Source organism: Dendrobates tinctorius, unplaced genomic scaffold (assembly GCF_039654945.1).
Source record: "Dendrobates tinctorius isolate UK_male_01 unplaced genomic scaffold, ASM3965494v1 ptg000021l, whole genome shotgun sequence".
NCBI classification, from domain to species: Eukaryota; Metazoa; Chordata; class Amphibia; order Anura; family Dendrobatidae; genus Dendrobates; species Dendrobates tinctorius.
This window is the reverse complement of record NW_027361689.1, coordinates 20,966,948-21,111,126: the sequence shown is the minus strand read 5'-3', so window position 1 is coordinate 21,111,126 and position 144,179 is coordinate 20,966,948.

Here is a 144,179-nt window from a genome sequence, read left to right as displayed (position 1 = left end):
ATGCTGCTACCAGGGGTCTGTGCTGCTGCCAGGGGGGCTCATGCTGCTACCAGGGGTCTGTGCTACTGCCCGGGGCTCTGCCGACATTTACCGGGTGTAGGCCGCAGGGGTCTCCGGGTGTCCGTCGGCGCTGTCGGTGTCTCTGGGTGCCCAGCCGCGTCTCCGGGTGCCCAGCGGTATCTCCAGTTCCAATCCCGGGGCTCTGCCAACATTTTGCGACAGGCCAGAGCCCCGGGGCTCTCTCGGTTCCCTCTGTATTGGCTGGCTCCGGCAATATGGCGGCCGCCGCCGGGGACGGCGCATGCGCTGATGGTGATCTCGGTACTGAGATCTCGAGGGATGAACTCGTAATGAGTACAGCGAGCCGAATACTACAGTACTCACTCATCCCTACTCGGAACTCCTTCAAGACTGTTGGAAGACCATTTCCGGGGGCTACCTCTTGAAGCTCATCAAGAGAATGCCAACAGTGTGCAAAGCTGTAATCAAAGCAAAAGGTGGCTACTTTGAAGAACTTAGAATATGACATATTTTCAGTTGTTTTACACTTTTTTGTTAATTATATAATTCCACATGTGTTAATTCATAGTTTTGATGCCTTCAGAGTGAATCTACAATTTTCATAGTCATGAAATAAAGAAAACTCTTTGAATGAGAAGGTGTGTCCAAACTTTTGGTCTGTGCTGTGTGTGTGTATATATATATATATATATATATATATATATATATATATATATATATATATATATACTGCTCTGGAAAAAAATTAAGTGACCACTGCAAAATGCTCACTTTGTCTGATTTTTCTCTCTATAGGTATATTTTTGAGTAAAATGTAAATTGCTCTTTTATTCTATAAACTTCTGACAACATGTCTCCGAATTTCCAAGCAATAAATTTTGAATTTATTTTCAGAAAATGAGAAATAGTCAAAATAACAAAAAAAAATGCAGTGCTTGCAGACCTCAAATAATGCTAAGAAAACAAGTTCATAATCATCTAGAAACAACAATACTAATGTTTTATCTCAGGAAGAGTAATATCAAGAGAATGATGTGCACTCTGTCTATGAGGAAGGATGGTGCTGGCTGAACACAAAGTCCAATATACAAAATAGAATCAGCCGCACTCAAATTGTGGATGATTGTGCAAAAATAAGCATTTTTTTATTATTACAAATATTAGCACAAGCATCACCAGGTGTATGAGATAAGTGACATAAAGAGCTTGCGGACAAACAGGTAATGTTTCGACAAGGATTGGTCTTTTTCAAAACCTCACTGAAACAATAAATACATAGTATGAGTGTGCTTATACATACAATTGTGAACAAATAGACAGTGGTATCTAGGACTGAAAACAGAAAATCCCTGCGCATATATACATATATACAGTATATACAGTATGCTGGCTTGATCAATGTACCTGGTGATATATGGACATGTAATTCCTCATGCTTTTTGCACTTTATATGCGAGTCTCTGGAATTTTTCCTGCTTCTCCTATTACCAAGGACCCTGTGATTGTAATTTGTATATTATCTTTTTAATATGTTAGTTTAGATATGTGATCAATTCATTATTAACTGATCTCCCCCACATTCAGTACAACATTTACTCTCCCCTACCACCAACCCATTACTTCATCATTTGTTGTCCCTCACCCTCAATTCATAATTTACTGCCCTCAATCCACCAGTATCAATACATCATTTATTACCCCCCACCTTCAAAATTCATCATTATTTGCTCTCCCCCCACCTTCAGTAACTTGTTTTGAGGGTTAGATACCACCAAAATCTTCCCAAGAATATGTAATGCTCTATGAAGAGCAATATAATACAGATACATTTTGAACAATTTTTTGGAGGGTTATATACCTCCGAAATCTATCAAAGAACATGTAATACCCTATGGATGAGCAATATAATGCCAAAACATTTTTGATCAATCTTTTTAAGTCTACATACCAAAGAAATGTACCCCAGAACATGTTATAATCTATGGATGAGAGTGAATCGAAATATATTTTTTTTACATTTTTTGGAGGGTTATATATCACAGAAGTTTACCCCAGACTACTATATTATAATAATATATGGCTGAGAAATTTAACCCAGCAACATTTTTAAAGCTTTTTTGTAGTGTTGTATCACAGAAATGTACCCAAGACCATGGAATACTGCATGGGTGAGAAATTTAAACCAGAAGAATGTTCTAACTCTCTTTTTTTTAGATTTACATACCACCATAATGTACTAATTGAATCCAGAAATAAAGTTGGAATGCAGATATTTTGAAAGTGTGGTTTATGTAGGTCTCCACTCATAAAGGCTTTGCAGAAAGTGCAAAGCCAGGAACAAATTTTAAGTAGGGTCATCCATAGACCCCTGAAAGGCAACAACTGGCGGGCCTCATTCAAATATTTTTAAAATGTTGCTGCTGTACTCCAACACTCATAAGGGCTTTGCACAAAGTGCTAAGCCAGTAAAAAATCATAAGGTGGGTAATCCTCTTCAGGTGTCTGCTTCATCTATTCCTTCCTTGAGAGACAGGGGGGAATGCCTGCACTTCCTTCCTGGAGTCCAATTCTCAGGTGCCTGGACTGTAAGTGATTCGGCTTTCAGTAGTGCCATAGCCCTCAACATATAAAAATGGGCAACAACCCCCTGTGTCACTTGCATCATTAGCTGCTCCCACATAGGAGATGGGGACCCCAAGGACAGTACGCTCTCAGGGGTGGTAGTAGTCCCTTCTCGAGGCACCTCAAGGAGTTTCTCCCAGGTCTGTTCACCTTGACGAGGTGAAGCAGCTTGGTATACATTTTTTTGCAAAAAAGTATAAAATAAATACCCTGTATTTGTTGTCATCTTTTTATCAGCACTTGCTGACTACTGTCATATTTCTTACTGCAAGGTATTTCTGCACATTTGTCATTCTGTGCCTTCTGTTTGTGGTTCAGCTAGTGGGTGGTGTGAACAGTGTCCAACCGACTTGTTCACATTTGTGCATGTCACGTGTTTTTAATCCAGTTTTTTTTTCATGCTTATGCATGATTTGAGAGACCCTACCCCTCTTTTGTGTGACATGCACATAAAGATCTGTCTTACACCACGTGTCCATACTAGAAAGCGCCTGTCTTAGTCCTGTTCATTTAGACACTGTTCATATGTTCAGGTTTTAAATACATTAGATAGGGACTGCTTCAATAAGGGTTACCTTGACGAGGTGGTGCAGCTTGGTATACATTTTTTGCAAAGAAAGTACCGACTAAATACCCTGTATTGTCATCTTTTTATCAGCACTTGCTGACTACTGTCATATTTCTTACTGTAAGGTATTTCTGCACATTTGTCATTCTGTGCCTTCTGTTTGTGTTTCAGCTAGTGGGTGGTGTGAACAGTGTCCGACCGACTTGGTCACATTTGTGCATGTCACATGTGTTTTTAATCCTGTTCATTCATCAAGAAGGGTTCATTCTGCTCCTTTTCTTCTGGGATCACACTCACTGCACACCCGCAATGTTGCCCCTCCATTTTGACCATGGTTCCAGCCATCAGCTCTTGCAGCCTTCAAGACCAGTATTCTATCTTTATTTTCTGATGGTTTAGCCAGATATGATGATGGGTCCCAAACTCTTCCATGAACCCCCTTCTCACTTCACGGTTGTAAGTAATGATCACCCCCACGGGATGCTAACTGTCGGTACCTTGCGGCCAGCAGGCCCAATAACATTTCTCCAGACTTGGCCCTGGCTCTCCTTGTCTCTTCCAACCAGCCTATGTCCCTCAGTCCACTCACTAGTTTGTGGATCTTGGCTCTCCCATCTGCAGTCAGCAAGATTTCCAGCAAAGGATGCGGCCTGGGTTCGGGACCTGGTGATTCTGGGAAATCGTCTGAATTCGGACCACAGGCATCTCTGCTGTTGTGCCAGCTTCTTCTGATTCCAATATTCCTCCTGTCACTGCCTTGGGAGTGTTGCGTGCTTCTGCCATTTTTGTCACTTACTAAGCTCGTTACACTGACTAATTGACTACAGCAAAAAAAGTAACACTTTTTTGGGGTGTTATATACTAGAGAAATGTACCCCAGACCACGGATTAGTGCATGGGTGAGAATTTTAATCCAGCAAAAAGTTTTTAACACTTATTTGGAGTGATAGATATCATAGTAATGTACCCCAGACCACGGAATACTGTATGGATGAAAAATATAACCCAGCAAAACATTTTTACACTTTTGGATAGATTTCATAGTAATATACCCCAGACCATGGAATACTGTTCTGTATGGGTGAGTAATTTAACCCAGAAAAATTTTGAAATGCATTTTGGGAGTGATAGATGTCACAGAAAAGTACCTCTCTCCCTGTCGAAGATCTGTGCAATGGCGTCAATGTGCCAAGCTGGGCGGTGCCTGTTCTTTTATAACCCCTGATGTCACACGGCCAGCCAATCTTAGTAATGCCACTACCAAGGTGGCTACGGAATAATAGTGATTCACAGTCAATCCCCGTATAGTTATTGGATGTGTAACAGGCTGCAAACATGCGGGGCTGGGATTCAAGTTTGAAATCGAGCACCGCCCATTGCTTGCTGAGTAACGAGCACATCCGAGCACCCAGACACTCAAGTGATATTCGAGTATCACCAAGCTTGTTCTCTCATCCCTAATCATTAGCTATTTTTAGAAGCCATCTTTTAAACTACAGCTCTTACAGATGGTGTTATGTTTACATCAAGAATAAGTTGAAATTTAATTGTATCCCTTCTTCCCTATACTTGTGAAATTTTCCCGTGCCATTGGCTACAACACCTCCCCAAAGTATGAGTGATCCACCCCCATGCTTAACGGTTGGCAAGATGTTATTTTCTTGAAATTCTGTGCCTTTTTTCTCCACACATACCTTTGAACATTGTGGCCAAAGAGTTCTATTTTAACCTCATCGGTCCACAGAACTTGTTTCAAATGTGCATCAGGCTTATTTAGATGTTCTTTTGCATACCTCTTGCCCTGAATTTTATGGTGAGGATGCAGGAGAGGTTTTCTTTTGATGACTCTTCCAGGAAGGCCATATTTGCGTAGGTGTCTCTGAACAGTAGAACAATGTACCACAACTCCACAGTCTGCTAAATCTTTTTGAAGGTCTTTTGCAGTTAAAGGGGCTTTCTGTTTTGCCTATCTAGCAATCCTACAAGCAGCTCTCACTGAAATTTTCCTTGGTCTTCCAGACCTTAACTTGACCTCCACTGTTCCTGTTAACTGTCACTACTTAACTACATTTTGAATTGAAGAAAGGTCAACTTGAAAACACTTTGCTATTTTTGTTGGCTTCCACCCTTTTTTATTTTCAGAGTGCTAGTCAGCTGCTTAGCAGAACTTGTGGTTGCTGTTTTTTGGCAAAAGGTTAAAGGAGGCTTGTTTTTTTTTAAAGCTGGGAAATTTGCATCACCTGGCTTTTCCCAACGATGATAGTGAACAAGCCATAACCCAAACAGGCTAATTGTGGTCTGAAACCTTGATCAAAGTTATCTGAGCACACAAAACTCCTAGGGTGCCTAAACTTTTCCTTTTTGTAATTTTTACCTGTAAAAAATGAAAATATATATATCTGTATATTTTGACCTAAGATGATCTTTTAGAGATCATTTCATCTTCAACTTGCTTAACTGTTCACAATAACAATTACTTTCATATTACATTTACCTCTGCTTCTATGTAAAACCAATATTTGTAGTTTTTTAGTTGAATGATGAGATGCTGCCTCTGTCTGTACATAGTAATTCAAACTAATTGTGCCAACTACTGCTCATATAGGTGGAGTGGGTGGCATACAGGGGGACTCACCTGTTCCCCTGTGTGTATCAGGGCCCGTCATACCTTAATTGCTACCTGTGCATAAATATACACAGCAATGTGCAGATGTTTACGCAGTTGTGGAAAAATGCTGCAAAGAATTGCTAGATGGGTTAACCCCTTAGTGACAGAGCCAATTTGGTACTTAATGACCAGGCCAATTTTTACAATTCTGACCACTCTCACTTTACGTGGTTATAACTCTGGAACGCTTTAACGGATCCCGCTGATTCTGAGATTGTTTTTCATGACATATTGTACTTCATGTTAGTGGTAAAATTTCTTCGATATGACTTGCGTTTATTCATGAAAAAATGGAAATATGACAAAAAAATTTAAAATTTAGCAATTTTCAAATTTTGAATTTTTATGCCCTTAACTCAGAGAGATATGTCACACAAAATACTTAATAAATAACATTTACCACATGTTTACTTTACATCATCACAAGTTTGGAAACAATTTTTTTTTGTTAGGAAGTTATAAGGGTTAAAAGTTGACCAGCGATTTCTCATTTTTACAACAAAATTTACATAACCATTTTTTTAGGGACCACATCACATTTGAAGTCACTTTGAGGGGTCTACATGACAGAAAATACCAAAAAATGACACCATTCTAAAAACTGAACTCCTCAAGGTGTTTACAACAACATTCAGGAAGTTTATTAACCCTTTACGTGCTTAACAGGAACTGATGCAACGTTGAAGGAAAAAATGAACATTTAACTTTTTTCACAAACATTTTACTTCAGAATCAATTTTTTATATTTTCACAAGTGTAAAAAGAGAAAATGAACCACAACATTTGTTGTACTATGTCTCCTGAATACACCAATACCCCATATATGGGGAAAAACACTGTTTAGGCGCACAGCAGAGCTTGGAAGGGAAGCAGCGCCCTTTCACTTTTTCAACGCAGAATTGGCTGAAATTGTGATTGAACGCCATGTCGCGTTTGGAGAGCCCCTGATGTGCCTAAACGGTGGAAACCCCCCATAAGTGACCACATTTTGGAAACTATACCCCCCAAGGAACTTATCTAGATGTGCGGTGAGCACATTGAACCCACAGGTGCTTCACAGAAGTTTATAACGTAGAACTGTGAAAATAAAAAAATCATACTTTTTCCACAAAAATGACCTTTTAGCCACCAATTTTTTATTTTCCCAAGGGTAACAGGAGAAATTAAACCCGAAAAGTTGTGCAATTTGTCCTGAGTACGCTGTTACCCCATATGTAGGGGAACGCCACTGTTTGGGTGCTTGGCAGGGCACAGAAGGCACCTTTTGACTTTTTGAACACAAAATTGGCTGGAATCAATGGTGGCACCATGTCGCGTTTGGAGACCCCCTGATGTACCTAAGCAATGGAACCCCCCAATTCTAACTCCAACCCTATCCCCAACACACCCCTAACCATAATCCCAACCCTAACCATAACCCTAACAACAATCCTATCCCCCACATACCCCTAACCCTAATAGCAACCCTAACCACAATCCCAACCATAACCACCACCCTAAACCTAGGTCAACCCTAACTTTATCCTAACCCTAGCCCAACCTTAACCCTAGCCCAACCCTAACCTTAGCCCAACTCTAACCCTAACTTTAGCCCGACCCTAACCCTAACTTTATCTCAACCCTAAGCCTAACTTTAACCCAACCCTAACTTTAGCTCAACTCTAACTTCTTCCCCAAAGAAGATGATGGCGGCGTGGGGGATTTCACGGAGAGTTGCAAGGACTCCGGATGTACCGTAGAGAGGAGAGAGAAATTAAATGGGAAATCGGACTTTTTTTTTTTTGCGGTCGCCTTTATTCCATTAATAACGGCGACCGCAACACTGGGGTTGGTAAAAACCGACCCGAATCATGTTCTCTGGGGTCTCAGCTACCCCCTGTAGGTGAGAATCTAGAGAAATTCTGACCAGGGGGGCACTATACACATTTCTCAGCACAGTTAAAAAGCGGTGCTGAGGCATACGTACCCTTTACTGCCATTAAAAGGCGTATCGGCTGTCGTTAAGGGGTTAATAGTTTATTTTTTATCAATTATCAAAATGCTAAGTGAATGAAACTAAGAGTTATCTAAACCAATATTTGATGTGACCGCACTTTGCCTTCAAAACATCACAAATTCGTCTAGGTACACTTGTCACTTTCACAATGCTTTTAAAGGCACTATGCAAAGAGGTTGTTCTAAACGTGTTGGAGAACTAACCATAGAGCTTCTGTGGATGTGGCTTGTACAAATCCTTCTGTCCCTTTATGTAATCCCAGACAAACTCAGTGATGATCATATGCCTCCATGATAGCAATGCATGATGGATAAGTATCTGCTTTCGCATTGTTTCTCTTTCCTTTTCTTATTTTCTATCTACAGTATATATTTATACATCTATCTTTTAGAGTGACTCACCTACCTATCTTATTTCTTGCCTTCCTATCCTTCCTTCCTTTCTTCCGTCCAAACCTTCTGTCCCTCCATTGTCCTTGACCTGTGTATGTCTGGCCCATTTAAACACTGAGGAGAGCATCTATGGTAATCTTATGTGATTGAAAGGAGACAGTATGGAAGCCCTGAGTGATACAGCAGAAGAGGCAGACCTTTCCTGATTCTCCTGGTGTTATATGGCAAACCTCCATACCTTTGCTCAGAGCTATTCTCATTCATTTTCAGACTAATGTGTTAGGAGTAATTAAGTAGGAGGATCCAGTCTACCTTGTCCAAGAAACTCACATCATGAAAACTCCCTGGGAAGATGGTGTAATGTGCGCTGTAATACTGTTTTATTACTAATAATTGTACACTGCCCTAATGTGCAAACAATGCATTGTAAGCTAATAAATGGCTCCTGAGTAATTTGTTATATGGGCAACCAGCTGTAAAGAGTGTGATTTAAATTGTTTTTTTTAATATTTCTCTTATTATTCTCTGTATAATCCTTTTGCATATTTTCTTATTGTTAATTGTATTTTTACATTTATTTTGCTTAGTTCTATAATATTACTATTATTATGTTATTACATATTACATTGTTATAAATTGGTGTATTATTTTATTTGTATGATGTAAATGTTTTATATTATGTATATAACAAATATATTTTATATTATGTGCATTACAGATATATAAAAACATATACAGTTATGTGAAAAAGTGTTTGCCCTCTTCCTGAATTCCTATTCTTCTGCATGTTTGTCACTATTTTCATCATCAGACACTGCTTCCTCACTCATATTGTCACAATGCCCTTCTTGACATGGTCCGCATACCCGTGAACAGGTAAGTCCGTGTCTTTTGCAAGTGCACCGAAGTGTACTACAACCACGAGAACAATTTCAGTGAATTATTTTCAGAAGTGTTTCTGGCGTGGGTGAAGTATCCATCATCACTGGAACTAGACTGTTGTTCTGCAATTCCCATCCCCATTCAGTAGTGTCCATGGCCTCACCATTGTCCATCCAAATCATCACTTGGAGGTAACTCCGAAGGGCATGATACTTCGTTGCAGAGGAGGTCGGTGGCACAGTCCACAAGGCCCTCTGATGTTCGGACATTCCACTTCCTCTGGTGAGTCCTCCTGCAGTTTTTAGGGAGCGCATCAGAGCTTGCTCGATGACCTGGTCACAACCCAGGCCTGCCCAGTACTGATCAGTCCGCCTTACAACATGCAAGCCATGCCTAAATCTATGGAAGACTGATGGCATATCATCTTCCAGAGTGGTCATAGACTGGAGGTAAAGGTAGTCGGCCTTCACATAGTTCCCATGCCCAGCAGCTGCAAGAATGGGCAAACATTCGGCTACAGCATGAAGGTGCATCAGCCAGGATCCTGTACGATCGGCCTCGATAAGCTCCCTTGCAATTCCAACCATCTATTGGTAATTCAGCCATAGTTTACTGGTGCGAGAGTGAGCGGATAATCCGTTTCTTTTGGTGGACAAGAGGTGGACAATTTCACTAAGGCAGGTAGAAGTGATGACCGAATTCAAGTCACTCTCCCCTGTCAGTGTCCGAGCATACAACTGCTCAAGTTCTTGCAACAGGTCTGCAAAACCAGGATGGTCGCAAAGTACTTTGTCTGCAACTTGCCGAGTAAGACAGTGATCAAGGAGGAGATGGCCACGAACTGCACGCTTAACTGCCTTTCCGGTCATGATCTGTTGCACAGCATTGTCACCGTAAATTATTCCCAAGATCTCTTTGATTCCACTGCCATCCATCAACGTTCCTATGGCACCCATAAGATTCATCAATGTGTGGAAGCTCCCGAGCATCAGGACAACATCTCGAACTGGGCTGTCTTCATGCACCTCGTGTTTTATTTCTGACGCTTTCCAGTAGAGTGGCTGATCAAATGTAACAACTGCAGCTGGCCGGTGTTTATCAGCAAGGTTGCACAGATACTCAAGAGTAGAGAAGATGCATGACTTGTCTCCGGAAAATACATGTCAATGATGGGCAGGAAGATTACTGAAGACGACCCTGGATGATCACAGTCTTTATGTAGCATGTGCAGCATTCCATTCCAGCTCGGTGCAGGCTGTTTGAAGCGTAAAGACATCTCCCACAATACATCAAAACGATGGTCAATGGCGTCAAGAAATGGCAAGGGCTTGAATTTTATGTTTCGGCGAGTGTGTTTTGCGAAACAGTATTCCCTTACATCAACTCTGCTTTGTTCAACTATCTCCAAGTCCGCAATCTTCCATCTGAGAACAGTGCGACTGACCTTCCTTCCTGGAGTCACAGTAGCTAACATCCCCATGCCGTGGAAAGTCTCCTTCCCATCTAACGTGATGATATTATGATCGACGTTGTCCGCAGTGAACAGCAGAGCCGTATCCAGTCTGTCTATGGTACCACTGAGTACATCCTGGCCAACAGAAGCGGCAGCGTTTTCCTCTAATCGCTGCACTTCCGAATATGATGAACAATATCCCATGGCTGAGAGACTGTTTACAAGAAATCGAGACCTGAAATGATAGAGCTGGACTGCTAACCCAAGCTGCAGTGGAGATACTACAGCCCTGGGACGTACAGCCTGAACAACTGATTGTCCAATGCTTGCGACCTTCCTGTGAATTTCCTTTCCAACGAAGAGGGTTTCAAGCAAGCAAAGCAAACTCAGGGGGAGATAATCTAAGGCAGACTGACATTCAAGCAAAGAAGTCTTCGGATATTCATTGGTTGAAGATGGGATCTTAGACTTGATATCGCTCTTGATTTGTTTGGCCGCAGTCTCTATGATGGATCTCTTCTGGGCTTCTTCATCCGTTTCCTGACTACGAAAATAGTCCCTCAGGATTATTCTGGTCTTTTCACGGAACGTTACAATGTTAGGCAACCCTTCACACTCTGCTATGGATAGCGAATCGCCATACCTCTCCTCCAGCCTATACCTCAGCCATTTATTACTATAGGCAGCACTGTCTCCTTCTACAAGATGCTCCGTCATTTTCTTTGCAAGATCTGTGACAGTCAGTTGCTCTTCATCGTTGTCCTCGAGAAATGCACACATTCTCAAGAACGCTTGCTCTTGGTCCATGTTCATCGACCTCCCTACCTTCCGCGGTTTCTTTGTAGTAGATCCACCACCATGACGCATAGTAATTCCGTAATTTGTCCGAAAGTTAATGTCACACGAATGATGATACAGACAGTCTGCAGCATGTAAGTCCTTCCCAAAGTACGTGATTCTCCCTTGAATGGTGATTGCCCAGTCATCATTATGCTGTTTGCAATGTGACAAGATGGACCTTACAAATCCATCCGTTTTAACAAAGCTATAGTCATCGAAATCACTACTAGATCTTGTCTTCACCACTTCATGTCCACAGAATAAATATTGCATCATGCTATCAGAGGATCCAGTAGACACCCGTGTACCTCTCTTGGCAGGTGAACGATGAATGGAAGTAGCTTTCTTATGCAAGTCTATTTGCTTCTTGTTTATGTAGTTCATACGACATCTCTTGTGCACCACTGCTCCAGCAGCTACCACAGTGCTAACGCCCCTCTCAATACTGGCTTTATTGATCCCTTCAGCTCCTTTCGCACCAATCACCACTCTTTCTCCGTCATCTTCTACTTCATGGCTGCATAAGGGGCAAGTTTCTTGAGTTTCCATCATTCTCAACTCTGTAAAAGAAGATAAATAAATCGTTAAATAATAAATATAATAATAGTAGTATTTGTAAAAGAAATATGATAGACACTGAAAGGCGAGTCGCATTTAACATTTTACAGCTTTGGCGGCCATAATCTTTGACGTCACATTTGGACCCTTTGTGGTAACCCTATCTTGGTAAACTTTTAGTATGTTTACCATGTAATACTACCAAAAAAAAAACAATAAAACGCTTTCTTGGAATTTGTTCAGGGTAAAGGATTTTTTTTTCGTATTTTGACTGGACTATTGCTCTCACCCCTAGAGGTACTGTACAGTAGCATGAGGCGGTGTCTACAATATATAGAAGTTTCTCAGGTAGTGCAGCTCATCCAGGATGGCACATCAATGCGAGCTGTGGCAAGAATGGTCACCGTGTCGGTCAACACAGTGTCCAGAACATTGAGCATATACCAGGAGACAGGCCAATATACCCAGATATGTGGAGGGGGCCGTATGAGGGCAACAACCCAGCAGCAGGACCACTACCTCCTCCTTTGTGCAAGGAGGAACAGGAGGAGCAGTGCCAGAGCCCTGCAAAATGACCTCCAGCAGGTCACTAACATACATGTGTCTCCTCATTCTGTCAGATACAGACTCCATGAGGGTGGTATGAGGGCCCAATGTCCACAAGTGCATGTTATACTTACAGCCCCTCACCGTGCACAGCAAATAGTCTTTGCCAGAGAATGCCAAGATTGGCAGATTTAAAATTAGTGCCCTGTGCGCTTCACAGAAGAGAGCAGGTTCACACATGTGACAGATGTGACAGAGTCTGGAGATGCCGTGGAGAATTCTGCTGCCTGCAACATCCTCCAGCTTGACCGGTTTAGCAGTGGGTCAGTAATGGTGTGGAAAGGCATTTCTTTGGAGGGCCGCACAGCCCTCCATGTGCTAACCAGAGGTACCCTGCCTGTCATTAGGTACTGGGATGAGATCCTTAGACCTATTGTGAGACCATATACAGGTGCAGTGAGCTCTGAGTTCCTTCTGATTATTATTATTATACATTTTTTATAGCACCATTTATTCCATGGCGCTTTACATGTGAAAGGGGCAAATATAGACAAGTACAATAAGCATGAGCAAAACAAGGCACACACAAGCACTGAAGGAGAGAGGACCCTGCCTGTGAGGGCTCACAGTCTACAGGGCATGGGTGAGGAATGAGGATACACTAGGAGAGGGTAGAATTGGTCATCCAGCGGTTCAGCAGACTGAGTATCACTGCAGCTTGTCGGAAGAGGAGGGTCTTCAGGTTCCTTTTGTAGGTTTCTGTGGTAGGCAAAAGCCTCATGTGTTGGGGTAGAGAGTACCAGAGTATAGGAGAGCACGAGAGAAGTCTTATGTGCGGTTGTGGGAAGAAGAGATAAGAGGGGAATAGAGAAGGAGATCTTGAGAGTATCTAAGGTTGCTTGCAGGTAAGTACCGGGAGACCATATCACAGATTTATGGAGGAGACAGGTTGTGGATGGCTTTGTATGTCATAATTAGGGTTTTGAACTGGAGCCTCTGGACAAAAGGAAGCCAGTGAAGGGCTTGGCATAGAGGAGAGGCTGGGGAATAACGGGGAGACAGGTGGATTAGTCAGGCAGCAGAGTGCAGGATGGATTGGAGTGGTGCAAGAGTGTTTGAGGGGAGGCCAGAGAGTAGGAGGTTGCGGTAGTCGAGGCAGGAGATGAGGGCATGCACTAGTGTTTTTATGGTTTCTAAGTCAAGAAATGCACGGATCCTGGAAATATTTTTGAGTTTGAGTCGACAGGAGGAGGCAAGGGCTTGGATATGTGGCTTGAAAGAGAGGGCAGAGTTGAGGATCACCCTGAGGCACCGAGCATGCGGGACTGGGGAAAGAGAGCAGCCATTGACATTGATGGATAGGTCTGGTAGCGCAGTAGAGTGAGATGAGGGAGAGATGATGAACTCTGTTTTGTCCATGTTCAGTTTTAGAAAGTGAGCAGAAAAGAAAGCTGAAATAGCAGACATTGTGGGATTTTGGTCAGTAAGGAGGTGATGTCAGGTCCAGATAGGTAGATCTGCGTGTCATCGGCGTAAAGATGATACTGCAAATCATGGGATTCTATAAGCTGTTCCAGGCCGAGGGTGTAGATGAAAAAGAGGGGTCCTAGAACTGAGCCTTGGGGAACACCGACGGACAGGGGGCGAGGTGAGGAGGTGGTGTGGGAGAGGGAGACACTGAATGTTCGGTCTATTAGATATGACGAGATCCAAGATAGGGCCAAGTCTGTGATGCCAAGAGATGAGAAAATCTGTAACAGGAGGGAATGGACCACAGTGTCAAGACAGGTCAAGGAGAAGGAGGACAGAGCAGTGTTGCTTGCTCTTGGTGGTTAGTAGGTCGTTGGTGACTTTAGTTAGGGCAGGTTCAGTTGAGTGATGCGGTCAGAAGCCAGATTATAACCAGTCAAAGAGGGAGTAGGAGGAGAGGTGGGAGGACAGTTCAACATGGACGTGCTGTTCCAGTAGTTTTGATGCATAAGGGAGAAGAGATATCGGGAGATAGCTAGACACAGGATGGGTCGAGGGAGGGTTTTTTGAGGATGGGTGTGATTGAGGCTTGTTTGGAGGATGAGGAAGACACCATTTGTAAGTGAGAGGTAGAAGCGGTGTGTTAGGGTTGGGATGAAGACTGGCGAGGTTGGGCATGAGGTGGGACGGGTGCGGGTCCAGTGTGCAAGTGGGGAGATGTGATCTTCGCAGAAGGGTGGAGAGCTGATCTTCTTTCTTGGTGGAGAAGCTGGTTTTGAAAGAACAGGGCTGAGCTGCTAAGACGGGCATTGAGGGCTGTGGGACAAAGCTTACTCTAATCAAATTGATTTTCTGCTTAAAGAGGCAAAGTCTTGCGAAATGAGAGGAGAGAGAGGAGGTGCTGGGGGACAGAGTAGAGAATTGAAAGTTTTGAAAAGCTGTTTAGGGTTGTGAGACAGGAAGGATATGAGAGATGAGAAGTAAGTTTGTTTTGCAGCAGTGAGCATGGACTTGAAGCTAGCGAGGGACTGATGCATGTTAATGCTAGGCCTCATGTGTCTGAACTGTGTCAGCAGTTCCTGCATGATGAAAACATTGATATGGACTGGCTTGCCCATTCCCCAGACCTGAATTAAATTGATCACATTTGGGACATCACGTCTCGTTCTATCCACCAACGCCATGTTGCACCACAGACTGTCCAGCAGTTGACTGACAATTTAATCCAGGTCTGGGAGGAGATTCCTCAGAAAAACATCCGCTGCCTCATCAGGATCATACTCAAACCTTGCAAGAAGGTCATACAGGCACATGGATGTCACACATACTACTAAGCATCATTTCCTTGTTTTGAGCTATTTCCACTGAAGTTGTATCAGCCTGTAATTCAATTTTCCACTTTAATTCTGATGTTTATTCCAAATCCAGACATCGATGGGACATTAATTTTCATTTACACTGATAATTATTATGTTTTACTGTTCTCAACGTATTCCACTATGTAATGGATAAAGATTTGCAACCGGAATGTTTCATTCAGTGATATCTAGGATGTGGTATTTTAGTGTTCCCTTTATATTTTATGAGCAATGTATTGTGAGAATCATGTGGGAATAGTGGATGAGGGCAGGTATATCTCGCCCAGATTCCTTTCCTATGTGGCCTAGTCTGGTCAGTATCGCACCTGCTTGCTAATGAATAACGGGAGGTGGACATAAAAGGATGCAAGGTGGTTGTGTGAGGGTCTCAGCCTGGGAACACAGAGAGCCTGTCTGTGTGAGAGACACACGTGAGTGGAAGCAGTGCCCACTGCAACTGTGGTTTGGCTGGACGGGAGAAGCCCGCCAGTTGGTAGTTAGGTTGTCCATTGTTTAGTTAGTGCCAGACAGGCAAGGATTTGTTTTATGTTTTATTTCCTTTTGCATTGCTTTCACCGTTAATAAACCTGACCCAGGGTCAGTTACACCCAAATCCCAGCTCTGCGCCTGAGTTTCATGCTGAATGCACGTGACCTTTGACCCCAGCAAAGGCGATCCCGGAGTGTTTTATCACATTGTGGTGGAGAACGCGGGCATCACGTTGCAAGCATGAGCATGGAGGACGTGGTGAAAGCGCTGGTACAGTCCACCGCCGTTCAGCAAGAAGCTAATCGGGTGATGATGGCCCAGCTGAAGGAGTTGGTGGACATGACAGCTACCGATCGTTCGCTTCTCCAGCAGGTGTCGCAGCGCCTGGCAAGCCTACATGAGGTTAACCTGGAAGCCGAGTTGAGAGTGATTCACGTGAGTCGGTACTGGAAGAAGATGACGACCGAAGATGACGTCGAGGCATACCTGACCACGTTTGAACAGACGGCGGTGCGAGAAAAATGGCCGAAGGCACGATGGGCCGGCCTGATTGCCCCGTTTCTTTCCGGTGAGGCCCAAAAGGCTTATTATGACTTAGAGCCTGAAGCTGCGCAGGACTTTGACAAACTGAAAGCTGAGATCTTGGCCCGGCTGGGAGTGACGACCGCTGTCCGTGCACAGAGAGTGCATCAATGGACTTATCAGCCGGATAAACCACCGCGGTCACAGATGTTCGACCTGATCCACGTGACGAAGAAGTGGCTACAACCCGAGGTGCTGACAGCGCCAGAGATAATCCAGAGAGTCGTCATGGACAAGTACCTGAGAGCTCTACCGCCAGCCCTGAGGAAGTGGGTAAGCCATGGAAATCCTACGACGGCAGATCAACTGGTGGTGGATCTGGTTGAACATTACTCCGTGGCGGAAGGACTCCGAGACGACACTACCCCACCTCGTTCTTCATCATCTCCACGTGGAACCGGTAAGACTGTTCCAGGGAGTAGGGGAGATGGAAAAATCCCTAAGACAGTGGGGGACGAAAACGGGACTGCCCGCACTGCGAGGCCGAGAGTAACAAACTATGGTCTAAGCAAGGGCCCGTTAGGTGTTTCCGCTGCCAAGAGATGAGACATATTGCTGTGAACTGTCCGGTCACTACTGAACCCATGCAGTGCGACGTCACAGACTCTAAAAACCGCATGTCTATGGTTGCACGGGTAGTGAGTGTGAATGCCGGTCAAAAGGATGTGGAAAAACACTTGTGTGATTTAACTGTTGATGGCAAAAATGTGGTGGCATTGTTAGACTCGGGAAGTGTGGTGACTCTGGTGAAGGCCTGTCTGGTGTCAGCCCCGACTGGACCATCAGACAAATTTTCTGTAACGTGTGTGCATGGAGACACCTGTTCGTACCTCACCACGGTCATATGCATTACTACTTCCTATGGGTCTGTGCAACATAAAGTGGGACTCGTCCCAGCATTATTGCACGATGTTATCCTGGGCCGGGATTTTCCCCACTTCTGGCAATTGTGGGAGAATCAGTTGATACCCCAGGATAATAGTGTACATGATTCTTCTCCCAGGGCACGTGTGGGTTCCGAACCCCTGGAAGAGGTCTCCCCGGAAGACTCTGGGGAAGAGTCTGCGGGAAATGACCTGCAGTTCCCATTTTCAGTCATGGCGGATGATACGGAGGAGACCGGGGAAGAGGAGGAGGCCGACAGCCGTCCACCTCCCCGTTTGCCGGATTTAGAAGTTCAGAAAGATGACTTCCAAAGCGAGCAAATAAAGGATCCTACCCTTTCTCAGGCTAGGACAAATGTAAAAGTGAAATGGGGTACCCGTAGAACCTGGCTCTAGGCTGGCATATCCTTACATGGTTCTGGAGAATGATTTACTCTATCAGATAGAGAAAAAGGGGGAAGATACGGTGCAACTATTAGTCGTGCCAAAACCCTACCGGCGGCAGGTGTTGGACCTGGCCCATGGACATGTGATGGGAGGTCACCTGGGAGTCCAGAAAACCACCGAAAGGATATTACACTGTTTTGTTTGGCCAGGCATGCATCACGATATTCGTGTATATTGTGAGTCTTGTCCTGACTGCCAAGCCTCTGCACCTAAGCCCCGGTTCTGTAGCCCTTTGGTACCCCTACCTATTATTGAAGTTCCGTTTGAGAGGATTGGGATGGATTTAGTTGGGCCCCTTCCACGGTCTGCACGTGGACACCAACATATCCTGGTCATCTTGGATTATGCCACCCGTTACCCGGAGGCCATCCCTTTGCGTAACACGGCCACCAAGACGATTGCCAAGGAACTGGTGCATGTGTTTAGTCGGGTCGGTATACCAAAACAGATACTCACCGACCAGGGGACCCCCTTTATGTCCAGGATAATGAAGGAGCTCTGCCGATTGTTACAAATCGAACCGTTACGCACATCCGTGTATCACCCTCAAACAGACGGGTTGGTTGAACGGTTCAATAAAACTGAAGCAGATGCTGAGAAAGGTGATAGACAAGGATGGGAAGAACTGGGACTATTTACTTCCGTATTTGCTTTTTTCCATCAGGGAAGTACCCCAGTCTTCCACGGGATTCTCGCCTTTCGAGTTATTGTGCGCCCGACGTCCTCGCGGACTGTTAGACGTTGCAAAAGAAACCTGGGAGGGTCAGGTCACTCCGTTTAAAACAGTGATAGATCACGTCACACAAATGCAGGACCGTATTGCTGCTGTTATGCCTATCGTCAAAGAACACATGGTACAGGCTCAAGGAGCCCAAAAAAAATCTATGATAGGGGCGCCAAGATCCGTACGTTTGCACCCGGAGATAGGGTGTTGATCCTGGTCCCCACGGTGGACAGTAAGTTCCTGGCAAAGTGGCAGGGCCCCTTTGAGATCAAGGAAAGAGTTGTATCAGCGGAGCTGGTTCGTCCTGTCTGCCCGCATACCGTGCCGGAGGTACGGGTTGCAGAGACTCTCTCGGAGCGGCAAAAGAATGAGGTCAGGCAGTTTCTACTTCACAACCAAAAGTTTTTCTCTGAAAAACCCGGGCAGACTATGCTAATGAAACATGACATCGTAACGGAACCTGGTGTCACAGTTCACGTAAAGCCCTACCGAATCCCGGAAGCGCGCCGTGAAGCCGTTTCCCGAGAAGTGAAGGCAATGTTAGAGTTAGGAGTCATTGAGGAATCGCACAGTGCGTGGTCCAGCCCGATTGTGCTTATTCTTAAACTGGACGGCACCATCCGGTTCTGCAATGACTTCAGGAAACTGAATGCGGTCTCAAAATTTGATGCCTATCCTATGCCCCGGGTCGACGAGTTAATAGATCGGTTAGGAAAAGCCCGGTATATTACGACCCTAGATCTAACAAAGGGGTATTGGCAGATCCCTCTGGCTGAGGCTGCCAGAGAAAAGACGGCATTTGCTACGCCGGAAGGTTTATTTCAGTATGTGTATATGCCGTTTGGACTGCACGGGGCACCGGTGACCTTCCAGAGACTGATGGATCGAGTCTTGAGGCCACATAGGCGGTACGCTTCGGCCTATTTGGATGACATTGTCATTTACAGCTTGGACTGGGAGACTCATCTCCAGAAAGTACAAGCTGTGATTGACGACCTGTGGGAGGCAGGTCTAACCGCGAACCCCAAGAAATGTCACATCGGGCTAGAAGAAGCCCGGTATTTGGGGTATGTAATTGGGAGGGGTGTTGTTAAACCCCAGGTTGATAAGATTCAGGTGGTTCAGGACTGGCCACAACCTGTCAACAAGAAGCAGGTGCAAGCCTTCCTGGGGATCGCCGGCTATTATCGCCGGTTCATACCCAATTTTGCAGCCATCGCTACCCCCCTGACGGATCTTACAAAAGGGAAAGACTCCGTCATGATTAAATGGAGTTTAGCGGCTGAAGAAGCCTTCCATAGCCTAAAACGGGCACTTTGCTCTCAGCCCGTACTGGTGACTCCGGACTTCCGCAGCGAGTTTGTGGTACAAACTGATGCCTCTGATACCGGTATCGGGGCCGTACTCTCACAAGTGAGGGACGGAGTGGAACACCCAGTCCTCTATCTCAGCAGGAAGCTGAATAAACACGAGCAAAGGTATGCAGTCGTAGAAAAAGAGTGCCTCGCCATTAAGTGGGCTCTAGAGGCCCTCAAATATTACCTGGTGGGCCGAAAGTTCAGGCTGATCACGGACCATGCCCCTCTCAAGTGGATGCACTTGAACAAGGAACGGAATAGCCGGGTGACCCGGTGGTTCCTTGCCCTGCAGGCCTACACTTTTACGGTGGAGCACCGCCCAGGGGTACAGATGGGGAATGCAGATGCCCTGTCCCGAGTGCACTGTTTGGCGGGTGTCATTGCTCGACCGGAGAGGTCTGAGCAGAGGGGGGGATATGTGAGAATCATGTGGGAATAGTGGATGAGGGCAGGTATATCTCGCCCAGATTCCTTTCCTATGTGGCCTAGTCTGGTCAGTATCGCACCTGCTTGCTAATGAATAATGGGAGGTGGATATAAAAGGATGCAAGGTGGTTGTGTGAGGGTCTCAGCCTGGGAACACAGAGAGCCTGTCTGTGTGAGAGACACACGTGAGTGGAAGCAGTGCTCACTGCAACTGTGGTTTGGCTGGATGGGAGAAGCCCGCCAGTTGGTAGTTAGGTTGTCCATTGTCTAGTTAGTGCCGGACAGGCAAGGATTTGTTTTATGTTTTATTTCCTTTTGCATTGCTTTCACCGTTAATAAACCTGACCCAGGGTCAGTTACACCCAAATCCCAGCTCTGCGCCTGAGTTTCATGCTGAATGCACGTGACCTTTGACCCCAGCAAAGGCGATCCCGGAGTGTTTTATCACAGTATATATACATATATATGTTTCAAGATGCACACTAAGGAGGCACTTGAAGAAAAATGGGCTGCATGGACGAGTCACCAGAAGAAAGCCATTACTGCGCAAATGCCACAAAGTATCTCGCCTACAATACACAAAACAGCACACAGACAAGCCTCAAAATTCTGGAACAAGGTAATTTGAAGTGATGAGACCAAAATTGAACATTTTGGCTACAACCATAAATGTTACATTTGAAAAGAGGTCAACAAGGCTTATGATAAAAGGAACACCATCCCTACTGTAAAGCACGGAGATGGATTGCTGATGTTTTGGGTAAGTGTGAGCTACAAAGGCAGAGGAAATTTAGGCAGAGTTGAAGGAAAGAGGAATGCAGTATGGTTTCAGCAAATACTTGAGGCAAATTTGCAATCATCAACCTGGAATTTACACATGGGACGTGCTTGGAATTTCCAGCATGACAACGATCCAAAACACAAGGCCAAGTCGACCTGTCATTTGCTACAGCAGAACAAATTGAAGGTTATGGAGTGGCTATCCGAGTCTCCTGACCTTAATATCATTGTGAAATTCTGGGGAGATCTAAAGCGCAGTTCATGCTAGACAGCCCAGGAATTTACAGGAACTGGAAGCTTTTTTCCAAGAAGAGTGGGCAGCTTTACCATCTGAGAAAATAAAGAACCTCATCCACAACTACCACAAAAGACTTCAAGCTGTCATTGATGTTAGAGGGGGCAATACACAGTATTAAGAAATGGAGTATGTGAACTTTTGATCAGGATCATTTGGATATTTTGGGTTGTCATTATGATTTACAAAGAAAACACAGTAGTTTGACAATAAATGTCTTCACCCAACCACTAACCATGAGTGGAGAAAATGTTTTGGTATCATTCATATTCTCTAAAAAAAAAAAGGGCAAGAAAGCAAAAATTCTGCAAGGGTATGTAAACTTTTGAGCACAACTGTATGTATGTATAGATAGATAGATAAATAGATATATGTATTCAATATGTATACAGTGTATATATATATATATTTTTTTTTTTTTTCAATAAAAGGTAACCTATCATATCAGATAACAATATTACCCTGCAGATATTGGGGTAATCTGCAGGGTTAATAACATTACAATGCTATCCAACCATATTATACTTCATTCAAACATCTGATATTCTTCTATGAGTGCTACCCTTAGTTTTCATGGATAGGACTCATATCTCTGATAGTCTATAGCAGGGTTCCCCAACTCCAGTCCTCAAGGCCCACCAACAGATCATGTTTTCAGGATTTCCTTTGTTTTGCACAAGTGATGCAATTATCACCTGAGCAATACTAAGGAAATCCTGAAAACATGATCTGTTGGTGGGCCTTGAGGACTGGAGTTGGGAAACCCTGGTCTATAGGGCCATTTACACATCAGTGATGAGATCAAAGTCAGCAATCTAAGTCTATGTGTCCATGAAAACATCAGACAGGACTTGGGTGACATCCAAGTGCAGTCTGATTTTCACAGACTGTAAGAAAGAAGGTGGAGAAACTTTTTTTTCTCAACTTAAAAGTTGAGTTGATGAGTTTTCCAGTTAAGAAATTAAGAAAAAATGACTCTCAGACTAAACTTTGATCAAAGTCTTAGACTGTGTCTGAGTGACCACCACTGGTAGGTGTACAGATCCGAAAATGAGGAACTTCAGAGCACACATTGACTCAGTTGGCATCATTTTGTGGGGGTTCAGACACAAGCCTTGACGGGACCACTGAACGTGGGCAAGAATGCAATGTTAAAGCACTCTCACAGTTCACACACCACCTCTTGCTTGTTTAACAGCCTTTTCCACTGCTACTGCACCATATAATGCAGTGCATCTGTTTTACCGGTTGACAAGATACAATGCACAGATGAGCACAAGGCGGGAGCAGACAACAAAACTATTGCTTCTGGTGTGGCGGGAAAGTGTGGAACTGGGGAAGCAGTTTAACAAAAGAAAATAGCACAAACATAAGTGGGTTATACAATTCAGAACATACAATGTCTTATAGTTCAATCAGAATAATCAGAGAAGACTCTTAAAGGGTTATACTAGTCTCTGTTCTACAGGGGTGGTGCAGCGTTGCTGCTGCGGACACCGGTAAGTGCTGCTACATGCAGCGTGGCGGCAGACACAGCCGCTAAGTGATGGTGCCTTGAGAGACGTGACACCACCGGACGCTAGCGTAGAGGTGCGGCGTGCACAGTGGCCTAAGGCTTGCCACTGACTGGCGCTGTGTTGTGAGTTCATTTTCCCCTTCACCATTGAGGTCTGATGAACTCCCTCTTCTGGTGAAGGAAGGTAGTGAGGCTGATTACCAAGCACCTGAGCAGGATGATGATGACTGGGTGACTGGAATTGCTGACTGGATATAAGGCAGCCGACGCCCTTCTGCCTTGCTGGTGATTTCCCTGAGGGATTCTAGGAGACCAGTCTGATTCCTGCTCCTCAAAAGTTAAGTTTTCTGCTCTGCTTTTTGCATTTGTGTTTTGGTTTTGATTTGCCTTGTTTTTCTGGATTTCTGCCATTCCCTGCTGGGGTGAGCTGAATTCCTTTTTGCTCTGTCTTCAGAAAATACCTGAGAACTGATATAGTCTTTTTGAAGCCTAGCGTCTTCAGGGCTTTTTTCCCTATCAGTCTGTTGGCTCTTGTTTTGATAGGGTTTTGGCGGATTGCAGACAGCAGCTTTTCTGTCCTGTCCTATTTAGTTAGCTTTGGCCCCATCATTTGCTCAGCCTATCTTTCTATCTGTGTGAGTGTTTTTTCATCTTGCTTCACCGTCATTATATGTTGGGGGCTGCCTATTGCTTTGGGGTCTGCTCTGGGGCAGTTTAGATTTCCCTTTCTGTCTTTAGGCTATGTAGTTCTCCGGCTGTGATCGAGGGGTCTAGGACACCGTAAGAACCCCCCACGGCTACTGCTAGTTGTTGTTAGGTTCAGGGGTCTGCAATCCGATAGCTGCCAACTTCTCTGGTTTTCTGGACTTAGCTAGTATTTCTGTTTTTGCCTCCTACGGTGACTCATTCATAACAGAATCACCCGCCCTACCGCAGATCCTAGGGTACTCAATAGCAGGAAAGAATTGTAAAAAAAAAAAAAAAAATGTATTTTTTTTCCTCTATATCTCTGAGGCCGTAGGGGGAATTTTTTTTTCCCTCAATGGAGATAAAGCAATTGTCTGATCGTGTGGAGCAGCTCGCTGCGGAAGTGCGGGAAATTTCCGCCTACCTTGCTCATTCACATGCTGCTGAACCAAAGATGTGTTTTTTGGGGATCGGTCTAGATTTTTGAATTTCAAAAATAATTGTAAATTATTTTTTGCCTTGAAGCCTAACTCGACAGGGAGCTCCGCGCAGCAGGTTAAAATTGTCATCTCTTTGCTGCGTGGCGATCCCCAGGATTGGGCATTTTCTTTGAAACCAGATGATCCTATTCTGAATAATGTGAACGCATTTTTTCAAGCCTTGGGGTTGTTGTATGAGGAACCTAATGCTATTGATCAGGCTGAAAAGACCCTGTTGGCATTGAGCCAGGGTCGAGATTCTGCAGAATTGTACTATCAAAAATTCCGAAAGTGGGCGATCCTTACTACCTGAAATGATAATGCCTTGGCAGCTCTCTTTCGGAAGGGTTTGTCAGAAGCCGTAAAAGATACTATGGTGGGATTTCCTGTTCCCTCTGGTCTTGACGATTCTATGTCATTAGCCATTCAGGTTGATCGGCGTTTACGTAAACGCAGGACTGCACGAGAGGTGTTGCCACCTGTTGAACAAGTGTCTGAACCTATGCAGTGATAGAATTTTGTCCAGGGAGCAACGTCAGGAGTTCAGAAGGCATAATAAGCTGTGTTTTTTTTGTGGAGATGCCTCGCATATTACTTCTGTCTGTCCTAAACGAGAGAAACGTTTTGCACACACGTTTTCTGTGGGTGGAGTTCAACCTAAGTTTCTTCTGGCAATTACTCTGATCTGCTCCCTGTCCACATTTTCCGCCAAGGCTTTTGTGGATTCGGGAGCAGCCCTGAACCTGATGAACTTGGATTTTGCTAAATGTTGTGGATTTCCGATGACACCTCTGCGGACGCCTATCCCTTTGAGGGGGATTGATGCTACTCCTTTGGCGAAAAATAAACCTCAGTTTTGGACCCAGGTGGTAATGCGGGTCGCCCCAGACCATCAAGAAAATTGCAGATTTTTGGTGTTGCATAATTTGCATGATACCATTGTTCTGGGGTTTCCCTGGTTGCAAATTCATAATCCAGTTTTGGATTGGAAATCTGTGTCTGTGGTGAGTTGGGGTTGTCGGTGTGTCCTTAGTGAGGCTCCGGTTTTTTCCACCTCTCCTCAGTCGCATGATGTTCCTGACTATTTGGCGGACTTTTATGATGTATTTAGTGAGAATGAGTCTGCATCTTTGCCTCCTCATAGGAGTTATGACTGTGCAATTGAACTGAGCCCGGGGTGTAAATTTCCCAAGGTTTTTACTGGATCCGGCTGAATTCCTCCGTCCGGCGGCCAGACAGGACGGGTGCTGCAGCATTTTTTTTTTCCGGCAAAAAAAGCTGGACATGGACGTATGCGGCCCTTCCGGCTCTGCAGGACAATGTTTCTCAATGGCACATTCCGGCCGCCGGATCAGGCTTCTACCTGATCCGGCCACTGCATGCACGGTTTTACCCTGTGTGCATGCCCGGATATCTATCTCTCTTTCATACCCCGTTCTCTCTCTTTCATGCCCCGGTCTCTCTCTCTTTCATACCCCGGTCTCTCTCTCTCTCTTTTTCATACCCCGTTCACCGGCTCGTGGATCCTTTTCTTCCCCGGCGACTCCTTTGCAACATAGCTGTGTCAGGAGCCGTAAGATGCGCCGCATATACTTCCGGTCCCTCCGTTCACGGCTGGATCCAGCACTCCATCTTTTTGCCGCACGGCGCCGGAATGCCACCGACGGACATGTGAAAGTAGCCTTACAGTTACAGTATTTGCGTTGTTAACAATGGCACTTTCCTTTCCAAATTCAAGTGGCAAAAGTGATGTTAATAGTTAGTTCACCAAAAGTTGAAATGTGGCTCAACCACCCTGATAAATTCTTCCCTTAAACACCTTTTTTTATTTTTAGATTATGCATTTCTTTTGCATAGTAAAAAGTGATGCAAATGATAAGACACGTCACCGGAAGAGCAAAACCAGGGTTACTGCAGTTTCTGATGTAACACTGTGTAATGTGAAAGCTCACATCTTAAGAGTTTCTGAGTTAATATTGACTTTAGTATTATTTTTTTTCCTAAGTGTCATGTGCTCTGTTGTGATAGGGTTTCCTACATAAGGAAAAACAGCGAGCTGATTATATTGTACAGCTTTTATATATGTGTGCGCTGGCTGGCTGCTGTTTGGCCTGGATTCACGTGCTTTTGTCTCTGTAATCAAGTTACACTTCCCAGACTTTCCAAATGTCACATTCATCTGCTACTGGCATTCAGCAAGGCAGTGTTTTCTGTTCAGCTCACAAAATGTACATTCCTTTAAAGAACATTTCCTCGAAACGTGGACCTGCCAAATGTTTTTTTTATCATGTAAGAAAAAAAAATCTTACATTTTTCTATTGAACATTTTTTTTTATTTTTTTGTTAATAACAAATTGAAGGGGAAAATCATTGACGAAGTTAAAGCATGCCTGACCTTTCATACAAAACCTGTAAAAAAGCATGTTTGTTCTTGCTTCATCCTCACAAGATGGTGTACATACCAATCTAATTTGTCCAGGAAATTTCCTAATTCCTATGCTCTATAATTTGCCATCAACCTCTTTTCAGTGAGCTATTCCTTTTAGTCAGCATTCTACCAGCACTGTAGGTGCTGGAACTTAATTTGCCTCATTTCCCAGCAAGCATTGCACCTGTGTTTGTTAATTGGCCCTCCTGCCCAGAGCTCGCCTCTCTATTGTGCCTCTATGCAGTGTGATAGATAAAAAATCAGGATCAGAGAGACATATACCCTCCTCCACTTCCTGTTATTCATTTTTCTGTGACTCTGTAACTAGACCTCACAACAGGCGGAAGACAGCAAGGTAGACCAGTGGCCTGATTTTCAATGGTTAGACAATGCAATTTTTAAATAAATTGATTTGGAGATTTGTAAAATGAGATCAAGCTGTCTGAAAGTAAAGCGAAACCATTTATTATACTGGTATACTAGTAATCTAGAAAGGGATGACATATATGACACTGCTCAGATGAGGGCTGTCAGGAGTTAGTTCCATAATAAGGCTGCTTTCACATTTACGTCTTTTTGCGCAGCGTTTCATCCACAGCAATCCGTATGTGTCATATTTCCCTATTTTTTAACATGGTGTACACAGGGGCATGCGTTTGCATCAGTTTCCATGCTTCAGCGTACACATGCGTTGTCTTTCGGTGTGCGGCGGGGTCCGGCGAACGCAACATGTTGAATTTTTGGAAGCGGCAAAAATCCGTCAAATATGCACATTCATGCGCATGCGGATGAGTGCATCAAATAACGCATTTCTGTCTATGGGAACGCATGCTCCTGCTTGGCTCCTGGTGCAGTGGTTTTCTCCATTTCATCTCCTTGGGCTGCTTCTTGTCATGGTGAGGACAAGAGTTGTCTATGTAAGTATAGAAGCTTTGGAAATGTCTGTCTCTGAATGCTTTTTTTGTTCCTTGTAGACTGGCCGATTTTCTCTGGCGCAGTGGGTGTCTCCTGGTGCAGCGTTTTTTTTGTGGTCGTCTCCTGGTGCTGTGGTTGGCTCCTGTTGCCGACGTCTGTGCCTGGCCTGTGCTGACTTCTGTGGTGATGGACTACTGCCTGTAATGTAAGTATTGTCATCTGAGAAAATCGGATCACACTATACTGACACTCGGATCCAAGTCTGATCAGAGTGTAATTAGCATAATAGGCCTGATTCTCAAAGACTGTCTGACCATAGTCTTACTGATGAAATCCTACAGAGTAAAAAACACATACAGTGGAGGAAGAAAGTATTTAGTCATCCACCAATTGTGCAAGTTCTCCCACTTAAAAAGATGAGAGCGGCCTGTAATTGACATCATAGGTAGACCACAACTATGAGAGTCAAAATGAGAAAACAAATCCAGAAAATCAGCTGATTTGGCAAGATTTGTTTTTCAAATTATGGTAGAAAATAAGTATTTGGTCATTAACAAAAGTTCATCTCAATATTTTATATATCCTTTGTTGGCAATGGCGGAGATCAAACGTTTTCTGTAAGTCTTCACTGTCATGGTCCAGTCCGGAGTTTATTTTCTGCTGTCTTCACTCCGGACTGGTCATGCGGGAGTAAATCTCCTCAGCCTCGTTCTGGAGCTAGCTGGGCTATTTCAGTCTCTCACAGCCTGCTGACCAGTGTTAGTGATCCTCCTGCCTTTGACTGATATTCACGTGTATGACCCGGACTGATTTCTGACCCCGTCTCTTGGTATTAGTCTCTGCTGTTACGTTCCCTCTCTGGCATCTGATTCCCCGGCTTGTACCCCGACCATGTATTTCGTCTCACGTTTTGGACCCCGTGCTCATGTTATGGCTTTCTGACTCTCGGCTTGGTATTTTGACTACGTGTATTGCTGCTCCTTCTGGTACGTCTGCTCCTGCTAGTTTCTGACTCGGTTTGTCTGACTATTCTCTCATTACCTATGGCACCTGTGCTGTTGCTCAGGGTTGCTGCTCTTAGTGTGTAACCTCTCTTCCCTCACCAGCTCCCCCTGGTGGAGGTTTCACTACATTCACAAGGTTGGCACACACTGTTGGTGGTATGTTGGCCCATTCCTCCATGCAGATCTCCTCTAGAGCAGTGACGTTTTGGGCCTCTTGCTGGGCAACACGGACTTTTAAATCTCTCCAAAGGTTTTTATGGGGTTGAGATTTGAAGACTGGCTAGGCCACTCCAGGAATTTCATATGCTTCTTATGAAGCCACTCCTTCATTGCCCTGGTGGTGTGCTTGGGATCATTATCATGCTGAAAGACCTATCCACGTTTCATCTTCAGTGCCCATGCTAATGGAAGGAGGTTTGCACTCAAAATCTTACATGGCCCCATTCATTCATTTCATGGCATGGATACATGCCCTCATTTATTCTTTAATGTACATGGATCAGTCATCCTGGTCCCTTTGCAGATAAACAGCCCCAAAGCATGATGTTGTCACCCACATGCTTCATAGTAGGTATGGTGTTCTTTGGATGGAACTCAGCATTCTGTCTCCTCTGAACAGTTTTGTTTCTACCAAACAGTTCTACTTTGGATTCATGAGACCATTTGACATTCTCCCAATACTCTTCTGGATAATCCAAATGCTCTCTAGCAAACTTCAGAGGAGCTCGAACATGTACTGGCTTAAGCAGGGGGACATATCTGGCACTGCAGAATCTGAGTCACTGGAGGCTTTGTGTGTTACTGATGGTAGCCTTTGTTACGGTGGTCCCAGCTCTATGCAGGTCATTCACTAGGTCCCCCTGTGTGGTTCTGGGATTTTTGCTCACCGTTCTTGTGATCATTTTGACCCCACATGGTGAGATCTTGCGTGGAGCCTCAGATCGACGGAGATTATCAGTGGTCTTGTATGTCTTTCATTTTCTTATTATTTCTCCCACAGTTGATTTACTCACACCAAGCTGCTTTCCTATTGCAGATTCAGTCTTCCCAGCCTGGTGCGCGGCTACAATTTTGTTTCTGGTGTCCTTCGACAGCTCTTTGGTCTTCACCATAGTGGAGTTTGCAGTGTGACTGTTTGAGGTTGTGGACAAGTGTCTTTTACACTGATAACAATTTCAAACAGGTGCCATTACTACAGGTAATGAGTGGAGGACAGAGGAGCCTCTTAAAGAGGAAGTTACAGGTCTGTGAGAGCCAGAAATGTTGCATGTTTTTAGGTCACTAAATACTTATTTTCCACCATAATTTGAAATATAAATCTTGCCAAATCAGATAAGGTGATTTTCTGGATTTGTTTTCTCATTTTGACTCGCATAGTTGTGGTCTACCTATGATGTCAATTACAGGCCTCTCTCTTCTTTTTAAGTGGGAGAACTTACACAATTGGTGGCTGACTAAATACTTTTTTCCACACTGTAAGTGAGAATAGCTTTTTCAGCTTGTAGAAAGATTTTTTTAGATACCTAGAGCTAATAATTATCAGCCAAGCTTCACAATGCATGGCCACCTCTAGTCTACATGTAAAGTTGTAAGAAGATGAGCCAGGACAGAGTCAGTGGTTCCCGGTACACTTTCAGGCCGGAACTATCGGGACTGTCACCACTGTTTCCGGGGGACGATTCTCCTAGGAGGGGGGGATCTTTGCACTGGACAGCAGGGGGCGTGGGGGAGATAAAAGGAACTGAGCGCGGGAATGGGAGAGATTTGGCAGGAAGGTGACAGGAGTACAAGGAGAAGGTTGACTCCCTCCCCACCGCTCCGACTGCTTACTCCTCTCCTTCTATCCCCCAGTGCTTTGACTTGCCTGCTGACTGGTGCCTCACTGAGCTGTCCCCAGACCTTTCTTTACTGGATGACTCAGTCCCGCTCCAGTGAGAAATAATCTGACTCTTGGTGTACCGAGCGATTACTTCAGAGGCCCGCATGCTGCCGCGGCCCGCGAGCGTGCATGTTTTTAGTGTGCTGCATCATTCTAGAGGAATCAACAAAAGAGACTGTTGCTACATTTCAATGCACTCAAGTCAAGTGAGCCCGGATACATCGGCATGGTTGGGAGACAGTGCCTTGTGTTCCTCCGTAACAGAGCCAGAGACATTGTTCACGACCTACGACACCTGTGGAAGATATTCCAGCCTCCCTCCAATAAGAACTGCAAGCGATAAGTTACCTCTTTTGAGCACCTTTTTTTCCACCTTATTGTTTGTTGTTCCAAAACTCATGTTATTCCACTATTTGAGTTCTTCTCCCTGTGCAGAGTATCCCTTGTACCACACTGCATCCAACTTACCTCACTTGCAGCCGGCTTACATTTGACATAGTTAGCAGGATGCATTCTAATAGCACGGAGGCAGTAGAACAGGCAGCTGGGCCCAAAACCAGTATCTCACTGGGGGCCACGTTGAGTAACTTGCCTAAATTTATGGGATCCAATACTATGTTGTGAAGTTGGACAGAGCACATGCAGGGCATGATGAGAATGCACCCTATGACCCCTGCGCTCGAGGCCGAGGTGGCTATTATGGCTTTGGATGGAGAGGGTAGAGACTCAGTGATGTTGCGTACCCTCCAAGACCGTGATGCGTTCACCAAAGTACTCCAAATCTTAGAGGTGACCCATGGGGACCTCATTGACGTAGGAGAACTTAGGTCTCGCCTGTTTAGCCATATGCAAAGAGAGGGGGAGACGGTTACGCAGTATATGAATGCGCTGCAAGAGTTACACACCGCCATTGCTAGAAAGGACTGAGTGGGGATGGGGCTGAAAGACGTCATGTTGCGTGACATGTTGGTGACTGGCCTGCGGGATGCCCTGACCAAGCAGACCCTGAGAGAGCGGGTGTGGGCGGACCCTCGTATCACTCTTGCCGACATAGGAAAGGAGGCCTGCTTACGTGAACAGGAGCAGAGGGTGACGGTCCCAGTACGGAGAGTCCAGAGTGGTGAAGCAGCAGTGAACCCCAATAGGTAGAAGAGATGAAAAAGGAATTGTTGAATATTCAAGAGGAATTGTCTCAGGTGAAGGAGAAAGATAATGCTGGTCAGTGCACAGCCGGGTGCCAAGATGAAGCAGATGCCTGAAACGATGCCAGAAGGTTCCACCGACAGAGGCCTTTTGCTTCCTATAATTGTGGAGAAGTAACAATAATAATAATAAATTTTATTTCTATAGCGCCGACATATTCCGCAGCACTTTACATTTCAGAGGGGACTTGTGCAGACAATAGACATTACAGCATAACAATAATCACATAGATTATAACAAATAACAAGAGGAATGAGAGCCCTGCTCGCAAGCTTACAATCTATGAGGAAAAAAGGGGAGACACGAAAGATGGGTGGTAACAGTTGCCCTGATTGTATGGACCAGCCATAATGTTAAGTGTGTAACAGTACAGACACAGAGGGCTAATGGATGCATAAAGCATGTGGGAACCTGATGCGGGGAACCTAGTTATGGTAAAACTTTTGGCTGTGCCACACAGGGATAGATTAGGTTAATGTGTTGAGGTGATAGGCCAGTCTGAATAAGTGCATTTTCAGGGCACGCTTAAAATTGTGGGGATTGGGGACTACTCGTATTGACCTGGGAAGTGCATTCCGAAGAATTGGCGCAGCATGTGTATAGTCTTGGAGACGGGGGTGAGAGGTTCTGATTATTGAGGATGCTAACCTCAGGTCATCAGCAGAACGGAGAGCGTGGGTAGGATGGTATACTGAAACAAGGGAGGAGATGTAGGGTGGTGCTGAGCTATGAAGAGCTTTATTGGTGAGGGTAATAAGTTTGTACTGGATTCTGGAGTGGATGGGTAGCCAGTAGGGCATATGGCTAGAGAATGTCCATGGCGGAGTGGACCCCGACCGCGGTGTCCATTAAATTAGAGGACTCCGAGCCTGGGGGATGTCGCCCGGAGCCAGAATGGAAAGGAAGGAGTAGTGAAAGTCCCACAAATCTAGTGTCTATGTGCTGAGTTCGCTGGTCGGGCCATGCGTTGCCTGGTGGATATTGGGTTTCAAATGACTACGATGCCCGAAGATTATTTTCGTTGGTACTTTCCAGAGACTCTCCGGTAGTGAAACTGACAGCGGCAAATCACTTGTCCATCCAGGTCGCAGGGATGGTGTGGATGCAGATCTCCTTGTGCGAGAAAGATCTTGGACGGAAGGGTATAGCGCTGACCCTGGGGGAAGCCAGCCACAGTCATACCATCACCCTGAGGATGAATATCCTGAAAGAGTTCAGAAAACTGCTCATCGATGAACCTTCTCATTGGTCCCTGAAACAGTGGAGTCCGCATACCCTCCAGCGACAAGTGTTTCAACAGCTAATTTGCACAGCTTGAGTCCAGGAGGCCTCTAGTCAGAGAGAAACGTTAAGAATAGTGGTTGTGCCGGCCTCTACTAAACTCACCCTACCGCCAGGACTGACTGTACTGACCCTGCCCGTCCGATCACATGCCCCGTTGGAGGGAGTAGAAGTACAGTTGGAACCCCCATAAGTGAACAATTGCCTGCACTCTTAGTGGCCCGAACACTGGTCGTGGTACGTGAGGGGACGGTGCTCGTGCGCTGCGTAAATTTGACAGATCAGGAAATTGTCATTCCACACAGGGGTGAAGTAATTCGGATAGTGGGCATGTCTGGAGAAATCATACCGCCCCAAACCATACAGTTGCCAGTGAATCCAGAAGACCCGTGGTCAGTAAAAGTCACCACTTTGCCGACAGCCGAACCTCAATACATCCAGGAGGGTCGGCGTATACTGGAACAGATGCGCGCTGAACTGTCTGAACTCATGCCCCCCCCAGGTACAAGTGGAAGTGTAACTGGGGCAATACCAATCTGTGTTTGCGAGTCATGAGGATGAATTAGGCTGCACTACAGTGATTACCCACGAGATACCAAAGCGGGATGCAGCACCCATTCAAGAACTTTATCTGCAAATTCCCCCTCAGTTATACCAGCAAGTAAGAGAAATGCTCGGACAGATGCTACAGGCGGGCGTCATCAGGGAGAGCCAAAGTCCATGGGCAGCCCCCATTGTGCTGGTGTGAAGGAAGAATGGGACACTGAAGTTCTGCGTGGATTACTGTAAACTCAACGCCTGCACTGTGAGGGATTCATACCCCCTGCCCCGGATTGAGGAATCTCTGTCTGCATTGGGGAAGGCTAAATTCTTCTCGATGCTGGATCTCACCAGTGGCTACTGGCAAGTGCCCATGTCGGAGAAGGACCGGGCGAAGATGGCCTTTATATTACCTATGGGCCTCTTAGAATTCAACAGGATGCCATTTGACCTGGCCAATGCCCCCAGTACGTTCCAGCGATTGATGGAAAGGTGCCTAGATGATTTGAACTTTGAAGCCACACTCATTTACCTGGATGACATCATAGTCTATGCTGCCTCATTTGAAGATCACCTGCGGAGATTAGAGCAAGTGCTGAGCCGTCTGCAGAAAGATGGACTGAAGGTGAAACCCGAGAAGTGCCACTTGTTCTGGACCCAGATCGAATACCTAGGTCATGTCATTTCAGCAGAAGGAGTGAAGCCATCACGAGAGAAAGTCACAGTGATTCAGGATTGGCCGACTCCTGAGTCCTTAAAAGATGTCCGAGCATTCTTGGGACTGACGGGGTACTATAGACACTTCGTGAAGAACTTTGCCTGTGTGGTGCAACCTCTGCTCGAGCTGTTGAATGGGGAGGAAAGGCAGGAGAAGGCTTTTCGTGATTTTGTGACTTGAAGAAGGCGCTGACCGAGGCTCCGGTACTGGCCTATGTAGATTTCTCTATACCATTCATTCTCCACACTGAGAGAAGCTTGCATGGACTTGGGGCTGTGTTGTCACAGGTGCAGGACAGGAAAGAGAGGGTGATTGCCTATGCTAGTCAGTCCCTTCTGAGCGCAACCTGGACAACTACAGTTCCTTCAAGCTGGAGTTGCTGGCGTTGGTGTGGGCTATGATGGAGAGGTTCGCAGAATACTTGTCTGGCCCGGAGGTGTTGGTGTGCACCGATAATAATCCGCTAGCACATCTAGAGAATGACAAGTTAGGGGCCCTGGAACAGAGCTGGGTGGCGCAGGTGGCGAAGTTTTGACATAGAATCGCTTACAAGAGGAGGGCAGAGAATACCCATGTCGATGCCCTATCCAGAGCAAGGCATGCGACACCTAGAAAGAGTCAAGATGTGATGCTGGAGGAGGTTTCCCAGTTCCATAAAACCACTGGGACAGTGGCGGCCACGCTGGACCAGATACGGACACCCCCCACAATGAAGGAGTGTTGGGAAGATCTCGAGATGAGTGGGTCCGGTTGCAGCAGGAAGACCATGAACTTGCTCTGCTTAGACAATGGGTGACACTGAAGAAGTTGCCCAGTTAATAGCAGAGTACTCTGACTCCAGAAGCACTGAATATACTCTGGCAGTGGGAGCGTCTCCAGATGATAAATGGACTGTTATACCGGATGGTTCAACTACAAGAAGAGTTGGGAGTCTCCTGGCAGGTGGTGATTCTGGAGACAGTGCTGTCTACAGTGGCCCCTGAGGCTCACGAAAAGGCTGGAGAACTTTTCTGCTACAGAGGTTTGTCTTCCACCCTCGGTTAAGAGCATAGGTTGAAGAGGATAGTAGACGGTGTTGGGCATGTGAGTTGGCCAAGTCCCCAGATCAAAGAGCTCAAACTATAGTGACCATCGACTACTTGACCATAAGGTCAGTGTACCAAGGATACGAACACTGCCTAGTGATGGTAGATCACTTCACGAAGTTTGCAGTGGTAACGCCCACCCAGGATCAAACTGCCGATGCCCGCAGCGGATCCATTGTGATCAATGAGACAGTTTTTTGGGAAGAGTAATGTATGAGCTGCAACGGATCTACCAATTTGACAGATCTCATACCACACCATATCACCTCCAGGGAAACGGGGCCTGTATGCAGTTTAACCGCACTCTAATCCAGATGCTAAGGACCCTGGAAGATGATAGGAAAGCTAGGTGGCCCGAGTACCTGTCTGTGCTTGTGTAGATCTACAATAATCGAATCTACCACACCGCCAGTTACATGCCCTACTCCTTGTTCAGCCGAACAGGGAAAGAACTCATGGAGTTGGAGTTGGACCTGGGGGGAGGACTACCCACGGACAGGGGGTGTCTACCTGAGTCCGAGAACATCGTCACCATTTGCAAACCTTACATCGTCTAGTTTAGACTCGGCTCCGGGAGGTGGAACACCCTGAGAAGCTCCCTCTTTGGGGGACAGATCTTCAGGTTGGTGATCGAGTGTTGGTGCAGGAGAAATGTCCACGGGACAGGCTGGAGAATCGGTGGGAGAATAGGCCCTACAGAGTGAAGCGTCGGGTCGGCACAGAGGGACCCGTCTATGAGATTTATCCAGAAGGAGAAGAGAATGCTCCCACTAGAGTAGTTCACAGGAGTATGCTCCGGCCATGCCTCTCAGAGGACCCCATACAAGAGGAAGAAACATCTGAGATTCCAGAGGTTGTACCTCCCGTGACAGAGGAAGATGAAGAGTAGTAGAGTCCTGAGCAATAATTTGAAAATACACCTGTTAGGCTACTTTCACTCTTGTGATTTGTTTGCGCTGCGCACCGTGCGCAGTGCAAACGCACATAAACGCATCATGCGTTTGTGTGTTTTTTTTGCGGGTTTAGGTGCGTTTTTATTTTTTAAAAGCATGCGTTTTTTTGCGCTGACGTGCGCATTACCATGCTCATGTTAGCGCACCCATAGACTATAATGGGTGTTTGGGTGAAAAAAAAAACGCATTGCGTGCGCATACGTTTTTTTGGGACAGGTCGGACGCACAAAAAATGCAACAAGATGCATTTTGTGCGCCCGAGCGCACACTACAAAAAAACGCATGCGCATACAAACGTGTACAAACGCATGTGTATGCGCACCCATGTAAAAGATAGGAAAAAAAACGCATGCTTTTTTTGCGTGAAAATACAGCGCAAAAAACACAAGTGTGAAACCAGCCTTAGTCAGGGCCCTGAGACCCCGGAAGACAACGTTATGGGGGAAGACCCCGGAAGAGAACTTTGCCTTCGCTAGGAGACTCCACTATTCCATCCAATCTACGTCGCTCTGATTGCGCAACAGCTGGACAACCCTCAAATCGTTACAACCAGGATCAGTTCATTTGGCAACAAGCCGCTAAGACAGACAAGCAGCGATCTAATGTTTCTCAAGATGCCTCACCCGTGGAATGGCAAGTGAAAAGAGAGGAGGGGTTTAAGAAGATGAGTCATGACAGAGTCAGCGGTTCCCGATACACTTTGGAGTGGGAACTGCAAACAAAGGACTAACTGTGGGAGGAACATCACAACAGCAAAACTGCAGTTCAAACCTTACACGAATAGGGAAGGGAATAGGGGCAAACAGTCACAACATAGTCTTGTCATGCCGTTTTTTTTAAATTACATATTTAAATAATTAAAAAAAAACCCAGCATGGGGACCCCTCTATTCTTGATAACCAGCCTTGCTGAAGCTGACAGTGAGGGTTGCAGCCCCCAGCTGTGAGTTTTGCCTGGCTGGTCATCAAAAATACAGGGGAAAACACAACTTTTTTTTAAAATTATTTCTTTACAGCGCAGGAGCCGTCTAATGAATACCACCCATCAGCCGCTCCTGCGCTCGCTGTTATTAGCGTCAGCAGGAGTTGGATAACAGGAGTAGTGATGAGCGAATTTGTTAGTAAAATGATTGCCAAACTTACATTCGGCACGAATATGGCACATTCGTATCCTAATCGGAATCACGAGCAAAATTTTACAAAATCGGTAAAAATTGGTGACAATCGGTAAAAGTGCATGAAAATATTTGCGTTGCCACAAAAGTATTTTCAGCACTCTAGCAACGATAATGGTGGTGTATCATGAGTGTCTGCCATGTGTTTGATGAGGGGAGGGGGTTTGCAGAGCTCAGAGGAGTGATGTTCTTGTAAACACAGCACAGCAGTCATTTTTTTTTTCTAACTTTGTGTGCTAGCCAATCAGGGCGCAGGAAACACCCACAATGTCCTGACACCACAACTTGTGTCATTGGCTGCAGAAATCACATGTCCGTCTCCATATAAATAGGGGACATCTTGATTTGGTGCCATTTTGACACTGTAACTGCAGAGAGGCTGCTCCTGAAGCTGACGCTGTTATCAGCAAGATTTTAGCTAGTTAGGCAGGTGTATATCAATCAGATATTGTCCAGTGTGGCTGTAAAATTTAACTTCAGGATTTTTTTTTCTTTTGGGGGGGGGCCACAGACAAAGCCAGCAGGGCACATGTCCTACAAGTGTGTTGTGCTCTACTTCTGTTGTACGCCATGCACAAGTATTAGCATTCTAAATAACATTTTTTCAAAATGTGAAAAAGCCTGCTCTATCCCATCTTGTCATTTATTGCTGTGGTGAAATGAAACTGTCTGCAGACCTAACGCGCATTAAAAAAAATTAGAATATTTTCTTTTGCTGAATGAGATGCAGCCTGCTGCATCCCACATTGTCATGTTGTGGAGGTGATATGAACCTGTCTGCAGACCTAACGTCCATTGAAAAAAAAAATTCTATTTTTTTTCTGCTGATAAACGTGACACAGCCCACTATATCCAACTTTTTCATTTAGTGGCGTTGAAATTGTTCTGTGTGCAGAGCTGCTGCACATTAAAATTAATGTTATTTTTTTTACAAACGTGATACAGCAGCCGATCTGAGTTTGAAATTGTTTTGAGCCAATCTTCTAGATTATGTGCTTCTTTGGCATCCAATTTCTCAAGGGCATCTTTTATGCTTGAGACGCGCATCTGTTACACCTATCTTCTGACTAGCATCAAATGCTCTCTGGTAATTTGTTGTTGGGTAGAAGAGTAATAGTTGTATGCTGGATCCTGGATCTTGTGCTTCCCATAGCCGCCCTGTTATTGAATCTGTTCTACGTTCCCATTCCTGCCCCCCAAAATTCTTCTGTTACTAACATCATACTGTAGGGGACATGTGACTTTGAAATCGTTTTGAGCATCCGCTCAATCTTATACAGGTCTTATCGTCAGACCTCAAAAAATTCTTCTGTTACTGACGTCATACAGAAGGGGACATGTGACTCTGAAATTATTCGGAGCATCCCCTCAATCTTATACAGGCCTTATCGACAGGCCTCAAAAAATTCTTTTGTTACTAACGTCATACAGAAGGGGACATGTGACTCTGAAATTGTTCGAAGCATCCACTCAATCTTATACAGGCCTTATTGTCAGGCCCCAAAAAATTATTTTGTTGCTATAGTCATACAGTAGAGTAGATCTCAGTTTTAAGCTGTTTGGAACATATCTTCTTTGTCATTCAGGCATCCTCCACACAGAATTTTTTTTGTCTGTGACTAACTCGGTTCAGCATGCCATATTTCACCTCATTTAGTGCCACTGAAATTCAGCTGTGCACAGGTTGTGCAGAGTAAAAAAATCTAATTTTTAGTTGCTAATATTATGCTTATAGCACTCTGTGAGCAACACGACTGGAAAAAAGCGAAGTCGTGGTGGAAGGGGGATTAGGCTTGGTGTTCGAGGTCTAAATGGGGTAGGTCGTGAAATTGATGCCACTTTATTGGTGTCTGCCACTAATTTTTGGAAATGTTTACATTCTTGGGTGGGTGTACATCTGCTGAGTTGGGTGCAGTGGAAGACCTGTCGGTCCCTATTTTACTATTTCTACTTTGGTGAAATTGATGTCACTTTGTTGGTGTCTGCCAATACATTTTTGGAAATGTGTAGACTCCTGGTTGAGTCTCCTTCATGTGTTTTGCCTGTAGCAGTATGCCTCCAAGACCGGCAGTCCTCCACTTTCATTGAGTCAACTACCCGTGTTACTATTCTTACATTTTTCTGACAATAGTAATCAACGAAACTGATATTTGCGTCATCTGAGCGTAGCTGAGCATCAATTTCAAATTTTTTTTTATCACTTATATAGCGCCAATAATTCAACATTTGCTTTACAGACATTAACAGACATTACTGCCACTGTCGCCATTGGAACACACAATCAAAATTTAATATTTGTGTGTCTTTGGATTGTGGGTAGAAAAATAAGTACTGGGAGGAAATCCTTGCATACACGGTTAAAACATATAAACTCTTTGCAGATGCTGTCCTTGATGGGGCTGGAACACAGGACTCCAGCGCTGTAAGGCTGCTAATGTTTTTGCGTTGACGACTCAACATTGCTGTGGTTGGAAGCCTATCACTGTGATGCAAACTGTGTGCATCACTGCTGTCTTGGGGAAAACCACTGTCAAGATGGTCTTCAAGCATATTTTGATACTGCAGAATGGGCGCGTCCCTTTTTCAGGAGGGGAGGCAACTGGCAAAGTGTACTTTTGGATCATGGATAGAACACACTGGCACTCAGAAGTCAGCACTATTTCGAATCATAACTATACGGGTAACAATCATGTTGCAGATAGTCCTGCAAGAAGGCACAGATGGGTCGGTCACTTTCATGAGGTCCAACTCCACAGTGTATTGGTGGCGGGATAACACTCAAGCTTTCTTCCTCCATCTCCTTGTCGCAACCATGGACAACAGAGAGGGAATCATTATCCTCTTCATCTCCTAACTGGTGCGCGTCTATCACTTCTAACTTCTCATCCTTTTCATGGTTCTTCTCCATTTGTTCCTCCTTCCTTTGTTCCTCCCATGGCAACCGCCTGTGAGATGACAGACCTGAACTTAGAGATCTTGTTAACCCTAAAGGCATCCTCTGCTTCCTCGTCTTCTCCTGGGACCTCTGCCACCTCCTCACCCAGACTATTTAAAGTGTGGTCCAGCATTTAGATGACAGTAATAGTGATGCTGATGATGTCATTGTCACCGCTAACCATCTTAGCAGTCATTTCGAAAACATGCAGAAGGATGCAGAGGTCCTTTATCTGTGTCCACTATGCAAGTGTGAATTGCACCACGTCTGTACTGCGATCTGCCAGGCTATGCAAAATGTCATACTGCACCAGGTCTTGGCGCTACTTCCACAGTCGCTGCAACATGTGCAGAGCTGAATTCCATGGTGTGGTCACTTCACATATCAAACGGTTAAGTTTAGTTCTCCAACTTTCACACATCAGTTTTTTAGAATCAGTGACAATCCGTCAAAGTGTGCAGAAAATGGTTCCTGCGCAGATTGTAAAAAACTGATGCATCGGATCCTTTTTTTCAACGCAGCAGCCACCATAGTAATTTTAAAGGAACAGAATTCTGGAGAGAGAGAGAGAGATTTTTTGTACAGAAAAGCTTTCGAGGTTAAATGAAAGGAACAGAAATTATTCCGGGCATGCTCAGTTTTAAAAAACGGAATCTGGCAACGGATCCGTCTTTTGATGGACAGCGACGGATCCTGCGCCCATAGGCTTCCATTATAGCCAACAACAGATGGCACTGGGTCCATCACTGCCCGACTTTTTGACGTAGACAAAAAACATTCCTATGTCTGTTGTATCCAGCCGACGAACACAGAATTTCCGACGTATGAAACGTGCAGCCATCTGTCGCAATCCATCGCTAATACAAGTCTATGAGAAAAAAGCGGATCCAGCAGCATTAGTTGCTGTATCCGTTTTTTTCACAAAATGACGGATTGTGACTGATGGCAAAAAACTGATGTGTGAAAGAGGCCGTAGTCTGAAAGATCTCTATACCAACTTAAGTGGAATAGTGAAAGTGAACACACAACAGTGTTTTCTACAGCAGCACATCCATGCTGGGACAGTGGTGTAGGAATTGCTGTACCATCAGGTTGAGGATGCGAGCCATGCAAGGCACGTGTGTAAGATTTGCCCACCGTAGGGCCGCACCCAGGTTTGCACCGTTATAGCACACGACCTTCCCTTGCTTCAGGTTGACTGTAGGCAGCCATTGCTCAACTTCGACATGGATAAGCTGTCCATATCTGTTAATCTGTATGACTACAATCTCCAAGGGATATTAATTTAAACACTTCCTGATTGCGGTGAGCAGTGGCTGCACAGTACAGAGGAAGGGGGATTCCCTTTGCAGTGTTGTAACGTCTGTTTCATTAATGCAGAGGTTGAGGACACAGGTGGAGGCCCTAAAGGAGATGAAGGAGGCAGAAGCACTGGAGGAAGTATTAGATACAAAGGTTTGTTCCGCAAGCCCTGGGGATTCCAAAACTTGGTGTCTAGTGACACCTTGCTGTCTAGTGCTTTAAGTCTCCATTCCCTGGTGGGTATTAGTTTAGTTCTCCAACTCAAGCTATTTAGTAGTATAGTTCTCCAACCCCTGTTGTCTAGTAGTTTAGTTCTCCATATTCTGGTGTGTATTTGATTAGTTCTGCAATCATAGCTGTTTAGTAGTTTAGTTCTCCAATCCCTGTTGTCTATTAGATAAGATATCCATCGTATGGTGTGTAGTGGTTTAGTTCTACAACCCTAGCTATTTAGTGGTTTAGATCTCCAACCTCTGTTGTCTAGTAGTTTAGTTATCCACCTTATGGTGTATAGCGGTTTATTTTTCCTTCCCCAAGGAGCCCTGCAAGCCTTCGAGATTGCAAAAGTAGTGGAGCAGCCCCTTCCCTGACTGCTCCTACAGCCACCAGAGTCACCCAGTGCCCAGTCATCTAGCTGTAATTCCCCTGTCCATGCTTTCTCATCCTGTTGTCATTGTTGAAATGCACCCTGGCAGACATAGAATTTTTCAGGGAATGGGTGATTTTGTCTGCGACTTGTTGCTGTAGCGCTGGCACATCTTTCTTAGAAAAGTGGCCATCAGCTTTCAGAAACCATCTGTATTCATAAGGTGTAAAGGCTGCATTTCTGTGACCAACAGATTGGAGTGGCCTTGCAATAATCACAGAGATCACAGGCCATGAGTCATACAGAAACTAGCGCTGCGATCTTAGTAGCGAATAGCTCTCATCTGGCCCCTATTGTCCAGACAATGACACGATTGGGCCACAACTCATCCGAGAAGGCCGCAGGCTGTTCACAATAATTAGTTGTCAGAAAAGTAATAGTGAGCATACAGCTTATCCACGTGCAGATTACAAGACATGGAATATGCATATATCCTGCTGTACGATCCCTTTTAACTCCACGATAACCCTACACTCATCGCTGCCAACAACAATCCTGTTTTTAAACCAATAATTAAATGCAGGCTGATTGGAAGCCATTCTTCTTTTGAGGTTCACACCATCAGGGTGTTACATCCCCTCTCCCTCAGAGTAGCAGTCATATACCGGACCCCAGGCTCACCCACCCACTCCCTTGACCACTTTTATGTGTTGCGTCCACCCTTATCCTGTGAGACTTCAACAGCTTCTCCTCCCCAACTGCATCCCAGCTTCTATCTCTAGCCAATTCTTATGGCCTCTTACAACTTTTAAACTCTGAGACCCACAAAGACAATAACACACCTTATCTGGTCTTTGTTCGGTTCAGTTCAATCTCCTGCCTAGATTACTCACCTCTTACCCTTTGTCCCCCATGAAACTAGAGGCCCTTTTACATTTAGCGATGCACCAGCGATCCGACCGGCGATCCGACCCGGTCAGGGTCGCTGGTGCATCGCTAAATGATCGCTAGTGAGCTTTCACACAGAAAGATCTCACAGCGATGCAGCAGTGACGCAGCGCACGATACCTTTCACACACAGCGATCCTGACGTCCTCCCGCCCGCGTCCAGCGTCGCTCGTCGGCGCCAGCAGGAAGCCCAGCAGGAAGCAGACGACGAGAAATGGAGCCGACCAATCTCGCGCGATCAGTGACGGACAGCGGGGGAGCTTGTCGGAGGTAAGTATCACACATAGCGATATTGCTAGCAATATCGCTATAACGTCACAAAATCAGTGACGTTTTAGCGATATTGCTAGCGATATCGCTATGTGTAAAACCCCCTTTAGAGTATAACTACAAATTAGACAATTTTAGGTGCTCCCTAAAACACGTGTTTAGCGTAGCCTATCATGTTCCCTAATCAAAGTCCTTTTTATATATATAGCTTATTCTCTACTTCTCTGAACATAATTCACCATCAAACTCAACCGTAACCAAAAGGCTCATGCAGCCTTTATCTACCCCCCATTTCCTCAAGATGGTTGTGCCATCATTGTTAATAAGCATCTGTAATTGGTGTCACCCCCGCCTCATTGTAGATTGTAATCTCTGAAGAGCAGGGTCACCATTATTTTTTTCTTTATTTGTTTGATTATCTTAAACTTGGTAACTTTTGACTGTTTTATATGAACTGCTGACTCGCAAAACTATGTGTAATGTGTTTGTGATATATAAATAAAGTTTATTATTATTAGTAGGTTCAAGATGGTGAAATTCAAACTGTTAACTGTGTCATGTGTAGGAGTGAAGAATCTTTTATGTGAGCACAACTGCACAAACGAGGGTTTGCTGCTGTGCCGACACAGGGTGGAGTAGGGTGAACACGACAAGCTTCTGGACTGTGAGAGAGATGCAAGCGGGGATGTTATGGTGGATTGAGAAAGATGGGGTGTGTTTGGTATGTAAGATCAGTCAAAAACAGCAGGCATGTCCAATTCCGTATCAGCTGACAGGCTATCAATCACCCCAACAGTAGGGGGTAAACAAGTGGAGGTTCTTCAGCCGGAGACCTGTGTGACACTTGCCATAGTGAGGGAGGAAGAAGAATCAGAAGATGCGGTTGATGGGGTGGGCGGTGGTTGAAGAGACCCACTAATCTGCATTTTAGCACAATGACATTCCCAGATTAATGCATGTTGATCACGCATGTGGCAGGTCATGCATGTAGTACTGAAATGATTTCATTTTTTTACTCTACTAGGTTGTTTTTAAAAAAGTTGACAGAAAACATGATTTTTTAGATTTTTGCCAATCTGAAAAACATACCCAAGCTAGACAACTTCAGAACCGCAAACACTGCTGTCCACTGCCAGAGTTGGGCCTCAGGATGCATCGGTTGTCTTGGTTGCATAACTCTGTGTCTACATTACCTCATCTTCCTCCTCCTTCTCTGCTGAGCTACTCAGCTGCATGCCTCTGGGCTTACACCAAGTGTGATCACCTTATCATCATCCTCTCTGTTCTCCCACTCCTCACCCTGAGAGTCACCCTCCTCCTCTTCCTGCCTTGACAGCAGAGTACAGTTCATGAGCGCCTCAAATATCTGAGTCTTGTCACAAATATACCACCTTCACCTAATGGGGTTAAGGCCTGTTGAAGAGGGTTTGGTTTATGCTCGGACAAAATTTTGTCAGGCCACAAATCAAAGTCAGAAAAAATTTGGCCATCTGCGCATATGACTTCATCCTCTTGACTCTGTGAATCTTTAGAGCAGACCTCTGATACCCTTGGAATAGAATGTGTGAACAGTTCTTCAGAATGATCCATCTGTGGTTCCTCACAGTCAGTTGGGTGCTTGGAGAGTCATGATGTGGGGGGGTAATTGGGGTGCCACCACTGAGAACTGTACTGTGTGTGATGTTAAGGTGGTGGAAGATGAGAAGAGGTCACTTGATGCAGCACTTGCTATTTACTGGAGCACATGTTCTTTCTGGCCTTCATCTACAAAGCATACAGTTGTACGGCTGCCAAAGAAAGGGAGCGGAATTGCCCGTCCAGTAGCAGAAGTTGTAAAAATGCTGCGCAAATTCTGACGGCAGCAAAACAAACCGACTTCTCATCCCTCATATCATACCTGTCTCACAACCCTAAACAGCTATTCAGTACTTTCAATTCTTTCCTGCATCCACCAGTTCCCCCTCCCTCTCCTCTCATCTCTGCTGAATACTTTGCCTCACCACCTGTGAACTTGACACAATAACATTCCACCTCATTCCAAACTTTACCACAGTCTTCATCACAAGCGTAACCCACCTTTTCAACCTGTCACTAACAACTGGTGTCTTCCATCCTGATTGAATAATACCTCGATCACACCAATCTTCAAAAAGCCCACCCTTGACCAATCCTGTGTGTCTACGTATCGCCCTATATAATTTCTCCCCTATGCCACCAAACTACTGGAGCAACATGTCCATTTTGAACTGTCCTCCCACCTCCCCTCTTGCTTCCTCTTTGACCACGTACAATCTGACTTCAGACCGCACCATTCCACTGAAACAGCCCTGACTAAATTCACCAATGACCTACTAACCACCAACTGAAAGCGACACGAGTTTGTCCTCCTCCTTCTCCTGGACCTGGCATCTGTATTTGACACAGTGGACCATTCCCTCTTACTACAAACTTTCTGATCTGTTGACATTACAGACTTGGCCCTTTGTTGGATCTCCTCGTACATAACAGACAGGACATTCAGTGTCTCCCACTCACATTCCACCTCCTCTTCTCGCCCCCTATGTGTCGGTGTCCACCAAGGTTCAGTTGTAGGACCTGGAACTATGCTTAGATGGTGCACTCATATGCTCCCTCCCTCTTTAAAGGACTGCCCGCATCAACCTAAGGTGTTCCCAACCTATAGCTGGGCGACACCTTCTATTTAAGGCTTCTCCTCCAATATGGAGGTGACTGAGTTCCGTTGTTAGTTTGCCTTACATGCTTGCTAGTTGTCAGGTTCCCCAGGTCCGTCTGTCTGCTTGTCTACCCTGTACACGTCTGCTCTTACCTGTATGTGCCCGTCTGGTCATACCTGTCTGTGCTCTTCTGTCCATCAGCCGGTCCAAATCGCACCTGTCAGGTCCATTTGTCTATACCCGGTCCAACACGCACCTGCCAGTGCTTTTCTGTTCCTCAGTTGGTCCCATCTGCACCTGTGGTTCCAGAGTCCCTACAGTGCCTACCTGCATTTTTCATCCCTCTTTGGGACCTTAGCAGCTTACCCACTGTAGGGGTTCAGCTGCCACATTTTGTAGGTCAGCCATGGAGTAGCACCTGGTGCCACTGCTTTGTACCTCCTTGGGTTGCAGTTTTCATCTGCTGCCACTTGTCCGAGTAGGGATTTGGTAGGCCATCTAGTTACACCCCTTCCTGGCTTTCAGGGGGTTACAGAACAGTGATTCCACCACATTGCCTGTTACAGTCTCCATCTGCTCGGTTGGCTGTAGTGGAAGAGGTGTTGGTCCCCGCTATACTAATTCTACTTTTTTGCAATTAATGACACTTTGTTGGTGTCTGCCAATAACTTTTGGAAATGTGAACACTCCTGGTTGGGTCACCTACATGCATGTTGCCTGTAACAGTATGCCTCCGAGACCAACAGGCCTCCCCTTCCTTGAACTCAACTACCCGTGTTACTCTCCTTAAATTTTTCTGACAATGGTAGTCTAGAAAACTGATACTTGAGCCATCTGAGTGTGGCTCAGCATGAAAGCAGCTAAAGATGTTGCATTTAGTGTCAGGGCTCCCAGCAAAGGTGCCCTACACCGATCCCTCACCCACCTCGTCTTACTGTGACGTTCAATTGAAAGCTGTAAATCCTGTCCCAGACCCTGATACCTCATGCCTGACTGATTGCTGCAGTGCCATGCTAAAATCTGTACTGTGGGTGATTTGAGGCCACTTTCCTGGTGTCTGTCCCTCATTTGATGTGTTTTGGCAGCATTTGGGGCAGTTTTAAGGTGTGCATGCGTTTGTTTTTGCCTCCCATTGAGGTGAATGGTGTTCGGTTATGTTTGGTGAATATTCAACGAATTAATCAGCAAATATTGCAAATTCGGTGAATGTAATCCGAACCAAACAATGAAATATTCGCTCATCCCAAGATGGGAGCTGTAGTCCCATCAGCTGCCACCTGTGACCAGAGATAAACTTTATACCTATGATCACAGCTGAGTGCTCATACTGTCTTTTGACAGCATGGGAACCGCGGTTCCCTGACTGGCGGGGATAATTTCACAGCCAATCAGAAGCAGTGTTTGCCATGCTGCCATGTACATGACCGTATGGCAAACACTGGATGTTCGGGCTCCCCATTCAAGTGAATGGGGTCCAGGTTCGGGTTCGGATCCAGGTACTGTTCTGGTACCCAAACTCAAACTTTTTGTAACTGTTCAGCCATACCTGTTGGAACCGAACATCCAGGTGTCTGCCCATCTCGAATTACAAATTCTATTCCATCATTTGTTTAGTTCAATTGCTTGTTTTCTTATCTGATTTTGAAGATGGAAATGGCTCCCATAGGGAATTATTATTCTTATTCCCAGCCTACAGAATGCTAGACAGTTACCTTAATAAACTGATACCTATATGTGCCCCTGCTGTTATCACAAGCAATCTCTGTAATCTGTGTGGAAACATTGTAGTAATTGTCCAATTTCCTTGCAGCGCCACCATAGGAGAAACCAAGCATTACACAGTGTCCAATTAAGATTAATAGTTTGACAGTGCAATGGAAGAAAGAACCAGTCATTCATGGTGGAAGACGTTCATTGCAGCATATCTTGATACTTGCCAAGAGGTGAGGGTCCTGTAAAATGACTCCCCAATATTAAGCTAAAATGTCCTAGCAGGGTAGAATATACTAAGTTGTGTTTTCTAATATGAATAACCCCTTTAAAAATGTCAGACATTAATGGGTCTGTTTGCGTTCAATTCCCTAATTTAGTGTTATAGCAACCCTAATATACAATGAGATGGTTATTTTGTGCTCAGCTAAAGGGTTTACAAATCTTTGCACGTGACACAAGAATGAGGGTGGCTAAGATCCTCTGGGTATTTCTTTCTGCAAACCTCCAGTCCTGTCAATGCGCTGTGCAGAGAACGGTAAATTGGGCTGAGCTGAAATACATAGCAGTCTACAAGGAAACTGGAGACTTGGATGCCATCAGGTAGGAGGTGACCCACAGAGTTCCCGTTCAGATGCCACTGAATACTAACTTGTTTGCTAGACTGTGAATTGATTCACTTTTCTCTAGAGATGGGCAAACCCGAACTTTTCAAGTTCGGCGTTCATACTGGACAGTTACTGTCCTGTGTTAAACACCAAACACGGACTTTACTCAAAAGTTTGTAGCAATGTTTGAAGTTATGGGAGAAATACACTGAAGGTGATGAGAGAGAGAGAAAATTAGGCTAAAATTGGCTAAAAAGTTTGGGTTCTGGTTCAAGCTCAGGTGCAGTTCTGGTACTAAAAATGAACTTTGGAATAAAGATCTGGGTGGGTACCAGAACCTGAACTTCCATGGGTCCACTCATCCCTACTTATCTCTATTATTATGCTCACATTATATAGTGCCATTAATTCCACAGCGCATTACAGGCGTCATCAATGATCAATGAGTGGAACAGGCTACCACAAGAGGTGGTGAGTTCTTTATCAATTGAAGTTTTCAAACAGAGGCTGGACAGACATCTGTCTGAGATGGTTTATTGAATCCTGCATTGCACAGATTTCATTTTAGAAACCGTGCAGCAAAGGTTGGATGTGTCAGTCTTAGTTTGCAAACTACAGAGCTGGTGGCTCTGCAAAGTTCAACCTGTATGAAGTAACACGGAGCCAAAGGCCTGGTAACCCTCAGTGTGCAGTCGTCCACGACAACCGGTCTCGGATATGGACTGTCTTGATTCCCGGCCGTGATCTGGAGGATACCGTGTGCTATTTATTTTATGAGGTTTGGACATTAAATACGTTTGTTTTTTTGAACTTTCCTGGGTCACTATATCCCTACTCTGGAACTCTCCACCACAACATATCAAACTCTCGCCTACCATCGAAACCTTCAAAAAGAACCTGAAGACCTACCTCTTCCGACAAGCCTACAACCTGCAGTAACCACGGATCGACCAAACCACTGCGCGACCAGCTCTACCTTCACCTACTGTATCCTCACCCATTCCTTGTAGATTTCACATGTAAAGCACCATGGAATAAATGGTGCTATAATAATAAATAATAATAAATAATAATTACTGCACGGTGTGAACACCGCTGCACTATAGAGGATTGTTCAAAATGCTCATTTCACACTTATCTTTGCCATGTAGACAGACTGCCGATCACCTGATAAAATAGCAAAACGCTTGTTCATCTAGTGAAATGATCTTTTATGCAGCATAGAAGATCATCATTCTTAGCAGTGCACTGTCTGGTGTAAATAGGACTCCCATTTCCGAGAATTATGGCAGCCTATGCACACTGATCTAGTTTAGATCACTCGGCATGCATCGTTTGTTGTGGTCTGCCTATGGGAACAGTTATTCAAACGACCGCTAATTGGTAAAAATTTACCAATTAGCCACCAGTTGGTCCATCTCAACGGATCCTCCTTAGTCTTTTTCTAATAGAGCAGATCTAATGATCTACTGATCACCTTAGGTCTAACTTCCCCAGCTCACTTAGCATCTGAAATTGCCAGAAAGGGGGGAAAGTTGTAGCTAGTGATATATTTCCACTACATCGACAACTACCAGGGAAGTATAGTTTTAAATGCCACCTGTTCATATAATGGCCGACCATGTAGTAACGCTTTGTCCGAGAAGGCAAGAGCTGCTCTTTGTTAGTAGCTCTCAGCACTGACTGAGAAGCAATGAAGTTGGCCGTCCTCATGAGATCGCTTTCGGTCAATTGCTCTCTGTCTATCTATCCCAGTTCCGTCATAGGTAAGCGCTCGGTTTGGCTGAGACTTCATGTGTTCTTAGCGGGGGCTAAATAGAAAGCCGCTGTCTGCTTATCTTCCCTAAAAACAAAGCGACCATGCACTGAGATTCCAAGATACCGATACTTCTCTCAACTAACAGCCTCCATTTTTTGAGAGAATCGGCAGGAGCTCATACATACACATTACGCTACGTCGCTGTGAGATCTGCCTGGCAGCTCACTAGCGACCATTTAGCGATGCACCAGCGATCCAGACCGGGTCGTATCATGGTCGGGATCGCTGGTGCATCGCTAAATGTAAAGGGGCCTTTGACCTCTTTTTTCTTATATGTGTATTTCTATGGTACGCTCCTTTGTTACATTATGCCTTTCTATACTTAGGAGTCTTGATTCATGAGTTTAGTTAAATGATGAGCATCTTATAAGTCCTGCTCCAATTTTTCTAATTTGGCTTTGAACATACCCCAATGTTATAGGCTGTCATGATTGTTCTTATCTTTGGTCTTTCACTGTGAAAAGTCTTTACTACCTATTGTCTTCCTAGAAGTGGGGGAGGGAGGGTTAAGCCGAGCCATAGATTCTTCACATGGAACATAATGTGTTTTTTCCCCTTGTTAAGACAAAGTTGTTAATAGACTTAGAAAATGCACGTGTCACATTGTGACCAGGATATATGGAAGTCGCTGACACATGCCGCACAATGTCTCACAATTAAATTATGTTGCTTGTTTTGACTCCTGCTATGGGGCCTGAATGTTGCAAAGGAAATAAGGTGGTGGGGCAGCTGGAAGTGATAATTGAGTTTTCAATTAGAAATGGAAGTCCTCACCAGCTGTAATATCCTTTATCGAGTCCAGGTATAGTCTCTGCTAGTGTACATCAAAAGTCGATTTTGAACTTGCGAGGTCTGCAAAAAAAGTTCAAGGTATTTAAATGTAATAGTTTGTACGGTGGATCATAAGAAATATAAAGGTGCTGCCTGTGTGGACATACTTATGATGGGTTCTCAGAAGAGAAGCAGGTGATTGCTTTCTTCAAAAAAACTTCTATCAATTAGCTAAGGGCAGTCAGAAAAACCCAATAATTCAACATTAATAGGAATACCATATACTAAATTCATGGAGATAAGGCGCTGATTCCGAGATTTATTATGATTGCTATCTTTATAGTTGGGGAGAGTTGTTTGTGGAATAATATGGCAACTGCAGCTTTGTATTTTTTGCCTTTTTATAGATCAACTGTCTGGAATCATAAGTTAATCTTGATGAGCTGAAATGGCTTGTCCAGGCTTGGGGCTCACGTCTGCAGTCACTCTATTTGACTGCAGACTTGTGAACTCTCACGGCGCACAGTGTGCACTGTCAGGATTTGTCAGTGCCGATGCCGGGAGCAGGTTGTAAGGTACTCCTGGGGTGGACCCACTAGACCGTGGCAACGAACCTCCCGAGGGCGAGCTGACCAGGTGGACCACCCCTATACAGGGAGTGTATGGGGCAAGCCCACGGGTAACTATCACCACGGTAGCCGGTACCCGGGAGAGTATAAGCGGACAGACGGGTAGATCCAAATAGCAGGCACTGGACAGACGACACGGCTCGGAGACACAGGAGAGACGGCACGTCTTGGCGGGACAGGAGGGATGGCTCGGCTAGAAGACACAGGAGGAACGGCACAGCTTGGCGAGACAGGAGGGATGGCACGGCTTGAAGACACAGGAGGGAAACGGACGGGGACTGAAGCCACAGAACCTAGGAGAGAGAGCACAAGAGGAACTGGGTAAATGCACGGGAGAAAGCTAGGGAGCACTAGGAGGGCGGCCAGAGTCACTAGCAAGTTCTAGTGATAGTCAGGCATCGCCTCCAGAAGGAGGCGGCCTGATATAGGGAGAGAGAAGGCCTTCCCGGTCATGACCTCCAGCTGGAGGAGGAGACGCGCATCCTCAGGTGGGGGAGGGCGCGCGCCCGGCCATAGCGAGGAAACGCTCCCGCCAAGGAGGAGGAGCGGGAGCGCGCACCAGGGGGCTGGACCGAGGCGGCCGTGGGCCGTGGACGGGAGACCGGGAGAGACCGCGCCGAGGCCTGCAGCGGCCGGCGCGGCAGCGAGGAGAACCCCGGAGAGCGGGTGAGCCGGGGCTGGAGGGAGGTAAGAGGAGAAGTCCGCGGCAGCCGCCGCGTGACACAGGTGGTCATATGACTGCATGTATGGGATTTGTATACTTCTGGCCACATTCAGCTTACTTGTACTGAGTGAGGTCGACTGGACCAGTTGGCATGTGACCGTATGTAGTGCATGCTAATTGAATACTTACAGGCCACTCACTTGATCTTACCAGCTTAAAAGCGACACTTGCAGGCTCTAAATCAGGGGTGGGAAACCTCTTTTCTGCCAAGGGCCGTTTAAATATCTATACAAACCTTCGGGGCCCTAAAAATTATCAACTTGAAAATTACCCTGCTCTATTTGATCAAATACAGTGGGGAAAAAAAGTATTTAGTCAGTCAGCAATAGTGCAAGTTCCACCACTTAAAAAGATGAGAGGCGTCTGTAATTTACATCATAGGTAGACCTCAACTATGGGAGACAAACTGAGAAAAAAAAATCCAGAAAATCACATTGTCTGTTTTTTTTTCATTTTATTTGCATATTATGGTGGAAAATAAGTATTTGGTCAGAAACAAAATTTCATCTCAATACTTTGTGATATATCCTTTGTTGGCAATGACAGAGGTCAAACGTTTTCTGTAAGTCTTCACAAGGTTGCCACACACTGTTGTTGGTATGTTGGCCCATTCCTCCATGCAGATCTCCTCTAGAGCAGTGATGTTTTTGGCTTTTCGCTTGGCAACACGGACTTTCAACTCCCTCCAAAGGTTTTCTATAGGGTTGAGATCTGGAGACTGGCTAGGCCACTCCAGGACCTTGAAATGCTTCTTACGAAGCCACTCCTTCGTTGCCCTGGCGGTGTGCTTTGGATCATTGTCATGTTGAAAGACCCAGCCACTTTTCATCTAAAATGCCCTTGCTGATGGAAGGAGGTTTGCACTCAAAATCTCACGATACATGGCCCCATTCATTCTTTCATGTACCCGGATCAGTCGTCCTGGCCCCTTTGCAGAGAAACAGCCCCAAAGCATGATGTTTCCACCACCATGCTTTACAGTAGGTATGGTGTTTGATGGATGCAACTCAGTATTCTTTTTCCTCCAAACACGACAAGTTGTGTTTCTACCAAACAGTTCCAGTTTGGTTTCATCAGACCATAGGACATTCTCCCAAAACTCCTCTGGATCATCCAAATGCTCTCTAGCAAACTTCAGACGGGCCCGGACATGTACAGGCTTAAGCAGTGGGACACGTCTGGCACTGCAGGATCTGAGTCCATGGTGGCGTAGTGTGTTACTTATGGTAGGCCTTGTTACATTGGTCCCAGCTCTCTGCAGTTCATTCACTAGATCCCCCCCCGCGTGGTTCTGGGATTTTTGCTCACCGTTCTTGTGATCATTCTGACCCCACGGGGTGGGATTTTGCGTAGAGCACCAGATCGAGGGAGATTATCAGTGGTCTTGTATGTCTTCCATTTTCTAATTATTGCTCCCACAGTTGATTTCTTCACTCCAAGCTGGTTGGCTATTGCAGATTCAGTCTTCCCAGCCTGGTGCAGGGCTACAATTTTGTTTCTGGTGTCCTTTGACAGCTCTTTGGTCTTCACCATAGTGGAGTTTGGAGTCAGACTGTTTGAGGGTGTGCACAGGTGTCTTTTTATACTGATAACAAGTTTAAACAGGTGCCATTACTACAGGTAATGAGTGGAGGAAAGAGGAGACTCTTAAAGAAGAAGTTACAGGTCTGTGAGAGCCAGAAATCTTGATTGCTTGTTTCTGACCAAATACTTATTTTCCACCATAATATGCAAATAAAATGAAAAAAAAACAGACAATGTGATTTTCTGGATTTTTTTTTCTCAGTTTGTCTCCCATAGTTGAGGTCTACCTATGATGTAAATTACAGACGCCTCTCATCTTTTTAAGTGGTGGAACTTGCACTATTGCTGACTGACTAAATACTTTTTTTCCCCACTGTATTTAATTAACTCACCCCTTATGTGACGACTGAAACTGCTTCTCTTTGGTGCTGCTTTGATGTTAGGAGTTATAGCTAATAAATAATTAAAATTTGCGCTTAATAATGAACCCTTTTAGCTTGTAGTGACCTAAAAAATACACACAAATGAATTGGATTGCTCCAAGTTAGGTAGTTATTACCTTAAGGTGTAATCTGAGCGAATGTCTGGACTCCAGAGGACCAGTAAAGAGCGCTGTGTGTCTTGATGTGAAGTCAGATCGAATGATGTTTGCCAGATAAACGTGGGTTAATACCACGGCTCTTCAGGAGTGCTGTCCTGGCTGGTAACAGACACTCCACGCTCCCCTCTTCCAGCGGCGCGCCAGCGTGCAGTGTGCACGATGTGAAGCTGTGGCGTGAGATGAGCCAACAAGACCTTCGTGATGTCAACGGTCACGTGATAGATTACAGGGAGCACAGTGGACCAATTCCTCTCCGACTAATTTCAGAAAAAACACGGTTTCCTGATGAAGGAAACCGTGTTTTTTCCTAAACTAGTCGGAGAGGAATTGGTCCACTGTGCTCCCTGTAATCTATCACGTGACCGTTGACATCACGAAGGTCTTGTTGGCTCATCTCACGCCACAGCTTCACATTGTGCACACTGCACGCCGGCACGTCGCTGGAAGAGGGGAGCGTGGTGTGTCTGTCACCAGCCAGGACAGCACTCCTGAAGAGCTGTGGTAATAACCCACGTTTATCTGGCAAACATCATTCAATCTGACTTCACATCAAGACACACAGCGCTCTTTACTGGTCCTCTTGAGTCCAGACATTCGCTCAGATTACACCTTAAGGTAATAACTACCTAACTTGGAGCAATCCAATTCATTTGTGTGTATTTTTTAGATCACTACAAGCTAAAGGGGTTCATTATTAAGCGCAAATTTTAATTATTTATTTATATTTTATTGATCACATTGGTGGTGTGTGTTCCTAATTTGCAGCAAGTGTTCCTCTCTCTTTTCTACAGTTACTAGCGCCACCTACAGTCTATACTAGTTATAAATAATGTCGAGACTCGTTACTGCTTTTCCAGGTTTGCGTTAGTCTGGAGCACAAGTGACTCTTTTCAATGATGTCTTGTAAAGAACTCACAGCAGTAAATCGTACCGAGCACATATGTTTATTACACTGATGGTCTCCTCACATTGGGAAATTCATCACTGCTCACATTACATTTATAGAACTCAAGCAGTGGGAGATCTGCAGTATACACATCACATAGGAGACATTGAGACTGCTTTATGTACATCACCTAAGAGACACCAAGACTGCTGTATACACTTCCCATAGGAGACACCGAGACTGCCATATACAAGCCACATAGGAGACACAAAGAGAGTTGTATACATGGCAGGATTCCTGTTGTCCTTCTACAGTGTGACCACTAGTGACTGCTATTGTTCACTTTAAAGGGAATCTGTCACCCCATTTTTCACCTATCAGCTGCCGTCACCGCCATCAGGGGCTTATCTACAGCATTCTGTAATGCTGTAGCTAAGCCCCCGATGTAACCTGAAAGATAAGAAAAATGAGTTATATTGTACTCACCCGGGGCGGTCCGGGTCCGGTTTTGGTCTGATGGGTGTCGCGGTCCCGTCCGGTGCCTTCCATCTTCTAACAGTGACGTCTTCTTTGCTGCCTGTTGTGGCTCCTGCGCATTGAAGCCGCAAGGGAGGAAAATTGGAGATGCGTGTAACGAAGATGAACTGTTTGCTTACCATCATCTATGTAGACATGTAGACATAAACACTAAAAACAAAATAGACGCTTTTGAAAGTCAGACATGCCATAATGTGCAAATTTTTGGACAAGCCACAGAGGATGTGCAGAATATTGTACAAGATCTAAGCGATAAGATTACACAGTAGTCTGAGCAGATCCTTCAAATACAAAATCAATCTACTATATAATTGCCTAATTCTGTCTGTAACCGAAATCCCGCGTCGCTGATTGGTCACGGCCGGCCAGGCGTGACCAATCAGCGACAGGCGCAGTCCGGACGCGTATTGGCGCGGAATTCAAACGACACACGCCACCGCTACGCGCTAGCCGCTGATCTCCCGACGGTTACCGCGGGTCATCTCCTGCCACACGGAGGTCGGCGGCGACGCAGCCGGGAGATGACCGGCGCTAGCGGAAGTATCCTGACTGGCGCTAGTGATCTTGATCAGTGTGACATACAGCAAGCGACCAGGCCCCCGCTGTGAGATCGCCAATCGTGGTGGATCGTCCTGGACCATCTTTTGAACGTCGGTCTCCCGCTGGCCAGCATGCATCGGTGTGTTTGACAGGGACAACGACGAACGACCTCAATACTAATATCACCAGCGATCACGTAGCGACGCACCAGCGATCCCTACTAGGTCGTATCGTTGTCGGGATCGCTGGAGCATCGCCAAGTGTGACGGTACCCTGACATGTGCAGATATATTGAACGAAGCCGCATCGCCAATCAGCGACGCGGCTTCGTTCAATATATCTGCACATGTGAGGGTACCGTCACACTTGGCAAATAAACTACATACATATTCTAGAATACCCGATGCTTTAGAATCGGGCCACCATCTAGCATATAATATCAGCCACTCCACTACCACTTTTCAGGCTTGGTGGAGACTGTGACCAATTACGTGGATTCATAAACCATTGCAAATTGTACTTTGGTAATCACCCTACACACATCCATACTGACAGATCAAAAGTATCTTGCATCATTATGCTACTGACACATAAAGCTTTAGCCTCTCCTAGCCCCCTTATTGAAACTCACAATAATCGACTTAATGATCTGGAGGCCTTCCTAGCAGCCATGAGTCAGATGTTTGATTTCTGTTGTCCTTCTATAGTTTGACAACTAGTGGTTGCTATTGTTCATCATAATAACTGTCCTGCAATTCCACTTCTTCTCACTGTTGTGTTCTGCAATTGCCCTTTACTAAGATGGCAGATTCTGGACCCGAATCCTGACATTACCCCCCCATTTCAACAGCGCCCTTAGGATGATGCTTGACTTGGTTTACGTGGGTATTTTGGGTGAAACTCTTTAAGCAGTTTAAAGTGGCAGGTTATTTGGGTATGGTTGTAAGCTGTGTTAGACTGAAAAAGACTGGGCCCACCAGAAGATTTGATTTCGATCACCCACCTTCCTCCCCCACTAAAGAGCCCCATAGCAGCTGCAAGGTTTGCATTATGAACACTCCTGAAGGAGAAGCCAGGGCCCACCGGAGGATTCTCCAGTTCTCTGGTGGGCCAGTCCAACCCTTGTTGTAAGTCACTAGTGGATCTTAAGACATCTGTGGTTATGGTAGACCATAGCTTGTGGCATTAATTGTGTGGCACGTTGATGCTTTCTCAGTGTAGACAGACTAGTTGTATCAGAGCCTTGTTTTCATAAGGGGGTAAGTTGTATTGCTAATTGTTGTGGGACTCTACAGGCCTTTTGTGCGAACATCTATGGCAAATGGTACTCAGTCTAAAGACAAATGGGGCCTGGGATTCAAGCTGGGTTTTTCGTTATTATTGTCTTATTTCTTAAAAAGTTAATAATCAAAAGACCTTTTTGTTAACGCGTGCTGGAATTGACATAATCCATAAATACAAATCAGAAGGGTATAGAAAAGATAGCTTTTATGCTTCTCTTTTTCCATTAGTTTAAAAACTAATGATTGCGTAGGATTTTTTTTACATTACTCTGCGCAGAAATTAATAAAAGCAATAAAAGTCGGGACTTTGATGTAATGTCTTTATTCTTTCCCAATCTCCATTTCCAGTAGCTCACAGAAAATACTTTTCTAGAGGTAATTACAAAAAGTAGGACGACGCGCACGCATGGAAGATAAAGAGGCTAAAGAACGAAAGATTTCCAAAGAACTAAATCTATTATCCGTCAGTGCTTTATTTCAATATCAGGAAGAAGTTCCCTTTGATCTAATTATTGATTCATTTTTTTCTACATTTTCAAACATACAAAAGTAAAAAAAAAATTACAAAATCCTATTTATTATCTCTCCTAAAGTGCCAATTATGCTGGGGCAGTGTGTGTGTGTGTGTGTGTGTATATATATATATATATATATATATATATATATATTAGTGAGAATCATGTGGGAATAGTGGATGAGGGCAGGTATATCTCGCCCAGATTCCTTTCCTATGTGGCCTAGTCTGGTCAGTATCTCACCTGGTTACTAATGAATAATGGGAGGGAACATATAAAAGGATACCGGGTGGTTGTGTGAGTGTCTCAGCCTGGGAACACAGAGAGCCTGTCTGTGTGAGAGACATACGTGAGTGAAAGCAGTGCCCACTGCAACTGTGGTTTGGCTGGACGGGAGAAGCCCGCCAGTTGGTAGTTAGGTTGTACCTTGTTTAGTTAGGGCCGGACAGGCAAGGATTTGTTTTATGTTTTTTTTCTTTATGCATTGCTTTCACCTTTAATAAACCTGACCCAGTGTCAGTTATACCCAGACCCCGGCTGTGCGCCTGAGTTTCATGCAAAACGCACGTGACCTTTGACCCAGCAAAGGCGATCCCAGAGTGGTTTATCACATTGTGGTGGAGAACGCGGGCATCACGTGGGAAGCATGAGCATGGAGGACGTGGTGAAAGCGCTGGTACAGTCCACCGCTGTCCAGCAAGAAGCTAATCGGGTGATAATGGCCCAGCTGAAGGAGTTGGTGGACATGACAGCTACCGATCGTTCGCTTCTCCAGCAGGTGGCGCAGCGCCTGGCATGCTTACCTGAGGTTAACCTGGAAGCCGAGTCGAGAGTGATTCATGTGAGTCGGTACTGGCAGAAGATGACGACTGAAGATGACGTCGAGGCATACCTGACCACATTTGAACGGACGGCGGTGCGAGAAAAATGGCCGAAGGCACGATGGGCCGGCCTGATTGCCCCGTTTCTTTCTGGTGAAGCCCAAAAGGCTTATTATGACTTAGAACCTGAAGCCGCGCAGGACTTTGACAAACTGAAAGCCGAGATCTTGGCCCGGCTGGGAGTGACGACCGCTGTCCGTGCACAGAGAGTGCATCAATGGACTTATCAGCCGGATAAACCACCGCGGTCACAGATGTTCGACCTGATCCATGTGACGAAGAAGTGGCTACAACCCGAGGTGTTGACAGCGCCAGAGATAATCCAGAGAGAGGTCATGGACAAGTACCTGAGAGCTCTACCGCCAGCCCTGAGGAAGTGGGTAAGCCATGGAAATCCTACAACGGCAGATCAACTGGTGGATCTGGTTGAACGTTACTCCATGGCGGAATGACTCCGAGACGATGCTACCCCACCTCATTCTTCATCATCTCCACGTGGAACCAGTAAGACTGTTCCAGGGAGTAGGGGAGAAGGAAAATCCCTAAGACAGTGGGGGAGGAAAACGGGACTGCTCGCACTGCGAGGCCGAGAGTAACGAACTATTGTCTAAGCAAGGGGCCCGTTAGGTGTTTCCGCTGCCAAGAGATGGGACACATTGCTGCGAACTGTCCTGTCACTACTGAACCCATGCAGTGCGACGTCACAGACTCTAAAAACCGCATGTCCATGGTTGCACGGGTAGTGAGTGTGAATGCCGGTCAAAAGGATGTGGAAAAACACTTGTGTGATTTAACTGTTGATGGGAAAAATGTGGTGGCATTGTTAGACTCGGGAAGTGTGGTGACTCTGGTGAAGGCCAGTCTGGTGTCAGCCCCGACTGGACCATCAGACAAATTTTCTGTAACGTGTGTGCATGGAGACACCTGTTCCTACCTCACCACGGTCATATGCATTACTACTTCCTATGGGTCTGTGCAACATAAAGTGGGACTCGTCCCTGCGTTATTGCATGATGTTATCTTGGGCCGGGATTTTCCCCACTTCTGGCAATTGTGGGAGAATCAATTGATACCCCAGGGTAATAGTGTACATGCTTCTTCTCCCAGGGCGCGTGTGGGTCCCGAACCCCTGGAAGAGGTCTCCCCGGAAGACTCGGGGGAAGAGTCTGCTGGAAATGACCTGCAGTTCCCGTTGTCAGTCATGGCGGGTGATACGGAGGAGACCGTGGAATAGGAGGAGGCCGACAGCCGTCCACCTCCCCGTTTGCCGGATTTAGAAGTTCAGAAAGATGACTTCCAAAGTGAGCAAATAAAGGATCCTACCCTTTCTCATGCTAGGACAAATGTAAAAGTGATAAATGGGGTACCCGTAGAACCTGGCTTTAGGCTGGCATATCCTTACATGGTCCTGGAGAATGATTTACTCTATCAGATAGAGAAAAAGGGGGAAGACACGGTGCAACTATTAGTCGTGCCAAAGCCCTACCGGCGGCAGGTGCTGGACCTGGCCCACGGACATGTGATGGGAGGTCACCTGGGAGTTCAGAAAACCACCAAAAGGATATTACACTTTTTCGTTTGGCCAGGCATGCATCACGATATTCGTGTATATTGTGAGTCTTGTCCTGACTGCCAAGCCTCTGCGCCTAAGCCCCAGTTCTGTAGCCCTTTGGTACCCCTACCTATTATTGATGTCCCGTTTGAAAGGATTGGGATGGATTTAGTTGGGCCCCTTCCACGGTCTGCGGACACCAACATAGCCTGGTCCTCTTGGATTATGCCACTCGTTACCCAGAGGCCATCCCTTTGCGTAACACGGCCACCAAGACGATTGCCAAGGAACTGGTGCATGTGTTTAGTCGGGTCGGTATACCAAAACAGATACTCACCGACCAGGGGACTCCCTTTATGTCCAGGGTAATGAAGGAGCTCTGCCGGTTGTTACAAATCGAACCGTTACGCACATCCGTGTATCACCCTCAAACAGACGGGTTCGTCGAACAGTTCAATAAAACTCTGAAGCAGATGCTGAGAAAGGCGATAGACAAGGATGGGAAGAACTGGGACTATTTACTTCCGTATTTGCTTTTTGCCATCAGGGAAGTGCCCCAGTCTTCCATGGGATTCTCGCCTTTCGAGTTATTGTATGCCCGATGTCCTCGCGGGACTGTTAGACGTCACCAAAGAAACCTGGGGGGGTCAGGTCACTCCGTTTAAAACGGTGATTGATCACGTATCCCAAATGCTGGACCGTATTGCGGCTGTTATGCCTATCGTCAAAGAAAACATGATGCAGGCTCAAGGAGCCCAAAAAAGAATCTATGATAGGGGCGCCAAGATCCGTATGTTCACACCCGGAGATAGGGTGTTGATCCTGGTTCCCACGGTGGACAGTAAGTTCCTAGCAAAGTGGCAGGGCCCCTTTGAGGTTAAGGAAAGTATTGGTGAAGTAAACTACAAAGTATACCAGGCAGGTAAACGGAAACCTGAATAGGTTTATCATGTAAATCTGATAAAACCCTGGAAAGGTCGGTCTGCCTTGTCAGCAGACCTGGCCCATCCCATCTGCTTGCATACCATACTGGAGGTACGGGTTGCAGAGGCTCTCTTGGAGCGGCAAAAGACTGAGGTCAGGCAGTTTCTACTTCACAACCAATAGTTTTTCTCAGAAAAACCCGGGCAGACTACGCTAATGAAACATGACATCGTAGCGGAACCTGGTGTCACAGTTCACGTGAAACCCTACAGAATTCCGGAAGCGCGCAGTGAAGCCGTTTCCCAAGAAGTGAAGGCAATGTTAGAGTTACAGTCATGGCCAAAAGTATTGACACCCCTGCAATTCTGTCAGATAATACTCAGTTTCTTCCTGAAAATGATTGCAAACACAAATTCTTTGGTATTATTATCTTCATTTAATTTTTCTTAAATGAAAAAACACAAAAAGAATTGTCCTAAAGCCAAATTGGATATAATTCCACACCAAACATAACAAAGAGGGTGGACAAAAGTATTGGCACTGTTCGAAAAATCATGTGATGCTTCTCTAATTTGTGTAATTAACAGCACCTATAACTTACCTGTGGCACCTAACAGGTGTTGGCAATAACTAAATCACACTTGCAGCCAGTTGACATGGATTAAAGTTGACTCAACCTCTGTCCTGTGTCCTTGTGTGTACCACATTGAGCATGGAGAAAAGAATGAAGACCAAAGAACTGTCTGAGGACTTGAGAAACCAAATTGTGAGGAAGCATGAGCAATCTCAAGGCTACAAGTCCATCTCCAAAGACCTGAGTGTTCCTGTGTCTACCGTGCGCAGTGTCATCAAGAAGTTTAAAGCCCATGGCACTATGGCTAACCTCCCTAGATGTGGCCGGAAAAGAAAAATTGACAAGAGATTTCAACGCAAGATTGTGCGGATGTTGGATAAAGAACCTCCACTAACATCCAAACAAGTTCAAGCTGCCCTGCAGTCCGAGGGTACAACGGTGTCAACCCGTACTATCCGTCGGCATCTGAATGAAAAGGGACTGTATGGTAGGAGACCCAGGAAGACTCCACTTCTTACCCCGAGACATAAAAAAGCCAGGCTGGAGTTTGCCAAAACTTACCTGAAAAAGCCTAAAACATTTTGGAAGAATGTTCTTTGGTCAGAAGAAACAAAAGTAGAGCTTTTAGGGCAAAAGCATCAACATAGAGTTTACAGGAGAAAAAAGAGGCATTCAAAGAAAAGTACATGGTCCCTACAGTCAAACATGGCGGAGATTCCCTGATGTTTTGGGGTTGCTTTGCTGCCTCTGGCACTGGACTGCTTGACCGTGTGCATGGCATTATGAAGTCAGAAGACTACCAACAAATTTTGCAGCATAATTTAGGACCCAGTGTGAGAAAGCTGGGTCTACCTCAGAGGTCATGGGCCTTCCAGCAGGACAATAACCCAAAACACACTTCAAAAAGCACTAGAAAATGGTTTGAGAGAAAGCACTGGAGACTTCTAAGGTGGCCAGCAATGAGTCCAGACCTGAATCCCATAGAACACCTGTGGAGAGATCTAAAAATGGCAGTTTGGAGAAGGCACCCTTCAAATATCAGGGACCTGGAGTAGTTTGCCAAAGAAGAATGGTCTAAAATTCCAGCAGAGCATTGTAAGAAACTCATTGATGGTTACCGGAAGCGGTCGGTCGCAGTTATTTTGGCTAAAGGTTGTGCAACCAAGTATTAGGCTGAGGGTGCCAATACTTTTGTCCGGCCCATTTTTGGAGTTTTGTGTGAAATGATCAATGTTTTGCTTTTTGCTTCATTCTCTTTTGCGTTTTTTCATTTAAGACAAATTAAATGAAGATAATAATACCAAAGAATTTGTGTTTGCAATCATTTTCAGGAAGAAACTGAATATTATCTGACAGAATTGCAGGGGTGTCAATACTTTTGGCCATGACTGTAGGTGTCATTGAGGAATCGCACAGTGCTTGGTCCAGCCCAATTGTGTTGATTCCTAAACCGGACGGCACCATCCGGTTCTGCAATGACTTCAGGAAACTGAATGCGGTCTCAAAATTTGATGCCTACCCTATGCCCCGGGTCGACGAGTTAATAGATCAGTTAGGAAAAGCCCGGTATATTACGACCCTAGATCTAACAAAGGGGTATTGGCAGATCCCTCTGGCAGAGGCTGCCAGAGAAAAGACGGCATTTGCTACGCCGGAAGGTTTATTTCAGTATGTGTATTTGCCGTTTGGACTGCATGGGGCACCGGCGACCTTCCAGAGACTGATGGATCGAGTCCTGAGGCCACATAGGCAGTACGCTTGGGCCTATTTGGGTGACATTGTCATTTACAGCTTGGACTGGGAGACTCATCTCCAGAAAGTACAAACTGTGATTGACGACCTGTGGGAGGCAGGTCTAACCGCGAACCCAAGAAATGTCATATCGGGCTAGAAGAAGCCCGGTATTTGGGGTATGTAATTGGGAGAGGTATTGTTAAACCCCAGCTCGATAAGATTCAGGCGGTTCAGGACTGGCCGCAACCTGTCAACAAAAAGCAGGTTCAAGCCTTCCTGGGGATCGCCGGCTATTATCGCCGGTTCATACCCAATTTTGCAGCCATCGCTACCCCCCCTGATGGATCTTACAAAAGCGAAAGACTCCGTCATGATTAAATGGAGTATAATGGCTGAAGAAGCCTTCCATAGCCTAAAACAGGCACTTTGCTCTCAACCCGTACTGGTGACTCCGGACTTCTGCAGCGAGTTTGTGTTACAAACGGATGCCTCTGATACCGGTATCGGGGCCGTACTGTCACAAGTGAGGGACGGAGTGGAATACCCAGTTCTCTATCTCAGCAGGAAGCTGAATAAAAATGAGCAAAAGTATGCAGTCATAGAAAAAGAGTGCCTAGCCATTAAGTGGGCTCTAGAGACCCTCAAATATTACCTGGTTGGCCGAACGTTCAGGCTGATCGCTGACCATGCCCCTCTCAAGTGGATGCACTTGCACAAGGAACGGAATAGCCGGGTGACCCGGTGGTTCCTTGCCCTGCAGGCCTACACTTTTACGGTGGAGCACCGCCCAGGGGTACAGATGGGGAATGCAGATGCCCTGTCCGAGTGCACTGTGGCAGGTGTCATTGCTCGACCGGAGTGGTCTGAGCAGAGGGGCGGGATATGTGAGAACCATGTGGGAATAGTGGATGAGGGCAGGTATATCTCGCCCAGATACCTTTCCTATGTGGCCTAGTCTGGTCAGTATCTCACCTGGTTACTAATGAATAATGGGAGGGCGGATATAAAATGATGCCAGGTGGTTGTGTGAGTGTCTCAGCCTGGGAACACAGAGAGCCTGTCTGTGTGAGAGACACACGTGAGTGAAAGCAGTGCCCACTGCAACTGTGGTTTGGCTGGACGGGAGAAGCCCGCCAGTTGGTAGTTAGGTTGTACTTTGTTTAGTTAGGGCCAGACAGGCAAGGATTTGTTTTATGTTTTTTTTTTTTTTTTATGCATTGCTTTCACCTTTAATAAACCTGACCCAGTGTCAGCTATACCCAGACCCCGGCTGTGCCACTGAGTTTCATGCAAAACGCACGTGACCTTTGACCCAGCAAAGGCGATCCCGGAGTGTTTTATCACAATATATATATATATATATATATATATATATATATATATGAAAAATGGTTCAAGTACATGACAATGTATGATGCAGAATAATAAATGAATGAATAAACAAATGAAAGTGTTTGTTTAGAATTCTTTACTAAAGGGGCCTTTACACATAGCGATATCGCTAAAGCATCACTGATTTTGTGACGCAGCAGCGATATCGCTATGTGTGATACTTACCGCCGACCGGCTCCCCCGCTGTCTGTCGCTGATCGTGCGAGATCGGACGGCTCCATTTCTGGTCAGGCGCTTCCTGCTGGGCTTCCTGCTGGCGCCGACGAGCGATGCGTGGACGTGGGCGGGAGGACGTCTTCATCGCCGCGTCTGAAAGGTAAGTAACGACCGCTGCTGCGTTGCTACATCGCTGTGAGATCTGCCTGTTTGGCAGCTCACTAGCGACCACTTAGCGATGCACCAGCGATCCTGGTCGTATCGTCGGGATCGCTGGTGCATCGCTAAATGTAAAGGGGCCTTAATAGGAATCTGTCAGCAGGTTTTTTTTGCAATGTTATCTAAGGGCAGCATGAGGTAGAGGCTGAGACACTGATTTCAGGGATGTGTAACTTATTAGGCTGTTGCTGTTATATCAACACAAGTATTTTATCAGCAGTAGACGACGTTATTTGTTTTTCTCACTGCCGGACTAACTGCCACGTGCCTCCTGGTCCAAGCAAGCACCCAGCACTGATTAGCAGCTTACTGCACATAGAGAGCTGTGGTGTGTCATCTGGGTTAGCTTTGTGGACACTGCTACATCTACAGCATAAAAAACTTAGATTATGTCACAACTGCTTCACCCAGTAATCCAAGTGTTACATCGCTGGAATCAGGGTCTCTTTTCCTACATTATGCTGCTGACTGATGAGCAAAAACATGCTGACAGATTCCCTTTCATCATTGATTTATCTTCGGCCCCTCAAGAAAAAAAAACCTGTAAGCTAAGAAACCATGAACATTCAAGCAAGAGTAGAAATGATGCTATTTAGGTGTAGTACCGCCAGAAATATTGGGCCTCATTTTCCAAAATCAAAAACAAACTTTTATTCCCTTATCAGCCAATTACAGCACAGCTTTTATTTTTATCGATGAAAGATGGACTCTGATTAGTTGCTACAGGCAATAAGTATGTTAGCCAGTTTTGATAAATAAAGAACCATTGGGGCAGATTAAAAAGCTGTGATCTTGGCTTGAAACAAAAGTCTGCAATTATCCAATGTGACTGTAGGGAAGGTGACCTGACGGACAGACAGACGTGGCAGAATAGAGAAAGGAAGGTTTGCACAGTTTAGACAGGTGTCAGTTACTACAGTGGGGAAACAGCTGAGAAAGTGTAGTGGACGTGCAGTACCTTGGGTTGACCAGTAGAGGGCAGGGAGGAGTATGAGCAAAGGACTTGACATCAGCTTAGGGCTTAGGAAACCGTTGGTCATGGGGGGCAGAGTTACAGGGAACTGGGAATGATATAAATTTGACAGGAGGGTTCCAGAAAGTTCCAGTCCCCAGGGGGAGCTCCAGTAACAGGAGGACTACGACAGTTTGTGCACTGTGAGGAAAACCAAACCAGGGGGACTGAGAAGAGAGAAAGTCAGGGGGGTGGTCCTGACACCAGAGCACCGCAGTATAGACGAGGCACTGAGGTAAAGCATACCGTATTGAGAGAGAGACGACTGATCAGTAAAAGTGCTGTTGGTTTACGGGCCTAAGGCGGCCACAGTGACGGATCTGACCGGAGCGTCGAAGAGTGAAGAGGGGACGGTGCGTAAATGTACGTCCCTGGTGTAAAATACGGTGTGCGGGAAGCAGCCCTGGAAACGGAGGGCCGACAAGTGAAGTAAAGTGAATTGAAGTGCGGTGTACTTCGGAGGCCGTCAGGCGGACGGCAAGAGAATAAACTTGGACCTGTTGTACCGGAAACTTGCCTCATCTTGTGTCTGTACGTCACTGCGTGGTAAATCGAGGGACCACCCCCTCAGTCCGGCCCACCGACCCTACACTTGGCGTAGTCGGCAGGATCGCCGCCGCTAATACGTCATCTTCTGCGGCAGGCCTGCCCTAAAGAATGGAGAAAGACTTGGACTACACTGCTTGGATTATAAACACCTGTGGATTACAAATTACTCACCTGTGGAGTACAAATTGGGAATGCTGTGGCGGATCTGCGTTGCCAGCAGAGGATCCGGGGCAGTACCAGGTGCTGTGCAGTATGGCCGTGTTGCTTCAGCGCAGAGGAGAGGTCCAGGTGTTTGCAGTTCTGAATGGACTGAGACCCCCTCCAACATACCCCAGGGGGAAGCAGTATGTACCCGGAGGCCGACGCTCCCATATACTGGACCCTGGCAGATGGGTGGAGAGGCCTGCCATCGCCCCACCCAGCAGAGGGAGTGGCACAGAGGAAAAGCTTGGCTGCAGCTGCTTGGCGCCATTCGACTGCTGCCCAATGGACGGTATGAGACGCTGCGGGTGTCGAGGCATCGGGCGCCTGGAGTGGCGATGGCGGCAGGAGGTCGAGTTTCACCAGAAAGCGTCCCCCTCAGAGCCACGGGCAGGCAGCTGGTTGTTGATTGGAGAAGTGGAGTCTGTGCGGAACCAGTGGGAACGGCCACCAATGGTACCAGCGGAGAGCCTCCCTGTGGCGCCCCTGAGCCTGGAGGCTAGCCCCGCCGGATGAGCGGAGACTCTAAGCCACTCCACCACGTCACGGTATACCCTTCTCGGAAGAGGTCCTATCTAATATATTTAAAACCTGAACATGTGAACAATACCTTCATGAGCAGGTTTCAGAAAGGTGCTGCCCGGTATGGGCTCGCTGGGCAAAATGGCTTTTTATGTGCATGTCCCAAAAGAGAGAGGCAGGGATCTCCCAAAGCTTGCATAAGCAAGAAATCATACCGGGCAGCACCTTTCTGAACCCTGCTCATGAAGGTATTGTTCACATGTTCAGGTTTTAAATATATTAGATAGGACTGCTCCGAGAAGGGTATACCGTGACGTGGTGGAGTGGCTTAGCGTACATTTTTTTGCAAAAAAAGTATCAACAGAATACCCTGGTTTTGTTAACATCTTTTACTAGCACTTGCTGCTTACTGTTACATATATTTTACAACAGAGTATTTATGCACGTTTGTCATACTGTGTGTTCTTTCTGTGTCTTAGTTCTTGGGTGATGTGAACAGGGTCTTACTGACCTGTTCATTTTCTGTGCATGTGTCATGTGTTCTGAAGGTGTCAGTTACTACAGTGGGGAAACAGCTGAGAAAGTGTAATGGACATGCAGTACCTTGGGTTGACCATTAGAGGGCAGCGAGGAATGTGAGCAAAGGACTTGACATCAGCTTAGGGCTTAGGAAACTGTTGGTCATGGGGGCGGAGTTACAGGTAACCGGGAATGATATAAATTTGACAGGAGGGTTCCAGAAAGTTCCAGTCCCCAGGGGGCGCTCCAGTGACAGGAGGACTACGACAGTTTGTGCACTCTGAGGAAAACCAAACCAGGGGGACTGAGGAGAGAGAAAGTCAGGGGGGTGGTCCTGACACCAGAGTACCGCAGTATAGACGAGGCACTGAGGTAAAGCATACCGTATTGAGAGAGAGATGACTGATCAGTAAAAGTGCTGTTGGTTTACGGGCCTAAGGCGGCCACAGTGATGGATCTGACCGGAGCGTCGAAGAGTGAAGAGGGGACAGTGCGTAAATGTTCGTCCCCGGTGTAAAATACGGTGTGCGGGAAGCAGCCCTGGAAACGGAGGGCCGACAAGTGAAGTAAAGTGAATTGAAGTGCGGTGTTCTTCGGAGGCCGTCAGGTGGACAGCAAGAGAATAAACTTGGACCTGTTGTACCCGAAACTTGCCTCATCTTGTGTCTGTACGTCACTGCGCGGCAAATCGAGGGACCACCCCCCCAGTCCGGCCCACCGACCATACATGACAACCAGCGTGTGTCACAAGAGGATGGTGACGTGGCCACATGTTTGAAATTTGCGGTCAAATCCCAACTAGACTTATCCAGCTTCTTTCAATTTACTTCTATTGAGAGAAGCCAAACAAGTCTAGTTGGCATGTGACTGGCAGTATGCAAACCGCTTTGGGAATATCGGGGAATCATGACAGCTGGCACTCCCACCAATCACCTTTGGAAGTGACTGAAGGAAAATAGTGTAGTGAGCAGATCATCCCACACTGCTTATTGGGCTCTGCAGGGTAATGCAGATCATTACTCTTTATTTGAATAGGACTAGTGTAAAACCCTAAAAGGCGAAATATAGCTTTCTGAAAGTTGTTGACCATTCCCTCTCATGATACACTATGCCTCCTTTTATAACTGTTGACTAATTTGCAGCTTTCCACATGTTTTTGCCCAAATTGTGAAGTTTTGCTTCTCAGTTTGCACCAAGAGCTATGGTAAACACCCCCTCAACCTTGTCTTTATTGAGAAATCGCCCACCACAAGATTTTATTTTTCCTTATTTTCTGCTTTGCAAGCTTCATGTTTTAGTGATCATTGGAAAAATTGGTTAAATTCTGCGCTGTTGGTCCAGAGAATTACAGAGATATGAAGCCAAGGATCCAGGAAAATAAAGAAGCGGTTTATTTGTATAGACGTTTCGAAGTAGCAACACTTGTTCTTCGGGACAAACCAAACCAAAATTATTTTATGGTTTGTCCTGACTAAGAAGTGTTGCTACTTCGAATCATGTAGACAAATAAACTGCCTCTTAATTTTCCTGGATCCTTGACTTCACTTATCTACAGTTCTTCAGTCTGGCAGCACAAAATTTAACCCATTTTTCCAACTCTCACTGTCCTTCTATACTAAAAAGGAGGTGGTTGGAGCTTACCACGCTTGTAAGATTAAAGTCCATGGGAGGCCAAACCGGTGGGTGCCATGTCTCCAGCTAATGCAGTACAGCAACGATAGTAGGAAAAAAGAAGGGAGAGTGGCACTTCCAGCGGCTCAATAAAACAAGGATCTTATTTAGCAAGCCATAAAAAAGACAAACAGGGTTAAAAAACAGATGCATTTCTGGTGACCATCCTGGAAGCCAGAAATATGTCAGTTTTTTTACCCTGTTTGTCTTTTTTATGGCTTGCTAAATAAGATCCTTGCTTTACTGAGCCTCTTAAAGTGCCGCCCTTCCTCTTTTTTTCTTTCTATTGTCCTTCAATATTGCTGGTCTGCAGCATCCAAGTCCAAGTGCTACCTATGATTGTGCCTGCACAACCTGGAAAGGCGAGCAGTTTTTTTGATTCCTATCCAAAATTTTAATCGGATAAGACCCTAATTGTGCCAATGTTTTTCCAGCCTATTCACATTATAAGCCGTCCTGGGTGCATTGAGCAATCAGTCACCTCATAAAAGCTCTCTCTCCCCTCTCATAGCACAACTCTCACAGGGAAAAATGTCAAAACAGCTTTCTTGATCCAAGGTCAAGTATTTATTTATCTGTTCTCTCTTTGTTGTTTTTCTATGGTTTTATTAATGGAGAGCATGTCAGCAGTAAAAAGGAAAGAATGCTGGATGACATAGAAGTTACCAAATGTTAAAGGGGTTCTCCCATCATTATAAGTGGGTAAAATTGCAAAGTACCTCTAAAGACAATCAACATTGCAATTTACTTGGTATTGAAAATCTTCTTTGTTCTCCAGAACTGAGGGATTTTTAACTTACTGTTTACTGCTCCTTGCCTAACTTAAAGGCTACTTCTGCGGTCTATCAGTGGTGGCTGGTCTTCTGGCAAGGAGCGCAATGCATCCAACTTTTCAGTGATCCAGCCAACTTTAATGTCACTGTGCTCCTCCAATGCTGCCGATGTAAGGCTGCCCTCTTTTTGCAGGATAAGAGAGCGCACCGTTCAGGTCAATGGAATGATGATGCTAACAATCAATCAGGAGTAAAAAATGGTCATGTGTTAATATGCACTTACATTGTGCATACACATTAACTTACTTTTCTCAGTTCAGATTTGTTTTTTATTCATTTCATTGTGCATTCAGTGCATATAGGGGTGTGACCGCCCTCTTTCTGAGCTGGGAAAGCCATCCAGTCTGGCCTAAGCTGTTACTAGTGGTTCAGCCGCTCGACCCTTATTCACATTCACGCCACTTGGCAAGTGAAAAGGTTTTAAATACTAGAGTAGGGACTGTCCCACAAGGGTTGCCGTGACGTGGCGGGATGGCTTGTACATTATTTTGATCAAAATTATGTTTACTAAATACCCTTATTATTATTATTACTTTTATGCATTATTTGCAGTATATTTTTTACTCTTTAGTTCAGGATATTTGTGTTTTTTGTTTTTTGTTTAATCAATCAGGAGTGCACCGTACCCCAGCAAGCACAAAGCCACTGAAGACAAAATGGGACAACATCTTTAAGGTAGACATACATTAGACTTATCCATGGCTACCAATTTGGATGGTGCTTTCTTACAAAATCTAATGTGTATTAGATGTTCAACCAACAATGCCCCATCATTTATTCTCAATGAAGAGCTGTCAGACAGCAGCTTATTCCCATCTCCTCTCCAAGAATACATGCACACTCATTCGAGCATGCATGTGAATTGGAGGGGTTGCGGGTCAGGATGAAGAGATGTCTGCTAAACGAACATTATTGAAGTTTTAGGGCCACTTTTATTCCATTGATTTATGTAAAAAAAAGGTTTTTTTTGTTTTAATTGTAATTTTTTTATTGAATTTTTTTCAGATTTTACAGGAAAAGAAAAAATAATTAGGCATTTTAGATTTTTCACTATTATCGATAGGTTAACAGCCAATCTTATACTACAGTAATAGTTAAACATTTTCAAGCATATAAAGAGTAAACTCTTACGAACAGACAAGCACACAGACTCAGACAAAAGGAAAGAGGGGGAAATTATGTGGGATGTTATGACCTAGTTATAGCCATCTCATAGAGGTGAGTCATTTAACATGGCCAAAAAGGAATCCATGGAGACCAAACAAGGTTAAATCTCTCTACAGTATTGTCATTAAGGGCTGCCTGGTACTCAATGTTCCTGGTATCCTTGATGCAAGAATATAGATCTAGTTGGGACGATGGAGAGGTTTTCTTCCAATGGAAGGCAATCAAACAACGTGCTCCGTTAACATATTTAAAAGCAATCTAATGTATCTTTTGGATATGGATTGAGAGAAAATATTTAATAGAAAAAACTGTGGACTCAATAGGAGATCCACTGCAAAAACTTGCTTAGTGAGGAGTTGGACTATCAGAAAAGTTTTAAATAGATATTCGTTTAACCGCTTACTGCCATTGAACGCAATAGTAGGTCAATTGGCAGTACCCCCACTTTGATGAGGGATCCGGCGGTGAGCCCGCATCAAAGCTGGACATGTCAGCTTTTTTCAACAGCTGACATGTGCCCGCAATAGGCACAGGTGGAATCCCGATCCACCCGCGCCTATTAACTAGTTAAATCCCGCTGTCAAACACTGACAACGGGATTTAACCAGTGCTTCCGGCCACTGGGCCGGAAATACGCCCATCGCCAATCCTCGTCACGTGATCGGAGGTCAGCGATGCGTTGCCATAACAACCTGAGGTCTCATAGAGACCTCTATGGTTGTTGATGAGGCATTGCTATGAGCGCCGATGACAGGGTAATTCTGCTACATATAGGCGATCTGCTCATCACCTACAGTATATGTAACAGAGCCAATCTAGTAGTGGATGCTTCTAGTCTTCCATGGAGGCTATTGAAGCATGCCAAAATTAAAAAAAATGTTTTAAATATGAAAAAAATATATAAAAGTTTAAATCACCCCCCTTTCACCCCATTCAAAATAAAACATAAAAAAAAAAATCACACATACACATATTAGGTATCGCTGCGTTCAGAATCTCCCGATCCATCAATAAAAAAAAGTATTTACCTGATTGTTAAACGGCGTAGTGGTAAAAAAATCGAAACACCATAATTACGTTTTTTTGGTCGCTGTGACTTTGCATTAAAATGCAATAATGGGCGGTCAAAAGATCGTGTCTGCACATAAATGGTATCCTTAAAAACGTCAGCTCAGCACACACAAAATAATATGCCCTCACCCAACCCCAGATCACGAAAAATGGAGACGCTACGGGTATCGGAAAATGGCGCAAATTTTAATTTTTTTTAGCAAACTTTGAATTTTTTTTTCACCACTTACATAAAAAAGAACCTAGACATGTTTGGTGTCTATGAACCCTTAATGACCTGGAGAATCATAATGCAGGTCAGTTTTAGCCTTTAGTGAACCTGGCAAAAAAAGCCAAACAAAAAACAAGTGTGGGATTGCATTTTTTTTGCAATTTCACCGCACTTGGAATTTTTTTCCCGTTTTCGAGTACACCAGGGTTACCAAACTCCAGTCCTCAAGGCCCACCAACAGATCATGTTTTCAGGATTTCCTTTGTATTGCACAAGTGAAGCAATAACTACCTGAGCAATACTAAGGAAATCCTGAAAACATGATCTGTTGGTGGGCCTTGAGGACTGGAGTTGGGGAACCCTGGAGTACACGACATGCTAAAACCAATGGTGTCTTTCAAAAGTACAACTAGTCCCGCAAAAAAAATAAGCCCTCACATGACCATATTGATGGAAAAATAAAAAAGTTATGGCTCTGGGAAGAAGGGGAGTGAAAAATGAAAACGCAAAACCGAAAAAAGCTCTGGTGATTAAGAGGTTAACTAATGTCTGTTAGTTCCATATGGAAGTCAAAATATAGAAGAAACAATATTATATTAAAAAAATAATTAAAGTAGGAAAAACAAATTGTACCAGCGCTGCCACTAAATCACTGATGAATAAAGCTGCACTCATAGATTGTAAGCTTGCGAGCAGGGCCCTCATTCCTCTTGGTATCTGTTATGATCTATGTGATTATTGTTATGCTGTAATGTCTATTGTCTGTACAAATCCCCTCGGAAATGTAAAGTGCTGCGGAATACATTATGTCGGCGCTATAGAAATAATATTATTATTACTATTATTACTGTCTGCCCTCATCCATACAATCAAAGGACTTACAAAAGGGAAAGTTACATGCACTAATACACCCAGAAACTCTATAAGGTAATGTATTAAAATGATATTATAAATGCCCAAATAAGGACAAAGGACACTGTCTGAAACACGCGTTGGGGTGCGTGCCGCGCATACACAGCCAGTCAGCCAGGTAATACCTCCTTATTCTAATATATGGACTCATCAGTGATACTGTCTATTCAAGGCTAATACCGTGGATACCATGTTACTTCTCCATTTATACAAACAATTAATTTACTTGTGTATTCATGTATCCCCTAACTTCCTTCACTTATTTATTCCTGTGCTATAATTACCCCACTTAGACTTTAAGCACTCAAGCACTTTAGCATGTGTTTTCCAGATACTTTGATTTGTGCCCTATAATTGTCCTTTTATTGATGTTGCCATAATATACTATTTGTATATATCTCTTACCTGGCTCTCACCCGTTTATTCATTTTTTTTTTACTTACTTTATTGTTTTAATAAATTTAATGAACGAAATGAAATAAGTTGTTTTATTTGCAACTTTTCATTGATTGCTCATTTGCCTGTACTGTAAAATTTCTTGTTTTAAAATACAAGTAAGAACAAATAAAAAAAAATAATTTAAAAAAACTAATGGACCGAAGTGAGGGTTTCCCCTTCGCTAATGTTTGAGTAGAATTTCATCGTACATACTGCGAACTCAAGTTTTACTCATAGGAGTAATCAACATACTTTCCCTAAACAGCTAAGACTTAGGATGTATGCAGTAAATCATGGGGAAGGTCCTGGGATAGATCAGATGATTTCAAGCACTGTGGCATCTTCTTACATCACTTCATTCACTATTTATGGTGTTCCACCACTTGCTCCCCCCCCCCCGATGAATCATCCCGCTTTGATAATTGTACTCGACATTATTGTGTATCCATTTATTTACAGTGGTAATAAAAGAGGCAGCTCTCTGGCGTCAATCCAGATCAAATTAAAGGGATTACAGGATACTTGAAAGAAGAAGAAAGAAAAGAAAAGACATGGGGAGTCCAATGGGAACGATTTACTAGACACTGAGCCATGATCTAATGCAATCATTTGGGTGATCTTCACTTTCATAGCAGGCAGCCTTGTCATTACTTAAAAAGGAGGGCATAGCTATATATTAGTACTTGTCAGAGTAATTATTCTTTGTGATGGAATGGAAATTATACATTGGTTTTCCCAGCAAGTGTTCATGTCATTTAATTTCTCCCAAACATTCCTACATTGTATGTGTGGCGCCCCTGAGGATTCAGTTGCCACAGAGGTACTGCACCTCCTCCTGAGGTGTGGTATTCCACCATCCAGGTGAGTTGGAGGCTCCTAACCACACTCCAACACTCGCATCCCACACAACATGGTAGTTCAGCAAAGCCACATTGTGGCTCCCTGCTTGGAGTGTAGCAGAGCACCTTTGGTGGCTCCCTGCTTGGAACACGAAACGTGCTGGGAGGCGGGTGGAGTTTAGAATACATAAAGAGCGGGAAGGTTTAGGTATTTAGTCAGTCAGTGAGAGAGAGTCACTCAGAGAGGCGTGATGATCCCTGGAAGAGGGATGGAGGAAGGAGTGCTGCAGCTGCCTCAGTGATCTGAGCCAGCTGGCACAGGAAAGGAAAGAAGGAGAAAGACATTGGACTGAAACCTGACCTTCTATGAGAGAGAGGGATTAGTATGGAACAGAGGAGTAAAAGGGAACAGAGAGAACGTGGGTTAGAGGAGAACCCTGCCTAGAAGTTCTAAGCGCAAGGCCGTGGCCCGGTCCCCGAGGTTGTATGGATACTAAAGGTCCTGCAGCAGACACCGGTGGAGTAGTGGGCTGTAAATGCACTACTCCCATCTAAGACTTGGGGGCACAACAGCAACGTGAATAGTGAGCCAAGACTAAGGAGAGAGGAGTCCCCGAAGCAGGCTACAGCTGTCTGCTGTACAAGTAGAGTTCTTGGGAACATCAGTCAGGAGGCACTCCAGTGTAACTCAGTACTAGGAGTACATCACACTTAAAGGCGCTATAAGAGGAGACGTTCAGAAAGGCAGATGTTGGCGGAGTGTTGGAAGGGAGCATTCCATCTTGCCTGGAGGTTGACTGAGTCCTTGACCCGGAGGACACAGCACAGAGGCAGGCATCTGTGTGTGCTACAGACTGTGAGTAAAGCTTTGGAACTGCACGCCCTGGTGTCCTCCAATGATTCCTGCGCCAACACACCCTGTACCACTACATCTGGGTATCAACTTCTACACCGCCTGCACCTCTCCTCTGCCCCTACATCTACACAGCCCTGGGGCTACAGCTCCACCTGTGGGGAGCTTCACCATCTTGGCTGCAACACACCACCGGCCCCAGAGGATCTGCATGCAGCGTCGGCCCAACATCCCACTTGCCGAAAACCACAGGTGGTGTCACGAACTATTCCATTAACTACAAACCACCTTTCAACACCCCTGATTACTTGGGCACCCAGGGCCATGGACCGGGTCACCGCTGCTGTGACATATCCCCCTGACAACGGCACGGTACCGAGTACCCCACGGCCCTTGGAGGGCGACCCATATGTAAAATGAAACCCTAGAGCTTGAGTTACCTAAGATCCATGCAGTGGGAACTTCGGCATCGGGTCACTGTCTACAACAAAGTCTGCACACACTGCTTCTGCTGCTGTTTAGAATTATCTGATTTTCTGCAGTGTGTTCCAGATCTACCTATTGTTATCACTCTGTGACATGCAGTGGAGTACACAGACAGAAAAGGGGCACTGTGCAAACCCTCTTTGGGTTTGTGACAAAAGCTGCTTCCTAGGGACAAAGGACACAGTTCAAAACTCGAATCGGGGTGTGCGCCGCACCAACCTATTTGTGTCTCTCTATTGTGCCTGCGCACCCTCGGCTTCATTGCAGCCACAGCTCCACGGGAAGTGTGCAGACTCCTTACCCCTTCATGGTTCCATTTTCATTTTATCTATTAACTCCTTTAGTCCCACATTAAAGATGTTGCATTGTCATCCACCTCAATCTTGGTACTATTAAGTATTAGCTAGCATTATCAAGTTAATATTTTCATATTGAGCTGACATCTCTCATGCGAAACATCCACTTGTTGCACTTTAGTAGTAATTTTACTCTCTCCTCTTTTCATAAACATTCGTTTTTTCCTCTTCTCCAGAGCTTCCAGAATGTACTATGGGACACGGCACATATTGCTGCACATATCTAAATACATAGTGATATACACTCTTTGTATACACTGTAGCACATAGTACTGTATATATACAGTACTAGATTATGGCCCGATGCTATCACATCGGGAGGATGCGATAGCATCACACCTCTTGCCATGTTAACCCTCAACACACTCCTCAACACACACTCCTCTCACCTTTCACCATCTCCACTCACGTCCACTCACTCCTTCACTCCACATACGACCCCTTCTCTCACTCCGTCTCTAATACTCACGCCGTCATCGCCGCTGCTCCACGATCCCCGACATCTTCTTTCGTCGGCGCCATCCTGGATCCAGACGTCCTTCCACGCCGGCGACATGTTCTTGCGGTGACGCCATCTTGAGTATCGTGAAATCCCGCGATACTCAAGATGGCGTTGCCGGAAGAACATGTCGCCGGCGTGGACGACATCGGGATCCAAAATGGCGTCGGCGAAATCTCGCGAGTTTTCGCCGACGCCATTTTGGATCCCGACATCATCCACGCCGGCGACATGTTCTTGCGGCGACGCCATCTTTAGTATCGCGGCATTTCGCCAATCCAAAATGGCGTCGCCGCAAGAACATGTCACCGGCATGGATGCCGTCGGGATCCAAAATGGCGTCGGCGGAAGATGATGTCGGGGATCGTACATCAGCGGCGATGACGGAGTGAGTATGAGAGACGGAGTGAGAGAAGGGGTCGTATGTGGAGTGAAAGAGTGAGTGGACGTGAGTGGAGATGGGGAAAGGTGAGAGGAGTGTGTGTGTTGAGGAGGAGTGGTGTGTTGAGGGTTAACATGGAAAGAGGTGTGCGGTGACGTCACCGGTTACAACTGGACGGAAGTTGTTACAACCGGAAGCTGCTTAGGGCATTTATTATTATAGATATATACTAGATGGTGGCCCAATGTTATCGCATCGGGTATTCTAGAGTCTCTGTTAAAATAAAAAAATAGTGATGATATACTCACCTTCCGACGGACCCCGATCTCCACTCCACGCACCCAGCATCTACCGGTTCCAGTAATGCTTTGTGCGAAACACTGCTGATGACGAGAGCGTGACATCATCAGCGGTGCTTCGCGCAACGCATTACTGGAACCGGAAGGTGCCAGGCACGTGGTGAGAGGCGGGAAAGAGTCCGAGGGCCGTCAAAAGGTGAGTATATCGCTATTTTTTAATTTTATTCTATTTTTTACAGGTTTATGCTACCCAGGGTCTGGAGGAGAGTCTCCTCTCTTCTGGACCCTGGGTACCATCCGCACATCGAGAGCTGCACCCAATCAGAGACAGGCACAGCTTACCGACCGTTACAAACAGCTGCTCCTGTCGCTGATTGGTCGCTGCCTGGCGGGATTTCAGTTACAGACAGATAGACAGACAGAATAAGACAAATTTAATATATATATATATATATATATATATATATATATATCTCTAATATATAAATCTCAAGTGTGTGTATGTATGTATGTGTGTATGTGTGTGTATGTCCGGGATTGGCATCCGCACCATCGCAGCTACAGCCACAAAATTTGGCACAGTCACACGTCTGGACCCCGAGAGTGTCCTAAGCTATGTTGTGAGGCGAAATTTTAACCCCGCACGTTCCAATTCACCAAACAATTTTGCCCCTATCTACATAATGGGGAAAAAGTGTGTGTGCATCAAGCCCCGCCCCTCATTATGATGTCATAATGGTTGCCATGGCGACGCTGATGTCGTCATAGGTTGCAAGCCCCACTGCTCATTATGATGTCATAATGGTTGACTATGGGATGGAGGATGTGTGATGGGTATATGGGCTCTGGACTATGGGATGGAGGATATGTATGACCGGAATATGGTCACGGGACTAAGGGATGGAGGATGTGTGATGGGTATATGGGCACTGGACTATGGGATGGAGGATATGTATGATGGGTATATGGGCACGGGCCAATGGGATCGTGGATATGTATGATGGGTATATGGGCACGGGACTATGGGATGGAGGATAATTATAATTTGCTATAACTAACCACAGTTAGTTACCATGCCCGGGCAGCGCCGGGCTCTTCAGCTAGTGTATATGTATGTGTGTGTATATGTGTGTATATATATATATATATATATACTAGATTATGGCCCAATGCTATCGCATCGGGAGGATGCGATAGCATCACACCTCTTGCCATGTTAACCCTCAACACACACACTCCTCTCACCTTTCACCATCTCCACTCACTCTTTCACTCTACATACGACCCCTTCTCTCACTCCGTCTCTCATACTCACGCCGTCATCGCCGCTGCTCCACGATCCCCGACATCTTCCGCCGGCGCCATCCTGGATCCAGACGTTGTCCACGCCGGTGACATGTTCTTGCAGCGACGCCATCTTGAGTATCGTGAAATCCCGCGATACTCAAGATGGCGTTGCCGGAAGAACATGTCGCCGGCGTGGATGACGTCGGGATCCAAAATGGCGTCGGCGAAACCTTGCGAGATTTCGCCGACGCCATTTTGGATCCCGACGTCGTCCACGCCGGCGACATGTTCCTGCGGCGACGCCATCTTGACTATCGCGGGATTTCGCCGATCCAAAATGGCGTCGCCGCAAGAACATGTCGCCGGCGTGGAGGACGTCTGGATCCAGGATGGCGCCGGCGGAAGAAGATGTCGGGGATCGTGGATCAGCAGCGATGACGGCGTGAGTATGAGAGACGGAGTGAGAGAAAGGGTCGTATGTGGAGTGAAAGAGTGAGTGGACGTGAGTGGAGATGGTGAAAGGTGAGAGGAGTGTGTGTGTTGAGGAGGAGTGATGTGTTGAGGGTTAACATGGAAAGAGGTGTGCGGTGACGTCACCGATTACAACTGGACGGAAGTTGTTACAACTGGAAGCTGCTTTGGGCATTTATTATTATAGATATAAATAAATAAAGCTCAATGTGTATGTATGTATGTCCGGGATTGGCATCCACACCGTCGCAGCTACAGCCATAAAACTTTGCACAGTCACACGACTGGACCCCAAGAGCGTCATAGGCTATGTTGTGAGGTGAAATTTTAACCCCGCACGTTCCAATTCACCAAACCATTTTGCCACTATCTACATAATGGGGAAAAAGTGAAAGGAAAAGTGTTGGAGGCAAATTAACAACTGCCAGATGTGAACAAGGGGGACTTAAAGAATGAGAGTGATGGCGCCAAAGAGTATATACCGTACAGTTGCTAAAGTGGGGCCCTGACATGGGATACTCACCACACACGGGGATATGAACACACACACAAAACGCGCCACACACTACCACGTGCTTCAACACATATACCAGGGTTTCCCAACTCCAGTCCTCAAGGCACACCAACAGATCATGTTTTCAGGATTTCCTTTGTATTGCACAGGTGAAGCAATTATCACCTGAGCAATACTAAGGAAATCCTGAAAACATGATCTGTTGGTGTGCCTTGAGGACTGGAGTTGGGAAACCCTGACATATACCACCCTCAGCACACATTTCACCACACATACACCAACCTCGCCACATAAAAGTCGAAACACAAAAGTCGCCACTCAAAACTCGCCATGCTGTCCCAGAGCTGTTTAAAAGATGAAAAATGAGCTGTGATTGGTTGCTCTCAGCAACAGGTTTCTTTGTAGACAGTTGTGGTAACTGAGGCCTATTATTCTTATCATTTCTATGGTGTTATCGTCCTTCTGTAAAGCTGGAAATAACACAATTTATTACCGTGCCAACACAGACCACCCTCTGACACAGACTGCAGGGGGAGCCCAGTATCATACAGGATAGGATTAGATACACAGCTCAACACACAGTATCACGCAGGATAGGAATAGATACACGGCTCAGCAGACAGTATCACACAGGAAAGGATTATATACACGGCTGAGCAGTCAGTAACACATGATAGGATTAGGTACATGGCTCAGCAGTCAGTATCACACAGGATAGGGTTAGATACACAGCTCAGCAGTCAGTATCACACAGGATAGGATTAGATACACAGCTCAGCAGTCAGTATCACACAGGATAGGATTAGATACACGGCTCAGCAGACAGTATCACACAGGATAGGATTAGACCCAGAGCTGTAGTCACTGTTCTGCTGTTACCTAATGTATTGTACTCCAGTTACACCCAGATCTGCAGTCACTGTTCTGCTGTTACCTAATGTATTGTACTCCAGTTACTCCCAGAGCTGCAGTCACTGTTCTGCTTTTACCTAATGTATTGTAGTCCAGTTACACCCAGAGCTGCAGTCACCGTTCTGCTCTTACCTAATGTATTATACTCCTATTACAGCCAGAGCTGCAGTCACTTTTCAGATCTTACCTAATGTACTGTACTCCAGTTACACCCAGCGCTGCAGTCACTTTTCTGCTCTTACCTACTGTATTGTATGCAAGTTTCACCCAGATCTGCAGTCACTTTTCTGCTCTTACCTAATGTATTGTACGCAAGTTACACCCAGAGCTGCAGTCACTGTTCAGATCTTACCTAATGTACTTTACTCCAGTTACACCCAGAGCTGCAGTCACTGTTCTACTGTTACCTAATGTACTGTACTCCAGTTACACCCAGATCTGCAGTCACTGTTCTGCTATTACCTAATGTATTGTATATGTACAGGACTGTGCCTGTGTAATGAGCGATGCAGCAGTGAGGCATTTAACGGCTGTAATGTGCCTGTACAATAAGCGATGCAGCCATGTTGCCGCGACGACTAAGCGACTGTCGCTGATTGGTCACGGCCTAACTGCCGCGACCAATCAGCGACGCAGAATTTCCGTTACAGACAGACAGACAAGATAAGACAATTATATATATATATATATATATATATATATATATAGATAATCAATATAATTTGCTATAGCTAACCACAGTTGGTTACTATGCCCAGGCAACGCTGGGCTCTTCAGCTAGTATATATTAAAATTGATCTACTACTTATTATTTATTGATATATACTGTATATTAAGAGGATAAAAACTTTGATTGGAATGCTTCTTTAATATTTTGTTTAGCCACTTTTCACTGCAATTACTGGTTAAAGTCTTTTGGGGTATGTCTTTACCAGCTTTGCACATTTAGAGGCTGACATGTTTGTCCATTCATATATATAAACTCGCTCTCGCTCAGGGAGATTGGATGGACGTGTCTGTGAACAGCAATTTTCAAGTTTTGCCAGAGATTCCCAATGGGATTGAGGTCTGGACTGTGACTGGGCCTTTGACACACATGAATATGCTTTGATCTAAACCATCCATTGTAGCTCTGGCAGGTCAATGTCCTGCTGGAAGGTGAACCTACGCCTCAGTCTCATGTCTTTTGCAGCCTCTTACAGTTTTTTCTCCAGGATTGCACTGTATTTAGCAACATCCATCCTCCCATCAACTCTGACCAGCTTCCTTTTCATTGCTCAAGAAAACCCTCCCCACAGCAGGATGTTGCCACCACCATGTTTGATGATGGGGATGGGGATTCCAGGGTGAAGTGCAATGTTAGTTTTCCCGCAAACAGTGCTTTGTATTTAACCCCAAAAATTCTACTTTGGTCTCATTTGATGAGAGTACCTTCTTCCACATGCTTGCTCTATCCCCTATGTGGATATTTGCAAACTGCAAACAGGACTCCTTATGACTTGGTTTCATGGCTTTCTTCTTGCCACGCTTCAATAACAGCCAAATCTGTGGAGTATATAACTAATAGTTATCCTGTGGACAGATTCTCCCACGTGAGCTGTGGATCTCTGCAGCTTTTTCTGAGTGACTATGGCCCTCTTTTCTGCTTCTTTAATTAGTGTTGTCATTGCTTGGGATGTCAGTTTAGGTGCATGACCATGTCTTGGTAAGTTTACAGTTGTGCCATATTCCTTCCATTTTTGATAGATTGAACAGTGCTCCATGAGATGCTAAGAGCTTGGGCTATTTTTATGACCTAACCCTGCTTTACACTTCTCAACTTTATCCCTTACCTGTCTGGTGTGTTCCTTGGTTTTCCTTATGCTGTTTGATCCCTAATTTTCTCAAACAAACCTCTGAGGTCTTCACAGAACAGCTGTAGTTATACTGAGAATAAATTACACACAGGTGGACTCAATTTGCTAATTATGTGACTTCTGAAAGCAGTTGGTCACTCAGGGTGTATCAGACTACACGGGGCTGAATACAAATGCACATCACAATTTTTTGGGTGTTCAGAAAAAAATGTGCAAAAGTTCACGGCGCATGAATACTTTTTCAAAGCATTGTGTATAGAGACCTCTACAACTACTTTTCAGGTGAGGTCATAGGGCATTCTGCTATGTATCATTCTGACACTACGTTGTCACGGCGGTGGTGACCGCCGCCATTCCAGCAGCGGCGGTGTCCGCTGTCTGTTCTCACCTGCCCACATCTCGCCGCGCTGTGCCCGCCTCCTCCTTGCTCCCGTCCTCCCAGCACGTGGTTGTCACGTGCAGGCGCCCTAGGCCGTGGGCGCGCACCCTGCAGGTTTCTTAAACTTGCAGCGCCCGCCCAGAGGCCCTGGCCGCCCAATCAACCAGTAGCGTGTGGTATATCGGGCATCTCCAAGATGGTAGAGACACCTGATTATTGTGTGCTGTACCTTGCGGTATTCTGGCCGAGTTGTAGGGGGGCTTCCCTACAACTTCCTCTTAATCCTTGCCTTGCCTCAGTTCTGTGCTTCGCATTCCGTCTTGTACTTTTCCCTCAGTCCTGCACTCTGTTCTCAGTCCTGCACTCTGTTCTCAGTCCTGCACTCCGTTCTCAGTCCTGTACTCCGTCCTCCGTCCTGCACTTCCCACTCAGTCCTGTACTCCATACTCAGTCCTGTACTCTGTCCTGTACTCCTCAGTCCTGCACTCTGCCCCATGTTCCTGACCCGTCCTGTATCTCCGGTTCGTCTTGTGCTCTGGTTACGCCAGTTCCTCTCTGGTCCCTTGAGCCGCCCCTCTTGGTTCTAGCTGTCGCGGTATCTGTCTTCCGAGGGTCTGCCCCTAGCAGTCCCTGTATAGGGGTCGGCTCCACCTGGCGCGCTCGCCCCCGGGAGCTCCAGTTCCGCGATTCAGAGGGTCCACTCTCGGACATTACCTTCCTTGGTCGTCATCACATACGTACTACAAGATTATTGTGGGCTTTTGTATCCAGATAGCTGGGAAAATAGGCCGGTAAGATAACATTATAAAGGTTGTACAACTTTAACTAAGTTTTGAGTTGAAATATAAATCCCATGAACATCTTACTGAATTTAGGTACAAGTAACATTGACTCCCACTCAAAGTGATCTCATATGTTGCCAAGCGACAACATATTTGTCAATGAATAGGATGAGTCATTAATAATGAGGAAGAAACTGAAGCAAATAGCGCTGTTATAATAAGTTCAAACATTGGATCCTCCTTCCCAAGTATTGGAAGCAATAATAATATCCAGTGTATAATTTTACACAAGTCTCGACTAACATAACAATTACATTATTGAAAGACACTTCCTTCAATTAAGGTTAACGCACATGCAGCCGTAATATCATTTCCTTCTGAAACTGAATATATCCCGGGATCAAGGATCCCGGCTTGAGAGATCCCAAAGTACATTTTTCACAGAAACCAGGCTAGGTTTGATTCTGTAGACCCTAAATTTACACTTCATGTACTGAACCATTATACAGCTAGGTAAATAAATCTTAAAGGCATTTACCATGGGATAAAACTGTTGCGTACTCACCGCCAAGGATCCCGTCCTGCTCCTTCCGGGTCTGCTGGTGCCCAGGATTTACACACTCCTAGCAAGTCTCCAAGTACTGTGCTTAGAGCCCGCTCATGTACCCTTCCTCTTTCTTAAAGGGGCCGCGTGTGTTACTCTAAAGTGTTCCCAGCCGATGGCTGGAGGTCTCTTTCTATTTAAAGTGCCTCCTCCAACATGGAGGTGCCTGTGCAATGTTGTGAGTTTTTTCCTAACACACTTGTCAGTTCTCAGATCCCTGTACTTGTATCCGAGTCTGCTGCACCTGCCAGCGCTCACCTCAATGGCAGTAGAGCCAGATTCACCCTCCAGTGCTCACCTCAATGGCAGCAGAGCCAGCTGCACCCACCAGTGCTCACGAAAATGCAGCAGAGCCAGCTGCACCTGCCAGTTTTCACCTCAATAGCAGCAGATCCAGCTGCACCTGCCAGTGCCCACCTCAACGGCAGCAGAGCCAGCTGCACCCATCATGGCTCATCTGTCCTTTAGACTGTCCTATCTGCACCTGCGGTTCCTGTCATCTTCTCTGCCTGTCTGCATCTGTTGGACATTTCCCTGGGCGATTCCAGCTATCCACTCCTAGGGGTCAGCCGCCATCTACCGAAGGTCAGTCCAGGAGTAGCACCTGGATCACCTCCCTTGTCTCTCGACAGACTGCGGTGTTGTTAGCTGCTGCGTGCCCATGGTTGGATTGGGTGTGGCTCCTAGTTACGCCCCTCCAGGTCTTACTTGGGCTTTAGCACAGGGGTTCCAACACCCAGTCCGTTACTAAAATTATTTCTAAAGAGCACAAAACACCAAAAATGAATTGGAATACTTGCTCAGCCAATCACTGCTCAGTGATCACCCTCCTCAGCCATTGATTGGCTGAGTAGGCATTTCAACACATTTATGGTATGTTGAGATGGGACCAGGATATAAAAACTATAAGGAATGGGGTAAGCACTGAAATAGGAGCTGTAGGTAAGGTGACAAGGATTTTCTTTAATCAATCTGAGCCAACTTAAAAATATTTTTTTATCACCTGGACAACCAAGCGATACTATCAAAATAAAAGTCTTAATAGTTTATTTTTATAAATTAGCAAAATGCAAAGTGAATAAGCCGAAGGGAAATCAAACCAACATTTGGTGTAACTGCTTTTGGCTTCCAAATAGCATCAAAGCATCAATTCTTCTAGGTACACTTGCACATATATTTTGAAAGAACTTGTCAAGGAGGTTGTACCAAACATCTTGAGAATTGTGCATATCCTTCTGTCTCCTCATGTAAACCCAGACAGCCTTGATAGTGTTGAGATCAGGGCTCTGTGGGGCCGTATCACCACTTCCAGGACTACCTGTTTTTCTTTGCACGTAAGAGAGTTCTTAAAGATGTTGTTCTCAAGTTTAACATTGATGACCTTTCCTTAGGATAGATAGCAGTGTTCAGCCAAGGAAACAGCAAAGTGCAGTAAATGGAAGGCACAACATACTTACCTTTGAAATTGGAAAATAATTGTCCATCTGTGCATTAGCTCAGAACTGACAGCAATCTATGGGAACCAAGTACACTCATCTACTGTTAAGAGAAGTCTGGCCGAAAGTGGTCTTCATGGAAGAATTGCTGTTAAATAGTAATGTTTTCCATAAGGAAAAAGTACTAAGTGATTAAACTATGCACGAAAACATAGGACATGGGTGCTGAAAATGGGAGCAGGCTTTCTGGACTGCTGAGTCAAAATTTGAAATATTTGTCTGTAACAGAAGGCAGTTTATTCGCGAGGAGCTGGAAAGCGGTACAATAATGAGTGTCTGGAGAAAACAGTGATGCATGGATGAGGGTCCTTGCAAGTTGGGGGAAGCATTTTGGCAGCAGGACAACGACCCTAAACACACAGCCAATGTCTGTAAACTATCTTCAATGTGGCTTGAAAAGGGTACTCAACAGAACCGAAATGTCACTAAATCCCAATGGGCAATTAATACACAATTTTCTGTTTTTGCCTAAGTGATGTGCTGCCTTCTTCTTTTTTAACTTTCTTCAGTGTGAAATAGAACACAAAGTCTTGGATGTGATGATATGGTCCCCACAGAGCCCAGATCTCAGCATCATCAAGTCTGTGTGGGTTAAATGAAGAGACAAAAGGATTTCCACATGTCAGCATCCACAGAAGATCTGTAGTTAGTTCTTCAAGATGTTTGGAACGACTTCCTTGCCAAGTTCCTTCAAAAACTGTCCACAAGTGTCCCTGGAAGAATGGAGGTTTTGATGCTGTTTTAAAGGCAAAAAACGATCACATGAAATATTGTTTTGATTTAGATTTTGTTCATTCACTTTAAATTTTGATAATTGATAAAAAGAAAACAATTAACATTCTTTTGTCTTAATTATTATTACCCACCAACATTTTTTTCCACACCTATCCTAAAACGTTTGCACAGTATTGTATGTTTATGCAGGTCTACAGTTCTCTTGTCTCTTCTTGTTTTGCATGGTCAAAATTACCTTTATTTTTTTTCTAAACTAATCATCTTGCACCACTTTTCCAAAGGTATCATAAGACAGGTAAGGAACATCACCCAAGTTTTAGTAATGTTTCGTAATTTTTTGGGATACCTTTGTACTTTCCTTAAGGTTGTATCAGAGCATTGCTAGATTGCCAAATTTTACAGCTTTGCAAATGGATAAGCTTGTTGATAAGCCTCATGGGAGATAAGATTAAATAGATTGACCCAACATTCCCATAAACCGGTATAAATAAGAAGTGTCTGAAGATGTATAAACATGTCAGTTGCTTATATATTACAGTGATATATTGGCACAAAATAGATACTTTTCCAGAACATTCCATACCAATATCCAGAACATGTGCAGATATGAATATATCCGGAAAACCCAACACATTCAATTTAGGCCATTGTGAGTGTTGCCTTTGTGTGGGGGGCCTCCGTGTTGATTTTACGCACAGCTTTCCTTCTATGAATGCCCTACTTCCACATTTGTGTGCGAGCATTGACAATTACATTCTTGCATTTCAGTTTTCTTATGATAATGGCCCATCACTTTGAGAAGCAGGAAATGAAAAAAGATAAAAGGACGGCGGTTCTCCTTCAATGACTTCCGACAAATAATGTTTTGGGATAGAAGAAATATGCTGTGGCATGCTTTGTATCCAGTTCCTCCGCCGTTCACATTATATGCAAGAATGTGCTTTGATTTTTTTTGTCAGTTGCAGCAAATTGCGCTGTTCTGTATTAGACATGTAGCATTAAAATTACTGCTCTGCTATAAAATCATAGTGGGTGAACATAAACCCGTCAATACCAACTCCCTCTGACATGGCCGTCAAATCAAAGTGCCCATTCTAGCAATGTTACGGGCATTAGCAAATATTAGCTGATCATTTGTATGAACAAAACAAATCTGCCTGCCAGAATCTAAGACAGCAGTATTGTAGAAATATAGATCCTGGCAGGTGACAAGGCTAGGGGATAGATTTATGGAAACAAATTGGAATTTGAACCACTAAGTCATGGGCACTAGAATTTAGAAATACTTCTATATTGTGCCATCATATGGCATCGTAGTGCAGAGCTTTCCAACAGGACGCCACAGAGTTCTATTGGTGCTGTATTACTGCTTATTGCAAATTTCAAATGTGCTCAGAATCTATTGATTATCTATAGGATGGGTCATCAATATCAGATTGCACTGCACAGCTCTTTTTAGTGTGTAGTGGCTGCTACCGAGTACTGCAGATTAGCTACTATTGTTTCTGTTCTACAGCTTTCTTGAATAGGAGCTGTTATGTAGCACTTGGAAGTAACCACCAAACTTGAAAAGGAGTATTGCAATATACCTTTGTTCCATGTGTTTACATCCACCCCTGCTGGAGCTTGAAACAACTAACTGATGAGGATGATGGGTTTCAATATATTCTGACAAGACACCCCTTCTAGACTTATATGGCCATAATTCCAACTTACCAATGAGCCCTAAAACTGATGTTGGCTCAATGGTTAGCACAAAAGAAGGAATTCCTTCAGACAAAATGTCATTGTTTGAGTAGACCCAAATCCTTGTAATTTTGAAAGATCATCTAATATGTGCAACAACAGTCCTGATTCCCATGCTCTGTACCTTGACATCCACTCTTATGAGTGGACTGTTTCTCTTAATTAGCATTTTCTTTACTTACCAACATGCATTGCTTCTTCTATTGTCCAGTGAGTTGGCTTTCATGAACTGAAATACTGCCTCTATGTTGTGCTTTAGTGCAATTTTGATTATAGGAACATAGAGAAAAAGAGCTCCTCCCACTTCCTGTATCGAGAGGAAGTCCTGCCTCCAACTTCTTGTAATTGTCTCCTCAGATAGAGATGGATTGCACTTGACAACAGGCAAGGGAAAGTAAGTTAGATTGAAGGGAGATACCTAATGGTCTGTGTTTTGGGGTGATTTTTTTTGGTGGGATAAGTCAACATACTTTTTGAAGGCATATTCTGAAGTTTGGAACTTATCCCTTATGTGTCAGTTAAGGGTAACTTCCCAATCACTTGGACCCCCACAGATCACAAGAACCGAGGTTCTGAAGAGCCCCATGTAAATAAATCAATGATCAATCATGTGTAAGGAGAAGGACCGTGTCAAACGTACCTTTCCTGCAAAGGTTCCGGAACTGTCGGGGCTGTCACCTATGATGCACGGGGTAAAGCTGCACCCGCTGGCAGGGGGCACGGTTAAGCTAAAAGAGCCACAGCGTGTGGAAAAGCAGAGAGTTTCAGTGGGAACGTGCAGCGTGCAGGGCGATTGTGTGAGTGCTCTGACTACAGGGGTGAGTCACAGAGCCGGCCTAAAGGCCCCTTTACATTTAGCGACGCACCAGCAATCCCGACAACGATACGACCCGGTCAGGATTGCTGGTGCATCGCTAAATGGTCGCTAGTGAGCTGCCACACAGGCAGAGCTCACAGCAATGTAGCGACGCAGCAGCTTTCAGACACGGCGATCGTGACATCCTTCCGCCCGCGTCCATTCGTCCCTCGTCGGCGCCAGCAGGAAGCGCCCGACGAGAAATGGAGCTGCCCGATCTCGTGCGATCAGCGACAGACAGCGGGGGAGCCGGTCGGAGGTAAGTATCACAAATAGCGATATCGCTAGCGATATCGCTGCTGTGTCACAAAATCGGTGACACTTTAGCGATATCGCTAGCGATATCGCTATGTGTAAAGGCCCCTTAAGACTGAGAGACTTCAGCGATACTAAGAGAGTCAAGCTGCAGAAAGTGGTACGGACACCGATGACACCTCTGATGCCACTGCCATCACTGACCGTGAGTGACAAAGCCTCTTGTGAAATCGTAGACACACACCTTAGCCGGCAAGGAAGCCAGGTCAGCCCCTGTGAACTGAGGCCAGATAAACTCACACACAATTGCCATGCAAAGTTAGCCTCTGCACGGGGAAGAGACTTTCTTCTTTCTCCACCCTTCGTTCCTACAGACTCAGGACCCCTTGCTAGGAATATGAGGATTGATCGCCTTCACCAGGATCCAGTACGCCTCCTTCAGGACAACGCAAGACTCCGTATGTGCTAGGGCCTTGGCGCCAACGTTTGCACCCAGGACTCTCGCAACTAAAAATCGCTGGTTTGATAAGTTTATTTACTTTTGAACTGTTTGCCTGAATCTGCCCAACATTTTCATTTTGACACCCCTGTTGAACCTGCCTTTTCTCCCCCCACTTCTCCCTGCATGGAGTATCCACTGTATGATTAAACCCCATTTAACCCTTGCTCTGCCTTGGTCCGTTACTGCATCCCACGTTCCTGCTTGAACCTGTCATGATCCAGCGTGGATCTGACAGATTAAATGGATAAGTGAACTTTTTTTCCTTTGGCTAGGTGCCAAAGTGATGTGTTTGCCCCGGTGGCCATTAGAATTATTACACGTGGTGTCGTTCATTCTAAGTTGCCCCGGTGGTGGTGAGTGGTAGTGCACTTTAGTTTCTTTGGTTTAGTGCACGTAATTATAAATCAGGTGTGAGGCTCTATAAAAGAGAGTCAGGTGTGTTCAATCACTGTTGGTGATATTGTGTTCGTCATTTGGGAAGCAAACCTGGGTGAGGAAGGAGTTGAACATGAGTCCTGCGCAGCCCAGCCAGAGGGGACGAGTGGCAGCTATGTGGTCTGCAAGAAGGGCTGGCATGGCGTGGTGGAGTCCCAGTTTATGGTGTCGGCAGGAAGTGCTTGCATGGCTTGGTGGAGTGACGACTATGGAGAGAGTTGCACTCAGCATGCGGGACTTGGTTGCTGAGAGCTGGACTCAAGAATGCTTGACTTTTTGGGCAGGAGCTGAACTCATCTTTGGGACTCTGTTACTGGACTTCTGCAATTGGTGGTGGACTCTGCTCCAAGGCTGCACTATGGTGAAGGATCCAGTTATGGTGATGGATCCGGGTGGAGGAGAAGATGCACACAGATGGTGGGCTCTGTTGCTAGGAGCATATGCAACAGAGCAAAGCTAAGTGGTGTTTCCCCTGTATTGTCATTTTCCCTCATGTGTGGTTAGTGCAGTGGTGGGATTAGTTTCCGCACCGACCAATTCCCTAGAGAGAGTTTAGGTTCAGGGCGAGCTATGGCTTTTAGGTTCCTGTGCGTCGCCCGGTGCGGAATCGGCATAGGGAACGTTAGGAGTGTATCTTCATTTATTCTTATGAGAATACCGAAGAAAAGCCAAGTGGTGGTCCCATTTAAAATTAATGGAGCTGCAAACCCCCAGGGATTGGGAAGTTACACTGTAACCAAACTTGAGAATATCCCTTTAAATGAGGTGATTTGCAGATTGTCTATTTATCTCATTAACTATCAAATGATAGTGACCATTTAAACTCCATTATTTTATTTTATAGGTTTTCAAACGGACTTTCAATTTAATTCCTAGCTGAGCTTTTTCCAAGTGACGGAAACATAGATGCGCTTCCACCAGTGATCAATTGATGACAGTATCTGGACCTGTATTGTAATACTATCTCAGTGTGCGTAAATTATTTAAAGCTTAGTGGACACTTATGCACAGGAAAAAGATAAAGGGGCTTTTCCAGGATATCCATAGTCCATTTGCTTAATAGGATATGTAGATTTCACAGAGGGTGGTCTCCAACTGAAAACTTCTTCAAAACTTGAGAGGCTCTAAATATCTGTGAATAATATTATGGAACATATAGTTGGTCATTCATTTCAATGGCTTCGTACTAATGCATTTCCCATTTCACACATTAGCAGCTGATTGTTCAGTCAATTTCAATTGTTTCAGCTGATCAGCAGTCTTCTGCAGGAAAATAGTCAAAAATTGCATTTTTTATACTGAAAATGAATAATAACTTAGCTATGAGCAAATCAACAATGAAGTCACTGGACAAGGTCTTCAAATCAAGAAACATTTCACTGGCAACAAAGACATGGCTAAGGCTGCTTTCACACATCCAGCTTTTTGAATCCGGCACGATGCGGCGAAAAGTGTGAAAACCGGATCCAGAATTGGATCCGGTTTTGGCACATAGAATTTAATGATTGCCGCATCGTGTCGGAAGGACATGCGGCGCCTCTGTTTTAAGCCGGAAACGGCAAACCTGCGCCGTCCGGCGTCAGCAAAAAACGTTGCCTGCAACTTTTTTTGCAGCGCCGGTACGGCTTTTTCTACAGCACATGCGCGGACACTGTGAGGTTTAACTCACAAGTGCCCGGTGCGCGCGGATCTCTCTCCCCCCCGCATACCACCTCCTCTCTCGTCCCCGGTGTGGCTCCTTTAAATGCTTTCCAAGCCGGATCAGGCGCCGCATCTGCATCCGGTGTCACCGCTGCAGGCCTGATCCGGCGGTCCAGCTTTCCACCGCACGCCGCCGGAACAAAACCACCGGATGTGTGAAAGCAGCCTAATACATAGATTGGTCTTTTCTGTGGTAACGTATGGATGTGAAACCTGGATGATAAAAAAACAAGACAGAAGAAGAATCAATGCCTTTGAAATATGGTGCTGGAGAAGGTTGTCATCAATACCATGGATGGAAAGAAGAACAAAAATCAATTTTGGAACAAATCAAGACATACATGTCACTTGAAGCATGGATCGCAAAGCTACGACTTACCTACTTTGGACACATTATAAGAAGAGACCAATCATTGGGGGAGGACATTATCGTTGGAAGAATAGAAGGAATAAGGTGAAGAGGAGACCAACAACCCAATGGCTTGATACTATCAAGATAACTGTGGAGAAGACATTGATGGACCTATCTGGCCTTGAACAAGATCGATCTTCCTGCAGATTGTTCATCCATCAATTTGCCATGGCTCGAGATGGAGCCAAAGGCTGTTAAAATAAAAAATAAAAATATAAAATAAAAATATATATTGCATGGCGAAGCCACATTACTGTGTACGTATTCCCTTATAAAATTACTGGCTTGTCGAGTAATTTAGATAAAAATAGTCTAAAAAACATATAAATAAAATGTATATGAAAATATCAATGATCAATCAAAATGTAATTTCTTTTTGCAATATTCCATTATCTATGGTTAGTGTCTCTGGGTACTGTATATCAAGTCAATTGAAAATTGCAAATGCTACATAAAAGGAATACTAAAAGCTGAGAAATATAGCAGCAATATGTGTCAGTATTATGAGTTATGCAAGTGGTGGTGACAGATGGGTAATAAACTAAAGGAAATGATTCACAGCCTCACCAATATCTCCAGTGTAGTAGCTGCATACATATAGTGTGATTGATTAATATTACAAGCTTTTCCCAGCAGCTCCAGCCATGGCACTATAGATTGGCTAGCAACCACTTGACTTGTACTCTTGGTGACTTTCATTACAGTAATGTGTACAGAAGTGATCACAAGGAGGTCATGTGCCATCAAGTCAAGGGAGGAAAGTGCAGAAACAAGAACAATTGAATGTATGCTTGCAAGGCTAGACTGGGACAAAAAGTATCCCTGCCCCACAAACCCCATCAGCCCACATACTATAACACTCCCCCCTCCCTGATCAGTGAATTTTGCTATACTTTGTCGTGTCCCAAAACACTCCTCTTAAAGGAGTGTTATTACGTATAAGAACCACATGTGAATGGCACTGTAGTGTACATGATCGACCACAGATCCATTTACATGGTGCTCTTTAGCGCTTTGGTTCTCAGGATCATGGGGATCCCAGCGGTTAGACCCCCAGGGATTGGAAAATTCTCGGGATAGAGGATTATTTAGGATAATCCATTTAAATGGGTTTTCCATTTTTTTTTAATTTTCACATAAGAAGATTGAAAATAATAAACCAATATTGACACTCCCAAAGTCCAATGTCTCCTCTCCCACAACAAGACAGAAGTGGTACTGTGCAGTGTATATATAGAGAATAAGGCCACACTCACATGTTCAGTATTTGGTCAGTATTTTATATCCGTATCTGTAAGACAAAACCAGGAGTCTTTCAGTTTAGCACGGACCCTGGAAGTTTCTGTGCTCTAGGGACTGATACCCTGCCTCGTGCATCTTGTCCTGGCAGGGAGAGCACGCTCCTCTCCTCTGCTTGCAGACCTCCATTTTCCTATATCCTCACTGCTCTGCACTTTGCAACCTCTCAGAAGCATCTCCTCCCCCCAGAGGGATCGTGCACACTTCCCGGTTCAGGCAAAAGTGGACAATGTTCCAGTAAGGGATCAGGTAAAATGTGTGGATGCACATGCTTGAGTCCAGCTCTCAGCAACCAAGTCCCGCATGCTGAGTGCAACTCTCTCCATAGTCGTCACTCCACCAAGCCATGCAAGCACTTCCTGCCGACACCATAAACTGTGACTCCACCACGCCATAAACTGTGACTCCACCACGCCATGCCAGCCCTTCTTGCAGACCAACTAGCTGCCGAGTGGCTGGGCTGCGCAGGACTCATGTTCAGCTCCTTCCTCACCCAGGCTTGCTTCCCAAATGACGAACACAATATCACCAACAGTGATTGAACACACCTGGCTCTCTTTTATAGAGCCTCACACCTGATTTATAATTACGTGCACTAAACCAAAGAAACTAAAGTGCACTACCACTCACCACCACCGGGCAACTTAGAATGAACGACACCACGTGTAATAATTCTAATGCCACCGGGGGCTATCACATCACTTTGGCACCTAGCCAAAGGAAAAAAGTTCACTTATCCATTTAAACTGTCAGATCCACGCTGGATCATGACAACTTCCTTTTCATGTTCTGTTTGTCCAAAAGCAGAGAAAGTGATGCCAGCGCTGATTGGGCACGTGTCACATCTATCGCATCACAGCCCTGGGGAGAGCTAGTGCTGACACCGCAGGAACGGCACTGGTGCAAAAGGCGATTGCAGGCTTTATTATTTTATTAGGACATAACATTTAGTTTAAGAGAAGGTTGTCCAAGTAGGAAAAAATCCCTTTAATCAGTAGACTATTTATTAGTCCATGTGACAACATTTTAGTTACATAGCAGAGAAATTTTCTGTTATGGATTCGAAACATTGCCACATGGGCTAATTAATCGGAGTGCTGCCTATATACTGGTGCTTCTCACAAAATTAGAATATCATCAAAACGTTAATTTATTTCAGTTCTTCACTATAAAAAGTGAAACTCATATACAGATGTGCTCAAAAAGTTTACATACCCTGGCAGAATTTTTGATTTCTTGGCCTTTTTTTTTTTACAGAATATTAATGATAACACCAAAACTTTTTCTCCACTCATGGTTAGTGGTTGGGTGAAGCCATTTATTGTCAAACTATTGTGTTTTCTCTTTTTAAATCATAATTACAACCCAAAACATCCAAATGACCCTGATCAAAATTTTAAATACCCCATTTCTTAATAATGTGTATTGCCCCCTCTAACATCACTGACAGCTTGAAGTCTTTTGTGGTAGTTGTGGATGAGGTTCTATATTTTCTCAGATGGTAATGCTGTCCACTCTTCTTGGCAAAAAGCCTTCAGTTCTAGTAAATTCCTGGGCTGTCTAACATGAACTGTTCCTTTGAGATCTCCCCAGAGTGACTCAATGATATTGAGGTCAGGAGACTGACATGGCCATTCTAGAACCTTTACTTTGTTCAGCTGTAGCCAATGACAGGTCGACTTGGCCTTGTGTTTTGGATCACTGCTATGTTGGAACATCCAAGTAAGTCCCATGCACAGCTTCCAGGCTGATGAGTGCAAATTTGCCACCAGAATTTGCTGTTAACGTGCTGCATTCATTGCTCCTTCAACTTTGACCAAGTTTCCTGTGCTTTTGTAGCTCATACATCCCCAAAACATCAGCGATCCACCTCCATGCTTTACAGTGGGAATGGTGTTGACTGGGATGTGGAGGGGTAGAATGGGATGGCGCGTGGAGAGTGGGGCTGTGGAGGGAGAGAGAGCAGGGCTGTGTAGGGAGAGCGGGAAACAGATGGAGAGCGGTGCGGTATAGGGATAGAATGGGATGGTGCATTGAGAGCGGGGCTGCAGAAGGAGAGAGTGGGACAGCAGGTGGAGAGGGGGACTGTGGAAGGAGAGAGCGTGATGGCGGATGGAGAGCGGGGTTAAGGGAGAGAGCGGGAGGCAGGTGGAGAGGTGGGCTGCTGAGGGAGAGAGCGGGATGGCCAGTAGAGACGGGCTGCAGAGGGAGAGAGCAGGATGGTGAGTGGAGAGCGGGGCTGCGAAAGGAGAGAGTGTGATGATGAATGGAGAGCTGGGCTGCGGAGGGAGACATCTGGGCTGCGGAGCGGAAGTGGGGCTGCTGAGGGAGAGGGAGGGACAGCCAGAGGATACAGGGGCTGTGGAGGGAGAGAGCAGGACAGTGGAGGGAGAACGGGGCTGCTGAGGGAGAGTGGGATGGCAGTTTGCTACTATGCCTGGGTAACTCCAAACTCTTCAGCTAGTGTGTATATATATAGATATAGTATGGGACATCCATTTCTTCGTGTATATATATAGATATATATAGTATGGGACATCCATTTCTTCTCAGATGGCTGCGTTAGAACAGAGCTTTGCGGGTGTCTTGTATTTTATGTGCTGTCAATTTTGTACTACATGTTGACTAGTGTTTACAGGTGTCATGCATTGCCTTTCATTTCCACATTTGGAAGTGAAAATCGTTAACTATATGGCCACTTTCTGCTGCTTGCCAGATTTTGGCTGGTTTTCTGCACAGGTATTGTGCACATGTCCTATTTTACATAATAGAACAGGCTTATGAAATCTGTAGAATGAGCATGAGAACTGGCAAACGACCAATTAATGCCAAATCTGTAGCACCTTCCACCTTAGCATTGAAACCGCCTGGATAATGATTACAGCAGAGGATTAAACATCTGGCGTCTGAGTTTTCTGTGATCCTGGTCAATACTCTGGAAGTTAAACTGTCAGTCAACCTCACAAATATGGCTGATATCTACTGCACAATTTTGAGCATTTGTCTTATCCCCAATCACATTAGGCCAGACAGTACATGTACAAATGAGTCAAAAATTAAGAGACAACTGTAAAATTTTCAGTCTTTCTGATTTTCTCTTTATAGGTATATTTTTGAGTAAAATGTAAATTGCTCTTTTATTCTATAAACTACTGACAACATGTCTTCGAATTTCCAAGGACTAAATTTTGCATTTATTTTCAGAAAATGAGAAATGGTCAAAATAACACAAAATGCAGTGCTTGCAGACCTCAAATAATGCTTAGAAAACAAGTTCATAATCATTTAGAAACAACAATACTAATGTTTTAACTCAGAAAGAGTTCAGAAATCAATATTTTTTGGAATAACCATGATTTTTAATCACAGCTTTCATCAGAGGCATATCTAGGCTTTCTGGCACCCGGGGCAAGAATTTGGTTCGGCAACCCCCCCAAGTACATATGCGACTTGCACAGTTACTGTATATACTCAAGTATAAGCCGACCCGAGTATAAGCCGACCCCCCTAATTTTGCCACAAAAAACTGGGAGAACTTATTGACTCGAGTATAAGCCTAGGGTGGGAAATGCTCCATAGATTGTTCCCCCATATGGTGTCCCCATAAGAAGCTCCATAGATTGTTCCCCCATATGCTGCCCCCACAAGAAGCTCCATAGATTGTTCCCCCATATGCTGACCCCAGAAGAAGCTCCAGATTATTCCCCCATATGCTGCCCCCATAAGAAGCTCCATAGATTGTTCCCCCATATGCTGACCCCAGAAGAAGCTCCATAGATTATTCCCCCATATGCTGCCCCCATGCTGCTGCTGCTGCTGCATGTAAAAATAAAAAAAATGACATACTCACCTCTCCGTCGCTGGGTGTCAGATTCTCACCTGTCCTGCGTCCATGGCTGCTCACCGCTATCTGCCACGTCATCAGTCAGTGACGTTCAGACTGCAGGGGGCACGGCGCACACCACGTCACCGCGCCCTCTGCTGTCTGAAGTCACTGACCGATGACAGACAGCAGCAAGCAGCCATGGACGCAGGACAGGTGAGTATCGCTATACTTACCCGTCCTGACACTGTGTCTGGAGCCCCCAGCTTCTCCGCGCTCTCTCTTCCTGCCTTCAGCGGTCATGTGGTACCGCTCATTAAAACTCATGAATATGCGCATATTCATGAGTTTTAATGAGCGGCACCACGTGACCGCTGAAGGCAGGAAGAGAGAGCACGGGGAGAAGCTGGGGGCTCAAGACACAGCGTCAGGATGGGTAAGTATGACCTGACACCCCTGCCTCCCCTCCCCCTCTGACCCCCTTTGTATATGACTCGAATATAAGACGAGAGGGGGACTTTCAGCCCAATTTTTTGGGCTGAAAATCTCGGCTTATATTCGAGTATATACGGTAGTCATGTACCCACGAGCTGCTCTCCCTAATCCTCTCAATGTTCAGAAAAAAACTGAAAGCAGGAAGAGAAGCTCGTTGTCACAGGACCATAACTATGAAAATCGCATATGAGTGAAGTGTCTATGTGATGGCACTGGAACCTGCAGCGCTGAATCCTGACATTGCAGCTTCTGAATTCTCACAACTAATGCACTGCACACTTTTAGGATTCTCCCTTGCCGATATACAGTCATGTCAGCACAAGTATATGATTTATATACTTCTGGCCACATTCCAACTAGACGTGCCCGGCGTCGCTCTGTTCATTTTCATTGAGTGAGGCCACACATGTCTAGTCAGCATGTGACCGCATGTATGTAAATTACCGGCACGAGAGAATCCTGACAGCGTGCAGTGAGAAATGTGAGAATTCAGAAGTCTGCAGTCACATAGAATGACTGCAGACTCAGCACAAACCTGGACAACCCCTTTAATGTTCCTAACAAATAAAAACTTGAGAATTAGTCAGTGTCACAAATAACATTTACATCCAGGTACCTTATAGATGACGTCTCTGCAGTCGGTCTCCTTTTCTTCTTCTTGTCCAGAACCCTTGATGAGTTTTCGCATCCACAGCTGTCTCTGTAGACGTAAATCTTCTCCGGTCTTCTGCAGCAAATCTCCACATGATGCCTTTAAAGATAGAAGTGTCATTATAATGCTCCTAAATAAAAATGTCTGCAATATACTGTCGCCTCACACTATTCCCCTCCCTCCTCATACTATCTCCTCTAACATCCCCCTGTTCCCATACTGTCTCCTCATATATTTACCCCCTCACTCTCTAAACTGCCTGGTCACACATACCCCTGACTCCCCATACTGTCTGCACACATCCCATAACCCTCACTCCCCATACTGTGTCCACATACATTAACCCGTTCGCTCCCAATACTGTCTGCACCCATCCCCCATACTGTTTCCTCATACATACTCTTCATTTTGTGTCCTCAAATCTCCCCACACACATTAAATCCCCCATCCCTCACACACATTAAATAACCCCCCATCCCCACTCCAAATCCCCCCCCACATTAAATAACCCCCCAACCCCACTCCAAATCCCTCCACACATTAAATAACCCCCATTCCCAACTCCCAAATCCCTTCACACATTATGTACCCCCCACTCCTAATCCCCCCACACATTAACCCCATCCCCATTCCAAATCCCCCCACACATTAAGTATCCCCCATCCCCACTCATTAACCCCCCACACATTAACCCCCATCCCCACTCATTAACCCCCCCACACATTAACCCCATCCTCACTCATTAACCCCATCTCCACTCATTAATCCCCCCACACATTAACCCCCATCCCCACTCATTAACCCCCATCCCCACTCATTAACCCCCCACACATTAACCCCCCACAAATTAACCCCCATCCCCACTCATTTACCCCCCACACATTAACCCCATCCCCACTCATTAACCCCCAACCCCATTCATTAATCCCCCCACACATTAACCCCATCCCCACTCATTAACCCCCCACACATATTAACCCCCATCCCCACTCATTAACCCCCACACACATTAACCCCCTCGCATTAACCCCCATCCCCACTCATTAACACCCTTCCCCACTCATTAACCCCCTTCCCCACATTAACACCCCCCATCTTCGGTGTCTTCAGCTTCACAGTGGAGCACTTACCACCAGCGTTCGCTCTGGGTGCCGGGGAGTGACGTCAGCAGCGTGATCACATGACCTGATCACGCAGCTGACGCCGCTCTGGCCCGGCGGTCAGAGCTTCAATTGTACTGGTGTTTGTATAGACGCCAGTACAATTGTTCCCCGGGAGCTGGCATGCACACGTTCTCTGCACCAGCTGTCAGCTTGACAGCTGACACATAGAACCGCCGACTCTCAGGCCGGGGGGGAGGCAGAACGCAGCCACCAGGGAGGACACTGCGGACCGCTGCATTAGGCGGCCCGACTGCGCCCCCTGCCAGCTGCACCCAGGGCAATTGCCCCGGCTGCCCCCCCTAGATACGCCCCTGGCTTTCATGCTTCTTGGTATGCTTTTCACAAGTCTTTCACACTGCTTTTGGGTGACCTTATGCCACTCCTGGTACAAATATTTAAGCAATTCTTCTTTGTTGGATGGCTTGTGACTATCCATCTTCCTCTTGATTACATTCCATAGGTTTTCAATGGGGTTCAGGTCTTGAGATTGGCCATGACAGGGATTTGATTTGGTGGTCCTTCATCCACACAATGATTGACCTAGCTGTGTGGCATGGCACATTGTCCTTCTGGAAAACCAGTCCTCAGAGTTGGGTATCATTGCCTGAGCAGAAGGAATCACATGTTTACCAGGATAACCTTGTATGCGGCTTGATTCATACATCCTTCGCAAAGATTATCCTACCCAATTCCTGCCTTGCTGAAGTATCCCCAGATCATCACCGATCCTCCACCAAATTTCACAGTGGGTGCAAGACACTGTGGCTTGTACGCCTGTCCAGGTCTCCGTCTAACCATTAGATGACCAGGTGTTGGGCAAAGCTGAAAATTAGACTCATCAGAGAAGATTACCTTCAGTCCTCTGTGGTCCAATCCTTATGGTCTTTGGCAAACTTTAGCCTGGCTCTCCTTTGCTTCCCATTGATGAAAGGCTTTATTCTAGCTTTACATGACCTGAGCCCTGCCTCTAGGAGCCTGTTCTGAACTGTTCTTGCCATGCACTTCACCTCAGCTGCCATTTGCCATTCCTTTTGTAGGTCACTTGATGGCAAACTGCAGGTTGCTGAGTGACATTTGAATAAGATGACGGTCATCTCGGTCAGTGGAGAGTTGTTTTCACCCTCTGCCGGTCTGTGGCTTTGTTGTCCCCAATGTCTGCTGCTTGGCCTTGTTGCAATGGACTGCCGTCTTAGAAATTTTAAGGATGGAGGCAACATGACGCTCACTGTATCCCTCTGCTAGCAAAGCCAGAATTGAGCACTTCTTTTCCTCACCCAAGACTTTTCAACTCCTTTAGCATGGTTAAAAGATATTTTTTCATTGCTATTACTTTTGGGGTATTACTAGCACTTGTTTTGCCATCCAGCTTGTCCTATCGCAAGAGGATTGTGAACACCACAGCAGGGTTTTTTATACTTTCCTTGGTCAAATAAGATTTGGTTCAGGTGATCACCTAATCTAGAAGCACATTAAGTAGAATGAGGTGTACTCTGGTTGGAATTCAACCAACACTGGAATGGAATGGCTGTCAGACATGGAGAGAAAATGATCTTTATAAAACAGTGCAGTGGTCTCCTAATTTTTGCCAGAGCTGTATATACACACACATAGGATTGTATACACTTGTATATACATACACAAATCCATACACAAATGTATACACACACACACATATACACTCACTGGCCACTTTATTAGGTACACCATGCTAGTAAGGGGTTGGACCCCCTTTTGCCTTCAGAACTGCCTCAATTCTTCGTGGCAGAGATTCAACAGGGTGCTGGAAGCATTCCTCAGAGATTTTGGACCATATTGACATGATGGCATCACACAGTTGGCGCAGATTTGTCGGCTGCACATCCCTGATGCGAATCTCCCGTTCCACCACATCCCAAAGATGCTCTATTGGATTGAGATCTGGTGACTGAGGAGGCCATTTGAGTACAGTAAACTCATTGTCATGTTCAAGAAACCAATCTGAGATGATTCGAGCTTTATGACATGGCGCATTATCCTGCTGAAAGTAGCCATCAGATGTTGGGTACATTGTGGTCATAAAGGGATGGACATGGTCAGCAACAATACTCAGGTAGGCTGTGGCGTTGCAACGATGCTCAATTGGTACCAAGGGGCCCAAAGAGTGCCCAGAAAAAATTCCCCACACCATGACACCACCACCACCAGCCTGAACCGTTGATACAAGGCAGGATGGATCCATGCTTTCATGTTGTTTACGCCAAATTCTGACCCTACCATCCGAATGTCGCAGCAGAAATCGAGACTCATCAGACCAGGCAACGTTTTTCCAATCTTCTACTGTCCAATTTCGATGAGCTTGTGCAAATTGTAGCCTCAGTTTCCTGTTCTTAGCTGAGAGGAGTGGTACCCAGTGTGGTCTTCTGCTGCTGTAGCCCATCTGCCTCAAAGTTCGACGCACTGTGCGTTCAGAGATGCTCTTCTGCCTACCTTGGTTGTAACGGGTGGCAATTTGAGTCACTGTTGCCTTTCTATCAGCTCGAACCAGTCTGCCCATTCTCCTCTGACCTCTGGCATCAACATGGCATTTCCGGCCACAGAACTGCCGCTCACTGGATTTTTTTTCTTTTTCGGACCATTCTCTGTAAACCCTAGAGATGGTTGTGCGTGAAAATCCCAGTAGATCAGCAGTTTCTGAAATTCTCAGACCAGCCCTTCTGGCACCAACAATCATGCCACGTTCAAAGGCACTCAAATCACCTTTCTTCCCCATACTGATGCTCGGTTTGAACTGCAGGAGATTGTCTTGACCATGTCTACATGCCTAAATGCACTGAGTTGCCGCCATGTGATTGGCTGATTAGAAATTAAGTCTTAACACACAGTTGGACAGGTGTACCTAATAAAGTGGCCAGTGAGTGTATATATATATATATATATATATATATATATATATAAAACAGGTGTGAGTGCCTGTTCAAAGCAGTTAAAACTGGTTTGAATCACTGACCGGTAACCAACTTACAATTTTGCTTAAAAAATGCTTTGTCCCAATTAATTTGCAAAGCACTGTATGTATGTATATATGTATGTATATACACTCACTGGCCACTTTATTAGGTACACCATGCTAGTAAGGGGTTGGACCCCCTTTTGCCTTCAGAACTGCCTCAATTCTTCGTGGCAGAGATTCAACAAGGTGCTGGAAGCATTCCTCAGAGATTTTGGACCATATTGACATGATGGCATCACACAGTTGGCGCAGATTTGTCGGCTGCACATCCCTGATGCGAATCTCCCGTTCCACCACATCCCAAAGATGCTCTATTGGATTGAGATCTGGTGACTGAGGAGGCCATTTGAGTACAGTAAACTCATTGTCATGTTCAAGAAACCAATCTGAGATGATTCGAGCTTTATGACATGGCGCATTATCCTGCTGAAAGTAGCCATCAGATGTTGGGTACATTGTGGTCATAAAGGGATGGACATGGTCAGCAACAATACTCAGGTAGGCTGTGGCGTTGCAACGATGCTCAATTGGTACCAAGGGGCCCAAAGAGTGCCCAGAAAAAATTCCCCACACAATGACACCACCACCACCAGCCTGAACCGTTGATACAAGGCAGGATGGATCCATGCTTTCATGTTGTTTACGCCAAATTCTGACCCTACCATCCGAATGTCGCAGCAGAAATCGAGACTCATCAGACCAGGCAACGTTTTTCCAATCTTCTACTGTCCAATTTCGATGAGCTTGTGCAAATTGTAGCCTCAGTTTCCTGTTCTTAGCTGAGAGGAGTGGTACCCAGTGTGGTCTTCTGCTGCTGTAGCCCATCTGCCTCAAAGTTCGACGCACTGTGCGTTCAGAGATGCTCTTCTGCCTACCTTGGTTGTAACGGGTGGCAATTTGAGTCACTGTTGCCTTTCTATCAGCTCGAACCAGTCTGCCCATTCTCCTCTGACCTCTGGCATCAACATGGCATTTCCGGCCACAGAACTGCCGCTCACTGGATTTTTTTTCTTTTTCGGACCATTCTCTGTAAACCCTAGAGATGGTTGTGCGTGAAAATCCCAGTAGATCAGCAGTTTCTGAAATTCTCAGACCAGCCCTTCTGGCACCAACAATCATGCCACGTTCAAAGGCACTCAAATCACCTTTCTTCCCCATACTGATGCTCGGTTTGAACTGCAGGAGATTGTCTTGACCATGTCTACATGCCTAAATGCACTGAGTTGCCGCCATGTGATTGGCTGATTAGAAATTAAGTCTTAACACACAGTTGGACAGGTGTACCTAATAAAGTGGCCAGTGAGTGTATATATATAATATAAAAATTAAAAAAAGACGGGTCACCGTTGAAACGTCGCCACCTGAGGATCAGTAAAGTATCCACTTTTTTCACATTTAATTTGGAGTGCTGGCTATTTTTTTTTTATTATATATACACACATATATATATATATATATATATATACATACATATACAGTGCCTTGCAAAAGTATTCTCCCCCTGGAACTTTTCAACCTTTTCACACATTTCATGCTTCAAAAATACTGGTACCAAATGTAAATTTTTGGTGAAGAATCAAAAATGTATTGGTTATTTTAAATTTTTGTGGAAATTTAAAAGCTGAAAAGTGGGGTGTGCAATATTATTCGGCCCCTTTACTTTCAGTTCAGTAAACTCACTCCAGAAGTTCATTGTGGATCTCTGAATGATCCAATGTTGTCCTAAATGACTAATGATGATAAATATAATCCACCTGTGTGTAATCAAGTCTCCGTATAAATGCACCTGCTCTGTGATAGTCTCAGGGTTCTGTTTGATGCACAGAGAGCATCATGAAGACCAAGGAACACAACAGGCAGGTCCGTGATACTGTTGTGGAGAAATCTAAAGCCAGATTTGGGTACAAAATGATTTCCAAAACTTTAAACATCCCAAGGAGCACTGTGCAAGCGATCATATTGAAAGGGAAGGAGTGTTATACCACTGCAAATCTACCAAGACCCGGCCGTCCCTCTAAACTTTCATCTCAATCAAGGAGAAGACTTATCAGAGATGCAGCCAAGAGGCTCATGATCACTCTGGGTGAACTGCAGAGATCTACAGCTCAGGTGGGACAGTCTGTCCATAGGACAACAATCAGTCGCACACTGCACAAATCTGGCCTTTATGGATGAGTGGCAAGAAAAAAGCCATTTCTCAAAGATATCCATAAAAAGTGTTGTTTAAGGTTTGCATCAAGCCACCTGGGAGACACACCAAACATGTGGAAGAAGGTGCTCTAGTCAGATAAAACCAAAATCGAACTTTTTGGCAACAATGTTAAACGATATGTTTGGTGTAAAGGCAACACAGCTCATCACCCTGAACACATCATCCCAACTGTCAAACATGGTGGTGGCAGCATCATGGTTTGGGCCTGCTTTTCTTCAGCAGGGACAGGGAAGATGGTTAAAATTGATGGGAAGATGGATGGAGCCAAATACAGAAGCATTCTTGAAGAAAACCTGTAGGAGTCTGCAAAAGACCTGAGACTGGGACGGAGATTTGTCTTCCAACAAGACAATGATCCCAAACATAAAGCAAAATCTACAATGGAATGGTTCCCAAAAAAACGTATCCAGGTGTTAGAATGGCCAAGTCAAAGTCCAGACCTGAATCCAATTGAGAATCTGTGGAAAGAGCTGAAAACTGCTGTTCACAAACGATCTCCATCAAACCTCACTGAGCTCGAGCTGTTCGCCATGGAAGAATGGGCAAGAATTTCAGTCTCTCGATGTACAAAACTGATAGAGACATACCCCAAGCGACTTGCAGCTGTAATCACAGCAAAAGGTGGTGCAACAAAGTATTAAGTTAAAGGGGCCGAATAATATTGCACGCCCCACTTTTCAGTTTGTGAATTTCCACCAAAATTTAAAATAACCAATAAATTTCATTCAACTTCATAATTGTGTCCCACTTGTTGCTGATTCTTCACCAAAAATTTACATTTGGTATCTTTATGTTTGAAGCATGTGGGATAAGGTTGAAAAGTTTCAGTGGGCCGAATACTTTTGCAAGGCACTGTGTATATATATATATATATATATATATATATATATATATATATATATATATAGCCAGAGCTGTATGTTCCATAAAGGCAAATGAGTGCATAATTAGAAAATCAGCTATTAATTTTGTTAGATGTATTGTATTTTTTTAGATTTTTGATAAGATTTCTCATAAAAATTAAAAATCTTGCAATGTTCATAAGGGACACTGAGGATAGTTTACTGTAGACTCACTCTTCCTCTTCTTTACAATATGCTTTTCAGAAGTCTCATCATCATTAGAGGCAGGATTACAATGACAGGCAACACTTGTATACACTGATTACACAGGATCCACCAACCACAGCAGTTGATGTGGCAGCTCCCTCTGTTCCCTTCCATCCATAATGACCTTTACACATGCTCATTACATGTTTCAATTGAAGTCATTCATCTTCGCTTTTGACTTCTTCCAGCCAGGAATTGTTTCTGCAGTAACAGTACCTCCCTTTTGTTCCACCTTACAGTAACAATATCCCCATGAATAAAATATATTGCAGTAGTGATGTCTCCTTTTGTGACCCCTTCAAAGTAGAAAATGTGGCCTCAATGGCCTCCGTATTCTATTAATGCATATGTCTGCCTTTGTAGCCCCCATAAAATAGTAATATTCCCCTTTGTGCCCCCGTACAGTAGTAACGTCTGTCTTTCTTCTCAAACACAACAGTAATGCCACTTCTCCGTTGGCATCAGTACAGTAAGATCATCCATCTTTTATGCCTCCAACCAGTCTGCAAAATGCCAAATTTTGACTCCATAAATTAATTAATAATGTATGGACCATAATGGGAGTATTATTAATGTTACCCACTGTGGAGTAATAGTGTCCACCATGCTGCCCCCACACAGTAATATTGTCTCCAGTTGAACCTAAATAATAATTATGTATACAATTGGTAACATATAGTAATAATGCCCACTAATTGGCCCTATACAGTAATTATGTCCTTAAATTAACCCTAAATAATAATAATGTCGCTAATTTGGCCCTATATAGATCTAATTGGCCAATCAATGATTATGTCTCCTAATTGGCAACTACATAATAATAATGTCCCCCAATTACCTCTAAATAGAAATAATGTTCCTCAGTTGGTCACGTACAGTAATTATCTCCCCAATTTGCCATACATACCAATAATTTCCAGTAATCGGCCCTAAATAATAATAATGCCCAAAGTGCCTCTATAGTAATAATTTTCACAAATTGGCCATATATAGTAATATTGTCCCCCAATTGGCTCTATATAGTAATAATACACCCCAGTTTACCAGATCATTAATAATGTCCCCCGATGTAGCCCCAATACTATAATACCGTCCCCATCCTGGCTAAAAAACTAATAATATCTCCACTCAGGCTCCAATACTGTAACAATGCCCCCTGTCCTGCCCCCAATGCTGTAATAATGTCCCCTATCCTACTGTCAATATTGTACTAATGTCTCTATGTAGTAATAATGTTTCCCAATTGGCCATATATAGTAATATTGACCCCTAGTTGGCCCTATATAGTAATAATGGTCCCCAAATGCCCTCATACATTAATAATGTCTCCCATCCTGACGCCAGTACTGTAGTAATGTCTCCTATGCTGGTCCCGATACTCTAATAATGTCTTCTTGCCCAGCGCTTTCTCTATGACTCAGTCAGCATGAACACATAGAAGGTGGCCAGAAGAGGCCTATTCCACTGAGAGAGGCTGAGCCACAGGGAGTGGGAAGGATAAATAAGTAATTCGATTTTTTTTTAAATGAAATACATTGGGGGAGAGGACATGAATTCCTAATGAACTGGGGGTGTGGAGTGGGAGAGAGGACTTGTAATTATAATAAAATAGGAGAGAGGACATATATTTATAATTACCTGGAGGAGCAGGAGGAACACAGTGGTGGGGAGCTGAAGACACAGGAGAGTGACTAATAATGATTTGGGGGAAGAGTACAATGGTTGATTTATATTTTTATTGGATTCTGTGTCCTAAGTGGCCAATAACCGTTTATTTGGGAGTCACAGTGTTAACTTACCAATTTATATTTTGAACATTGGGTTGTGCAATTGCTAATTATATATTAATGGTGTGATCCATATATGTATTCAGTGACACAGTATTGGTTTATAAAACAAATTTATATATGTATAATTTGTTCATGTATAAATGTGTGCATATACCGTATGTGACCTTTTTATGTTGAGAGGAATGATGATCACTGCACCAATCTCTGCAGTGAGTCAAGGCTTTAAGACGTCATCATGAATGTTTGACAAGATGAAGTAGCAAAACATAGAAAATGGCTCTAATCAGACGAGATGTCAGGCAGTGAGTCACTGAAGGTAAATATTCTGTATTTACACTGTATATGTTGCAGAGACCACTTACCTGGCAGGTGGACCAGAGTCCCTTATGTAGATCCACCTAACTCAAAAGGTACTGTCACACTTAGCGATGTACCAGCGATCCCGACCAGCGATATGACGCTGTCAGGATCGCTGGTACATTGCTAAGTGGTCGCTAGTGAGCTGCCACACAGGCAGATCTCACCAGCGACATCGCTGGGGACGGGGGTCGCTACTTACCTGTCACACTAGGCGATCCTGATGTCCTCCCGCCCGGCTCCACGCTCGTCGCTCGTCTCTCCACAGGAAGCGCCGCAGGAAGCTGATGACGAGAAGCAGTCCTGAACGTTCTCGCGCGATCAGCGATAACCAGCGGGGGAGCGGGTCGTAGGTAAGTATCAGACACAGCGATATCGCTAGCAATATCGCTATAACGTCACAAGTTATAGCGATATTGCTAGTGATATCGCTTAGTGTGACAGTACCTTAAGGGCCCCGTCACACATAGCGATCTCGCTAGCGAGATCACTGCTGAGTCACAAGTTTTGTGGCACAACAGCGACCTCACCAGCGAGATCGCTATGTGTGACAGCGATCAGCGACTGGCCCCCCTGCCGGTATCGCTGATCGCTCTTGGAAGGCCCTGGACATTTCTTTGATCGCTGGTCTCCTGCTGTCCAGCACGCATCACTGCGTGTGACAGGCTGGAGACCAGTGATCAGCTGGTAACTAATGTACACATCGGGTATCTAAGTGACGCACGTCCCTTAGAAACCTGATGTGTACCTTAGTTACCAGCTCCCTGCATCGGCGCACTGGTAACTAATGTACACAGCAACGCCGCACGCTCGGCGTAGCTGGTGCTGATCACTGGTGAAGCTGTCTCTTTGACAGCTCACCAGCGATCACATAGCGACTCACCAGCGATCCTGACATGTTGATATCATTGTCGGGATCTCTGGTGAGTTGCTATGTGTGACGGGGACCTAACACTGTCCCATATTACATAGCTTCTAGTGATGAGCAAATACATTTAGCACTATTCGTTACTCGCACGAATAGTGCTGTTTTCGTGCTATTCGTTATTCGGGGAGTAATTTGGTATTCTCCTCGATATATTTGAGTGACCCGCTCAACATGCTTGGCGCTTTATTTACAGCCAATGCACATACTGGGCTGGCTTGCCAATAACAGGGATGCTGGCGCCATCTTTGGTGTGATATTACTGTGATTGGCTGGCCTTCCAGCATTGTAGAGACTATTTAAAGGCTGCCAGCGTCATCTTGCGCACACTGCAGCTGGAAACAGGGTAGGGAGAGTGTGGTTTGAGTATACGGAAAGTGAAAGTAGTGTAGGGAGAGTAATAGGAGTTTATATTGAGCATTTATTCATTCCAAAAAGCTCTTTTAAGAGCTAAAGACTGTCAAGATTATTTTTTTTTGTTTGTTAGGTGGGGATTTAGTAGTGAGAGAACTTAAGATACCTAATATTTGTCTAGCAGTTGTATGACTGGCGCAATACGGGTATAGATAATTGTATGTGACAATTTGGCATAGGCAATAATCTTCTTTAGGCTATGTGCCCACGCTATCATTTTTAAACGCTCAGGAAACTGATCCCCTTCCCAGAAAACGTGCGTCTTTTTTCTGCGCGTTTCTTGTGCATTTTGTGCAAAAAAGCTGCGCGTTTTTGATGCGTTTTTTGACACGCGTTTTCTGGGAACATTGGGGAAGGATAAAAACGCTCAACAATGTGGAAATTAATGAGCATGTTGCGTTTTTCGCCGCTAAGGCTGGTTGCACACTTGCGTTTTTTGCGCTGCTTTTTAGCGCAAAAAACCGCATGCATTTTTTTCCTATATTTTACATGGGGTGCGCTTATGTGCGCATACACATGCGTTTGTACGCATGTGTATGCGCATGCGTTTTTTTGTAGTGTGCGCTCGGGTGCACAAAATGCATCCTGTTGCATTTTTTGTGCGTCCGACTTGCCCCCAAAAAACGCATGCGCACGCAATGTGTTTTTTTTTACAGCAAAACCCCCATTGTACTCTATGGGTGCGCATACGTGCACATTGTAATGCGCACGTATGCGCAAAAAAAGCATGCGTTTTTTAAAAAAAACGCACCATAACCCGCAAAAAAGCGCACACAAATGCATGATGCGTTTTTTCCATGCGTTTGTGTGCGCAAAAAACGTGCAGCAAAAAAACGCAAGTGTGAAAGTAGCCTAAGCGATTCCTGAGCGGTTAAAAACGCATGCATTGGCACAAAAAGCCAAAAAAGCATGCAAATTAATTTGAAGCATCTTTTAAGCGTTTCTGCAGCGTCTGATCCGGCACAAACGCTGCGGAAACGCTTAAAAAAACGCAACGTGGGCACACAGCCTAACACCGCATTTGCAGTGTTGTAGCAAGCCGATTGAAATAAAATCTTAGTTTTGTATTTTTCTAAAAAATACCATATCTTTATCTACCAGTTGTGCGACTGGCACAATACTGTTAGAGATAAGAATATGTGACAATTTAGCAGGGGCAATAATCTTCGTTTCTCCTCATTTGCAGTGTTATAGCAAGCTGATTGAAAAAAAACTTAGTTTTCTATTGTTCTAAAAAATAGCGTATCTTTATCTACCAGTTGTGTAACTGGTGCAATACTGGTAGAGATAATCCTATGTGACAATTTAGCAGGGACAACAATCTTCATTGGAGTGGGTCAGCAAGACGATCTCCAAAAAATAGCCACACATTGCTAGATACATTGAATTTGTTCATAAGACTTTTGTAAGGGTACTTGTGAAAAATAAAGCCAGTATTTTTTGGTTTCATAAGCATAATGCATTCAAAATGCGAAAGGGTGATGTTAAGGGACGTGGCTATGGTGGTGCACGCCAAGGCCTTGTGACAGAGCCGAAGGTGACTGTATCTCGTTATAAGTTCCTGTCAAAATTTGGTCAGTGCACTAGACCACTAACAAACCCAGACAAGTGCGAGGATGTTTTGAATTGGATGGCAGACAAATGCTCCAGTGTGTTGCCAACAGCACCACGTAGTCTTCCACATGGTCCAGTCTCAGTACTCAAGAGGCTGGACCTTTATATCCTCAAACTGGTCCTTCTTCCTCCCTCCATAAAGAGTCCCAGGAGACATATGACCCCAACACTGGCCACTCTGAGGAAATGTTTACGTTCCCTTTTAATTTGTCAGGCCTCTAAATGTGCACCATTAAAGAGGGTCATGAGGATGTGGAGTGCAGTGATGCCCAAACATTTGAGCACCAACGGCAAGGAGAAAGCTACGCAGGGGAAGGTCAATTGATGTCTGAAGAAGTGGAGGATAATCATGAGGCACAGTTGCCATCAGGTCAGCCTCCAATCGCAGCTTAGAAGGAGGATCAGATTAAGGAATTGGAAGTCGACGTGATCGATGATGAGGCCAGTGATCCATTCAGGTATGGTGGAACTCCTAGCAAGCACCGCAGTGCAGAGAGATATGGATCCATAACAAGAAAACAGGCAAAAAAAGGTAGTGGTGTGCCCAGAGGTAGAACTCAGTAAACTGTTCCACAGAGCCCCTCCACTCGGCTAGATAAATGGCCAAGGGTGCATTGTTCCCCTGTATGGCAGTTTTTTCTGAAAGTCCTTCAGATAAAACAACTGTAATTTGCTGCATCAGCCAAACGAAGGTAAGAAGAGGCAAGAACACTGCCAACCTGAGCATCCTTCCATCCGAAAAGAGGGAAGAATAGGAAGCATTTAAGGAAACCAGGATGGATGAACACAGAACTTAAGCACATGCTAAAAAGGAAGCAAAAAATGTTTATAAAATGGAAAGAAGGAGGCATATCTAAAGAAGAATATAATGCTGTCTGCAGAACCTGCAAGGCACAAATCAGATTAGCTAAAGCTGAAAATGAATTGAGGCTTGCAAGAGATGTCAAAAGCAATAATAAAGGATTTTGGGGATATGTCAAAAGTAAAAGAAAAGTCAAAGATGCTATAGGATTTTTACAGGATGAAAATGATGAAATGGTAAGACAGGATGTTGAGAAGGCTGAACTTTTAAATTCCTATTTTGCATCTGTTTTCTCTCAGAAAGGAAATGTAACATCAACTGTTCTTCACTGTCCTATTAAGGGAATAGAAGAATCCAGGATATCTATAAACAGAAAGATAGTGAGGAAACACTTAGCTAACCTAAATGTATTCAAGTCTCCAGGTCCAGATGAATTACACCCCAGAGTACTGAAGGAGATAGCAGAAGAAATTTTTGAACCCCTCTCCATAATCTTTGAAAATTCTTGGAGAACAGGAGAAGTGCCAGAAGACTGGAGAAGAGCAAATGTTGTTCCTATCTTCAAAAAGGGGAAGAAGGTGGACCCAGGCAACTATAGGCCGGTGAGTCTGACTTTTATACCAGGAAAGATCTTTGAACAAATTATTAAACAACATGTATGTCAATACCTGGATAAGAATGAAGTGATTAAACAGAGTCAGCATGGGTTTGTAACTAATAAGTCATGTCAGACTAATTTAATTTCCTTCTATGATGGTATTACTGATTGGGTGGATCAAGGAAATGCTGTAGATATAGTATATCTTGACTTCAGCAAAGCATTTGACAAAGTCTCTCATACAATCCTTATTGAAAAAATGACTAAGTATGGAATGGACAAGGCAACTGTTAGGTGGATTCATAACTGGCTTAGTGATCGGACCCAAAGAGTGGTCGTAAATGGCTGCACATCCAGTTGGAAGAATGTCTCAAGTGGGGTACCACAGGGCTCTGTCCTGGGCCCTGTATTGTTCAACATCTTTATCAACGATTTAGATGAAGGAATTGAGGGTAAACTGATTAAATTTGCTGATGACACAAAGCTAGGAGGGATAGCTAATACTAGAGAAGAGAGAGAGAGGATTCAAAAAGATTTAAATAAACTGGAGAAGTGGGCAGCAACTAACAGAATGGTTTTTAACAGGGAGAAATGCAAAGTACTACATCTGGGCAATAAAAATGAAAAAAGCATATATAGAATGGGAGGAATAGGGCTAAGTGACAGCACATGTGAAAAAGACTTGGGTATACTAATAGATCGCAGACTGAATATGAGTCAACAGTGTGATGCAGCAGCAAAAAAGGCAAATGCAATTCTAGGATGTATTAACAGAAGCATACAGTCTAGATCACGTGAAGTCATTATCTCCCTCTACTCCTCTTTGGTCAGACCTCATCTGGAATATTGTGTCCAATTTTGGGCACCACATTTTAAAAAAGACATCAACAAACTGGAGCAAGTTCAGAAAAGAGCGACCAGAATGGTGACCGGTCTGCAAACCCTGTCTTATGAGGAAAGGTTGCAGGATTTGGGAATGTTTAGTTTGCAAAAGAGAAGACTGAGAGGAGACTTAATAGCTGTCTACAAATATCTAAAGGGCTGTCACATTGTAGAAGGATCAACTTTATTCTCATTTGCACAAGGAAAGACTAGAAGCAATGGGATGAAGCTGAATGGGAGGAGACACAGATTAGATATTAGAAAAAACTTTTTGACAGTTAGAGTGATCAATGAGTGGAACAGGCTGCCACGAGAAGTGGTGAGTTCTCCTTCAATGGAAGTCTTCAAACAGAGGCTGGACAGACATCTAACTGGGATGATTTAGCGAATCCTGCTTTGAGCAGGGGGTTGGACCAGATGGCCCAGGAGGTCCCTTCCAACTCTACGATTCTATGATTCTATGATTCTATGATCACCAGCATACAAAAGCACATGGCAGCTAAGCACAGCCGCAGGTGGGCCGAACATTTGGGTACCAAATCTGTGTCTGAGGGTCAAACCACTGCCCCCTCCCCTGTGTTACGGTCTTCATAATCTGCTGACCATGGAGCAGGCAGTAATGCCCCCTGCCCACAACCAGTGGTTGCACACACACAACAGTCACCAACAACGTCAACTCTGGGATGAAGCTGAATGGGAGGAGACACAGATTAGATATTAGAAAAAACTTTTTGACAGTTAGAGTGATCAATGAGTGGAACAGGCTGCCACGAGAAGTGGTGAGTTCTCCTTCAATGGAAGTCTTCAAACAGAGGCTGGACAGACATCTAACTGGGATGATTTAGCGAATCCTGCTTTGAGCAGGGGGTTGGACCAGATGGCCCAGGAGGTCCCTTCCAACTCTACCATTCTATGATTCTATGATTCTATGTTGTCCTAGCACAAAGTTCAGTTGTCCCTGCCTCAGACATTTGCTAGAAAAAAGGTATATCTAGCCACCCACCCACTTGCCCAAACACTAAACACCCACATTGCCAGATTGCAAGCCCTGAAAATGTTGCCTTTTTGATTTGTGGGTCGTGTGACCCCTTGGTAGTAGGAGCCCCACGGTACTCAATTCCCAGCTGACACTATTTTTCCCGGTGTGCTGTCTCCGTGTTACATAAATACGTATTATACAATATCACCCATGCTCTGGCCACTGCAGTCACAAGGAAGGTCCACGTAACCACAGCCACATGGACAATTTCTTGTGAACAGTAAAATAAATAACCCTGACAGCACACTGGGTTAACCTAGTGGAGTCTGGGACAGAATCAGAGGCTGGGACATCACACATCTTACCCACACCAAAAATAGTGGGCCCAACATCCATTAGGGTTTCAATCTTCTCATATTCCACTGTCTGTCTTTCCTTCTCCTCCTCATTCTCAGCGGAACTAGCCTCCCCATCACTCCCCAGCTGAGAAATCTGCAGCACTGCCTTGGTGAAGCGGCAGCACGCTCTGCAGAAGCTCATCTGTTTAGGTGATAAAGCTCACAACGCAGCAGAGCTGTTGAAAGAGATAAAAAAACAGACCAATCAGTGGCTCTCACTGCTGAACCTCCAACCAGGTTTGGTTGTGTGTGATAATGGGCGTAACTTGGTGGCGGCTTTAAAGCTCTGCAAGCTGATACACATTTCAAGCCTGGCCCACTTGGTTGTACAGCGGTTTTAAAAAACATACCCTAACATGCCTGACCTAAGGTACGCCGTGTCAGCGCACCTTTCCGAAAGTCATCTCAGGCTTTCACCGGTCTAATGACTGATTTGTGACCTGCCCACATGCTGGAATTCGATCTTTCATATGTTGGAAAGGCTTAATGAACAGCAGAGGGCAGTCTCTAAATTCCAGGTTTTCAATGCCTGTCAGAGTAACACTCAGCCCCCACACATAACAACTGCTGAGTGGGTGTAGATCGCTGACCTATGTGAGGTTCTTCAAAACTTTGAGTGCTGCATCAAGATGGTGAGCGCTGATGACACTATTATGAGCATAACAATCACACTGCTTTGTTTATTAAAATGTTTGCAGCAGAATCTGAAAGAGGAAGCCTTGAATGCTGAGCAGGTGGCTATGGAGCAAGATTGTACAGTGCCTGATACCACACAGCCCAGCTTCACACAGTATTCTCAGGCCACAATGGGTGATGACAAGGAACAGGAGGAGGAACAGGATTTTTTGCTCTGTGCTACAGAGGGACTCCCAATCCCAGCTCCATGCCTGTCCAGCATGGATGGCCAAAAGAGGAGGAGGCTATGCATCGTGAGGAGGAGAGGATGGTTAGTGTTGTTCCTGGTGAGGACACTGAACATTTGACTCGTTGTAGTCTGCCACACATGGCAGAGTTCATGTCCAGATGCCTTTCACCCTTGCATGAAACACATTTTGTTCAACATGAAATACTGGCTGTGCACCCTTCTTGATCCATGGTACAAGGAGAAATTTGATTCTCTCACGTCGGAGGCAAACGTTCCATTCTCAGCGCATGCATGCATGCCAGAGGGATGTAGTGAAAGACTTGCTCATAAGATGACCCTGAGACAACACTGGTGGCAGAGGCACCAGCTCTTTTTGCCCACAAGAATTACAGGGAAGGGCCACAAACACCAGGTACAACTCGGAGGGGGGGAATGTCCACCAACTGGACCATTTTCATTACACCATTCCATCAGCAATGGCTATCTGTGGGTGATGAGGAGGGAGAAATTTACCAAGCAAGTGAAGGACTAATTAAGTGACCATACCAGTGTCCTTCCAGATTCTTCCGTGACCTTTAACTATTGGTTGTCCAAGCAGCACACTTGACCCGACCTTTCCTTATATGCCTTGGAGGTGCTGCCATGCCCTGCCACAAGTGTGTTGTCCGAGCGGGTTTTTAGTTTGGCAGGTGCAATCATAACGGATAGGCGCACACGCCTGTCAATGGAAAATACAAGCAGGCTGACTTTTCTAAAATTGAACAAGGCCTGGATTTCCTCCAACTTTGTAAGCCCTATGGATGACAGCAAGGTTATGTATATGCAGGCCAAATTTTGTTTTGGAAGTTGTCTTAACGTCCATCCCTTAGGCTGGCGTCACACATAGTGTATAAAAAATTGGTCCATTTTTCACAGCCGAGAATCACAGAAATGTTCCCTGAGCAGTGATCCGTATGTCATCCATGTTCAATGCAAGTATGTGATTTTCTTACATCTAAGCCTCCGTGTGACATCCGTATGACGAGATATTCTCAGATATTTAACTGATCCATGGCCTCAAATATTCGTCAAAACATATATACAGTATATATACTGTATATATGTCAGTGAGACACACACACACATATATATATAAAGTATATATATCATTATATATTTCATACAGAGCTAGATAGCAGAATAGCTGTTAATTCATTTGTCGGTTTCTGTAAAATCATTACAGAACAATGTACAAAGGTTTCCAAAAATTACCCCGATGGGTCTGTATCATACTCGCTGAAAGACGCCACTGAAATATTCACTTATCTCTAGAAACTATTTGTGCCGATATTCCCAAATCCGAATATTTCACTATTTGATTATCACTAATAGCTTCCTCTTTTAATATGTATAGCATCATCTCTTATTACATAACATCCCCTTATTATATATAGTGTCATCCCATATTACATTGCATCCACTATTGGTATCTATTCTGCCATAGTATATAGTTCCATTCTTTATTACATTGTGTCCTCCCTTGCCATGTATAGTTCCATTCCTTATTACACAGCTTTCTCTTTTGTTTTGTATAGAGCTATCTCTTATTACATATATTCTTTACAGTTACGCATAGTGCAGTACATAAAGTAATAAATTATGTGCAATATTCCCTCTCTACTTATGTCTACAAATGTGCACCAGACTGTCTGTGTGTTCATCGCGTGACCTTACATATAACTTCCCAAAATGTCTTGTAAAATGTCACATGATACATCAGGTACTGGGGGGAGGCATGGATTTTAAACTGCTCACGGCCCTGTATACCTTTAATCCTCCCCTGGATACAATAATGAGTATCTGCAGAAAACAGTGAAGTGTGGTTGAGTTTCCTTGCAAGTTTGGGTCTGCATTTCATCAAATGGAGTTGGGCATTTGGTAAGGATTAATGGTGTCCTCAATGTTGAGAAATACAGGTAGATACTTATCCACCATACAATACCACAATTGAGGCGTCTGATGGGTTACAAATTTATTCTGCAGCAGGACAATGACCCCAAATATACAGCAAAAATATTAAAGGGGTTTTCCAGGACCATATTATTATTACCATGGGCCTAAATTCTAAAAGGCAGGTAGTTGCTAATAGAGGCAACTATCTGCCTGATCAACCCATTGCCGGCTCAGAGTGATCATGGACAGTGATTCAACTGCACCACATCAACAGAGCAGCTTTTCTTCAGGGCTACTCTGTTGATAGGATGTGACTGCTGACTTCCTGTTAATTAACAGTTGGCTCCCCGCAATTAAGTGGCAGGGAGCCGGATGTCAATCAGCATAACATTGGCAGTCAGGCCCTGTCAACAGAGCATCTCTTAAGGCCCCGTCTCACATAGCAAGATCGCTAGCAAGATCACTGATGCGTCACCGATTTTGTGACCCAATAGCCATCTCGCCAGCGATCGTGCTATATGTGGCACATAGCAGTGACCGGCCCCCCCGCTGGATATCGCTGATCATGCTCGAATGTCCTGGGCCATTTTTTCATTGTCCGCATCCCGCTGGCTAGCATGCATCGCTGTGTTTGATGCTGACAAGCGACCTCGTTGGCGACGCAGAACTCAGGGGAAACAGGCTGGAATCGTTCAGAATAGCTGCTGTGTGACAGCGCACCAGCGATCCTTACTAGGTCATATCGTTGTCGGGATCGCTGGTGCGCCATTGGAGAGATCTGTCTGTTTGGCAGCTTACTAGCAACCATATAGCGGCGCACCAGCGATCCCTACCAGGTCGTATCGTTGTCGGGATCACTGGTGTGTCGCTTTATGAAATGGGACTCTTATTATTTGGGGCTGCTCTGTCGATGAGGCGTGACTGCTGATGTCATGCTGATTGACAGTCAGCTCCTCACAGTTAGGCAAAGGGGAATCGGATATCAATCAGCATAATGTTGGCCCTGTCTATACACCAGAGTGGGTAAGAGCTTGCTGCTCTCCTGATGTGATGTTTCTATGAAACTTTTGTTCAACTTTACATGACTCCCATAACAGGACGCCTAACTCATAAACTACTGTCCGAAAATGACACCATTACTGCACATTCAAGTAGAAGCCAGCCACCTTGCACAATACATCCAGCAAGTACGATGGAAGTACAGCCGCAGCAGGGATATATTTTATGTATACAGCCCTGAGGAGACGGAATAAATCCTATTTATCTGGATGTAGTTGCAAGTTTGCTTTTTATTTATCTGTTTTTAGCAGAAAGGAGATATTGTTTTATTGCGTTCTATCAGAGCCTCTCACAATGTCTTCTTATGTTTATGTTTTTTATGCTCAGAGCAGAAATCTTAATTCCTCCTACACTTTGACATGCTATTTTTCGAGTTTCCTATTGTTACAACAATATGTTTAGAGGAGACATCTCCAAGAAAATTACATATTATTTTCTATTATTTTATTTTCATTTTCCAAGTAAAAAAAAAAATTGTCTAAGCAGATTTTCATTGTAGAGACTGAAAGAAATGATGTTTTCAACTTTGAAGATTACATTGAAAACATTGCAAATTAATATTTTGCTTGTGAGCGGTAATGTAGTTTTTATCCTCAAGGTCCCAATGAGACTACATAAAATAGACAAGCACCAAAGCAGAATATCACATATGGGCGCAGCAGGAAGCCGTTCACATAGTTGGAAAAATTATTGAAATATATTAATCCAAAATGTAATTGCAATTTCACGTATGTGTTCTATCCATGTCTTCAAGTGTCCATTATAGTCTATAGGATTGTTAAGGTCTGAATTATTTTGCAAGTCCCTTCCACCAAAACAGACTTGTCCATGAGTCATGGATCAAACTCAACTATTCAAATCAATAGGTCCGTGGGGAAAAAAAATAAAAAGGGCACTCGGATACCATCTTTGTGTTATCCAAACGTTTCCAATTTTTACTGCTTTCTGAGCAGGAGGAGATTGGATTTTTGTTCAGACGAAAAAAAGCAATGCCAAACTGATAGTAAAAGTGGACACAAGGCCCATAAATGGATGCAAATTAGATCTACTATGCTAATGAATGAAAAGTGAGTTTTTTCTCATATGCAAAAAAATGAACATCTAATTGGGGCCTTATTTGTAGCTTGTCCATATTACAGGAGGGGCAATAGGGAAAATGTCATAAGGGTTTTACAAACTATGAACTTTACCACCCAACTTGGAATGTAAACTCAGAAAGTTATCCCTGTTTTTTAGAAAAAAACAAACTGTGTTGTTTTTGGTCTATAGCCTGCCCAAATTAGCTGACTTTGCCTTTTTAGTTATGGTATATACTTATTTATTATCCACAGCAGATGCTGGATTTTTTTTTAAAGAAGAACTTTAAAGGGAATCTGTCACCTCATTTTTGCCCTATAAGATGTGGCCACCACCATCAGGGGCTTATCTACAGCATTCAGTAATGCTGTAGATAAGCCCCTGATGTAACCTGAAAGAGAAGAAAAACAAGTTAGATTATACTCACCCCGGGGTCCCGTCCAATTGGTGTCACGGTCCAGTCCGGCTCCTCCCATCTTCTAGCGATGTCCTCCTCCTTACTTCTGCCATGGCTCCTGTGCAGGCGTACTTACTCTGCCCTGTTGAGGGCAGAGCAGAGTATTGCAATGAGCAGGCACCGGGAAAGGTCAGAGAGGTCTGGCGACTGCAGTACTCTGCCCTGCCCTCAATAGGGCAGATATAGTATGTCTGCGCAGGGGCCGCGGCAGAAGTAAGAAGGAGGACATCATCGCTTGAAGATGGGAGGCACCGGACCGCGACATCCATCGGACCGGACCCTGGGGTGAGTATATTCTAACTCGTTTTTATTCTCGTTCAGGTTACATCGGGGGCTTATCTACAGCATTACAGAATGCTGTAGATAAGCCCCTGATGGCGGTGGCCGCAGCTCATATTGGAAGAATGAGGTGACAGATTCCCTTTAATTCCGACTTGTGTCATATGCTAAATACAACTCTGCAGTCGAGGAGGTGGAGATCAGGAATTAAATCACGATGGCCATGATCTAATCCTAGAGTTATTGAGATACTTGGCACTCCAAAATTTAAATAAATCAGATTTTTATTTTAGGCAATCCAGAAAAGAATAGTAATGTTTCGGTCGCAAAGCAATGACCTTCATCAGAAATGAACTGCTATGTGATGCAGAGAGATACAAAAGAGATTAAGGCAAGGCTGAAGAGAGAGGAATCATTAGAGCATACAAGGTGATTCCTGGATTGCCAAAAAATAAAAATATGATTTATCTACATTTTGGAGTGTCAAGCATCTCAATATTTTTAGTCTAATGTAGTGGAACCCTTATTGAGCACCATATCCTCCTTACAGGAGTGCCATATACCTATTATAAATGACTTAATCCTGTTAACATGGCTTGTAATGACATCATCCTAACCTCTCATGGATGGCATTCAAGTCAGATTAGGTGCCCTCTTGACTTTTATCTTGATAGTCTCCTCTTTTATGACTGCAAGAAAAGAATTGAGCATGCCCTGCTCATAATGTTGTTTCTACTTTGGCTAAAGCTAATGTCTGCTTTGACTTTTGTGGAAACCACTGGAGGGTTGCAGTCGGCCTTGAAGACCAAAAAACTGCCAGATTACCTTTAAGGTGTGTTTTTTTGATGATGAGACTATTTTTTAGATTCACTATGTAGGTATTGTGATGGTATTATTTTGTGCTTGGTGCAATTTGTTGTCTAACACAAATACTGTTTTGCCTAGTGGCCTTCACTGAACTTGATTTGAAAGTTTGCTGAGGAACAAAAGCCAATATGGACGGCATATAGAGATTAATTTGCTTTTTTAAGACTTGAATCTATTATTGAGTCATGTTGACCACATTCAAGGCAATAGAAGCAGATTTGCAGATTCATATTTATCATTTCAGCCTCCATTGAATTATATGCATTGATGAATGGCCTACAGCACATTTGAAGAATATATATTTTTGGGGGGTGCTTAGAAAGTACATTGGGGAAAAAAAGTATTTAGTCAGTCAGCAATAGTGCAAGTTCCACCACTTAAAAAGATGAGAGGCGTCTGTAATTTACATCATAGGTAGACCTCAACTATGGGAGACAAACTGAGAAAAAAAAATCCAGAAAATCACATTGTCTGTTTTTTTTTCATTTTATTTGCATATTATGGTGGAAAATAAGTATTTGGTCAGAAACAAAATTTCATCTCAATACTTTGTGATATATCCTTTGTTGGCAATGACAGAGGTCAATCGTTTTCTGTAAGTCTTCACAAGGTTGCCACACACTGTTGTTGGTATGTTGGCCCATTCCTCCATGCAGATCTCCTCTAGAGCAGTGATGTTTTTGGCTTTTCGCTTGGCAACACGGACTTTCAACTCCTTCCAAAGGTTTTCTATAGGGTTGAGATCTGGAGACTGGCTAGGCCACTCCAGGACCTTGAAATGCTTCTTACGAAGCCACTCCTTCGTTGCCCTGGTGGTGTGCTTTGGATCATTGTCATGTTGAAAGACCCAGCCACGTTTCATCTTCAATGCCCTTGCTGATGGAAGGAGGTTTGCACTCAAAATCTCACGATACATGGCCCCATTCATTCTTTCATGTACCCGGATCAGTCGTCCTGGCCCCTTTGCAGAGAAACAGCCCCAAAGCATGATGTTTCCACCACCATGCTTTACAGTAGGTATGGTGTTTGATGGATGCAACTCAGTATTCTTTTTCCTCCAAACACGACAAGTTGTGTTTCTACCAAACAGTTCCAGTTTGGTTTCATCAGACCATAGGACATTCTCCCAAACTCCTCTGGATCATCCAAATGCTCTCTAGCAAACTTCAGACGGGCCCGGACATGTACAGGCTTAAGCAGTGGGACACGTCTGGCACTGCAGGATCTGAGTCCATGGTGGCGTAGTGTGTTACTTATGGTAGGCCTTGTTACATTGGTCCCAGCTCTCTGCAGTTCATTCACTAGGTCCCCCCGCGTGGTTCTGGGATTTTTGCTCACCGTTCTTGTGATCATTCTGACCCCACGGGGTGGGATTTTGCGTGGAGCACCAGATCGAGGGAGATTATCAGTGGTCTTGTATGTCTTCCATTTTCTAATTATTGCTCCCACAGTTGATTTCTTCACTCCAAGCTGGTTGGCTATTGCAGATTCAGTCTTCCCAGCCTGGTGCAGGGCTACAATTTTGTTTCTGGTGTCCTTTGACAGCTCTTTGGTCTTCACCATAGTGGAGTTTGGAGTCAGACTGTTTGAGGGTGTGCACAGGTGTCTTTTTATACTGATAACAAGTTTAAACAGGTGCCATTACTACAGGTAATGAGTGGAGGAAAGAGGAGACTCTTAAAGAAGAAGTTACAGGTCTGTGAGAGCCAGAAATCTTGATTGCTTGTTTCTGACCAAATACTTATTTTCCACCATAATATGCAAATAAAATGAAAAAAAAACAGACAATGTGATTTTCTGGATTTTTTTTTCTCAGTTTGTCTCCCATAGTTGAGGTCTACCTATGATGTAAATTACAGACGCCTCTCATCTTTTTAAGTGGTGGAACTTGCACTATTGCTGACTGACTAAATACTTTTTTGCCCCACTGTATCTGTATACTGATTTATTCCTAAAAAGGTTGTCCACCAAAGGATCAGATTTGTAAAAGAATTGATAATAAGTGATACCTCACTGACTCCCTTCTATGTCTATTCTGACACTGCCAGTGTCAATGCTGCTGCCAGTGGTTGACTGTTCAGTTTTTCCTGTGAGTCCATAGGCACCTGTTAGCAGAGGACCCTGTGAGTAGTTCTTGAGATGAGAAGAACTTCATTTTAAATGGACAACCCCTTTAATTCAGGGTATAAATTATACACAGCTTAGAAGTTCCTCCAGAATTGTATAACTTAACCCTAGAGCTTAAGAGAGAGTTTGAAAATCTCTTATCAGGAAATGGTTATGGTAAAAGTTTGTTTCCAATAGTTTATTATTGCTCTTATTTTGTAATATGCAATGTATACAATTATAGAAAAAATGAAAAAATATTCATATATGTTTATTTAAGAACCTTAATACAACAAACGGTGTTATTTCTTTCTTAAGATCTCCAGCTGTTACGCATATGACTCTATGTGAACATTTTACAAAATCATTGGAGAGTAAGCAGCTTAATGGAGATTGCACAGCTAAAGGAGCAGGAAGCTGACTATCAACTATGGCCGGACACCCCATAGAGAAGGCAGAAATCATTTCTTATCATCTCTACCTTCCTGACTACTGTATACACAATGCTGAATTAGAATTAACTAGCAGTGTTTCCTCCTGCCATGCTAACAATTATGTGACCGCTGATTGTTGAGAGGGAGCAGGAGTGGTTCGGTCACCTGTAACTGGGTCTAAAATTTAAGTCCTAGTTACAGGGGAAATCAGCATTTATTAAAAAGAAAGAAAGAATACAAAAAAAGAAAACCACTATAACTCCAAATTGTTGTTTGCCCTCACAAAAACTTATTTCCAAAATTAATTATGAAGGGAAAGGAAAAAGGGGGACACAATTTAAAATGTATTTTACTAACACTTTGGAATTGTAAAAAAAAAAATAAATATGAAAAACAGACTTACTTCCTTTTTTCTTTAAACGTTTCCCTGATATTGTCAAAAGAATAAAAAGTACAAATATAAAGATGACCTAAAACTTAGAGTTCACATATGACAAAAAGAGAGGCAAACAATTAAATGAATAACTGAATGGTATTTTTTTAACTATTTAAACCCCCCTCTAGGAAAAAAGAAAAGAAAATGTGTCTGATCATGAATGGGGGAATATGGCCCAATCTTGAGCTGGTTAATGATGTGTGAGTGAAACAAATCATCGCTGCCTATCATTTATCATTCCAGTTTCATCAATTTGAAGGGAGGCAGATACCCTTTCACTTGCGGTTCTGCAGCCATGATTGAGCCTTGGATGGACTTACATGTTTGCAATCATCTATTTTAACAAAAAAGCTATCTGTAGTTAAGAAGGGGAATTAATTCAGCAGAGACTTAAGGCCGAGAGTATTTATTGTGTGGCGGCCTCATTTATATAATTGAGAACAGACTTGGTTGAACTTGTTGAGAGGTTAATGGTACCCCTTCACCTCCAGCGTATTATATAGCTCCATGTGATAGGCGTTAAGCAAGGATTTAATCTTTTACAATGTTCTAATTGATATAATGTCACCCACATGATAAATACACCATGTTACTATACACACTCATATTAAACCACCTACAGAACTTATTAGAATTGAACAACGGCCTCAGACCAAGCTGGCGGGAGACAATAAATGAGGGTTGTACCTAGCGAAACATCCCACCACTGTGATTAATTGAAATTGGGAATTAATACAATTAGAAGGGATTGTTCTGGATCACATCAGAAGCTAAATATATTATATAGGTCAAAGTGAATTTCACGTTGAATATTTTTCTTCCTGATTAAAGAGATTGGCCAGAATTAAAGAAAAGGCCTGCTCTTATTTTTCTATGTACTACTCTTGTCCATGGGCTTTGGTATTGTAGCGCTGTTCTATTCAAGAATTATGCTGAGCTGCAATTCCAGAAATGGCAAAAAAAATGGAAACAAAATAGCTTTCTCTAATCAAAAATAACTTTAAGAACTTGGAAAATGTGAAATTTAAATATCTGCTATAAGGAACTTGGGTGGGCTTCAGGTAGGAGGGGGCAGAGCACTAACAGTGACAGTGTTTTACATTTTTATTGCCATTTTTCATCATCGTTCTCAAAGAATTCAATTGTTTTACGTAGCAACAGAGCAGAGATGAAGAAACTACACACTTGCCAATTATCTGTAGCCGGCATATCGTTGGTGAAACCTGTGCAGCCACATAGAGACCTGAGAGATAAGGGGGCCCATTTCTAACTCTAAAGCGGATGGAATTGTGCATTATGATGAGCTATCGGGCTGGTGATTCTCAAATGAAGCATCATCACTAGGGAAGTTGGGCTGGTGATTCTCAAATGAAGCATCATCACTAGGGAAGTTGGTAAAAAAAATAAATAAAAAAGTTAGATAGTGCAGAGTGGGAACGGTAGGGATTTTTTAATTAAAGTATATTGGAAAAGCAATTAGATTTTTACATTACATAGAGAGACATTTCAGTGTTTCGGCTCAACTGGGAAGGTGGATCATCTAAGACCCAAGTCTGGGTGGGCACACGCATGTCGGCACAGCAGGCAGGTAACAAAGTTAAGAATCACTGGGTGCCACCGGCAAACAGAACTCTAGAAAGTAGATATAGAGCAGGTACTAGATGCACTCCAGGCTGCAAGCTGGCAAGACACCAAAAAGCAGGTATGGAGCAGGCACTAGAAGCACTGGAGGCCGCAGGCAGGCACGACACCGAAAGCAGGTATAGGGCAGGTACTAGAAACACTGGAAGCTGCAGTAAGGCAAGACACTGAAAAGCAGGTATGGAGCAGGCACTAGAAGCACTGGAGGCCGCAGGCAGTCAAGGCACTAAAAAAAAGACATGAAGCAGGCACTAGAAGCACTGGAGGCTGCAGACAAGCAAGATATTGAAAAGAATTTATGAAGCAGGCACTAGAAGCAGAGGCTGCAGGCAGGCAAGACACTGAAATGCAGGTATGGAGCAGGCACTAGAAGCACTGGAGGCTGTAGACAAGCAAAACACCAAAAAACAGGTATGGAGCAGGCACTAGAAGCACTGGAGGCTGCAGACATGCAAGACACCGAAAAGCAGGTATGAAGCAGGCACAAGAAGCACTGGAGGCTGCAGAAAATCAAGATACCCAAAAGCAGATATGGAGCAGGCACTGGAAGCACTGGAGGCCACAGGCAGGCAATATGCCGAAAAGCAAGTATGGAGTAGAAACTAGACACATTGGAGGCTGCAGATAAGCAAGACACTGACAAGCAGGTATGGAGCAGGCACTAGAAGCACTGGAGGCTACAGACAAGCAAGATACCGAAAAGCAGGTATGGAGCAGGCACTAGAAGCACCGGAGGCCGCAAGCAGTCAAGACACCAAAAATCAGGTATGGAGCAGGCTCTAGAAGCAATGGAGGCTGCAGGCAGACAGGAAACAAAAAAACAGTTAGGCTGTGTGCCCACGATGCGATTTTTAAGAGTTTTTGCCGCAATTTTCAGTGCAAAAACGCTGCGAAAACGTTTAAAAATCGTGTACAGAACGCACCCCATGCATTCCTATGGCATTCCGCACATGCTGTGCTAATGCTGCGCTTTTTCCCGTGGCGGAATCGCATCGCAGAAAAAATCGCAGCATGCTCATTCTTGTGTGCAGAATCGCAAAGAATTGCCGCTATTCCGCACCCATAGGAATGCATGAGAATCGCTTACGTTCCGCATGTGGCTATGCCCACCATGCGCGAAGTTAAGCGTCTCATGTGCGGTTGGTACCCACGGTGTGGAGGAGAGGAGACTGTCCTCCAGGCTCTGGGTTTCATACCCCTGTAAAAAAAAGAATAAAAAATAAAAAAATCGGGGTATATTTACCTTCCGACTTCCCGCACTGCATTCCCGGCCTCAGCGTTCCCAGTAATGCCTTGCGGCAAGGTCCTGTGATGACGTAGTCTCGCGTGACTCTAGCGGTCTCATGAGATCGCTATAGCAACACGAGACCAACATCATCACAGGTCTCGCAAGGCATTACTGGGAACGCTGAGGCCGGGAAGGCAGCGCGGGACGTCGGAAGGTAAATATACCCCGATTTTTTATTTTTTTTAGCATTTTTTAACATTCTATCTTTTACTATTGAAGCCGCATAGGCGGCCTCAATAGTAAAAAGCTGGTCACACTTGTCAAACACTATGTTTGACGAGTGTGACCAACCTGTCAATCACTTTCCAAGTGATGCTTCAAATCGCTTAGAAAATGCTTGAATATTGCACACGAAAATCGCGGCAAAATCGCGAACATAATCGCGGTACAATCGCGGTGAAATCACGCAGAAAAAAACGCGCGATTTCGGGGAAGGAGTCCGGTTTTTAGTGTCCGGAATAAAACGCTACGTGGGCACATAGCCTTATAGAGCAGGTACTAAAGCACTGGAGACTGCAGACAGGACATATGAAGACTAAGGCCTGTTTCACACATCAGTTTTTTAGTGTCAGTTAAAATCCGCCAAAATGGCGGAAAGCGGATCCGTTGTTAACTGAAGTGAACGGATGGCACCGGACCGTTTTTTTGACGGATCCGCCGAATGAAAAATTTTAAAGGGACCGCTGCCCGGGAAAAGAGAGAGAGAGAGAGAGATGGCACCGGACCGTTTTTTTGACGGATCCGCCGAATGAAAAATTTTAAAGGAACCGCTGCCCGGGAAAAGAGAGAGAGAGAGAATATTTTTCTGTCCGCCAGAAATGATTTCAGGGTTAAATTTCCGCCTGACTTCATTCCTCCGGGCATGCGCACTATAAAAATGCGGATCCTTCAGCACAAAAAACGTTACATGGTCCGTCCAGGCATCTCGGTGGATGCAAAAAAATTGACGGATCCGCAAAAAAACGGATCCAACGGATGGCCATCTGTCAAGATCCGCCGGTAGTGCAAACCAATGGGGAAAAAAACGGACCCGCCAAAAAAAATGGCGGATCCTTTTTTTGCAAAAACTGCGGATTTTGACTGATGGTCAAAAACGGAAGTGTGAAACAGGCCTAAGAGTCTTAATACCAAGAAACTAGTGTGCATCTTGGTAAGCCTTTTATAGGCCTAGGCAGATGACCACATCGGAGCACACTGGTCTACTCACAAAATACAAACGCATGAGCCATGCACATACAGTGGACAAGTCGGTAGGACTGTGTTCACACCACCAAGAGACTGAAACACAGAGAAACAGTACAACAAACGTGAAAAAAATACTCTGCTTTAAAAAAATATCTAACAAACAGCAAGTGCTAGTAAAAAGATGATAACAAAACAGGGTATTTAGTTGATACCTTTTTTGCAAAAAATGTATGCTAAGACGCTCTACCCGACACCAAGGTATACCCATCAGAGCAGGTTAGGATTGCAAAAACGCATCAACTAAATACCCTGTTTTGTTATCATCTTTTTACTAGCACTTGCTGTTTATTGATAGATATTTTTTTACAGCAGAGTATTTTTTCACGTTTTTTGTACGGTGTTTCTCTGTGTTTCAGTCTCTTGGTGGTGTGAACACTGTCCTACCGACTTGTTAACTGTATGTGCATGGCTCATGCATTTGTTTTTAATTGGTTTCATGCTTTTGCAAGTTTTTGGGAGGACTCCACCCCTCTCTTGTGGGCCATGCACATATAAAGCCGTCTTACAAAGCGTGTCCACATCAGACATTACCTTTCTGGATCCTGCTCACATAGGTACTGTTCACATGGTCAGGTTTTAAATACATTGGTTAGGGACTGCTCTGATATGGGTATACCTTGACATCTGGTGGAGCGGCTTAGTATACATTTTTTGCAAAAAACGTGTCAACTAAATACCCTGTTTTGTTATCATCTTTTTACTAGCACTTGCTGTTTATTGTTAGATTTTTTTTAACAGCAGAGTATTTTTTTGTTGTACTGTGTTTCTCTGTGTTTCCGCCTACTCACAAAGTCTGACACGGAATACAACAGATTTCAGTGAACGAGGGTGAAGGGAGCAGAGCCAAGATTAGGATTAAATCAGTGTTACTCTCGGACTAACCTTTTAAGGTGCAGTTAGATGGGCCAAGAGTTGGTCAACGAGTATTCATAATTATTGGCTGTTGTTAACATGTAGGAAATTATCCGATCACATCAGGTGATCAAATCATGTATGCTGATATAAAAAAGGTCTTTATATGCAGGACATCACCCCGTGTAAATCATCACGGAAATTGGTTGCTATGGTAAAGTTTTCTAGTTACAGATATCGAATAGTTCCAGGACAAAAGTCAGTGCTTTGATGGTCCTCATCAGATCAAGTCTTTATGATAAGTTTGTATATAAGAGAGCAACATTAAGTAAGTGATAGTCAAAAGCGAACAATTCCAATTTGGCTACACCAATCATTTCTGTTGTCCTGATGTAGGGAAGATGAGGACCACTATCTATACTTAATATTATGTACATTGAAGAATGTATTCATCCTTGTTCTTACTCGTCCATGAAGTAATATCTGTCAGATTTCCTTTGGTCGACCACTTTTCTGTTGTTGACACTATGGTGACGTTATAGCAAACAAAGTTATAGATCCTGTTTCATCCTTGACAGAGAAAAAAACCGTCCACAAAGCCTGTCTTATGTGTTTGCTTAGCATTACTGTGATGTTTCATTACTTAGCAATATGTTGGTCAAAGGAAAGTACATACGGTCTTCTAGGTATAGATCAATACAGTTATTACATCTGATTGTAACTCAGGCTACTTTCACACTTGCGTTTTTTGCGCTGTGCTGCATGCACAGTGCAAATGCGCATAAAAAACGCATCATGCATTTTTAATGTGCTTCATTGTTTTTTGCACATGGTTTTTACAAAAAAAAGCATGCGTTTTTAAACGCTGATGTGCGCATGTCAGCGTTCCCATAGACTTTAATGTGTGTTTGGGTGAATTCCGTACGCATTGCGTGAGCATGCGTTTTTTTGAGACAGGTCAGACACAACAAAAATTCATCAGGTTGCATTTTCTACATCTGGGTGCACACTACAAAAAAATGCATGTGCTGTTGTGCAGCAGCGCTGGTGGTGATTAGGCTGCCTTTAAGGCTACCTGCTAGCTGCATTGCTGTGTGCACACTGCTGTTCAAACTGCTTTTTTCAAAGTACTCCAACTTTTATTATTTTGTCTTGGTGAGTTACTGAGCATTCATTTTTTCACACACCGTATAGCGGTGTACGCTCCTCACACACTACCGTGTACCAGCGGCTGGTATCACGGACAAATAGAAGCTATCTGGGTGTGAATCTGGAAGAAAAAGCTGAGGAGTTTGTCCGTTTTTCCAGACTTACACCTTAGAGCGAGTGCTGTCCGCTTTTCAAACAGTTTCGTATATCTGCTGTTTGATCACGGTCAAAACTAGACAGAGAGAGGGTGTGTCAGTCCCTATACAAATAGATGGAGATTGACAATTTTCCATACAGGCACCGTATAGTGGTGTACGCTCCTCACACACTACCATGTACCGCCTTGTATCACGGACAAATAGAAGCTATCTGTGTGTGACTCTGGAAAAAAAAGCCGAGGAGTTTGTCCGTTTTTCCAGACCTACACCTTAGAGCGAGTGCTGTCCACTTTTCAAACAGTTTCGTATATCTGCTGTTTGATCACGGTCAAAACTAGACAGAGACAGCGTGTGTCAGTCCCTATACAAATAGATGGAGAATGACAATTTTCCATACAGACACCGTATAGCGGTGTACGCTCCTCACACACTACCATGTACCGTCTTGTATCACGGACAAATAGAAGCTATCTGTGTGTGACTCTGGAAAAAAAAAGCCGAGGAGTTTTTCCGTTTTTCCAGACCTACACCATAGAGTGAGTGCTGTCCGCTTTTCAAACAGTTTCGTATATCTGCTGTTTGATCACGGTCAAAACTAGATAGAGACAGTGTGTGTTAGTTCCTATACAAATAGACAGATATTGACAATTTTCAATACACACACCGTATAGAGCTGTCTGATTCTCAAACAGTATTGTATATCTGCTGCTCACATTACAGTCACATCTATACAGAGTCAGCGAGTATGTGTGACACTCCGTAAATACATATACAGAGATAGTTAGTTACACAAAAAACGTATACAGCTGTACACTTCTGATACAGTTCCGTATATCTGCTTGTTGGATTACGGTCCAATACATACTGTGGGAGCGTCTGTGACTAACAAAATATATACATAGATTTAATTTTTTTAATACACCTTACACAGCTTGATGCTCCTCATACATTACCATCTCTCTGCTGGTATTTTTTGTACATTTTCCCAAGCATGAGGAAGTATGGTGGAAGAGTCTGCAGATGTGGGCAGGGGAGCGCGGCTGGTACTGATGGTGGTGGTGCATCGACTGGTTCTGGCAAAAGCACAATAGCAGCTAAGGCAGGAGGTGATGAGCCTGCATCATCCTCTGGCCCAAGAAGGCCTGTAAGGTTGCCTTTTCTTGAAGTAAGAAAACCGCTTTTAAAGCCGGAGCATCAGGAACAGGTTTTTGCTTACATTGCCGAAACAGCCACCAGCTCTATTGCCTCCTCTTCTGAATGTTCGAAACCTGCAAGCACGGAGTCGTGAGTGCAAGGTTCTGGTTAGGAAAAACACCTTTCTTGTGTCCTTCACCCCCACTAAAAGTTAAGGATGCGGCAGCCCACACTTCAGATTACTCTATGGAGCTCTTTTCACATACCATGCCTGGGTTATTCAGTCAAATCCGGAATTCCCCAGTCCAAGATGAATCGGACATGGAGTGCACTGATGCACAGCCACTGCTAGATGATTCTGCTTGTACATCGACCCAGAGCACTACATTGCCCTCGCAGTCTATTGAGCCAGAATTTGACCCTGATGAAACTCGGGTGCCACTTCCCGCATACTATACCACCTTACACGGTGATACAGAGGAAGGTAAAGAGGAAGGTGCAGATGACTTTGAAGAGGAGGTGATGGATGACCCAGTTCTTGACCCGGATTGGCATCCATTGGGGGAGGAGGGTGGCGCTGGCAATAGTTTAGATAAGGAGAAGGATCCGCAGCAGGCATTGACATCGCAGCAGTAGTTTTCTGGCAGGCCCGTAGCTGTCCAAAAACGTGAACCAAAAACTAAAAGAGTTGCAGGACAGCTTGGCCAGACGGTCAACTTAGCAAAGCGTGCAAGGCCAGAAAACGTATACCATAGTAGGAAGAGTGCAGTGTGGCACTTCTTTGTCCAAAATCCTACTGATGATGCAAAGGTTACCTGTAAGAAGTGCTGAAGGACCTTTAGCCGAGGTAAACAACTCAGAAATTTGAATACCAGTTGCATGCTTAGACATTTAATCAACATGCACTTGCAAGCGTGGACGGGCTACAAAACCTCAGGTAGCACATGTGCACCTGCTCCGACTGAAGGTAGCCCGCAACACTCCATCGCTTCCCCCACTGTAAGACCACCGCCACCTTAAGCACACCACCAGCACTAAATGTGGAGGTGTTGTCGCAAGGCCAAAGCACTCAGGGAATCACAATGGTTTTGCAATACAACACTGAATCTAGGCCATCACCACCAATACCATCACCAATCCCCTCTCACTCCGTCCGGTCCACCACTACTTCCCCCATATGCAGCTCTCCAGTCCAGCTCACCCTACCAGACACTCTGAGTAGGACAAGAAAGTACTCATCCTCTCATCCGAGCACACTTTGTTTGAATGCCTACATTGCCAAACTAATCTCATTAGAGATGATGCCCTAACATTTGGTTGAAAGCAAAGCTTTCCGCAACTTCATGGCCTACGCTGTCCCACGCTATGACCTACCCAGTCAACGCTTCTTTTCTCAAAAAGCCATCCCTGCCCTCCACCGGCATGTGAAAGACCGCATTGTCCATGCACTAAAACAGTCAGTGAGTGGAAAGGTGCACTTCACAACAGATGCATGGACCAGTAGACATGGCCAGGGCCGTTAAGTGTCCATCACTGCGCACTGGGTTAATGTGGTGGATGCAGGCTCCACAGGGGACAGCGGCGGTGGAACAGTGCTGCCTAGCCCACGGTATAGGAAACAGTTGGCTGTAGGCTTTCGATCCTCCTCCTCCTCTATCAGCGAAAGCTCGTCCACAGAGCACAGTCGCATGAGCACTCCATTCGCAGCTGGCAGTGTTGCACACAAGGTGTCCCACTGTGGAACAGCTAGTGGTAAGCGTCAGCAGGCTGTGTTAAAGATGATGTCTTTGGGCGACAACAGACACACCGCGGAGGTACTGGCCGACTACTTGCAGCGACAAACAGAGTCATGGCTGGGCAGTCTACATCTTGAGGCAGGCAAGGTAGTCAGTGATAACGCTCGTAATTTTGTGGCAGCCATAGCCCGTGCAAAACACACGCATACCTTGCCTGGCTCACACTTTGAACCTGGTGGTGCAGTGCTTCCTTAATAATTATCCGGAGTTAAGATCCCTGCTCCATAAGGTGCGAAGACTGTGCTCGCACATCCGTTGCTCGGCCGTACACTCCAGTTGTATGCAGAAGCTGCAGCGATTGCTCCACCTCCCCAAGCACTGCCTAATCATAGATGTTGCAACAAGGTGGAACTCCACCCTGCACATGGTTGAGAGGCTGTGCGAACAGAGGCAGGCTGTAATGCATTTGTGGGAGGATACACGGGCAGGCAGTTTGATGGAAGAGATGGAATTGTCGGGTGTGCAGTGGTCAAAGCTGAAAGACCTCTGTAACGTCTTCAGTGTTTTGAGGAATGCACATGGCTGGAAAGTGCAGACGACGCCATCATAAGCATGAGCATTCCACTTATGCGTCTGCTCATGCAAAGTTTGACGGACATTAAGGACCAGGCGTCTGCAGTGGAGGAGGAGGAGGGAAGCCTTGATGACAGTCAGCTATTGTCTGGTCAGGGGTATATGAATTCCAGGCTCTACCACACACTGAAGGTGCTCAAGGGGTAAAGAATCATAAGTAGACAATAAAGTAAACCCCAGCACTCAAATGAAGAGAAGAAGGGATGTATATGCAAAAGTGAATTTATTAATTGACACACTGCAAAGGGAACCTAACCAGAGCAACAGCACCAACGTTTCGGCATAGAGCCTTTCTCAAGGTGGTTGCATCACTGGTCAGAGCAAGGAAACATGGGTCTCAAAGGACTACCGGATTTTCAAATATAGGTGAGGTTCCATACGATTTACAGAGTGTGCATGGGTGAGAGATGTGATAGGATCACTATGGAGAGTGAATGGACGCCTGCAGTGGAGGTCCAGGACAAATGCGGGTGGCAAGGGGAGTGGCTGGGGTTTACTTTATTGTCTGGTCAGGGAACTGTCCTGGGAGAAGTGGAGGAAGAAGAAGAGGAGGAGGATAAGGGGGATGATTATTTTGGGCAGGAGGATGCTTTTCAGGGGGCAAGGGAAAATGTTGGCGTTCCAAGGTCAGGTACAGTGTTTGTGCGCGACTGTATGGATGTGTATTTGCCAGAAAGTGCTCCACCACCTACCACTGGCAGTACATCAATGACACCTGGAACATTGGCCCACATGAGCGATTATGCCTTGCGGATCCTAAAAAGGGACCCCCGCATTGCCAAAATGATGAGAGATGACGACTACTGGCAGGCCAGCATCCTTGATCCACGCTACGAAGGCAAATTTCACAACATCATGTCACAGGAGAACCTAGAGATAATATTGGCTAACAAACAAGCAACTCTGGTAAACAGGTTGTATGAGGCTTTCCCAGAACACATCGGCGGTGCTGTTTCTCCCACGAGCCGTAGTGGGCACAATGGAAGAGGTGCTCGTGGTGCACACAGCCGAAGTGGTGTTGGAGACAGGGGTTTAATGACCATTTTGTGGAATGATTTCTCAAGTACTGCTCACACGATTGCTAATACTGCATCGATTAAAAGTGACAGGAGACAGCAGTTGTCAACTATGGTTACAAACTACTTCTCCCATATCGATGTTCTCCCTCACAAGTCATTCCCCTTTGACTATTGGGCCTCTAAACTGGACGCCTGGCCTGAATTGGCACAATATGCCTTACAGGAGCTTGCTTGCCCTGCTGCTGCTGTGTTATCTGAAAGAGTCTTCAGTGCTGCTGGATCAATCCTGACAGAAAAAAGGACCCATCTGTCTACCCAAAATGTTGATGATCTAACCTTCATTAAAATGAACCATGCATGGGTTGCAAAGGATTTTGTCCCACCTTCCCCTGAAGCCACATAGGTTGCCAGAAAACTGTCTCGCTTTTGTCCTCCTCTACCTCGGACTTGCCCAATTCCCCCCTTTGCAGCAGCTGAATGTCCAGCCAACACATCAACATATGCCATTTTTTAAACCTCCCTAAGTGGGCTGCCCACCCCCCCAATGGCTGGGGTCAACACCTGGCGCACCAGGGCAAATGCCGTTGCTCTTAAAAGGTGGATGGGCCCACAGATGGCCGATGGCACTAGCACAGGGCCCCTCATAGCACAATACAGTTTCTCTGACGGTGGGGGGGCCCCACTTGCCGTCAGACACACCAGCGTACTATGAGGGGCCCTGTGCCAGTACCGTCGACCACGAGTGTGCCTCCCCTGCTTGGTCATAGTCACAGCACTTGCAAGTTGCAATACTTACCTCTCTCTGCTCCACCACTGTGTAGTCTGGGCAGTTAAATCCTTCACAGGGCCGGCTACTAGAAATTTGGTGTACTGATCGATGATGGTTAAGATGTAGCTATGCCCTGTCCTGCTGGCCTCTACCTTCAGATGATCAATGGCTACCATTTGTAAAGGACGTCAACTTACAAGTGGATGCAGTGGTGCTTTATGATCACCTTTCACAGTTGTGATAGTCACAGACGAGTGACATTCCTGCCACCATTTTTCAATGTCTCCTCTCATGCCAATGCGATATAATCGCCTACGGCCTGTGGCTTCTGTCTTTGGCACTCCAAAATTACCAGACACATCATGATATGCAGTGTGGACCATGTCTACATCTCTCCCTGTGATCACAATTTGATGGAGATGAGTAATGGTGATGTGATCCATGCTACTGAGATAAAGCAATCCTTTCTTCACAAAGAACCGTTTTCGCTGTCTCCACAGACGCAGTAATTGAGGGTCTGCATCGCCTCTGAAATATCTACCGGGAGGTTTTCCCGCGATGAGTAATTCCCAAGTTTCTGCTAACATTCGACTCTCCATCTGTACTTGAATCCATGTAGTTTCCAGTAGCAGAGAGTCTGGACTGGCTTACTGAGATTGAAATATATATAAAGATTTAAAAGTACCACAACACTGTATACTGTTGTACGCTTCGACTACCTTTCCCTTTTTCTACTTGTTAAATTCTGGTGTAATACATACTGAGCCTGTGAGTGTCTGTGTCTGACTCCGGAAGTATAAATGGAAATTTACAATTACCCCTAGACTGGATACACCTGGTATGTGCTGATACAGTACCTTTGTTCCAAATTTTGTATTACGGTATCATCCATAGTGAGTGAGTGTGCGTGAGCGTGTGTGGTTTATGCCTTCTATAGATATGGTGAACTGGAGATACCAATTTTTACCCTATACTCGATACAGCTTGTGTTAAGGCTGGCAGAATGCACCAAATAATAAAGATGGTAATAAGGTGCATTCGTAGCCGAGGTCCACCGTGCAGGGGTGGTAACCTGCTGCTCAGTAATGGTGGATGCTATATGGCGGTATACTATAAAGACACACGCGGGTTATCGTCACCCGGTGGGTACTACCGGACTCTGTTGCTCCACAGAGCCGCACTGTCGCTGAATATAAACGCCGGAGCCTGTTTGTGCTCACAGAGCTCGGCTAAAAGAGCGCACAGTGTATGGCCACAGAACGCTACCCCAAGGACACGGGGTTAGAGTCCCTCTAGGCCCACTAAAGACACTGGCAGTGGAGTGTGGCGCACATGCACTGAGGCTTGCTGGATCACTGGTGAGGACCAATGTCTGACTCAAACCCTGACCTACCTACACCTAAGCCTGGGTGCTAGCAGGCTAGGCTGCACAACACATGCATACCAAGGGTAGGGGTTTCATAAAGAGTCAGTCACCAGATACATTCATATGTGCATACATCTCTCCCACCTTATAGTCTGTAATTACAGTCTATCCTAGCGCATGGGCGAGCGGCCATGCAAACCTTTTATAGCCACGGGCGTCCGGGACCTTCCTGGCTTCTCGGATGGGCCAATCCGAACACGAGCAGGACCTGAGCACGTGACCCTCGATCTCCAATGGGAGATCACTCCACGGGCATGCTCAGTGGCCTGACATGAGGACTTAGTCCGTGGAGAATCTCGCTGCTGAGCAGCATGCATTGTCATAGCTGTGCCAGAGATGACAGCAGCAAGCAAACCCACGGAGTTGGCCTGGGCAGAGCGCCGGGACCGATGAATCTGCTAAGCAGGCTCCACTGCGGCCGAAGAAGAATGGGAGACCGCTGGGTGCAAGTCTCTGGATTACTGCTGTGCAGTGGCAGGAACCCAACGCCTAACATTACCCCCCTCCTAGGGTCCCATCCCCTCTGAGCCTCGCTATGCTCAAACACCACAATGAGGAGCAGAGCATGGATGTTCTCCACTGGCTCCCAGGTCTGAGCCTCTGGACCATGACCCTTCCAATCAACCAAATTCTATGATTCTTTGCTGATGACACAAAGCTAGGAGGGATAGCTAATACTAGAGAAGAGAGAGAGAGGATTCAAAAAGATTTAAATAAACTGGAGAAGTGGGCAGCAACTAACAGAATGGTTTTTAACAGGGAGAAATGCAAAGTACTACATCTGGGCAATAAAAATGAAAAAAGCATATATAGAATGGGAGGAATAGGGCTAAGTGACAGCACATGTGAAAAAGACTTGGGTATACTAATAGATCACAGACTGAATATGAGTCAACAGTGTGATGCAGCAGCAAAAAAGGCAAATGCAATTCTAGGATGTATTAACAGAAGCATACAGTCTAGATCACGTGAAGTCATTATTTCCCTCTACTCCTCTTTGGTCAGACCTCATCTGGAATATTGTGTCCAGTTTTGGGCACCACATTTTAAAAAAGACATCAACAAACTGGAGCAAGTTCAGAAAAGAGCGACCAGAATGGTGACCGGTCTGCAAACCCAGTCTTATGAGGAAAGGTTGCAGGATTTGGGAATGTTTAGTTTGCAAAAGAGAAGACTGAGAGGAGACTTAATAGCTGTCTACAAATACCTAAAGGGCTGTCACATTGTAGAAGGATCAACTTTATTCTCATTTGCACAAGGAAAGACTAGAAGCAATGGGATGAAACTGAATGGGAGGAGACACAGATTAGATATTAGAAAAAACTTTTTGACAGTTAGAGTGATCAATGAGTGGAACAGGCTGCCACGAGAAGTGGTGAGTTCTCCTTCAATGGAAGTCTTCAAACAGAGGCTGGACAGACATCTGACTGGGATGATTTAGAGAATCCTGCCTTGAGCAGGGGGTTGGACCAGATGGCCCAGGAGGTCCCTTCCAACTCTACGATTCTATGATTCTATTATTCTATTTTTCTAAATAAAACTTTTTGCCCCGCATCACCTTGCATCCCACAATGGCATTGACCTCAAACTCGTCCGAGGACAAGTCTGATGTCCCGGCAGATGACTCGGAGAACCGGGACAAGTGAACAGGCTTAAGGAGGGACACGTGGAATGTATCAGAGATAGCCAAGTGTGGTGGAAGGGCCAAACGGTAGACCACTGAGCTGATCTGCTAGAGGACCTTGAAGGGGCCAATGTAGCGCAGTGCGAACTTAGCTGACTCTACCCGCAGCCTGATGTTTCGGGCGGAGAGCCACACCAAGTCACCAGGGGCAAAAGTCGGAGCAAGGCGATGGTGTGCGTCAGCGGAGGTCCTCATTCTCTCCTTGGAAGCCCGGATAGCATCCTGGGTGCGATCCCAAATGTAGCGTGCCTCCACCGCCCAGTCTGCCACCCTGGAGTCGATGGATGACACGGGCATGGGCACAGGGACGCGCGGATGCTGGCCGTAATTTAGGAGGAATGGGATCTGACCGGTGGAGTCAGCCACAGCATTGTTCAAAGCGAACTCTGCCCACAGCAGTAAGGATGCTCAGTCGTCCTGCCTGGCCGAGACAAAATGTCGAAGATATGTGATCAGGGTCTGGTTGGCTCTCTCTACCAACCCGTTCATCTTGGGATGATAGGCCGAGGAGAGATTCAGCTCAATGCTGAGCAGGGAACAAAGCTCTCTCCAAAACCGGAACACAAACTGAGGACCCGGGTCACTGATTATCTTGTCCGGCATGCCATGCAGGCGGAAAACGTGCTTAATGAACAACACTGCCGGGCCCCACACAGAAGGTAACCGGGAGAGAGGTACCAGGTGTACCATCTTAGAGAAATGGTCGGAGACAACCCAAATGACCGTGCTGCCACTGGACTTGGGTAGCCCCACCACAAAGTCCATACCGACTGTCTCCCAGGGCCTGTCCGCTACCGGCAGAGGATAAAGAAGCCCAGCGGGCCGCTGCTGAGAGGACCTATTCTGGGCGCAAGAGACGCACGCCTGAATATAGTCCCTGACGTCACGGGCCAGATGCGGCCACCAGTACGTCCTCACCAGAAGCTCAGAGGTCTGTTTTGTCCCGAAATGTCCACCACCCTGGACGAATGAGCCCAAGAGAGGACCTCCGGTCGCAGACGGGCAGGGACAAATGTCTTGCCCGGAGGTACTGACTCAAGGGCAACCGGAGCCACAGTCCTCAGGCTCTCGGATGGGACGATCAACCGAGGCTCCTCCTCCTCTTCCTCCGATGACACCACGGAGCGGGAGAGAGCATCAGCCTGAACGTTCTTCACCCCGGAGAGAAAATGGAGGGTGAAGTGGAACTGGGAAAAGAACAAAGATCATCTGGCCTGGCGAGAATTTAGCCGCTGGGCTGTTTACAGATACACCAAGTTTTTGTGGTCGGTGAACACCTGGAAAGAGTGGCGAGCCCCCTCCAGGAGGTGTCTCCACTTCATGGCTAGCAACTCCCTGTCCCCGATGGCATAATTCCTCTCTGCCAGTGTGAAGGTCTTGGAAAAAAAGAAGCATGGGTGCTTCCGACCTTGCGTGTCCTTCTGAAACAGGACCGCTCCAGCACCGACGGAAGAGGCATCCACTTCCAGAATGAAGGGCTAGCGAAATGGGACTTAATGGAGGAGAAGGCCTTGGAGACCGATTCCGACCACAACTTGGGATTTACACCCTTCTTGGTGAGGGCTACCAAGGGTGCTACCAAAGTCGAGAAGTGGGGGATGAATTGGTGATAGTAATTTATGAACCCCATAAAGCGCTGCACCGCTTTGAGAGAATGAGGTTCCTGCCAATCCATCACCGCCTGTAGCTTGGCAGGATCCATGGCCAATCCCCGGGCGGAGATGATATAGCTCAAACACACACTTCTCCAACTTGGCATAGAGGGAGTTTGCCAGCAGGCGATCGAAAACTTTGCAAACATCTCTCCGGTGGGAGTCAATATCTGGAGAGTAGATGAGAATATCATCCAGAAAGACTACTACCGAGGTGGTAAGCATATCCCAGAAAATATCGTTCACAAAGTCTTGGAAGACGGCCGGGGCATTACAGAGGCCGAAGGGCATCACCAGATATTCATAGTGCCCATCCCTGGTGTTAAATGCCGTCTTCCATTCATCCCCATCACGGATGCGAATCAGGTTGTAAGCCCCCCGCAGATCAAGTTTGGAAAACACCCTCGCTCCCCATAGACTATCAAAAAGCTCTGATATCAAGGGCAGAGGATCCTTATTCTTAATGGTGATGGCGTTAAGACCCCTGTAATCAATGCAAGGACGTAGTTCCCAACTCTTCTTCTGGACGAAGAAGAATCCAGTCCCCGCTGGTGACACTGACTTCCTAATGAATCCTCTTGCCAGATTCTCCCTGATGTATTGAGACATGGCCTCTGTCTCCGGGAGAGATATGGGATAGACTCGAGCCCGTGGAGGCTCAGCACCAGGCAAGAGGTCAATAGGGCAGTCATAGGGGCGATGCTGTGGAAGGGTCTCCGCCGCCTTTTTGGAGAACACGTCCGCATACTGTCGATAGTGTTTGGGGAGCGAGGAGAGATCTGCGGGAATCTCGGTGGAGGCAACCTGAACGCACTCCCTCAGACATCTACCCTCACATGCTTTACTCCACCCAATAATCCTCCCTGAGGACCACTCTATATGGGGGGAGTGGTACCGCAACCAGGGGACCCCTAGAAGTACCTGGTCAAAACCCTCGGGCATGACGAGGAGGGATATCATCTCCTGATGAGATGGAGCCAGTGAGAGTAACAAGGGGGCGGTCTGGTGGGTTATCTGTGAGGCTAGAGTGGCGCCATTCACCACTCTGACGGTGACTGGTGTAGACATCATAAGCAGGGGTATAGCGTGCCGTTGAGCGAAGGCTGACGACATAAAATTGCCCTCTGCCCAGGAATCCACGCAAACCTCCACTGCCAGAGTGGATGAATCAAACTCAAGGACAGCTTCGAGGAAAATGCAGCTGATTCTAGTGGAGAAAGTTTTCACATTAGGTAGATACCCAGCAATACTATGGGAGGTGAACGTTTTTTCGATCGCTGCGGACACCTGTTAGCCAGGTGGCCAGACTGTCGACACAGGTAACAGCATGTGGGGCCCTGTGTCGGACGTGGTTTGAGACACATCCATGGGCTCACGAGGTATAACTTCCAGATCAGAGGGTTCAAGAAATTCAAAGAAGTCGGGAGCCAACCCAAGCTTCTGTCTAGATTGAGTACGCTCCAGCCCGTGCTCCGTAAAACAGAGGTTGATACAGGTGGAAATCGCAATCAACTCCTCTAGGCTTAAGGGAACTTCCCTGGTAGATAAAGCATCTTTGACATGCTCTGCCAACCCTCTCCAGCACACAGGGATGAGTGTTTTATCAGGCCACTTCAGCTCGGAAGCCAGTGTCCGGAAACGGACGGCGTACTGACTGACCGACAGGGATCCCTGTGTTAACGCAAGTAACTGGAGAGAGGTGTCGTGAGTGACCCAGGGCCCCCAAAAGACCTGCTTTAGTGATTTCAGAAACTGAGCAGCGTGCTCCCATAGTGGCGTAGCCCATTCCAACTCCCTGCCTGACAGGAGGGAGACGATAAACCCCACCTTAGCCCGCTCTGTAGGGAATCGCGCGGCCAGTATCTCGAGCTGGATAGAGCACTGGCTCACGAAACCCCTACAGGTGGCGCTGTCACCAGAAAATTTATTGGGCAACGGGAGGCGGGAAATTGTCAGCATGGGCGTGGACATGGATGCACGGGAGACGGCCTCTGCAATTGTCTGGGCAGCGACCGCAGCAGCATCCGCAGCCGAGGTGGAACTCTCGAGGGCTGCCAACCTGCCCTCCAGCTGCTGAATGTACCGCTGTAGCTGCTGCTTGTCCACCATTATTAGCCAGACCCTGGCGCTAGTATGTTAGGAACGGCAGAACACACTAAATAAATAAATAATAAAGTGCGTTCACCACTCGGGGTCCACCGTGCAGAAGGTGTTAACACTGCTGCTAAATAATGGCAAACACTAAATATGGCGGTATTATTGCACGCGGGTTGGACGTCACCTGGTGTGCACAGAGCGTACTCTGTTAGCTTCACAGAGACGCCTAAGGTATGAACATAAATGCTGAGCCTGTTGGACACACAGGTCTCAGAGAAGTGCACGCACGGTATATGGTCACAGGAGCTGAACCCTAGGCAGAGGGTTAGAGTCCGTCTAGACCTACCGTGCGTGCGACGTCACAACTGCGAACGCCAAGAGGAGCTGAAGACTGCAGCGCGGCG